Below are 144,179 nucleotides of genomic sequence, written 5' to 3' on the forward strand. Positions count from 1 at the left end.
ATACTAGTAAAGTAAGACACTAACACACAAATGAGATTTCAGCTATGCATATTCTGGACATGGTTTGTGTATTGTTTATGCTTTCGAATCAATACTTAGAAAGAGCATTGATTTTTCTTATTCTGCTCAAACTCACTAATTTTAATTAAATAAATAAACACTTTCTTTTCACTTGTTCATTTTATGTGATGTAACTGAAAACATTATAGTCACAAAGGCATTTTAATCCATCACCTTTCAATGCTTATATGCAATACTCGCAGGTCACAAATTCATCTAAGCTGTGTTATTTTTAAAAAGCCTGCATGTGGAATCAAAAATTTGAATTGAGCTCTTATTATGTCATTTCAGATATACTGAAATCATGTACGACATGAATTCTGACTTATAGGCTGTTTCTCAATATGCGTTCTTCAGCGATCTTGCGTCCTTGTGTTCTTGCTCTACGTCATCATCAACCGTCGAAGTTCGTTCCAATTCTCAAGAACGCAAGAACGGAGGACGCATGAAAGTACCCGGATGTGTTCTTGATATCGAGGATGCATCGAATGCAAACTTTAGGGAATCAAACCGTTAAAAATCCCAGAAGACACTGCGGCGGTCGACGTACGGAAGCCTGTAAGCTTTAAAGTTCTCGTGAGATTCCAGCTACAAGCTCGCAAATACGTGACGGCTCGTGAAAGTAAAGAGTTTGTTTTGCTTAATTTTAATAACATAACCTGAAGAAAGCCTGCAGTATTTTTATTGGCATATAAAAATAATCTTAACATTGACAAAGCATATAACAGCCAAAGGCTACTCATTTTCATAAATACACGCAGTGAAATATAAAGATATAAAATTATATGAAAACAATGTCTATAATAATATGAAAGATTTATTTTAATAGGTTATGACAATTGTTTGTGATGTTATGTTGTATTTATTGTGCATTAGCCACTTATAATATGCTGGGACGGTCAGTTGAGCAACAAGATCGCAGCACATCTCAATTCTCAAATGATGCGTTCTCTGTCCTCGCGTCCTTCCGAGATCGTTCTTTTTAAGGTCGCCTGGCAAGACCGAACTCCACGAGAACACAAGTCCGTTCTCTGCGTTCTTGGAATTGAGAAACAGCCATATTAACTTATTAAAAAAGAACATAATTCTGGAGTTCCATATTTAATCTCTAAACCCTTTAAATACTTATTGGACTTAATACATGTACTCATTTCCATGTAAATTATTCACTAAATCAGCAACTTGAGTTGATGTGACAATTTAGAGTAACAATAGTCTTATAAACTACGTACAAAAAAGTTATCTTGATCTTGTTTCTTGAACAAGGCCTGTTATTTTTGAACAGATGAGCATTTTGGCAGATGGGAGGTGGTTCTCAACCTTTTTTCCCCACTGGGCCGCACAATGGTCCAACTGAAAGTGTCACGGGCCGCATATAATTTACATATGACATCACCAATGTAAACCAATCAGATTTAATGTTATGGTACTAGCAGATAATATTATTATTATACTTAGATGTTGCAAACAATGTATTCCACCAAATAAAAACTAACTTACTGACATTAGCTTTACAGTAATCAGACAATAATGCTCCATGAACATAGGCCTACACAAACTGTATACAGTCACTTTAAGTAGCTATTTAATTCTGTACGACTGTAAACTCTCTTCAACAGCATCGTGATAGTCACCAAACAATCAAGTCAAGTCACCTTTATTTATGTAGCGCTTTTTACAATGCAGACTGTGTCAAAGCAGCTTTACAGTGATAACTAGTATATAATTTGGCTGCACAGCAGCTCTTAAAGAATAGTGTCAATGCAGGCAAAGCACTGTTGAATAAATGTAAAGAATACTGTTGAATATCAAATGTCAAGTCAAATGTCAAGTGTCCCCAACTAAGCAAGCCAAAGGCGACAGCGGCAAGGAACCCAAACTCCAATCACACGAACACCTTAATAAGCAAATGTTACTCAGCTCTTTTTATAAACAACATTGAGCGCATTGTAATTACAATCTCTGATGATATCAAGCATTCTGTCACGTCGCAATCCCTCGCACAGCATCGGATCCGCGAGCGGGCTGCCGAGTTGGCCTCATTCCAGCCGCGCACCGCTGATGCGGTTATTTTTATTGATTTAACATACAAGTACATCAAACAAACACATCGACTTCACAATTCACATGTCTTTTGAAATTGTAGGTTTTGCATATACCAAGTAGGCTACTTTACTACAGAGCAAACAAGAAGGCTGCCCATCTCGCTCGTTGCAAAATGATTCTTCCGTTCTTCTTACCTTCGCTGCTGATGCTACGACTCTTCTTGTTTGCACGTATTCCTTTGACCATTTTGATCCCTAAATTTACAGAAATAATGGCTACAGTTGGAATTCTGCCAAAGCATGCGCTTTTAAGTGTTCCTTAAAGGATTCGTTCACCCAAAATAATGTAATTTATTACTCACCCTCATGCTGTTCCACACCCGTAAGACCTTCGTTAATCTTCGGAATGCTAATTAAGATATTTTTGTTGAAATCCGATGACTCAGTGAGGCTTCCATAGCCAGCAATGACATTTCCTCTCTCAAGATCCATTAATGTACTAAAAACATATTTAAATCAGTTCATGTGAGTACAGTGGTTCAATACTAATATTATAAAGCGACGAGAATATTTTTGGTGCACCAAATAAAACAAAATAATGACTTATATAGTGATGGCCGATTTCAAAACACTGCTTCATGAAGCTTGAGAGCATTATGAATCAGCGGTTCGAAGCGCCAAAGTCACGTGATTTCAGCAGTTTGGCGGTTTGACACGTGATTTGAATCATGATTCGGCACGCTGATTCATAACGCTTCCAAGGCTGCATGAAGCAGTGTTCCATCACTATATAAGTCGTTATTTTGTTTTTTGGCGCACCAAAAATATTCTCGTTGCTGTATAATATTAATACTGAACCACTGTACGCACATAAACTGATTTAAATATGTTTTTAGTACATTGATGGATGTTGAGAGAGGAAATGTCATTGCTGGATATGCAGGCCTCACTGAGCCATCGGATTTCAACAAAAATACCTTAATTTGCATTCCAAAGATTAACAAAGGTCTTACGGGTGTGGAATGGCATAAGGGTGAGTAATAAATGACATTATTTTCATTTTTTGGTGAACTAACCCTTTAACTGTGAATTGCGTCAGTACATAGGTCCGCGCATGCCTAAAAACAATAAATGCCCACCAAAATGATTTTATATGACAATTAAATAAAACAATACATATCTAAAATTTATATTTGTTTAATGTATTTTAATTTAAATTTAAAAACAAAAATAAATTGTAAAACTAGCATTTTTTTTATTATTATTATTTTAATTGTGGTCGGCATATCGCAAGCCGCATTTGTATCCGTGACGGGCTGCAGGTTGAGAACCATTTACATTTACATTTACATTTATGCATTTGGCAGACGCTTTTATCCAAAGCGACTTACATTGCATTATACTATACATTTGTATCTGAGTATGTGCAATCCCTGGGATCGAACCCATGACCTTGGCATTGCTAGTGCCACGCTCTAACCACTGAGCTACAGGAAAGCTTGAACCACTGTACATTGCAAGTGGATATGCTAAACACATCATAATATTTCTTCTGACACAATGAAAATATGTTACTCGATAAATAACCTGACATATATTGTGCCAGGCATGTTGGATTAAAATGTTACCACAACTTTTTCACAGCGTCTTTTTTATGTTGTTTTTTTTTTTTTGTTTGTTTATTTTAATTTTTTTTTGCGACATAGTTGCGCTAGCTGGCCAGTGGCCTGAGGAAATCACAACAGCAAAAACTTCAGACATGGAACTCTGGATGTATGCCTGTGGTTAGCCGTGGAAGTGGCCGCAGTGTCCGTCTCACGGCCCCTGACCAGCTGTCCTCGTTCCTTTGCTGGGTCGAGGGAAATGCTCCTTCAGACCAGCAGGTACAAGGAACGTTTCCTGCAGGATTGCAGGGCAGCTGCTATTGCTCCGGTCTGGAGCTCTTGACCCACTTACACTCATCTTTTCTTTCATTTTAAACACAGAGGAACACCGCTCCATACCCTCGACTACTCTGGCTGCCCAAACACGCCTCTTGCCCACTGAAGATTAATGTTTCAGGCCTGACCCTGCTGGGCAGCTGACTACAGGAGAATAGATGGGTCAGAGAAGCCAGGCTTGGTGACGGAGATGGGTTGCTTACCTCAGAGAGCCCCATAGCTCGGCGGTATGGTTCTCCTGTCAGCTCCCAGTGAAGAGAGAACTCCCTTTCATAACTCAAGTTCTTTTAGCCCAGCTACTGAACTCTCATGCCCAGAGGGCCCTCAGCGGACTCCTCAGGTCCAGAACTGTGTGAGAGAAGGGTCAGAGAATGGTTCAGTGTGTCAGGTGAAATGGTTGCGTTTCAACATGAGTGAGTAGTTTGGGCTTATCAGCAAAGCTGTCAGAGACATTTGCTGCTGTTTGTGTCTTGGCCTCGGGCAAGTGTTTATAAAGTTTTATATGGATTTAATGCACAACTACCTGTCTTTGATCACCCATTTAGCAGGGTGGTGTGTAATTAAAATTTAACTAATGCCATTTGAAATCTGAGACACTGCCAAAACAAGACATTTTACTTTTACTCATTGTAAACCCAACATATTCCACACGTGTGGAATAATAATGCCAATCAAACACAGTAGCTTTAAAAGATGTTGGAATCATGAAAACAGTTTGGTGTATGATTTTCACTCAAATAATTATAAAGAAACGGGAAGTCAAAACATTGAATTAAACATTAAATTTTGAAGTAGAAAGATCTTTAAAATGTATTAATATTTATAATATTTGTTTTATTTAAAATTTTCAAAATGTAATTTAATCTTTCTGCACTACTTAAACTATTACAAACGCTTTGTGAATGTAATAAAAACAAAAAAGATATGTTCAAAAAATTTCAATATACATTCCACAAATAGGGTACAAAATTACTAGGCTTAAAATTATTTTGAAAACTAAAGAACGAAAAACTTGTTAATAATATAAGGGCAAAAATTCTAATAAATTAAGCTATACACCATAACAGATTGCTAGTTAAAAGGATTGTAGATGTGATTGTTGAAAAGAGATTGTTTGTATTTATTATTAAAGGTACACTATGTAACTTTTGGTGCTCTAGCGGTTAAACAAACACTGCATGAAGAACACTTCTTTCTGTTCATGTAAATGACGTGTCGCGCAGGCTACTCCATAGCGGTTGTCGTCCTGCTCTGTATAAAATAGTCTGAATATAAACACTTAATATAGGTGTACCATAGTGATTCAGAATAAGAAAAAAAAAGAAAAGAAAAAAAGTTACAATGTACCTTTAAACTCCTGTATATAAATTTTTTTTTTTTTCATTTTTTTTCTTTTAACTGTTTCCCTGCTATTGATGGAATTTTCCATCATTTATAATAATGGCTTGCCCGCCATTGACGAAAGTTTCCAGCAATTCATGTATTCACTGTTATATGGTAGAGGGCGCTATAACACATCTTCTGAAAGAGTACAGAATCTCCTGATCAAAACACAGACGAAAAATCAGAAACAAGCGAAAAAAGCATATGTAAAATAATACGATAATCAAACATTAAACTGCATGTAAATCAAAACTGCCAACATGATTTTCTCAGCTTTTTGTTCAAAATGTTGCTTTGAAACGTACCCACATTCAAGTGTTGATAAAAAAAAAAATGAATGCATGAATCATTTCTTTTTTTTCTTTTTTTTTCAAAAGCTCTGTTCTGTCTTTTGATATATTGCATGTTCAGATATTCATACAACAAAATATTTTACGTTTTGTGAAAATGATCAAAAATGCTGGTGGGGAAAGAGTTAACTTGAGTTGCAATGAATTTTGTTAACAGTAAAATCAATAGTAATAAAAAATAGAAAAGTGAACAAGATGATTTACTTGTCTTGCTGCCATGCTGTATAATCCAAATGATGTTACGAGATGGGATTTGCCAGACTTTATTTTAGAGTGATGTAGTTACATTGTACTTACTCAAACAAGTACAGAGTAATATTAATTATCTACATGTACTTATATAGAGTTACGGTTAAGTTTAGGGTTAGTTACTTGTAATTAAGCATAATTTACTGTTATTACTATTGTAAGTACAAGTAGTAATGTGTAACTACTTCACCTTAAAATAAAGTGTTACCGATGTTACTTCCTGGGAGTCACAAGTAATGTTAATGGGGAGGGGCATTATAGTGTAACAGGGTAATGTAACTGTCTGTTAATGCACTTGGCTTTGTGTTTATATGTTTTTGAAGTTTATCTTAACCTGTGCTTTACAGAAGTAATACGGAAAACAAACTTCATTTGAAGGAATGCTAGAGGTGTCAGATCAGCGAGTGACAGGCAGGCCTGCAGGCACATGATAAAATGCTGCCGTTCTCCAACATGTAAAAACTTGACAAATCAAGCACACACACACACAAACAAACAGATCCATTACAGATGATTATTGCGTGTACAATTTTGTGTTTGTGTGAGGAGGTGAGGCAGAGTTAGACTGTAAGGTCAAAACCTGGAATGAGAGAAACTAAAACTCAACATATATGGATTAAGCGTACCTGAAACAACACCTGCAGGACAGGCAGAACTAAACACACTCTCCAACAAGACTTCTTTCCAAAGAGCAGCTGTGAATTGCAGTGGTTTTGTCATTTATGCACTGGAACGGGATCATTCACACACTCGCGAGGAGCACAAGAAGTCTTCTGCAGCGAGTCGGAGGGGCCGACCCAAGCTGGGTCGCAGCCAGCGCAGCCGTCAGGGGCCGACGCGCTGGCCTAAAGCGCAGACCCACCCTCTCTCAGTCTATATTTCCTTCTCTAACTCTCTCCCCGTCTCCCAGCGGCAGCTGCGCTTTTTTGGCTACAGCTGCAAGGTGTGAGTGTGTGTGTTCATGGGCAGGAATATCTGCGTGTGTGTGATTGCTGGAATCCTCCTCGTCTCAGTTTGTGTGTGCTCTGTAAGAGTGCCCAGCAATTACTAAGCTGGCACTACGCTGTCTGTTTACACACACACATATTCCTACTGGACTTTATTAAAACACCATCTGCTGTCAGCTTACACACACAGCGAAGAAGAGGGAGAAACAAGGCGGGTAACTATTTCTTAGCAATATCTGGTAAATCACTGAAGACGAGCTACAGTGGCAGTATCACATGCGGTCAGCAGGTTTATGAGCTCTGCGGTCTCACGAGGCCTTGCGTTTGCCTTAGTGTGAGGGGCGAGAAGAGTCATGGAGGGAAAAGGGCAAGAATAGATCTTTTGTCTGTCTCTCCAAATTATGCAAACATGCATCTCTGCATTCATACACACACAGAGTGGGTGTAGAGTCCCGCAGTGCTGCACAGGTGCTGCATGAGCTTTGGCCGGGCCTTCTAATGACAGACTGATGGTTATTTCATTAGCTCTCATGTTCTCAGGGAGATGTCATTTAGGATGAGCAAGCATACTGATTGGACAGTGACTGTGGGCGAGCAGATGAGATTTGGACAGATGACATTTTATAGCTTTCTTTGTTTATTCGTTATACAGCACAATTCACCCATCACTGGGAGTTTGGTTGACAGGCGACCTGACCAATCATATCACAGAATCCACTATTTTGTCAGACAAACAAACCAGAGAGGAGAGTTATTCACTTCAGAATTAAAATTTCTTGATAATTTACTCACCTCCATTTAATCCAAGATGTTTATGTCTTTCTTTCTTAAGTTAAAAAAAAAAAAAAAAAAAAAAAAAATCTCCATAATGTGGACTTCACCAGGGTTCAACGGGTTGAAGGTCCAAATTGCAGTTTCAATGCAGCTTCAAAGGGCCGAGGAATAAGGGTCTTATCTAGTAAAATGATTGGTCATTTTCTAAAAAAAAAAAAAATAAATAAAAAAATAAAATTTAACCACAAATGCTTGTTTTGCACTAGCTCTGTGATGCGCCACGCATTAAGTAATCACGTTGGAAAGGTCAAGCGTGATGTAGGAGGAAGTACAGAGCAAGTGTTTACAAAGCAAACATGCAAAGACTAATTCAAATGGCCTTTACAAAATAAAAAAGGTAAAACAACAATTTTAGGCGATTTTGAAGTTGGAGGAGAAAATTAGATTTTTTCAGTTTTTCGCCCTACCGAGGTACTTCTGCCTACGTCACGTGTGACCTTTCCAAATTCCAACGTGATTACTTAATGTGTGGCACATCGCAGAGCTAGTGCAAGACAAGCATTTGTGGTTAAAAAGTATATATATATATATATATATATATATATATATATATATATAGTTTTCTTAGAAAATGACCGATTGTTTCACTAGATAAGACCCTTATTTCTATAGGGATCCTTGAAGCTGCATGGAAACTCATTGAATCCTGTTGAAGTCCAATATATGGAGAGAAAACCTGGAATGTTTTCCTCAAAAACCTTAATTTCTTTTCGACTGAAGAAAGAAAGATAGAAACATCTTGTATGACATGGGGGTGAGTAAATTATCAGGAAATTTTAATTCTGAAGTGAACTAATCCTTTAACATTGGTGGATTTGAACTTGGTGTGTATTGACGTCTTTCTGCGGTTGAAACGACATACCTTCTGATGTTCATTCATGTTTATTTCATGCTATAGCTAGTACAAAGAGATGATCAGTTCATGTGCCATTTGAACTACTGTAAAGCGCTACTGCGATCTGTCAGGACACATTAAAGAACCACAAAATGGTATTTATTGTTTGAATTTCTTAAAAAATGCTGAGACTTTAATATTAAAAGAAACCTGCTCTATCTTGTCTGTCAGCACGTGGTCAGTGTCCTCTTTGCTCCCCGATGTACATGTGAGAACATGATGTGTGTCATGACAACGCCATGGCTTGATGAAACAACAGTAACTAAGGGGGGCGGGTCATTGTGAAGGGTCAATTACAGCATTATACAGTGGTCCCCAAAAATATTTGGACACTGATTCCTAATCAGGCATGATGAGATAAAGCAAAAAGGTATAATTTGAGTAAATTTGAGTTTTTGCCCTAACTTTTTTGTTGATCTCCAAAAAAAATACTCCTCAAAACTGCATATCAAACATCAAATATGTTCTTACTGGCTATGAATATGTGGTTTCACACAACAGTTTTGCGTGATGAAATACACCTGTTGGTGATGAAATACACCTGTTACTCTGCTAGTACACCTGTTGTGAACTTGAAGAGAACTATGGAAGACCATTTCCACCACATAATAATAATAAAAACATAATAATAATAATAATAATAAAAACATGCCTTGGTAAATTAAAATTATGACAAAAATATGACATAAAAAGTCAATATTTGAGATATTAAGAGATACAAAGTCAAAATGATAAAATATATAAAATTGTAATTATGACAAAATGTCAAAATGATGACATACAAAACAATACTATAAGTCAAAACTATGAGAAATCATATACTGGAATTATAACAAAATATTTAAACTGTTAAAATTGACATTTTATGTCATAGTTATGAATTTTTATCATAATTTCAACTTTTTATCTTTTAATTGACAAATCATAAGATAATTTCAGACATAATTTCAAATTTTTAAGTCATAATTATGATTTACAAAATCATGTTTTGTTGTTGTTGCTGTTTTTTATGTGGTAGAAATGGGCTTCCATAGAGAACTGGCTTAGTACTTCCAATAAAAAACCCAGTGTCCAACACAAAGAATAATGTTTTATGAAAAAAAAAAAAAAAAATTCTATCTCACAATAATTATGCACTTGCAAAGTTCTTTATATATTTTCCCAAACAAATATGTCTGAATTTAAACACAGATTGAACATGTCAGTGTGCATTTGAATGTCTTTATGTGTATGTGTGTATGAGCATCTCCTTAATATTACCACAATAACACTGTGATTTGTGCAGATGATGTTCTAATGTTTTCTCAGCGATGTTTGTGCGATGCTTTATCTGTTGGAGCAGAAGAGGCTGTTGTGATTTTGTGTGAATGCAATTACAGCCAGACTCCTGTGTGTCCGGCTCTAATTAGCCTCACATGTTTTGGAGAGGGTCAGCGTACTCTCTGAGATTGATGGGCCTGTTTTATACACCTGATTCAACGATGACTGCTCAAGCTCAAACATTCAAAGGGGTTAAAGAACAACAGCATATGCCATTTGAGTTAGCACATTCACTGATGCAAGAAATCTATGTGGTCACTCCACAAGAACACATCACAAGCAGACAGAGAAATGATGAGTTCAGTGGAAAGGAAAGACAGATGTGTGATGGTCCACAGGGCAACTGAGGTGAGTGAGTACAACATAAGGTCATTCTGACCGATGATACAAAGTCACAGTGATGGAAACATGCCCGTCAGTTAGTTCCATGTTGCTCCGGTCTCATTAGTACTCATATTACATGGAAACGACAGCATTGAAGATTGAAAGAGATGCACATTTAGAGGTGGGATCAATTTAATCTTAAACTCATGCTTGTTGTCCTGTAGAGTTTACCTATAACCCTAATTAAACACACCTGAACAAGCTAATCAAGGTCTTCAGGATTATTAGAAACCACAAGGCAGGTGTATTGGGGCAAGCTGGAGCTAAACTCTGCAAGACATTGACCTTCCATGAGCAGGAATGGATGCCCCTGCAGTACAGTCATGGATCACCCACCAGAGTACAGACAAGACTACATCCTCAAAGATCCAGACTAATACCAGACCCCATAAGACCAGGACCAATACTAGATCAGTACCAGACTCACTGAGGTCTAATGCCTAAACCAACACCAGACCCATAAGACTGGGACTATGACCCAGATTAATACCAGACCCCCTAAGTCCTAGGCCAATACCATATACTCTAAGATCCATACCCAGGCACATTCCAGACACCCTAAGAACCACACTAATACCAGGTGGCCAAAGATCCAGACCAGTACCACACACTCTAAACCCCCCATGCAATACCTGACTTCCCAGCAGAACCCAGTCCATACAAGACCCCCTAAGAACCAGTTTAGACACTTTGAGACCCAGATTTAGACCAAGACCTGTTATCCAAAGAAGCAAATTTTAATTTATTTATATATTTATTTATTTATTTTATGAAATTGTATTGATTTCAAATATTTTCAACACTGACATTTTTCCAAACATGTTCATGAACTTCTGAAGAATGGTGAAGATACCAACTAATGGTTGAAATAGAATCCAGGACAAAGAGTGTGGTCCAAGACCATACTGTCAAGACCCAAAGCTAGACCAAGACATCAATTAATAAGACCCAGACCAAGGCCATGATTATTTGGTCATCCAGAGGTCTTAAGACCACAAGATCAGGATTCCAAATCTGCCGCCCACAGTCTATTCACTGTCTGATGCATATTGCACACAAAAATGCCAAGAGCTTTCTTGATCTGGCTGTAATCTGATGGTCTGGCTTTATAACCTCTTGGAGTCAGGGTGCACAGGTTTTTTCAAATACAAGCTTACTTTGAGAGTAAATAATACTCTCAATTGTTTGGAAAAAAAAAAAAAAAAAAAATATATATATATATATATATATATATATATATACATTGTTTACAGTAAGTAAACAATATATTCACAAGAAATATTGTTAATTTTGCTTTGAGTTATGTCTGTAAAATAATCAGGGTGAATTACTTGAATAGACAGAGATTCTAATAACAAAGTCTACACACACTTGCACTATTTTTTTCAGTGTTGTCTGTACCAACATGGTTACTGTGTAATGACCTATTTTACCCACTTCTAAACACAACATAAAAGCAAAACAAACTTCAGTAGGTCACTTTACCAACTAGATGGTGCCTTTCTGTAAAAGTGTTGAATCTTGGCCAGAATGAGTTAGACTATCTGCCAACAGTGTCAAATCTGGTTACCCTAGACTAAGGTCAACCTACCCAGAAAAAAAGAGGGATGCAAACGTATGTGAATTTTCTGTTACATAAGTAGCTCCATCTTCAACCAATCATATTCACAGTTCCTATTGGCATCATTGACTTCTGATTAGCATCTTTAAATGAACTAATACCCTAAAGCCATGTCATGGCAAGACAGAAAATCAAATCTTTGGACATTTGGCTCATCTATCCCAGCTGATGTGTTGTCAGTTTATTGGATCTCCATTAAGACGGACTTACACACAGTGTGAGTCCGTGTGTAAGGAAACTGTTATTTTAATGAGAGCTGATCTCCAGTCTTTAACTAACACACACTGTTTTATAAGTCTCATAGCAGCACGTTCAAAGCAAGCATCCATGCCAACAACAGGATGTGCAGTTTGTTATTTCCTTTCTGGCTTAGCAAACTTCCTCTATTAATCTATTGCAAACCATTGCTAGGCAACCATAGCTATGACCCTTCACTTTGTCCTAATTGGCTGTGCCACTAACACATGCGTTGTGCGCAACTTCTCTGCTTCATCAAGAGCAAGCAAATCAAATTCTAACTTGACTTGTCTAACCAGACAGGATTAAAGTTAGGAAGAGAGAGAAGGAGGCATCCTCAACATCCTTCCTTGTCTTCCTTTTTCTTGTTTGCGGGTGTTTTCCGCCCATCAGCATGTCTCTATCGCCTCTTTGACACAGTGGGCAGCTGAGGAAGGAGTTTTATGGTGTGTGACGTGTTCCAGTGCCCGCCCAGCCCCTCCCCGACACTCACCCCCTACAAGCAGCTTTTGTCTGGGCTAAATGGGGTTGGATGCACCCCTTTAACTTTGATTTCCATTCCCTATTGTCCTGCATTGATGGGGAGGCTAACTCCATCTGGGCCTGCTTCACATGGTGCCATGCTTTCAAAAGGCATATGCTCTCTGCGTGGAGAGGCACTACACTCGCCGAAGAATGGACTCCAAAAATAATGAAGAGAAATATCACTCTATTCATGACCACATTATGCGGCTCTTACTTATATCTGAAGAGTTGTTTTATGTGTAGTCAAGGGTGCAGAAGTGGTAGGACAAAACCCTCCTGCACTGATGGAGGTTTAAAGCATATTGGGTCTGTTTGCTTCTTGAACTGCATAAATGCATGCGTGTATTTTACATTTAAAACACAAAGCCCTCTCCCAGCGGATCACAGCGAAACATTATGAACGTTATCTCTGAGAGCTGGGTCAGAGGTTTGGACCTGCAAAGAAAAGTTAGTTTTATTGAAATTCTCCACTACATTTGTATACTTTATTGAGATTTTTCATATGACCATAGGTCATTCGGTCAAGTGTAAGAGATTTCTGCAATTTTTTTTTGGAAGTCATTTATTGGAACTTTAGTGTAATATTTTGGATTTGTAAGCATTTGTCTTGTAAATTGTCATTTTCATAGAATTCCTTTTGCTTCCAAATCTAGATAATTTCTGAACTATCCAGATTTGATTCATAGGTCCAGAACTTCATTAAGAATCATTATCTCTCTCACTCACTCTCCATGCAGGGCAGCTCATTCTAATAAAGGGGTAGTTTTAACAGCCTCGGGCTTACGACACCCCCTGCGGGGTTCTGCCTTGTCCCCTCTTAGCCCTCCCCATCGCTCTACAGAGGGCGCTTAGACGGGCAGCCGCGGCGGTGGCTGTGCGGGGCGGCCGATGTCGCGGGGGTATTTAAAGGCTCTGAAAGGAGGCGCGTCAGATCAAATGGGAGTGAGCAGAAGGGGGTCTCCCAGGAGGGGCAGAAGCCCTGCTCCATTTTATAGACTCCCCTGAAAGAAAGTGATTACAGATCATTATCCAATTGAATCTGATTGATGGGGAGAGGTCAAAGTAATATAGCTCATAGCAGAGCGGGGAGGGTCCTGGTGTGGAGGGGGTGAATGGGGGGCACAATGGCCGGATTGTCACCCCAGGAGGATGATGGGAGGGGCGGGCGGCTGTTGAACCTTCAGCAGCAGCAGCTCTAGAGCTACAACAAGTGTTGAGTGAGGCAGCGCTGTTAGCATGGCTTGAAATTAGCCTTGAGAGATAAGAGACCTGTGTCTGTGAGAGGGGATTGTTATAGGACTCTGTGCTCTGGAGGAATTTGTCAAGCAAAATTGAGCAGATTTGGTTGAGTTTTAGAGATCACTATCACAATTGTGTAATATAAGCAGGCCCACACAGAAAGTGAACTGGAAGGCCTGTCATTCACAAAGTTCTACACATCCTGCAGCATTAAATATTTTGGCTAATTTGATTATGTGTTCATCTACTGCTGAGAGTACAGTACTCATTTTACCATGTTTAAATCAATGTAATTCTGCAGATTTTCCTGCAAAGTCAGTACATAAAATATGTAAAACATCCAGAGATTCCATCTAAGCCTGCATATGAGAGACAATTTAGCAATAATTTAGCTACAGTATTGCTACAGAGTTGCGAAAATGATTGGAACTTGGATTATTTCTGAAACTGAATAGTTCTGACACTAATGTCTGATATTAGACTACAATTAATAATGTTATGAAAAAAATACATATTGTTGCTAGCTACTATAATTTGTATAACTTACAACTGTAAGACTGTAAACAGCCAATCATTAGGCTAATGAACTACATTCCTTTGTAGAAAAATAGTTTATTCTGACTTTTTTTATAAAAGAAAATCATATTGGAATGAGCTTCTAAATGCCCTGTAAATTTATCACATTTGGAGAATTTAGCATTGTGTTGTTTGTCTGAAGACTAATTTACATTTCACTGACAACCATGCCAACCAACGCCAACAGACATGTTCATGCACTGATTTGTTGGACCAGTGTGTTGCTAATGTCTGTTGCCGCTGGCCGCCGCATGTTTACACCGAATGAACAGTTCTCCTTGATATACCAGTAATAAATCACGATTTTATCTCTTAAAGGAAGAACATTTAAGTCTTTAATGAGTTTAATGAAAAATTCCCAATCAGACCTACTGCTTAAACACATAAAGTCATTTTCTCCTCTCTCCAAATCCACAGCACTAATTCCTCACTTTTTTAAATTAACCAAAAATCTCTCTCATAATGACTGAAGACACAATGGGTACTATGCGGAGAAAAGAAGGATCATGTCAAAGTCTAAAGACCCAACACTGTGAATTCTAAAGACAGTATAGGATGGTGCAAAAGAACAATCATTAAAATCACATGTCCTGTGGCTCAAAGCAATACAGAGAGACTGAGATGAAGGGAGGGGTTGATACAGGCTGGGTCTGTTGGTCCTCATCATGAGGAACTTCCACAAGCTGTGATTCCCCTCAGGAGAGGTTAAAGACACTTTCTCTCATCTCAACCATTCCAAGACACCATCTAATTAATCTGCCCTGGTAATTAACAGTGGATAATGCAACCAAACAAATCGAAGGTGCAACATAATGAGCAGACTGTGAAATAGATGATTACCAGCATACTAAAGCTGACTAATGTTTTCCCAGGAAATTTAGTATTAATCAGTTTCATCATTACAGCACCTGAAGACAGCATTATATTCCTTAAACCATTTATTGTTTCTGTTGGCTTGACAAAGTCAAGCTAGTTTTATTGTACAAATTTGGTTTCAGGATTTGGTTTCAACATTCTCGACCCCTATCTGATTCTATTTTTTTTTTTTTTTTTTTTAGTTATGTCCACTGTGAAAAGTACAGCCAAGTACAAGCACTTTCCATACAGTTTTCTCAGAACGATCAATATCAAATATCCCCAAAAATGGACTAATTTCTTCTTTGACTTGGAATCTAGCAAAAAAATCGTAGCAACCATCTAGTGACCAGGCAGAACACCCTAGCAACTGCCCAACAGCCAGCATATGAAGTATTTAATTTACATATAACCAAAACCTACATTTACGTTTATGCATTTGGCAGACTAACACAACTTGCATTGCATTTAAGGTATAGGCTACATTTTATCAGTTCATGCATTCCCTGGGAATTGAACCCATTAGGGCTGGGCGATATATCGTATGCGATTGTCACGCGCATTTCGTCAGTAAAGCCGGTTCCCTGATTACCGCGAAATCGCCATCACCTGCTTTCAAATGGAGCGGCATTTAATAGACAGAGCCGTAGTTCACTGACAAGCTACGCAATATCGCGTTCATTATCGCAGATGAATCGCCTTCGTACCTAAACGTACCTAAAACTGTAATGTTGTTCTTTTGTTTCTTAAAGGGATAATTCACCCAAAAAATGAAAACTCTGTCATTAATTTCTCACCCTCATGTCATTCCAAACCCGTAAGACTTTCGTTCATCTTTGGAACAAAAATGAAGGTCTTTTTGATGAAATCTGAGAGATCTCTGTCCCTCCACAACTATGCAACTGACACTTAAACACAAATTTTCTGAAGAGACACAATCGTTTTATATGATAAACAGATTGAATTATATTATTAGCTTATAATACATACATATTTTGTTGTCATTTTTTTTAGGAGACTTGCTGCTCCAAACCAGCACTGAGAAGTTAAAGTCAAGCTAAGCTGACAGTTTAAAAAAGACTGTTTCTGAAACCACATATGACAGTAACTCTCAGAGAAGTTTAAAGCTCTAAGAGTCTGTAAGGTCTTTGTTTGAGTTGCACAAATAAGTTTAACCACAGATGATTTGGCTCATTTCGCTTTGTCATTCCTCAACCAAGATGTTTGACCTGGTTATTTCTTTAAGATAGAAACATGTAACAAACGCTGGCCCACCTCAAACACGGACTGTACATTGCCCTGGCAGGAAATAGCAGGCTGTGTGCCAAGACTAGAGCAGTCTAGACCCTCAAACTGACTAAACGCCCTGATCCGACATCCCCCATCGCGCTATGACTGTGTCATCTGAAAGGAATCTCTCTAATGAATGAGATGGCTATTAAAAACCCGACAGATCTCAGGACTAAACTACAGCTTTCGTCCACACTTCCTGTCTGCACGGGACTGATGCTGAGCAGACTAACCCAATGTCACAGCACTCAGTCTAGGAGAGAAGACGCAGCTCAGCCTGGGAAAATCTCTCCACACCCACCATGTGCTTTTTACAGATGAGCTTTAAAATATCCAGATAATAATCCTAAGTGTGATTTCTTACATACTTGAAGAAATGTTTATTATATGTGAATGTTACAAGACATTAGCACCACAAATTGTCCATTAACTGCACACAACTGAGTAGCAACATTCAAACTCCAGAGGAATTCATAGAAATTCAAAAAACGCAAATTTATCCAGAGTTAAACCACACCGTCTGAGGTTTTTGGGTGTACTGTCTGAGTCTGAGGCTAAAGATGCCATAATTTAAGGATTAGTAGGCTAAAGCAGAGGGTTAATGGTCATCAAATCAATGGAGAAATACATCCTGTAAATCCTTGGATACATGGATACAAAGAATTGACCACTACTAATGGCTAATTTGAAAATAAATAAATAAATAAATAAAACAAAATAAATTATAGCTGGAACAACAAAAGCAATAAATACTCCAGCATTCTTCTAACAAAATGAGGTCTGTGTGGTTATGAGCAGTTTGTGGCAAACGACTGCTTCCATGTCACACTTACAGGATAATTGGAAATGGAGGGGCATTAACTCCGATGGGATTAGAGAGGGGAATTAAATATGTTAATCCCCAAAAAGGTAAATAGCCTTCACAATACAATAACCAATTTCCAGGATCTTCCCCAAGGACATGCTTGCCTTTGAAGCAACATGGTCTCGAGTGTTCCAGAAAGTTCCCAAGGTCATCCCTATGGTGCAGACAGCCCTCGAACCCCTCGGCTGACTTCTAACCTGTTCTTCAAATGCCTCTGTTTCTCACATCATTACTCGCTGCCTCTCCAGAGAGCGCTTACTGCCATGTGTTCATCTGCCTCCTAATTATATCACCCAGCAGAATGGCATGGGTTTGAGACTTTACAATGTGCTGCCACAGCAACATGAGAATGCGACAGGCATAGCCAGTGTGAATCAATGTGCATGCCTGTGCTTTTTAGATTTCTGAAAGCAAAGTCCAACACAATAATTGAAATGATGTTGTAATGCTTGAAGCCACTCTGTAAGCGAATACATTTTTCCAATGGAAACTGCATTAAACAATGTTTTGAACAGACTTAAAAGAATAGTGTCAAACTCTGATGTAAATAAAACTGGCCAAAAGTGCTTGTGAATCAATTGCACTGAAAAGCAACTTCAATTGCCTTACAGAGATCAAAGTGCATCTTGTATACAATTAGTTTACTACAATTTTAACCATAACTAATCCATTATGAAAAAAAGCCATATGTCAATTATGTCAACTGTGATCCTTCTCTCTTTCTTATGTTGTGTGACTAAAGATGAATGTCTCTGCAAATAAAAATTGAGTAACGCTGAAGAAAACTCAGTCGCTGAAGAATGCCGTCCATGAAGAATTCCAGTCAAATTCAATAAAGTCAGTCTTGCAAACCTACGATTTGTAATGGATATTTTCTTGGATGTTCTGTGAGCCAGCGCTACTAAACTCTCAGAAAGGGGGGAAAACCAATAAATAAATAAAAAACTCACTATACAATTCAACAAATTTAAAACATAATTTAACAGATGAAAAAAAACGTCTCATGACACCAACACAACGCAGCTCTGTTCCAAAACATATTAAGCTGCTTTGATGTCTACTTTCTACATATAGGCAGCATCCAGACTGAAATGGAAGAAAAGAAGCTGATTTTAAATGCTCTTCACAAGGAACTATGCATGCCAAAATGTGCTTCACACATGAACAGTGTGCTTGATTGACAATGGGTTTCAATACACTTTGGTGAAATTGCTAACACCACAATACTATACCCAAGCATAAAATTAACCGCACACAAATATATAGTAAAATTGTCAGTATTGAATTTAATTTGTTTTGTAATGCTTTATTCAATTAATTATTAGTATACTTATATTCAACAATATTCTCACTATTTCAGAAGTTTTGTTTTTCACTGAGGTTGCCACAATACTCTATGCACAATACAAGACCACATACTCTATGCACTTTACAATAAAGTCCCTTTGGTTAAAGAGTTAGTTCATCCAAAAATGAAAATCATGTCATTAATTCACTCACCCATTCATTAAATCAAAATGTATTTTCAGCTCTCCTACATTTTTGGCTCAAATGTTTTCTTTCTCTTTCATATTTCTGACAATATGACATAAAATGTTCTACTGTCACATTTCCCTGTGCTATGTTTGATGTTGTTCAGTGAACATGCGTTGGAGATTAATATTTTGTAAATAAAGCTGTAAATTATGTTTTTTGGCTCAAACTAGGCACTCACATTGCTTAAAATTGAGGTTAAATCACTGGAGTCACATGGTTTACTTTAATGATGTCTTTACTACCTTTCTGGGGCTTGAAACTAGTTGTTGTGTTGACTGTCAATGGAGGGACAGAAAGCTCTCAGATTTCATCAAAAAGATCTTCATTTGTGTTCCGAAGATGAATGAAAGTCTTACGGGTTTGGAAAGACATGATGATGAGTAATTATTAACATTGTTTTCATTTTTGGGTGAACTAACCCTTTAATGCATTATCAAACAATGATCAATACATTTTTAGCAGTCTTTGTTAACATTAGTTATTATTAGTTCATGTTAGCTCAGGTTCATTAAATAATTTTAACAAATACAGGTAGCTTAAAACTTTTAATGCTGCCTAAATCTTCAAATTAATAAACTAAGATTAATAAATGCTTTAGAATTATTTTTCATTGTTCATGTTAAAGGATTTTTTCTGATAATTTACTCACCCCCATGTCATCCAAGATGTTCATGTCTTTCTTTCTTCAGTCGAAAAGAAATTAAGGTTTTTGATGAAAACATTCCAGGATTATTCTCCTTATAGTGGACTTCAATGGCCTCCAAACGGTTGAAGGTCAAAATTACAGTTTCAGTGCAGCTTCAAAGGGCTTTAAACGATACCAGACGAGGAATAAGGGTCTTATCTAGTGAAACGATCTGTAATTTTCGGAAAAAAAATTCAACCATTTATGCTTTATAAACACAAATTATTACCTTGCAAGTGCTTCCGCCAAAACCACACTTTCGTATTCTTCAAAAAGCTTACGCTGTATGTTCTATGCGTTCCTATTCTACTTACAGAAAAAATGGAACTGGCGATCCGTTCACTCCATAAGTAGAATAGGGAAGGTGTAGGACATACAGCGTAAGCTTTTTGAAGAATACGAAAGTGCGGTTTTGGTGGAAGCACTTGGAAGGTGATCATTTGTTTATATAAAGCATATATATTTACTCTTATTCCTCGTCTGGTATCATTTAAAGTCCTTTGAAGCTGCACTGAAACTGTAATTTTGACCTTCAACCGTTTGGAGCCATTGAAGTCCACTATAAGGAGAATAATCCTGGAATGTTTTCATCAAAAACCTTAATTTCTTTTCGACTGGAGAAAGAAAGACATGAAGATCTTGGATGACCTGGGGGTGAGTAAATTATCAGGAAATTTTCCTGATTTTTTTTTTTTTTTTGAAAGTGAACTAATCCTTTAACCAGTGTGTTCTGTAAATATATGGACTCTAAATTTAAATATATAAAATTACCATCTCTGAAAGAAGCATTTAAATGTAAAGGATATTAGGTCCCACTTTATATTAAGTGGCCTTAAATACTATGTACTTACATCACAAAATAAGTACAATGTACTTATTGGGCTCATACTGAATTGCAAAACACTTTTGCTGCTATTGAGGTGGGATACGTGTAAGGTTTGGGGAAGCTTTGGCGGTATGGGTAGGTTTAAGGGTAGGGGTAAGGTGTAAGGGATGGGTCAACAGTGTAATTATAAATGAAATTACAGAAATTAATTACAGATGTAATTACATGCAGGTGTTTTTAAAATATAAGTACAATGTAAAAACATGTATGAACACAATAAGCGCATTGTAACAAATGATTAATTTGTAAGTACATATTTGTAGTTAAGGCCACTTAATATAAAGTGGGTCTGATATTATCCCGGTCCCTTTTAATAATTGCACCAAACAGTTCAAATGATCAACACAAATATGAGGAAATGAAATAAAATGATTCTTTATCATAGCAAATAAAACAAAAGGGCACATTTCTGTTATCAGGAACATTGCATTTACTAATAATCATCCTATCAGTAAAGTCAGGACAGAAATGATCAGTGAAATAATGACAGAAACAGAGCCATTTCACTGTGAGCTCTCGCCAAACACTCCAGGCCACTTTTATCCAGTTCTGGCCCCCTTTCCTTTCCAAATTTGTGGCGCATTACCAAGTTTTATTAGTTTTGCTGAAACGCAGCTGAGATATATGTGGCAGAAGACAGTAATGACAGGAAATGAGGACGGGGTAAATAAAGCCCAGCAACACTGCTGGAGGTCCCGACAGGAAGTTAACTGGAGTTAACTGGTATGACAGAAGGAGGAAACCATTATGAGTTAGTTTAATTGTTTCTGACCGAGACAACATCATTACATTAAATCTGGCTAACATGCACCACATATCACCTACAACACAAAGACAACGACTTTAAACACTTCTTCTTCCAATTAGTATGTGTGTGTCAAGCAACACGCACATAACCTCTGCTCCCATGATGCCCTGTTAGCAGCTGACATCATCCGCTCATTACGAGGCCTGAGTTTGATGATACACTCACACCCTCATGATTAAAGCCATTGATGGGTTTTTGGTTTGAGCGTGTGCAGCGTTAACGTCGTCAGGCTCTGATAAACGAGTGTCTGAGGATAGTGACATGCTAATCGCCATGGGCAGGGAAAGAGAGAACGGCTCCAAGCGCTAATTTTATTCATTTGCCCGTGTAGCTGTATAATTGTTTCTGTCATCCACTGAGGGCAGCCTAACAGATTTCACACCCCCAAAACAGTTACCACGGTTTTCGCTCAGATTTCTCAGAAGGCGATCATGAAAGGTGATATTATTTATCACCTGGTGTAATATCCTCTAGTGTGCAAATTGATTCACACCCCCCGCTCTTCCTCCGCAGTGTCATTTCCATAACAGATTCCACTTCAGATGAACTGAATTTAAACATTTCTGATCCATCTTGATCCAAATGCTTGGACACTTTGTATAACAAAAGGTCTCGTCATCCTCTTTAAATAAGGGATTTGTCTATGTTTAGTCCTGAATTCTACCTGGACAATATGTAGAGAGTTGACATCAAGGATACAATAAAAATTGCTACTCAAGTACTAAATTTTGCTGTAGGTGATGCCAGAGTCATTTCTCCATCAGCAAATTGTTTTTTATTTGCAACACTAATGCAACAAGGTGAAATGGTTCAACTAAATTTTTGTAAAGCAATTTTGCACAACCATGGCATAAGTTAAATATTTTGAGCCACTAACTATGTGCTGATGTTATCTGCAACATTTTGCCACAACTATGCAATTCATCAGTGATAAGTAAATAATCTTAAAAAAAAAAAAAATTCTGTGAGATGGACACTGATTTGAGCTAATTACTATTTTGTAGTTGAATTTATGGAGGGTTTGTAAAAATTAGGTCAGTTTGAATGTGTGTGTGTGTGTGTGTGTTTCAGGTATTAGGCCTACCCTAACTTATTGGGACAAAATGTCCCCACAAAATGGCAATATCCAAAATTCTTGTTCTTGTGGGGACATTTTTTGGTCCCCATGAGGAAAACAGCTTATAAATAATACTAAGAGATGTTTTTTGAAATTGTAAAAATGCAGAAAGTTTTCAGTGATGGGTTGGGGAGAGAATATAGAGTTTGTACAGTATAAAATGTCTATGGAATGTCCCATAAAACATGAAAATCCAACATTGTCTGTGTGTGTTGACAGTGAGCTGTGGTTAGGTTGTTCTATTATATTGGCACTGCAGTGCAGGCCTGACTGGACTAATGTCACTCAGTGCTACTGAGAGAGACTGTTTTGTTCTTTTATGGGAGGATGACAGATCTGAAATGAACCAGATCACGCTTGGCAAAATGCAGGAATAGAAAATGTTCTTTAAAAAAAGAAAAGTAAAAGGGAGGGGAAAGAAAGAGGAATCTGACAATAATTCATAAAAATACACTTTTTAAGTAGAGGATATAGCTTATTTTTGAGAGAGAGAATAAAGCTTTATTTTAAATATATAATTCAAGTTTAATTTAATTTTGTACATTTTGTCATACCAGTAAAACACTTACGCACTGAATTTAGTTGAAATGAATATTATAAAACAGATAGCTCTAACTATACATTCTGAACGAATGAGCCCAGTTTGACGTTACTGTATAAAATGCACATTAAAACATCTGTGTTCAGACATTCTGCATTAATCTGCTATCTAACAGCCTACAGTTACACCTGAAACATATTCTATGCAAATCTATAAATGCAAACTCTATACTTTATGCATTGTTGAGTTTTGAGAATGCAGTTTCTTAGTGTCGCCACTAGGGGTGCTAAAGAAGGAATCTTTTCCTATGGTCAGTTTTCTCTTTCAGTTAACTACTTTCATATTGTGGTTATGTGCTGGTCCTTGCATCATGAACGAACCACTCAGGAGTCTTGAAATACTTGAACTGGTTTTAGCTTGAAACATGTAAAAAATTTAACAGTGCAATAGACTGAAAAACTGTGAAAAGCAAGGAAACAGTCAACAATGTTTACTTAGACCAACAATTCAAAACATTGCACAGATGGATGTGTCCAGTGTAAATAGTCCCTATAATACGCACGTGACAATGTCTACACTGCAAGTGCGAGATGTGCCTTGACAAAATTAGAACGCTTTTATTATAACCAATGAAGCTTGCACACTTGCAGTGTAGCCTAGACTCTCTGTGTGTGTGCGCGTAAAAAGAAGTGCTCATCTAGGTAAAGTTGTGTGCAGCCTTCAGAAAGAGAGAGAGAGAGAAAGGAGCATAGCATACAATTCTTATTACTGTTGCAGTTTGCAGTATACTGTGTACAGTATGCAAATATTCTGCATGAATGGGATACTTTCAATGACATACATTTCACAAAAAATGTGTAGTATACATCGCAGCACACTGTGTCCCAAAATGCAATGCACTTAACTTAAACTTGACCTTGGATTTTCAATTTTAATGAATGAACCGGAAGTCATATCAGTCTAATATCTTTCTCTTTTTTATTTTAACTGTCAAAAGCTAATATACACATCATAGTATTAAAAATGCAAAATACATTTTTTATTTAAATTAAAGCGAATTAAACATGTAACATAATAAAAGATAATTTAATGACAACATATAGCATACTATTGTATTAAACATTCATTGTGCAATGTTTGCAGTATTTACACTGTTCAGTATTTGATTCTTAAGTGAAACTAGAGGGAAAGATTTTAAAAAATATATATTTATAATATTTTTATTGTACTGTGTTTATTCTTGCAAATATACACATTTGATTATGCAATTATTAATTTTATTTGTTTTAGACTTTTTATTAATTTATTTTATGTAATATTTTTATTCTTCAATGTGTATGTCTGTATATATATTGACATTAATGCTTTGGTAAAGCTTTTAATAAAGCTTTTTTTGATGCTACTTGAGTTTGAATCAGAGAGAGCTGGAATGGGGGGGCAGTATGGAATGAATGGAATGGGGCAGTGAGCAGTCATGCATGCGGCTGTCTCTCTCTCCGTCTCTCTCTCTGGTTCTCTTGTGAGCGGGCCGAGGACACTTACCCGGGCCGGCAGAGCTCAGAGGCAGCGCAGCGTGAAATCAGAGAGAAGAGCCGCTGAAGCAGAAAGAGCTCGAGCAGAGCATTACAGAGCACACTGCTGACTTATCCCCTTAAACACACACACACACACACACACACACACGCTCGGCTAGTACTAGACAGGATATGGTGTGCAGTGGGCCGCTCTCATCCAGTTCAAGGGGAACCTTCACAAAACTGCACACCAGGAAGTAGATTTCTGCATCTTACACTTATAAAGACAATTATGTGCTTCATAGCCTGGCTGTGTCCTCTCATTTCCTGTCATTTCAACACAGACAAAAACAAATGTTTAAAGACAACCGTCCTGTATAAGCCAAGACATGACAGGTTCTGTCTGTGCCGCTTACTAACACAAATGAAATGAAAACAAACCATTTCAGGCAGCGTTGCATACCCTACCACACGTTAGCTCAAATCATCTTTTTAATGCGCGAGTGATATGTATGGACTTTTTTTTTTTTTTTTTATGTATATAAGGAAAAAAGTATACTATATGGTCAAATTAAATATTTTTACTTATTTTTTTTTAAATGGTCTTGACAACAGAGTAAAAGTAAATGCATAATTTAGTCTAAATGAAAAATAAATTAATTGTAGATTCTTAATGTACACGTTGTTTAAAATAGCTTTAGAAAAATAGCACAAGGAAGTCAACTTCCTAAAGCATTTATTTTCAACGACTGTGGAAAAAAAAAAAAAAAAAAAAGATAAAGAAAACATGTACATTTACGTGAAAAGAATTACACAAGAAGCATGTGCCGTATTTATTGTTCTGGAATATTTCATATACATTGTGTATATAACAAATGTCTAGAGAGCAGTCAGTCATATTGAAATCTGTGGCTCTTACAACCCGCCATCTGCCACGGAGTCAAACGCTGACCTCCCCCCGTCGCCTCTATCTGCACATGATGACTTCACACTGTTCAAAACTCATAACAAACACACACACGTCTCAGCATCTGTCACACTTATTTCATAAGATTTTACATATTTGTTTCTAAATCCTAAATACTTCTATTTTTACATATTCTCCTGCATATTCTTTATTTGCTGTACACAATGCTCACTTTGAATATTCACTTTAGTCAAAGTATGAACAGTACTTTTTTTAAAGAAACACATCTGCACTATATAATAACCAGTTTTTGCTAAAGAAAAAAGGAAATACTTTACAAAATCTAGACAAATTTCTAGAAAACATTTTAATGTCAGCCTCTGCCAGATTCATAAATGGCAAAAAGGACCTGTGCTGTGCCTTGTGCAGTTAAGCAATTTATATTAATTAAGTAGAAAATAAATATAGATTTGTATGAATTTGGGGATTTTTGTTTTAATAAAGACTTTAAGACAATTTGTGAAGCTTTGAAAAGTGAGAAACAAATTCCTCTAGGATTCAAACCTCAACAAAACACCTTCACATGAGACATATGAAACCTGCCATATTGACACTGTGAATACAGACTATTTGTATCAGTGTTAATCACTCTTAATATGGCTGAATGGGCTGCGATCCCACTTTGATTAAAATAAACAGAGAGTTAAGCCTGTCTGAAAAATGCAAGAGTGTGTCTGACCCTCAACTTCCTCTGACACTCATACACTGTGAAATACTGCCATCTATTGGGGCTTCATTAGGCCAACACACACACACACACACACACATATACACAAACACACAAACCACTCAGCTGGACTCTAACAAGGGCCATGCATTAGTTTCCAGTCACATTTAAGAATGGCTAAAAACTCTTGACTTGAACAGTTGAGCGTTATTGATGGCATATGAAATGGCTCAGTCTCTCTCATGAGGGTGAATAAAATGAAAATGCATTGTTTGTGAGGTGAATTGTGTGCATCTCTCTCTTACTCTCTCTGTGTGTGTATGTGTCTGTTGTTATTCTCATCATCCAATAGGCAAGACTGAACGAAAAAACATTGGCAAGTGGAAAAAGTGTCAAAATCAGTGCCCACTGCTAATCTCTCCTAATCAAGACCATTTACATATATCACATTCATTTATTTTCATTAGTCACATGTGTTATCGCTACAGCACCAGTGCGGTGTCTCTGCTCAGTCAAAACACAATATTCTGTGATTTGATGTCATTTGATTTCAGTAGAGAGTTGAAACCGAGAGCCGGACTACTGTTTGCATTTGAACATCCATTTGGCCGATCCCCAGTGGATTCATTTGTTTCACAGTGGGCCAATTACCTTACCCTTCAGAAAATGTGCTTTTTTCTCTTGCAATTAAACAGATTTTTCCTGTTTATGCAACGTGTTCTTAGGAAGAGGGTTACTCGCAGAGGTCAGACTTTTAATTAGCCACTATTTAAGACCAATAACAAAGTGATTATTTGCTAAATGACTCTTGAAAGCTGAGAGGTTTCGTGAAAAAAATACAAGGCATATTAAAGATCCATTCCCCGCCTTATCACCATGTAAATTGTGCCCAAACTGTGCTGAAACCACAGAATAAATTAAGCAGGCCTGCTTTTGAAGCTACTGCGGAGACTAAAAATGTTCACACTGACTTGGGAAATGAGATCTCCTCAATTTCTCAGTTGTTTCTCCAAGACAGCAATTGGATTTAATGGAGAGACTTAATTCTCTCTCAGTTTTTTCAAGATCAACTGCTCTGAACAATGCTATGAACACAATTCAAAAGGTTCCAAAATGCAGGGTTTCACATCAATCATAAAAGAATCATTTGAGGTTCCCCAAAGAACTTTTCAGTGAACAGTTCTTAAAAGAACAGTTTTTTTTTTCTATTGTGAAGAACATTTTAATAATCAAATTGACCTCATTGGATGAAATCCGATGGCTCAGTGAGGCCTCTATTGCCAGCAAGATAATTAACACTTTCAGATGCCGAGAAAGGTATTAAAACATATTTAGTACAGTTCATGTGACTACAGTGTTTCAACCTTAATTAATATTATAAAGCGACGAGAATACTTTTTGTGCACCAAAAAACCAAATAACGACTTTTCAATATCTAGTGATGGGCAATTTCAAAACACTGCTTCGAAGATTTACGAATCTTTTGTTTCGAAACAGTGGTTCAGATCACCAAAGTCATGTGATTTCAGTAAATGAGGCTTTGTTACGTCATAGGTATTTCGTAATTTCAATAGTTCACGTGACTTTGGCAGTTTGATACGCGTTCCGAACCACTGATTCGAAACAAAAGATTCGTAAAGCTTCGAAGAAGTGTTTTGAAATCGGCCATCACTAGATATTGTTGAAAAGTCGTTATTTTGTTTTTTTGGCACACAAAAAGTATTTTCGTCGCTTCATAACATTACGATTGAACCAGTGTAGTCACATGGACTGTTTTAAATATGTCTTTAGTAGCTTTCTGGGCATTGAAAGTGTTAATTATCTTGATGGCAATAGAGGCCTCACTGAGCAATCAGATTTTATCAAAAATCTCTGAATTTGTGTTCTGAAGATTAACGAAGGTTTTACGGGTGTGGAACGACATGAGGGTGAGTAATTAATGACAGAATTTTCATTTTTGTGTGAACTAACCCTTTAAAAGAGTCTAACTGTACATCACTAAGTATAATTATACAGTCAACAACACAATTGTGAACTCCATTAAGTCTCATTACCTTTGAAATACACATCTGAACAATAATAATAAAAAAAATAAAAATAAATGAAATTGACAGGATATTTTAAACTGAGTGGAGCTATTGGACATCAGCGGGGTTGGAGACACCAACTGTCTGATTCTAGAAGAATTTGAATTTCCATATCTATTTTTACTGAATGGTTGAAGAATTTTGTTGAATAAAAATATTGTATCAAAAAATGCTTTGAGCCGTTTACAATATATATACTGTACACTAATAAATCCATACTATTAACAAGTTCTTTTTAAGCATCCTTTTTCTTTAGACAAACCACTAACATGCATATATTCCTTTATATTGTCCTTAATTTTATTGACTGCTAACTAAAATAAATAAATGCAGTAAAACAACAGTGTCATGTAGAAACATACCTCCTGAAACTAGATCTCAGAGATCCAACAAGAGCTTTATCTAATTGAGGAGGGTCATATCCTCTGTTTGCATTGCTGCAAGAGTCTTTTTTAAGCAATGTGTTTCTTATTGCACCTGCGTGACCCGCCGTGTCGATTGACAGCCCTTCAGTGTCTAGAGTGGGAGAGGACCTGATAGAACACAGACCCTCGGCATTATACGGCCTGTGTCTTCTTGGATGTCTCTTTTCAGGAAGCAGGGGTTAAGGGAACTGAAGCGTCTTCCTGTCTTGCCTGTTCTCTTTCCTTTGGATACAGTTCATGCCATCTGAGGTCAGCTCAATGGCTCGTCCAACCATGACCAATCCAAGCCAGCTGTCCGAAAACATGCCACAAATTCCAATTAAGCCACTGAAGTTCTTCTTTGCATTTTGAAGGTACAATTCTACATTTAATACATTGCCTTCTGAATTTTTTTTTTAAATAATAATATTTAATCTCTAATGTCAATCTCTTTGTTTTATAATGCATTATTGACAGTGTTTGACACTACTATTACTGTTGTTCACACATCAAAAATCCCATAGAGAGACCGGAATATAATAGACATTTGGGGGCTCGTCATATTTTATGTAATAATCTTTGCAGCTAATGTTTAAATGCTATTTATAAGTATTACAATTTTTTTTTCCTACCTCAGTCATGATTTGTTTTTGTACATTTCAGTTGGGTGACACATTGCTGACACTTTGAAGGCCTCTCAGAGGAAACAGCCTATTAGAGTGATTGCCACAGAGCTGCTTTGGCCTTTGATTGGGTTTTGTTGGGACAAGTTTTCTAATAAACACCCAATTGCCTGAGCCCATTCAGAATCCATATCTCTCTATCAGTCAGTCCCTGTAGAACTTACCCAAACATGGACCCTGCAAAAACAAATCTCTCTGTCAGGAAAAGGTTACACTTCTAATTAAGGGTCCTACACTGTGTCCTTAATTCCAAGTCAAGCGTCAGCTTCTCCTGATTGGTATAAATCTTTTTTCCTTTAGAGGTTATGTTAGTGGGTCAGGGGTTCAGCTCAGTGGTGATTTTCTTACACGTTTAAAAGGCCATTGATCACAGAATTAAGGAAAGCCTGTGTGTTTGGACTAGACCAGAGAGCACTGTGGGAGAATACCAGGCATTGAGGTTATGTGGTAAACTACATCAGCATCAAGTTCATTACCGTCGAGAAAAGGAGAAGAAAAATTCAGCTAAAAATGAAAATTCTAATCATTATTTACTCATTCCATTCCAAACCTTTATCTGTTTTTCAATGCAATGCAAAATAAGCCTTTTAAGCCTACAACAGCCATCTTAAAGGAATTAATTCACCAAAATAAAGTTCCTGTGATTATTTATCCTGTGATTAATTACTTTGCGACTACTAATTTTTACATACATACTACATTCACCATGGTGCCATTATAATGTGACCAACCAAGTACAGTTGCGTCGCTTCACTACCATTCACAAATCATCTCTTGTGACCTCATTGGATATTAAAGTGTCCATCGTATGCACACTTCAGAATCTCATGAGATATAGTAGGTCAACCGGGTATGTTTTGCCTACTCTTTTATGAGTACTGTGAATTCGAACAAACTTCTTTTGTCACATACTGTTTTTCGTCTATTATATAGTATGGAAGTATGCAATTAGTATGCTACATTCAGATTTAGCATTTTCCTTCAGGTCAGTCCTATGTTCATAATAAAACATCTGTTTAAATGTCCGATGTATAATCTTGTCCTTTTAACATATAAGTTACTACATCGCTACTGATTGATACACTCATAAAGACAGTCTTTTCCACCATCTAATGGTGTAATAACGTAACTTCTATTTCTGTTCATGGTCAGGGACTATTTTTTTCAGGCGGAAGAAAGGTTTTTAGTGATTTTACTTCATGAAAGTTGCATTAATACATATATTTTTTGGCTTTAATATTTGTATTTTGTGGTAACCATTTTATAAAAGCAATAAGGAGGGGTGTCTCCGCTTCACGTCATGTCAACAACACCCTTTGTATATATATATATATATATATAAAGTGATTCAAATGTTCACATATCTTACTAAGATGCGTTTTATATAGTTTATATTGGGACACCCCTCCGAATCACTAAATTCAGGTGTTCCAATCACTTCCATGGCCACAGGTATATAAAATAAAGCAACTAGGCATGCAGACTGCTTCTACAAACATTTGTGAAGGAATGGGTTGCTCTCAGGAGCTCAGTGAATTCAAGCATGGTACCATGATAGGTTGCCACCTGTAAGTACATTCATGAAATTTCCTCACAACTAATATTCCATGGTCATCTGATGGTGGTATTATAACAAAGTGGAAGCAATTGGGAACAGCAGCAACTCAGCCACGAAGTGGTAGGCCACGTAAAATCACAGAGAGGGATCAGCGCATGCTGAGGCGCACAGTGTGCAGAAGTCGCCAACTTTTTGCAGAGTCAATAGCTACAGAACTCCAAACTTTGTGTGTCCTTCAGATTAGCTCAAGAACAGCTTCATGGAATGGGTTTCCATGGCTGAACAGCAGCATCCAAGCCTTGCATCACCAAGTGCAATAGGTCGGATGCAATGGTCTAAAGCACGCCGCCACTGGACTCTAGAGCAGTGGAGACGTGTTCTCTGGAGTGACGAATCAAGCTTCTCTGTCTGGCAATCTGATGGATGAGTCTGAGTTTGGCGGTTGCCAGGAGAACACAGTACTTGTCTGACTGCATTGTGTCAAGAGTAAAGTTTGGTGGTGGTGGGGGGTGGGGGATTATGGTGTGGGGTTGTTTTTCAGGGATTGGGCTTGGCCCTTTAGTTCCAGTGAAAGGAACTCTTAAAGCTTCAGCATGACAAGACATTTTGGACAATTTCATGCTCCCAACATTGTGGAAACAGTTTGGGGATGGCCCCTTCCTGTTCCAACATGACTGCGCACCAGTGTACAAAGCAAGGTCCATAAAGACATGAGCGAGTTTGGTATAAGAGGAGCTTGACTGGCCTGCATCTCAACCAGACAGAACACTTTTGGGATGAATTAGAGTGGAGACTGTGAGCCAGGCCTTCTTGTCCAACATCAGTGCCTGACCTCACAAATGCACTTCTAAAAGAATGGTCAAAAATTCCCATAAACACTAGGGGTGACCATGAATAGTTGATGATTCAATCCTTCAATAGGAGGAGCCTGATTCGACTACTAATCTGACAGTTGAATCTTTGCAGAGGTGTTATGAAACGAGATATGGTGGTGCTCAATATCTGATTTTACATAGACATACCGGTTCTCTCCCAATAGGTTAATATACAGCCTATTATGAAAATGCTATGAATAAAAATGTGAAAAGAAAGAAGTGTTTAATAAATATGTTTAATGTGCGTGAATAAATCAAACCACCGCTGTGACAGATTTAAGTTTCACTTCCATGATCCGTGACCAACAGAGGGCATCTCTTTAAATCTTAAATCTTTAACAATGTCTGGGATAAGAAAATCTAAAGTGTAGAATTGGATGCACTTTTGAAATGGTAAAAGATCCAAAAAACTTATATGCAAGTTGTGCCAACAGCTCATGTCCTACCACTCAACAACGACAAACACTGTGGCGCGCTTCTGTTGGCCAACATTAACAAGCTGACTAGCGCACTATTTGAAAAGACTCAAATGGACACAGGCAGATCGCATGAAAGACTCAATCAGAATTTAATTTCTTTAATTTTAATTTATTTATTGATCACTCTGGGTTATCTAAATTAAGTATTTGTGGCTTGTGTTTTGAATGTTCCCCTGCACTTCAGGCATTTTGCAGTTGTGACTTGATTATGACTGTTTCATTTTTTTAATTATTTTTATTTATTAGAACAAAGCCTCTGAATTGGGACACGGCTAATGTTTTTTTTTTTTTTTAATCATTCATCAGCTGAAAAAAAAAAAAAAAGTTCTGAAAGTGATTCCAATTAAATTGATCCTCTGTAGGTATGTTTACATACACAAATCTCATTTCAAATTCTGAAAGTTCTGTTTATTTGAACCCTAAACATTGCAATCTAATTCACATATTTGTTTACATGTGCATCACATATATTCTAAACAAAACTTCAGCGCATGCACAATGCCTAGTCGTTGCGTTCAGAACCGGACAAAACAGTGATGATTTCATAAAATGGAAGCTGACATTTATGTCAGAAGAGCCATTTTAGCATATATTTACTAAATATTCAGTCTCATCCACTGAGCAGTGTGAAAAACATGAGGTAGAAACAAACATGCGCATTTGTATATGCCGTAAAATGCATGCAAATGTATGCATCAGGGCACTGCGCATGTGAGTAAGGTTTTTTTTTTATCTGACTGAGAAAATTCAAGTGCATGCTTTTTCCTGTTGATCTGAGTATTTCATGTCAGCACCAACCCTTTCAATCTGATCGAAATTTAATTCATATCGACCTCAGTTAGATCGATTGAGGTGTTTATATGAAGTCTTTTCAGTTTGTTTGAGCCATCAATCTGATTTTAAATACTTTATTTGGGAGCATGTAAATGTAGCTTGTGTCAATATTGTTACAGCTATGGTGTGGACTTAAAACGATTATTAAAACTTTATAGTTATTATAGTTATTGTCCTTGGTGTGAATGGGCTTTAAACACTACTATAGTCTTGATTCAATTATATTCCTGTCCGCTGACCACAAATCTCATTCCCAAATGCATTCAGATAAAAAAAAAAAATCATTTTGGAGCTTTACAAGTATGTTGCTGAACTGTCATTATAAGGAAAAGAGCAGCATAAAAATACTTTAAAATATGTTGTTTTACAAAAAAACAACGATCATCAACATGGAGATGATTGGATTATCACAGAATTTAAATTTTGGGGCGAATTATTCCTTTCAGAAGTCTGTTTTAGGCCTAAAGCATCATCTAAAGTAATTAAGTGTACCTCATTCACATGTATTTGAAATGTTGTAAGATCAAATCTCTTGGCCTGAACATGGCAGCTCAATCCGTCTGCCAGGCCATTATGGATTGTCTGATCAGTGAACGGTCAATGTGTGGAGGCCACAGTCACCAAAGCAAAATAAACTGCAGGCAGAGGAAGTGGTCAACATTAGCAGGGGCCCAATAAGAAGATGAAATGTAAAATGGTGCTGGGTAATTGATGTGTTCCTCCTTTCTGCTGTTAATGTGCAGAGGGGGCCTAATTGTTCCCAGATATCCCGCCATTGCTCCATAGGAAAGGATAATTATTGTAAGTCTTTACAGTAAATAATTACAACTAATCACCTTAGCTAATGGATATTAGCATATGAGATATACAAACAAGCTAAGGGGTTCTTATGACCTTGCAAAAGAGACATTCACAGAGCCTTAGTAGTGATAACTTTAAAACTTCAATTACCCGGCAACAATCTGGAAAAAAAGTCAAGTTTAAGAAACAAAGAACAATGAAAAGTTAAGGCATATATTTCGTCATCTAGAGGCAAGCACGCAACTATAGAGCTTCAACTTGTTCTCTTGTTCGGCATAAATGTAGCAAGTATGTAAAATGTATAAATGCAAATGAAGTCAGACCAGCTTGTAATGGTTATAAAGCACTGGTTATTAACGCATTCTCCTGACCAGGGAATATGAGACCAAAATGTGACCGTTTTAGAAAAATATCACCTTTACCCTCTATGCAATAAAACCGTGAGTGTGCACTAACTTTGCTCATCGAAACAGACATGGGCTGACAGCTTGGGCTAGGTGATACAACTCATATAAATAATATTTGTATTAATATTTATTATATTTATCCAGTCCTACGGCAGCTATACATTTCTTTAAATATTTCTTTAACCCATATAACTTTATACTTTAAGCCAGTGGTTTTCAACCTTTCGACTCACTGATCACTATAACATTGTATTTCTGCATGAACACAGTTCAATACATTCGTGTAGATGTCAAAATTAATGTACTGTGAGTGTTTTATAACAGATGCTCACCGAACAAGCATGTTTTGGAGAAGTTTGAAAGGTTCAGTGGTGTTATATGCGTTTAATAATTTTGAATGGATCCGCATAGTATTTAAATTCAGTCCTTTGATATCTCCCTGTGGTCTTGTTTGGTATGGCAGGTTGACTTGTGCTTATTTGTTTAAGTTACTGTATTACTGAGCAGAGTAAATACTTTTAAAGAAAGTAAAGAATGTCTTTAAAAAATGTCTGCAAAGTATGTTTTCAGAAAATAACTCTGAAGGTTTAAATCTATCTTGAGTTTCTTCTTTAAAGAAATAATAACATGGGGTTGAAAAGTAATAACACTACAATACAATACGTGCAGTATTGATTCGGAGAGGAGGGGGGCCTTGGCATAAAAAAGGTTGGGAACCACTGCTTTAAGCAAATTGTGGTGGTTTAAAGGAAGGATTTGAAAAGCAAACCTTTTTTTTACTGTAAAAATATTGATTTATCAAGCAGACTGATCATTCGACTTACAGGGATTATAGTTGTTGCTATTTTCATACCTATATTTGACTAAGCTAATTACCCAGACATTTTTGAAGATTCCTATACTTTAGTTAGGCCTACTTTATGGTGCTGAAGTGTGCTGTTTGATTGTGTTGTTCTGAAAAGACTCAATAAGTTCACTCAATACATTTGCATTTCCTCTTTCAAGGACAGACTTGAGGCCACTTTTTCTTTTCTTTTTTTGCATTTTGCAAAAACATCACTAAATAATGCTATACAATAACGTGAATTTCAATGATATTATTGACTCTTTAAGCATTGAGATTGTGTTCCATGAATGTGATAAACCAGAACAAGGGAGTAGTACTAAAATAATGCTGCAATAATGGAGGCTGCAGTTTCAGCACCACATTTCTAGTTTTTTGGTATGCAGTAGCAGTTTAGACTAATTTTATATAACTTACTACTCAATTCTGTATTTGCATTATTAATTTCCAGGAATGATTCACTGATTTAACTTATGTATTAAACTGAATTGATATATTTTCATAACCAGCCCCTAACCCTATAAACCATTGGTAAATCTCTTGAAATATTTAACCTAATTTGTTTCAGTATACATGTCTATATATTCTGTTTTTAAATTCCATTTTCTTGAAGAGAAAAACTTTATTTTTCAGTGCACAAGTAAATTCTGTGTATGTACAAGACTTCCTTTTAATGATGTCAACCAGTCCCTCCAGGATTTTGCGATATTTTTTTGTGATTTTTGCGATCAAAATGACTGATTTTGTGGTGGTAATTTCCAGAAATTTGCGAAAAATGTGCTTTTTTTTTTTTTTTTTTTTTTTAGAATACAATATTTACCATGTATTAGCCTATGTTAGATGCGCAGTAGTCATACATGGCAATAGAACAAACAAAATGCACAAATCTTGTTTATCTAATCTTGTCTTGCAAAAAAAAGCTAGTCCAGTGCTGTACTAGGCTATCTAGCTTTAATATCATGATCACTTACGGTGGGAAATGTGACCAAAATCTTAAAGGTAAGCCACATCAATAAGCAAATGCTTAATTATAAAAAGTTTTTATAATAAGAATCAAGTAATTAAGAATCAAGTAAACAGTCAGCAATAAAATAAGAATAAACAAATTACAATAGGACAAATAAATACAACATAAAGATACAGATACAAACAGTGCTTTAAGTTTAAGTGCTGTTTGTTTTTCCCCTGTTGTTGTTGTTGTTTGATTAATATTAACGACACAGACAGGAGAGCGGGTATAGATTAGGTTGCTTTCACTTTAAGACCTATAATGAGCGGATCCAACACTGACACACGTCCCAAATTTGTTCACTCAAGACATAATCACTAGTGCTGGGCGGTATGACCAAAAATTTATATCACGGTATTTTTTCAAAATTGTATCGGTTTCACGGTATATGACGGTATTTTTTCCCCCTATGCATGACTGGGCGTTAACCACATTTTCTACTGATTGAGAGAGGAAATACTGCAGTAGATTGACTAGAATGCCCTGTTTTACTGTCATGATGAGTGACTATTGTAGAAAAATTCCACACTAGAGTTAATACAGGTTTACAAAGCCCCACAAAATGATGCTGTGGGAAGACAACAACCAATAAAACACAGACCTGCAACACACTCATTACAGACACATGAATATTAAAAAATGACCATGGAGATAGAAAAAAAAAAAAAAAAAAAAAAAAGAGTTGAGGGCACCTTAAGCATTTTAAAAATCTAACTCTATATAAAAACAAACTGCCAAAACGAGGGAGAAACGTGGAAGAACATACTAAGGATATTTTCAGTACATTTAAGAGCACTACAGTCTCTGAACAAATGACACACGTAAGTTTAAGACACAAAGAATGAAGCAGTTCAATTTTTGCCCATTCTTCTTTGAATAGTCAGTCTATTTATTAACTTACATCGTCTTCTGTGTAGCAGAATAACCCATCGTGTCATCGCGGTCATGATCAGACATACAGTTCAGTGTCCTTTGCATAACGTTACATTTCATTTGAAGAAGACATGATGAAATATGTGCGCATACACGCTGCTGGTTCATGTTTAGAGCACCAGAGTATATGAAATAGGTCCATAAACTTAAACATGCTCGCTCCGGTCTATATAATATGATCCATGTGGAGAACGTTGTTCATCTCATCACGGCGCTCCGCGCAGAAACTGCTCTCTCTCGTGCGCCGCGTGTAGTTTGAATTCTCCGCTGTAATCAAGGGATGAATATAACCTATAACCTCAAATAGGGCATTATTTGAAACGACAGCCATTTGTAGTGGTGTCCGAAACCATAGTGGACGTTATTGAGTGCACTCATTCAATCCCACATTGCACCGCAATAACGAGTGTACAGCCGATGTACACACAACGGCCGTCCGAATTCACTCACTCGTTTTCATTCACTGTTGCAAGTGAACAATATAAGTGGATAACGTAGGGAATAGTGAATGAGGCTTTAGGGGGTGATTTCAGACTTAACATAGGCTGTGATGCGATCTCAGCTGTGCTCTCTCTACAGTGCAACAGTGAAACGGGACCCACTCAAACAGTGATGGTGCGCCGTGTTCCGAAAGTTGGTTAAGCGACACATACCGGTATTGCGGTATCATCAAAATTCATATCATAACAAAAATAAATACCGGTATTCGGTATGATCCAGTATACCGCCCAGCACTAATAACCACCAAGATGGACATTTAGGCATAATTATGTGTGTATTTGACCGTTCAAGGCCGATAAGCCTAAAAATATAACACATTTCGGTATGCACGCGTGAGCGCTGACAGGCGGCAAACACATGCACAGAATCGGCAGCCAGTCGCTCATTGTGTCAGAGCCGAATGAGTTCGTGTAGCTTATACAGCGCTTTTATCAACTCTTTTTTAGTGCTATCAGGCATATCATACTTTGTATTTGTCATTCATCCAAGTCGCGTAATCACTTCACCCGCTTCTTGGCACGGATGCGAGACGACAGGTGAGAAAGATTCGCTTTCACTTTCACAGATGCACAGACCGCAAAGCCTACAGTGCATGCACATTGCACGACAGTCTGTAGGATATCCTCGTGAAAATAATGAATTGAAGCTTTTAGGAATTAGGAATTAGGGATAGTTCAATTAGATAATATTATTTATTTTTGTGAATACAATTATTTTTGCGATTATTTTGCGGTGAAATGACGAATTATGCAGGATCGCAAAAAAATGCGACATTTTGTTGATTTTGCGTTGTATTCAGCGATCACGGAATCGCGGAAAACTGGAGGGACTGGTGAGTTAAAGTGCAGTAAACTGTAAAACTGTAAATCTGTGATTATGATATATTATAACAAATGTCAGTTTGCAACATCAAGCAGCTTAATTAACTATTTTGCACAGCTAAAATAAAATGTAAAATGGAGGTGGCTAACACCAAAAGCCTTGCACATTCAAGTTTAAAAAATGGCCATGTCTGCTCTTACGTCAAAAATAAGTTGGAAAGATAATAAAAATCGAATAATTTCCATGGGTCTAGTCTTTGCACCTGTTTGTTTCAAGTTTGAATCAGGTCTCCTCTGATGGAGAAGAATTAGCTAGGTGGTGTTTTTCTCAAAAAAAAAAAAAAAAAAAAAAAAAAAAACTAGGGTCCTAGAATATGGTCCTAAAGCTGCGATCTTGAAACTACAGCCTTTGGGGGAACAAGAGAAATCCCAAGAAAACCAAGACTGAATTTAACCTAATTTAGACAGACTTTTTTTTTTTTTAAAAATTGTATATGTCTGTACTTTCTGTCTGTTGCATCTCTTTTATGTACAGTAAACAATGGGGGTATGGATAGTGTCGGAATGTTAATGGTTTTCCGATAATTACCGTTATCTGTCAGATTTAATCATTTTGTTCGGGATGCTATAAACAAGAAATGCGCATCTGTTTCTTCTCAACCTAAGTGGGCAGTCTCAGCAGTGGTTTGGGGGTTTATTTTCATATTTATAAATAAAGCTTAGGATATCTTTGCTCTGAATCGTGACTGGCAGTCTGGAACATTAGGTGTGCCTAATGTGAGATCGACAGAATCAAAATCGAAAGAGGAAAAACGATTATCGGTATCTGCGGTAGAGTCAAAGTAAACAGAGTAACCGCCCAGCAATCCATCTGCATCTCAAACGCAAACTTTTCTCATGCTGTCCAAACGTAGAAAGACACTTTTTAAATATTGATGTCTGATTTTTAGATACAATCTAATCATCTAATAATCATCTAATTTTATAATTTACGACTATGCATTAAGCAGACGCTTTTATCAGAGTCAACAATAGAGGAACATAAGCATTTAAACTTCATGCTTTAAACCTAATTTTCAACATTTTGAGGAACAATACAGATTTTAAGCACCAACATTGCAAGTTGCAGTGCACTGAAGCTAATACAACATAAATGCTAATGAGCTTAATCAAAGAGATTTAACCATATCAGTTGTGAGCATGTTAATTTCAGTGTCTCCTCTCAACAATACCTTAACCCTAAACAGGCTTTGTCATCTCATCTAACATGCTTAACCTTTAGCAGATTTTTTTCCTTTCTGTTCGCTCGTTCTCCATTGGAGTGTTCAGATGTCTGCATCACTTTCACAATGAAGAAGACAGCAAATCTATAGGCAGGCAGCTGAGGGATTATGGTATAGGCAGAGAGCTAATGAACACTGAGAGCAGATGTAACACCTCATGCTGAATAAAGACGCCCCGCTGAGGAAATCACAATATCACCCATCTGACATTTAGAAGATCATTATTGAACTACTGATTTTATTGACCTTTGTTTGAGCCTAAATTTGTTTAACAGAGATAATCTATATAATACACTTATAGGTTTTAATTGTCAGTTGATTCTTTCTATAGAGTTCACAATGGCATATTGATATTTAATAAGATTGTTATTTTCTATTTTAAGGCTCATTTGGTCTTGTACACTTAGTATCATAAATAAAATTATGTCCAAGCTACTTTGCAACATTTCTGCATTGCTATATTGCTTGGGTATTGGTAATCCTTGTTACCAATGTTATTTATATTATATATAAATATATATAATATAAATAACATATTTATTTATAATTATATAATTATATAATAACATAATATATATTAGTAAAATCCCTGTAACACATGCAACAAAGGTTTATTGTAGTGTTATTTAAATTGTGATTATAACAAAAATCAAGACTTCAACACGTGCATCTATTGGCAACATGTAAACTGAAATTTCACAGAACTTTCACCAATTTTCACAATAATAAGGGAATGTTTGGTTAGCTAAGTCTGCAGTCTTTTTGGGTCTTTTTTTATCATTAATGTTTCCACAACATCACAGCACAGCTGAAACTGTAGAGCATGGCACTAGCAATGCCAATGTCATGGGTTTGATTCCCAGAGACTGCAAAAAAAGAAAGATGCATTGAAGTCCATTTGGATAGGAAAAAAAGGATCTGCTAAATTAATGTAATAATTAATAAAAATGGAGGTAGTGTCCTTAATAAGCATGTATCATAGTTATATGTTTCAGGGTTTTCATTTATCAGCTGGTTTGTCAGAGAGAATAAATGTGTAAATGATAACGCATTGTGTTTTGGTGTCTTGGGAAATGTATTGCTAATGGTTACAGATATCTCATAATGATGGACTAAAGCGATTAAACTAATCGTTGTTCGAACACTCTTAAAGTCTGTATTGTTTCAGTGCTGGAAGGCTGTTTATTTTAAAATCTAGGAGAGCACATGTGTTTTTTTCCCATTGCCTCGGCTAATTTCCTTAAATCCGTTATGATAAGTCCCATGGTCACACCTATGTCACAGCAGGCAGTGCTGCACATTAGTCAATTAATAGTCTGGTAAATGACACAGTTCCAGTCAATTTATTTACTAAAGGGAATCTAGCCTGGTCCCCACATGATTCCACACACAGAGACTCAACAGAAGTCCTAAAGGAGGTCAGTGCCGCTCATCATAGTTTTTATTATTTTGCATGTAGTGTTTTCCTCATTTCGGTGTGGATACTGGGTACCCACGCCAGGATCTTCTATAAATTTTGTATGTCAAAATATTTTAGAATTTTCTTTTATTTTAATATTAATTTCAAATTTCCATAAGCTAGTTATGGAATTGTTGTGGATTGAAGTTATGTTTATATGAAGACTAAACTTTTCACTCTTTCATTTATATGTGCATTGTTACTGCAAACATAACTTCAGCGGATGTTCAGAACTGCAGCCACCATGATAATGTCACAGGAGCTACCATGAACATAATTGAACATATTTAGCAAATATTTTGTAAACATTGTCCATTATAATTGGCCAACACTTTTGCAAATCCCCCAAAACAGATTAAGAACTGCAAACTTCTAGCAAAACTTCACGTTTTTCGACAAATTAACAGTTTTTGCAAGGTTACCTCTATATGAGATTTTGTTTCATTTTATGTTACATTACTGCTCATAAAGCGTATTTTTACTCCAGCTTTGCACAGAGATGCACAGGTTTGACCAGATTTGAGATGGATGGGGTTTGTTTCAATCCTGTACTGAATGAATGCTAGCCGACTAGCTGCTGGAGTCCACGGGCCACATATCAAAAGGCTCCGCTTTAGTGCAAAGCATTCCCAACGGACAGAGGCAAAATGTGCCACCATTATACAGGCCTCTCTCCTGGCTCTACCTCCTGACAGGGGTATTAAAATCAAATAAATCAGCCATTAAGAGCAGACCATGGCAATTGAAATGCTATTATTACCTGAACCGTCAACCCAATGAAGTCTTGTGATATGATAATCGTGCACCACAGCCTTCTAATTGTATGAGGCACATTTTTATTTTTGCGGCTATCTTGAGAAAGGTGAAAAGTGGCCGGCTCGATGCCACTTCCATGTCTGTTCATTAATTCAACACGAGGGACAGACCGAGCAGCCATTTTAATTGAATCGCGGTGTCAACGTGAGCATGGTGCTCTTGATGTTACCATTAGATCGCTTACCTTAGTCCTTCCACACAGGCTATTAAATGTCCATTAGAGTGATATTTGTCAGTCTAACTCAGTACAATTTACTTGATGTATGACCGTCATTTTTTCGAAGGTGAAGAGGTGTTATGCTATCATGTAACAAAGGCAACAAGGCAACACACAGTTCAAGACTTGGCTTCTCAGTCTATATAAAGCCCAAAATAAGAAATGAAAAGTTGTGCAAAGAGTTAAATTCAAGGCTTATTTGACCATACTGAATAAGGACATTTAAAAAGTATTTCAATTCAGACAGATTCACTAATGATTGAAAAAATCCATAAAACATGATTTGCTCACAGTTCAGACATCACATATAGCTTTTGAGCAAATATTACTTTTCCTCCCAAAAATATTTGGCCTATTAATATTTTTAGAACAGAGCTTTGCCTAAAACAAATACAAATATCTATATTCATAACAAAAATTACATGACTTTTAAAATGCTATTTTCTGTTCATTTGATGGCACATGATAATCAACAGATTTTGTTTTACACTATGCCAAATACAATCTTAAACTTAAACACACGGCTGACACGTATTCTGAAAAGTAAAAGTAAAATGAAATTGCTCATGGCAGAGTAATTATTGCGAAGTAAAATTCAATGTGGCAGGTAGAGCTAAAACAAATGGAGCAACCTCAAGACGAGTTTGTGCTTATTTGAAATTTCACAGAGGTACTTTTTCAGCTGTCACAGGTTATTGATATATTCATTAAAGGAACCTGTTCTCTCTTATCAATTTCTTTTTGTCAGTAGCATGTTGTCACCCTCAGTTGACAATGAATCAATTTACAATTATGATTGTTGATGGCCCATGACACAAACAGTGAGGGAATGTCATTAGATGAACATTAAAATGATGCACAGTGCAGTGAGACCCTGACTGCTGCTGTTTACTCTATAGCCTACCCTTTACTATGGGCGCCACTGGCCTGTAAGCTTTGGAAAAGGGACAAACATGCCTTAAATTGGACACTTATATGTAACACATCTATTTATTTATTTATTTACATATAAGCAATGGATGGGGGCTGATACATGCAAAGAAATAGAATATATTAACAAAAAATAGGTCAGCCAGAAATGAAACTTCTGTGATAATGTATTTGCCCTATGTCGTTAAAATTTGTTTGAACCATTTTCATTTTTGGACGAACTGTTCCTTTTAAGGTCCTTGAAGTGAGATGGAATAAACATCTTAAAAATTTTGTCAAAGACAGAGGAACAGCTAATGTGTGAAGGCTGTTTTTGTCTCCCCGTGGCTCTGATAAAAGCTTCGCCTGGCTCACTGACCTTGTTGCCATGGTAGACTAACGTGACACTGGTGGAGATTTGATTGCCTGCCCCAGCTGAAGTGAAGGGAAGAGACAGAGTAAATGAAACTCCATTCATCTTAATGAAATACAATTATTTTCCACTTATTAATCATTGAGAAATCAATATGTCTCTTCTTGGGTGAGTCTAGGCTGGATTTGTCATCCAGCGCTGCCCATCGATGTATCATCCTCATACTAAGACATTCTCAGGTTCAGTCACCTGTGTCCTCTCACCGAGACAGAGACTTGTGCGTCTAAGCAAGAAACAGACATTAAAAATGGTGCTGTGCTGCACAGAGATGGATTAACGCTCATTAAAGCAGACTCCTGATAATTGTGTGTTTCTCACCGATCAATTCTCTAAACATATTGCATAATGGGACATTATTAAAGTCTAAGCGACACAACTGACTTTGAACGAGGGATGTGTCAGTGAAAATGGAGTATCCTCACCTTTTATTGCATCTCTGAAGATCAGTCTGATCTATTATCCCAGTTTAGAAGGGTTTCACATAATGAGATAACGGCATGCATTGGATACAGGCTAATGCATATTCAAGCTACAGCGCAATCGTGGCTAGACGTGTAAATAACTCACACCCGGTTAGTTAACAAAAAATAAGGGCCGTTACAGTTGGGGAGGTGTTGAGGGAACAGCAGTGCTTTGTTATCTTTACCTCTTTACCGCTCTGCAGACCCCAAAAGAAAAACTTGTGGAGGTTTTTGAAAAATCGTGGGAGAAAGTAATGATTTGGGAGGCTCAACCCTTTGTTTTCCCTCTCAATAAAGAGAACGATGTGAGGCCTGGCGTGATGTATGACTGTTTAGTGGCGCTTCCGCACAGCGCGGCGTATAAGCAAAGCCATGTTTCATTGCAAAGAGCTCATGCTTTACAGCACTTGGTGCCTCTGATGAGAATATAATGTTCTACTGCGTCTAAATGCTCCAGGTCAAGACTTGATTTGCTCCAATGTGTGGGCAGAGTGAGCTTGGGGACCAGAGCTGCATCAGGGGTCCAAGCTGAGGGCCTCTACTTGGTCCCTAGATTTTTTTTAAACAACAGCAGCCATGCATGACCAGGCGCTGGGAAGCTCTGGGCTCGGTGATGGAAGGCAGGTGGGACGGTTTTCACTCCAACCTGGCGTAAGAAAGATGATTAGATCCTGCAAATGCAGCAGAGACCCACCATGCACCAAATGAGTTATCAGTGCGGGAGCTCTCAACAGGGATAGCAGAAGTTTGTTGTATTACACAGGCACAAAAAAAAAATGGGGAAAATAGTCTTTGATAAAGTGACACTCTTATTTAGACGTGGCAGATATCCGATAAACTCAGAAATATCCAATACTGACAGACAAAGGATAGATTTCCAGATTGTATGATCTTGGCCCAGCACTTATGTTCAGCTATGCTCCTGTTAGTTTCCAATATAAACACTTCATCACTTTAATGCTTCCTTTACATCTGATGACACACACATCACAGCAGAATATCAATCATACATAGAATGAAAATGAAAAACCATAAACAATCCTAAAATATAAGACCTTTCTTATGGTCTCTGCCAGCCAAAGAGTTGACGGTGCTATGAGAATTATAAAGACTGTAGTACATGGCCAAAATCATATAATGCATGTATGCTTGGGGAGTTAGTTTCTGCTGTAATGCTAAATTAATGGGGCTTTCCTCTGCAACTTTGCCTTGCGCTGGAAACAATTAATTAGTGGCCAGGGCTATAACGACTTTAATGCTTGTTTCTGTGGCTAGAAGAGCTTCTTAAAAGCTCAGTGTGGGAGCAGTTTTATCAGGGTGTTAATCCAGTAAGGGGCCGCAGACCCCAGGTACCGTGCCACACTGACCAGATGAAAGACTTCCAGCTACATTTACGGCTTGTGAAAGTGGTAGGAAGCGAGTAGATTCCAGCCACAGACAGAAAATTAGGCTGTAAAGTCCCAAGAGGTTTACACTCTTAAAAGCTTTCGAGAGAGCTACAAGCAAGCGGATGGAAATCTCCAGGCCATAAATGGAGTGTGCGGCTGTTTAAAAAAAAGAGAAATAAGATGAGGAAGGGCTTTTTTTCCGACAGACAGGACTACAACTGTTAATCGACAGGAGGCTAAACTATGTAGAGGCTTAGCAAGGATCTAAACAATGCCAGTACATGAACGCCAGCAAAACTCACCATGGGGAGTTCGCAGAAAAACAGCGAAAATAATACTGTTTCACGCAGTGCGTCAAATAAGTCTGGCTGCAACCTTGACCTTGCAGGCCAGATGGCAGGAGCTTGGCAGCCATGTCGGAGGTTTGAACCGTCCTGTGACCTGTGTGATCCTGAAGAGAGCGTCCGCTCGGCAGCGGCACACGAGATGAGGGCCATCTGCTGCCCTACTTGCAATCACAGTCACAGAAAGACATCCACAAAATGAGTGCTAATGTGAGACATGAAGAAGGCTGCTGTCTTCAACCAGAGCCCTGTAAATGTGTTGCTAATCTGCCAGCTAATATATTTAATATTTGCATTGTGCTCTGGGGATTGAGGCAATTAGAATAAAGGCGCATTCTCGAGCCCCAATTCCCAAACAGTCCAATTAAAGTCCAGCGCTAACTGAATGTGAGGAGAGAGGCTGGTCAGCGTTGATGACCCAATCTGCTCGAAACCAACATCCGTTTATTGGGTTAAGCACAAAGCAATGTGTCTTGTCACTTTGCAGAGACAAGGCCAATAGAATCCAGTGAATGGAATTAGATTGTCATTGATGTGTCAGGGAAAGAGAGAACAACAGATCGATGGCAAATTACCAAGCGTGTTGTGCGCATGGACATCATGAAAGAGGTGTAGACTCCATCCCGCTGTTGGGGGAGTGCAAACGGGGAAAGTTCTGCCCTTCTTGCTTGGAGCGATCGCTACAGTGAGGAAAAGCGGAGGAGAGGAGGAAAAAAACAACAACCAATTCCAATAGAGCACTAATGGGCCACATCGTGCCAATACAATAAAAAATGGCTCTTTTCGTTCAGTCAATAGAGAGTAAATGAAAATTTAACCTTTCATTAAATGCGCTGCTATTATGTCTCTTCTACTTGTTTGCTGTTCTATTTCACTGTGCTACTTTTATTCTTTTTTGTCAATTTAACGCTAAATGTGCATGCTAATGTTCCTGATGAGAGAAGCACTGTGAAGATACTTCCCTGTGCAACCCATGCGACAAACACCAGCGCTAAAGACAGGAATCAAAAATAATTGAACAATTCCGATTATACTTAACAGTTCCTTAACGGTTATTTTAGTACTTGAAGAATTGGTCTTAACTACTTAAACAGCTATACTATGAAAAGCAGCTACACTAATTCTTCTTCTTTTCCAGTCCTACATATTGCACCAGCTCCAGTTTGGATCCAGTTTTTGCAAAGACTTCAGATTACGCCAAATTTGGATCAACGTACAAAATTGTAAAGTATTATTCTTATTGTAATGTTTACGATCACAAGCTGTAAACATTGCGTAATAATTACGTCTGCTTTACTAAATACATGATGTTTACTAACCACATAACTTGACACATAATCTTATAGATTTATATTACTGCCATATGGACATTACTTTGACATACTAATTTCTGGCTAATAACAGAACACTTCTTGATTGTAACCGTGAAGCATGCATGTTCTGTGAAGCTACTTTGAAACAATATGTATTGTGAAAAGGATTGTACAAATGAACTTGAATTGAAATCAAATGCTAAACAAAAACAAGATTACACTTTGGTAACATTTATCAATTATTTATTTATTTACTTTTTAAACTGAAGTACCTTTATGAGAAAACTTTTTTTTTTCTTCAAATCTTCTGTTCAAAATTATGTTATGCACGACACTGACAGTTCTCAGTTCAAATTGATTCAATACGTTAAAATAACATTTTTGGTTGATTCATTAAAAGTAACTAGCTCAAAAGTGTAATTTGTTCGAGAATCACAATACTTTGTCCACATTGGTGAATGTAGACATACATTAAAAGTCGTTTTCACTAAAAGTCATTCAAATTCAGCTCCAGTATCCAAAGAATGATTTCCTGATTCCTGGATCTCAACACTAATGAGTACACAAGAGAACACAGAGACATGTGGAGAAAGATCGCTAAGGAAAAAGAAGCAACACATACTCTGATGTGTTCAGAATGACAAGAAGATGAAAAGAGAAGAAGAAGAGGAAGAAAAAGAGAAGTGATAAATCTGTAGGCATCCTGTGAGTGAGATGAAAAGGCTCAGGGCTCAGTTTCCACTGTGGCCTACCTGCCCTTTTAATTAATTAGCACTGGCAGAAGTGCCGCCCGTGGGGAAGGCGGCCCCTCAGTGTACTGCCAAGGTGATAATGTCCGAACGTTGAAAGCAGAGAGGCAGGCCTCTGCAGATCTGGACGCAATATGCACACACTCTCACAGCGGCTGCATGAGTCCATCCCTCTACGACTGAATGTGCAAATCGACATGCAGACCACCCCGACCGGGCAGCCCATCTTGTGATTCATAAAAGAAGCATTCATATGAAGAATGGGACAGCAGAGGCCACATTTAATATTAATAGAAAGGTCCGAATGCATGATGGGAAGAGTGGTATTGACCTTACCTGTACACTCACCCTTCACACAATCCTTCCATTGGTGGCTCTACCGCCATCCCATTTCCCTCAGGCTAAAAGATGTAGATAACCAAAGACTTCACAATATCTTATACATATATACATATATCTGCTCATACTCAAAGGCAAATCTGGGGTGGGCTAAAGCTATTGGCTGTTAAGATGACACGTGACCCTATCTTTGGGTAAGTGCATGCACGGGTGAAAATGGGGCCTTGTTGTGGTGGGAAAAAAAGAGAAAAAAATCGAGGCAGAGAGAAACTTTTTTTTCTGTTTCAAGTAATGAGCGAGTGCACCTTTACTGCCCTAGGCCTTCATACACAATTTAGCCAGAAAGCCAGTGCTGATCATGATTTAGCTTTTGACACCGCCGGCCCTGAGGCGGCCGCAGACTAATACAGATATCTGACTCGCAGCCCACCACGGAACGCGAGGAGAGACAGAGAGAGAGCCCTTTTATTGACTAAATGATAAAGGGCTTTGTAATGATAAATAACAGTCATTTTATTGTGGAATTCCCAGAAAAGACACATACTACACAATATATAAAGAAAAAATACTGGAGGGTTGCTGCCCTCTCTGTAGCTGAACAATAATAGCTGATGGCTTCAAATCTTCTTATAGCAGTTCTGCATGCAATTGTTCTTTGATTATAATGCTTCTCTGTCCTATTACAGCATACAATATGCTCAGCTCTGTTCTATTAAAAGCATGGTGCTTATATGTATCGTTTACTGTCTAACTGTTTACTGTCTAGTTACAATTACAGAGATGAATAGCTATTCAATCAAAAACTGAGCTATTTGAATATTCATAGTAATAGCAGTGGTTGTGACTGTAAATAAGTAATATAAATGTATATATGCTATAAACATATAGGCGTATACAATTATATAATATATACAATATATAATAATGATGTGAATTCTAATAATCAAGAAATTAAAGTTAAATATTTTAAAGCAGCGAGGCTCAAATGACTGTGCGTTACAGTTTTGGATATGTTTTCTTACCTTGACCACATTAAAATCATTTTAATGCACAGCCACTTGTTGCTAAATATGTTGATAAAAAATATGGAATCTGCAATATATTAATATATATAGTTAATGCAGAACATTCACCTGTTGATGGAAAAAAAAAAAAAATCATAAACTTTCATCCATATTTAATGTTTAAATCAATGTTTAATGTATAGTTTTAGTGGCTATGTCTTACATAATTTGTTCAAATTCATATAAAATGAATGTATTGGATAATATTTTACTCAAATATGATTAAATAAATGGTATTTGGTGAGTGGTATTCTTGCAGAAAGTCACAGATTCGACTGGACCGAAGGATGAGTTTGAAACTCCCACATGAATTATTTAGCGCTCTAATTAAGCAAAGATGGAAACGTCTGCACAAGCACTGCTAAATAAGCTTTTCAGTACGATTCTTAATGAGGGGGGATTTTAATGTCTTTATGCTGTCTGAAACAACTTTTGCCATAATTGTACTTGAGACTCTATGACCCTTTTTAACATATTAAATTCACTTTTCAAGGTGCCTTTCCAAGGTAGAACTAGTGAATAATGAGTTTCAAAATAAGCTCGTTAATTGACTCCCGGTAAATTTAGATTTTCTAGAGCGACATATACATTTCCCCCCTTTTAAAAGCGAACCATTCCAGATAATAAAGTTATTAATCTTGCCCATATAGTAATTATCTCTGTAATTATAGTGTAATTGCACATACATCAAGGACACTCTCGTACCAAGAGCAGCCAGGCTCATCGTGAAACCCCAAAGTCCGCTTCAGACGTTTATCCTCATGTTTTGTCTCGCTTGTGATGTGTGGCAGTATACTAACACAGAAAGCAGAACGCTTCATCAGGGCTGTAAATGCGCTAACATGATAATGCTGGTTTAATTACCCTTGGTCAGCCCACTTACAAACCCATCACTGCAGCAGTCAATATCCCACAGGATTCATTCAAGCTCGGTTTGATGGTTAACATGGGAGTCTTTGCTGCATGCTTTAGCCTAATTGATATCCTTATTTAGCAGAGGGCCATGGGGACTTGAAGAGAGTTAAATGGAGCAGTTTATGGTACTGTAACGCTGATCTCTGGACCACAGCTCATTGATACTCATCATAATTCATCCTCATTACATGCTGTTTCAGAGTATTGCTCAGTGCTTTCTGTTTAAGAGCGCATTTAAGCGGGTAACTCTGGGATCTGTGCAACTGGTTATTGTAGAAGTGATCTCGTCGGTCTATTAGATACTTAAGCTGTGTTCACATTGTCTCAAAATGACTACAATAACAAGGTAGCAAATTCAAGATTCAACTAAGAAGTGCTCACAACCATGGGCGTAAATTTCATCTAATAGTTGGGGGGACACACAAAGAGGACACAAATAATACAGCCGAAATTGTACTTGTAAGGATATGTGTACAAAGAGGAAAGCTAATAATTATTAAATGATTGAGTCCTCCACCTAGTATTTTACTATTTACTACTTGTCTGGGACAGAGGACGTCTCTTACTTAGATATTCAACTGCAGCAAGCCCACTGATCTGCCACTGAACATCATATTGAGCAAAACCCAACACAATGAAAGATCTACAATATTAGCCTAATATCAGTTCACACATAGGCTTATCGCCATGTCAGTTGCATTGGGTGACTCACTATCCAACAAGCTCTGGTATTAAACAAGCTATCAAACAAGCTAGGTAACGTTATAATAGCTATCATAGTGAACTCAAGGAAAACTACAATGGTTATCATCAATTTCACATCTTGACAGCAATCAATAATAGAAGTGGTACATTATATTATATTATATTATATTATATTATATTATATTATATTATATTATATTATACACACTATATTGCCAAAAGTATTGTGACACCCTTCCAAATTATTGAATTCAGGTGTTCCAATCACTTCGATGGCCACAGATATATAAAATCAAGCACCTAGGCATGCAGACTGTTTCTACAAACATTTATGAAAGAATGGGTCGCTCTGAGGAGCTCAGTGAATTCAAGCGTGGTACCGTGATAGGTTTCCACCTGTGCAATAAGTCCATTTGTGAAATTTCCTCACTACTAAATATTCCACGGTCAACTGTTAGTGGTATCATAACAAAGTGGAAGCAATTGGAAACAACAGCAACTCAGCCACGAAGTGGTAGGCCACGAAAAAATCATAGAGCGGGGTCAACGCATGCTGAGGCGCACAGTGCGCAGAAGTCACCAACTTTCTGCCGAGTCAATAGCTACAGAACTCCAAATTTCATGTGGCCTTCAGATTAGCTCAAGAACAGTGTGTAGAGAGCTTCATGGAATGGGTTTCCTTGGCCGAGCAGCTGCATCCAAGCCTTACATCATCAAGTGCAATGCAAAGCATCGGATGCAGTGGTGTAAACACGGCGCCACTGGACTCTAGAGCAGTGGAGACATGTACTCTGGAGAGGCGAATCACGCATCTCTGTCTGGCAATCTGATGGATGAGTCTGGGTTTGGCGGTTGCTAGGAGAACAGTACTTGCCTGACTGCACTGTGTCAAGTGTAATGTTTGGTGGAGGGGGGATTATGGTGTGGGGTTGTTTTTCAGGGGTTGGGCTTGGCCCCTTAGTTCCAGTGAAAGGAACACTTAATGCTTCAGCATACCAAGACATTTTAGAAAATGTCATGCTCCCAACTTTGTGGGAACAGTTTGGGGATGGCCCCTTCCTGTTTCAACATGACTGTGCACCAGTGCACAAAGCAAGGTCCATAGAGACATGGATGAGCGAGTTTGGTGTGGAGGAACTTGACTGGCCTGCACAGAGTCCTGACCTCAACCCGATAGAACACCTTTGGGATGATTTAGAGCAGAGACTGCGAGCCAGGTCTTCTCACAAAACATCAGTGCCTGACCTCACTTTATTTTGGCTCAGTAGCTTCTGCAGTATGAACACAAGCATCTAGAGTCCTCTATTGTTGTTGTTGTTGGTGTTTTGTGCTGTTAGCGGCGTCTGACTAGGGTCGACACGTGGGGTGATATCATCGTTTCACAAAATATACGGATAGGCTGTAAACATGAAAACGCAAAGGCGGCGTTTTCAGATTTATCTACTCTGGGACCCGGTTTAAAAAAAAATATCGGATTCAGGTTCTGAAAACGCCGGATCCATGTGGACGAAACGTCTATACGATAAAAAAAAAAAATGTGTGTATACACCGAAACTCGTCTCGGTGTGGACGGGGCCTAAGTTTAAAGTATTAGTTCACTTTCAAATAAAATTTCCCTGATAATTTACTCACCCCCATGTCATTCAAGATGTCCATGTCCTTCTTTCTTCAGTCGAAAAGAAATCAAGGTTTCCGTAAGTTGAATAGGGAAGGCGTAGGAAATACAGCGTAAGCTATTTGAAGAAAACGAAAGTGCGGTTTTGGCGGAACCACTTGGAAGGCGATCATTTGTTTATACAAAGCATATACATTTACATTTTTTTTTCGAAAATGACAGATTGTTTCGCTAAATAAGACCCTTATTCCTCGTCTGGTATCGTTTAAAGCCTTTTGAACCTGCACTGAAACTGTAATTTTGACCTTCAACCATTTGGAGGCCACTGAAGTAGGGCTGGGCGATGTATCGAATGCTTCTGTCACACGCATTTCTTCAGTAAAGCCGGTTCCCTGATTACCGCTAAATCGCCATCACCTGCTTTCAAATGGAGCGGCATTTAATAGACAGAGCCGTAGATCACTGATAAGCCACGCAATATCGCCTTCGATATTGAACGCGATATTGCGTGGCTTATCAGTGATCTACGGCTGTCTATTAAATGCCGCTCCATTTGAAAGCAGGTGATGGCGATTTAGCGGTAATCAGGGAACCGGCTTTACTGAAGAAATGCGCGTGACAAAAGCATTCGATACATCGCCCAGCCCTACACTGAAGTCCACTATAAAGGAGAATAATCCTTGAATGTTTTCATCAAAAACCTTAATTTCTTTTCGACTGAAGAAAGAAAGACATGAACATCTTGAATGACATGGGGGTGAGTAAATTATCAGGAAAATGTTATTTGAAAGTGAACTAATCCTTTAAACCACTGTAGTCACATGGACTATTTTAACGGTTCAAAAAATATTGGATTTCAACAAAAATATCTTAATTTGTGTTCCAAAGATTAACAAAGGTCTTACGTGTTTGGAACGACATGAGGGTGAGTATTTAACCCTCAGGGGTCTGAGGCTGATTTGGGGCCTGGAGAAGTTTTGACATGCCCTGACATTTGTGCTTTTTTCAGTTGTTCATAAACATATTAATGGAAAAAGTGTCATTACACTGTATTCAGCACAAACTAGGCTACAATAATATGTAAGGAACATGTATGTACATGTTTGTATTTTTGAAGGAATAACGTTTATGTGTGGTTATTGAAAAAACAAAAAACTTAAGTCACTGAAATAAAGCCAAAAAATATATATTAAATCTGTGTTCACAAGACTTCTGGGTATTGGAGGTTGTAGACTAGAGTTTTTGCTTCAAAATCATGTAAAAATTATCATTCCTACTCCTTCATATAAAACAATAGAGAGATTTAAATTTTCATCTTTGGTCAAGAAACACAGTATGCGTGGAGGCGTGAATAATCATGAATAATGCATGATTCTCACCTGAGAAGACAAAAGAATCAGATAAAGAGCTCTAATGACCTGCATAAATAATGAGGCCTTTCAGTCAGATAGGCTGTGAAAAAACCCTCTGTTTATCATGTCTCAGCTCATCATAATGTAAATCAAACATACAGAAAAAACAGCAATACTGTGAAATATTATTACAATTTAAAATAATGGTATTCTATTATTAAAATATAATGCATTTCTATGATACAAAGTGTCTGAACAGTTATGTTACCTCTATGGCATTTCATATAGGCTTTTAGCTTAAAAGCATGCACATTTGGAGAAATATTGATGGATTCTCATGTTTATGTCAATTTTCTATACAGAGGAGTATTTATTCATTATTTATTGTCGTCACTGTGAACGCTGGATACTGTGTTTACAATTCATACCTGCAGCCGGAGGGCGCTCTGTACACTTTTAGTCCACAAATGCCAATGCTAAAGAAGAATAGGCAATCCAGGAAATAACTGAACTAACAGAGGCCAGAGATCACTAACTATGGCTATTCAAAACACTTTTCAAGACAATAAATACACAATTGAGACGATGAATGCATGTATTGACTCAGAATTTGCGTCTGAATAGCGCTGGCTCCGTGGGCGTGGCCGCATTAGCGGATAATGAGCTAAATCAAGGACTTCTGACATGGCTCTCTTTTCATACAGATAACATAAACACAGAAGGTTTGTTTTCGTTTTGACTTACACGATTTAAAACCTGACATTTCAACGTCTCTTTAGACACAAGTATAATTTTTTTGTGATTAGTATTCACTAAGTTACAGTTCATTTTCTGAGAACTATCAGATTGGAGTTCGTTCAGAGGGAGACGAGAGATCACGCATCATGTTTGTTTTCTTTATTTTACAAAAAGCACAACATTTTGTTTTTACTCTGAGTGTACACAAATAAAAGAAAATATTCCACAGATTAAATGGTGAAATAACTCTTAATTGTATGTGCAACACTGACAGAGTATTTTGAGTCTCTTTCACACTGGTTAGAAAAAAAACGCGGTGATCACGCCGGCGTGACCGCCGATCCCAGAGTGTTAATGACAAAATTTCATTTTGAGGTGAACTAACCCTTTAAATAACACTGTATTGACACAATGCATTAGGACACTACAGTATGTAGGTTGACTGACAAATTGTCAAATCTACTTATTGTATATAAAATATAAAATAAGTATAAAAAAAGATATAAAATAAGTCTGATGTCCCCAGAGTGTGCATGTTAAGTTTTAGCTCAAAATACCCCAAATATAATTTTCTATAGCATGTTAAAACGTGCGAGCAAAAACGTGCTGTTTCAATGTTAGCCCTTTTAATCAAATGAGCAGCTGCGCTTGGCCTAAGAGAGCGGAGCTTCAAGAGCTTGTTCTCCCCTGTCAGGATTCAGTCAGGATGCACCATAATGTCAAAAACTGCGAATATATGCTACATGGAAATAGAACAGGTATAGTTTAGTTTAAATACGGTTACAGCTTATATTGTCTTCTTGTTTTTATCCACTATATTAGTACAAGCCAGTTTACTGATGAGTTTTATAATGTTTATTGTACTTCACACAAAATATGAAGCGTCTGTTTTCACTCTAGAAAATCTCTGTAAGAGCTTAAAGGTGCCCTAGAATCAAAATTTGAATTTACGTCAGCATAGTAAAATAACAAGAGTTCAGTACATGGAAAAGACTTACATTGAGTTTCAAACCCCATTGCTTCCTCCTTCTTATGTAAATCTCATTTGTTTAAAAGACTTCCGGAAAACACACGGATCTCAACATAACACCGACTGTTACGTAACAGTCGGGATCATTAATATGTACGCCCCCAATATTTGCATATATGCCAGCCCATGTTCAAGGCATTAGACAAGGAAAGGCAGTATTAACGTCTGGATCTGTGCACAGACAAGGTAAGCAAGCAAGAACAACAGCGAAAAATGGCAGATGGAGCAATAATAACTGACATGATCCATGATAGCATGATATTTTTAGTGATATTTGTAAATTGTCTTTCTAAATGTTTCATTAGCATGTTGCTAATGTGCTGTTAAATGTGGTTAAAGTTACCATTGTTTCTTACTGTATTCATGGAGACAAGAGCCGTCGCTACTTTCATTTTTAAACGTGCAGTCTGTATAATTCATAAACAGCTTCATTCTTTATAAATCTCTCCAACAGTGTAGCATTAACCGCTAGCCACGGAGCACTATCAAACTCATACAGAATCAAACGTAAACATCAAAATAAACACTTTACTCACATAATTCGAAGCATGCATACAGCATGCATGACGAACATCTTGTAAAGATCCATTTGAGGGTTATATTAGCTGTGTGAACTTTGTAAATGCACTGTAATATAGTCGAGAGCTCGTGTAGCAGGGAGCACGCGAATTAAAGGGGCGGCGCGCTGCCAAAATCAGTGTATAGTTAATGATGCCCCAAAATAGGCAGTTAAAAAAATTTATTAAAAAAAATCTATGGGGTATTTTGAGCTGAATCTTCACAGACACATTCAGGAGACACCTTAGACTTATATTACATCTTGTGAAAAAGCATTCTTGGGCACCTTTCTTGCAATTCTACATTCTTGCAAACCAGTGCAAGTGTGCATAAAAATATTATCCATAAACTCTCTCTCTCTCCCTTGCATTATCATCAACATACACAGCGAAGTGCACAGAAACACTCCTTACAGCTAAGAGTAAACAAATATATAAAGAACTTCTGCCTTTTCGGGCGGCGCTTAATAAACTGGTAAACTTTATATCCATAAATCATTACTTCATTACACCTTCATTACTGCCGTATCCAGTATCGCTCTGGAGACTGTAAGCTGGATCACAAACAGTTTGTACTAATCTATCTTTGAGTAACAACATTTTAGCACAACCTCTGTTTTGTATTGTCCCTTTGTATTGACATTCATTCATAAAGCAGTCCGGTGTGAAATGATTCGCGCAGACATAAACGAATTTCAGTTGAGTTGAGGGAGCATAAAATGAATCCACCTCGTTTTCAGCAGCTCAGATTTAGGGAGTAAATGGAGAGAGCTATGTGGATTAACCCATCCAGCTACAGAACACCTAAAACGCTTGGGAGACTGTGAACTCGCTGTGAACTCGCTCAGGGCGGTTCTATGTTAAAACGGCAGTGCCTGTCAACATTTGTGGGCGGAGGCCTGTGGCTAATGTGACGTCACACTGAGAGGGATCTGGAAACGGCTTGTTCTGAGACACTGCTTATGATTTATGGGGATTAAAAAAAAAGGAGTGGGTGGATTTTTATCATTATAGGGTGGTTGTATACACAAACTGCCAACACACATTTATGTCCAAACACCATGCAAAAGTAAATTTTGCATAATAGGTCCCCTTTAAGAATCAATAAAGCATATGAGGTATACGGTATAATAAAATGGTAGGCCCTATATTACACAGAATATGGGTAGAGGATATTGGCTTCTTTTAACTTGAAATCATAACAGTCAAGTGAAATACTAGCTTTCATAAAATTCTGAGTTTCCAGCTTGTAATTGTACGCTTGACAGACACGTTTTAAAGTAATTCTTTGATAGATGAAATGATGTAATGTGACAAATGCATGAAGTAACAATTATATGTGAACCGTTTGACTCTAACTAATATAAGATTTTCTAACATAAACAATCATTTAAAGTATGCAGAAATGTTACATATATTTTACTGTTGTTGTGCTAGACTGACGCCAGCCCCAAGGGTTTAGCCGGATAGCCCTCTCCCGTGCTTTAAATAATCAATTAAAGAACGAGGAGCAAAATAAATGAAGATTGTGATTGCTCTATTTAAGTAGGTTTTTAGGTCTGCTATGCTTTATCCAGATATATCTCATTTTCATTCCAAATTAATTAGCATGGACCACAGTGTGTGATAGCACTAGTGTTGTAGACTGGTTTCATCATTTCATTCTCAATACCAACTCATTTTTATAAATAGGTTGCTAAAAATAGTAGTTCACCCACACACGCACACATGTACTTTATATATAAAAGAAAAAGGGGGGAAAAAAAGTTTTGTACATTTATCCTATAGTTCATGTGAGTGATATGTCATTCTGATATTCCTTCAGGCCTGACGATTTTTCACAAACTTGCAGCTGGACAGCCATAAATGGCTCCCAATTTCCAGAGAGCAAAGGCAGACCATTTCTTCATGTGACACTGAAGAAGAGCCCAGAGAAATGGATTAAATCACTTATGAAATGCTGGATATGAACATGATCGAGACACCTGCATTCGCTGATACAAGCACACAAATGAACAACTCTGCTCCTGCTCATCCACTGTTTTTTTTAAAAATATTTCTCTCACCATTTTTGTCCGAAAGTACACACAAAATTGGAATGTTAATAATGAGCAAAAAAATAAAAAATAAAAAAAATCACATATACCTTACTGTACCTCCTTTATTTATTTATTTTATTATATATTTTTATAAATTATTCTGTTATTTTTACTTATTTTTAAATATTGTCATATATAAGGTGGTTTCACAACATAGAATATTTGACATTGTTGTCAAGCCCTGCGATAGGCTTGACACGCTGGATGCGTGGAGAATGAATGGATGGATGGAAAAAGTGCCATGAACAAACATTAACACTGTGAAGTGTATGTAATTGCATTATATAATGTGTATTATATAATTATACGTTTTTTAAATCTCAAATGTTATTTGTCCATTTTTGGCCTTGACTTAATTTAAATAGTTATTTGAGTTAATTTAGTTCATTTAAAGTTACATTGTTTATTAATTAATTTAATAATGAATTATGAATTAAATATGAGTTTGTGATGACATGGCTGACTATGTAAAGTGTTGCCATCACACCACCTTTAAGTATATTCATCAGTTCCTCTGCTAACCAATTATTCATTTGTTTACTTCTTTTTGAATAAACGCATAAACGCCTGTCTTCTGACAGGGGCTCTGTCAAAAACACACAATATTTTGTAATTCATTCAAACTGTTCAACATATCTTAGTCTCAGCTGAAATAAAAGATATGAAACCTTCAACACATCATGTCCATTTGACTAAATGATATCTTTGCGTCCTATATCAGACAACATAGAATGTAATCAGAAATGTTTCCAACACATAATACGTAGTGGAAGCCTAATGCATTTTTATTGCAGTCAGAAAGATTTATTTTGCAGCATTGGCTGGATGTTAGGACAGTCACCGGGGATCATTGCATCCAATTTCAGAATACATCAACAAACATCAGTCAATGCTAATGGAAAAATTCAACAAATTATTGTAAACACATGTTTGTTCTTTTTTTCAATATGAACTACTATGTATTTAGGAAGAGAAAAGAAAACCAACAGCTCAGTGTGGGTTATATAAACTTATATATGTAGCATATTATTGCTACAGACCACAAGGTCATTGGTTTTGATGAGATTTCTTATATATTCTTTATATAAGAAACATAATTTATTACTTTCTTAGTGTCAGCACAGTGATATGTGAAAAAAAAAAAACATTATTAGCTATTGCAGATGACGGCAGTTTAGGGGGAAAAAAGAAAAGGAAAATATATCAATGTGCAAGTCTGTGTAATCACTATATATGTTTATCCAGTTTTCAACCAGTAAAGAGTTAGTGAATGGAAGAAGTTTGTATTTTCTTTCAAATCCTCTTTGCCCCCCAAGGCTAATTAGAAACAGTCAACAAGAGCTAAACAACAACAGGCAGGAGAAAAGGATTTTGGCTATGACGGTCCAATCCTGATAATGCTCTTCAGTACATCAGTCAGACATCATGTTTTCTGTATTTAGTTGTTTGCTGTTGGTCAATTCTCTTAAATGGTATTTTGTTGGAATCCATTTGCTTTTAACTCTGTACAAGACATGCCAAATTCATGTTGTCAATCAAATTGAAATGGTAACTAGGAAATACATAATTCGATTTGCCCTATTTCTTACAGGCAAATTCACAAATGTGGAATAGTGCCGAGGAATTGAGCAGAGAGGTTATAAAGAACATAATCCTTACTCTTTATCAAAATCTATACCCTAATATAGCTACTTGAACTAATATAAAAATGGTACAACAGAAAGACATTTTTTATTTTGTTGGTTTTTTGTTTTGTTTTTGGGTTGTTGTTGTTTTTTTGTTTTTGTTTTTTTTTGGGGGGGGGGGGGGTCATAGACATGCAATAAACATTAACCAAATAACACAAAATATCTCAAAAATTAGGAGAAACAATATTTAAATAATATAAAATGTTATATAACTTTTTTGCTTACAAAAACAAAAAAACACTTTACTGTAAAACTTCATATACAGTCAAACCAAAAATTATTCAGACATTTTTGATATATTTTTACTAGCGGGTGCAGGACAATATAGTTCATTCATGTAAGTTAGGATAGCAAGTAAACTGTGACATATTATACCCAAAAATTCTTCATACAGTGGACTACCAGTAAAATTGATCAAAATTTGGAACCAAAAATTATTCAGACACTTTGACCTGACCATGTTTTGCTTAAGTGTTATCTGACATAATTAAGATAATTTTTATTTTTTCTGACACAGTTTAACTCTGAGATCTTGTCATATTTTATTACCATTTTTTTTAAACTACAGTGAATGAACTGTATTAATAATTGAAATGTTCAAGATGTCTGAATAAATTTTGGTTTGACTGTATTGTCTTGGTAAATATGATGCAGTCTCAAATTTGTGAATATAATGTTTCACTGCACACTATAAAACAGTTTGTCAGGTAAGCAAAAGTGGGAAAAAAAAAGTTATTACAGTTATTATTTTATGTTCATGACTTGGTTTATTCAAGTCCAAAATACTTAATCAACCTGGTAACTTTAAGTTACGCACCTTATTTTGCAATGTGGAAGTAAGCTTTTTTTCTGTGAATGTGTGGCCACTTCCAATTTATTAGCCGCTATAGTAAATAACTGGAAGAATAACAAAAAGCAGTAAATGGTAAAATAATTTGCGCTACAAACCAATTTAAATAATATGAAAACAAATAACAGTTTGCAATGTCAATGACCATCCCTGCTCTTACGTTAAGATGAATACTTTAGCAAACTTCATTATCAGGTGTCAAATCAGGTCATATTATTATCAGGTGTCATTTCAGGTGGAAATAGATCCTTAAGGCAACAACTGCATATTTCCACCTTTTTCTGCCAATTATTAGGCGAATAATACTTTCTAAACTAAAATATGTAGATTGCTGTGACAAACATATACTAGCATTGTCTTGTTAAATACAATGTATATGTCACCATAAATTATGTTATTCATATTTATACTTTTAGAAAGCATAAACGCAGTAAAATTAGTTTTTATGATAACAGGTACCTACTATAATGTTTTCACCTTTGCTTTGTTCTGTTTTATTTTTTATTTTTTGTACTTTAGTCAGACTCCATGTGCTCCGGTGTATGTGTGGTGGTACAGGTGTGTCGCTGAATGATACACAGTGTTTTGGGGTCAAACACTCAGTCTGATGAATTTGTATTTATGATGAATTGTTAGTGCTAAATGCTAAACACATGTGATGAGCTCTTTAGATGTGATTACTGTTGTTACCCTGCCATCTGCTGGTCCCTCGCCTCGCTATCTCTCCCCTCAGTCTGTCTCTTCAGTCAGTTCTCTCTCTCTCATGCTCTTATGTGTCATCTCTACAGAAAGCACAGGAAGAGAAAAGAGAGTGATTGTTATCGAAAAATAAGCATGGTGTTTGAAAGGGAATTTAATTGAGGCATTCGTTATATTTGAAAAGGTGAATTCCTTTGGGGCGACTGCAGGAAACTCGACCCATTTCATAGCCTCAGACATTAATAAAGAATGGCATCTTTTGACTTTAGCTTTCAGACCACAACCTTAAACGGGCTAAATATAGGGGGAGACACAGTAATTCCCTCCACCTTGGGGGATGAGACGCAGGACAGGAGTACAGAATGGCGGAGGCCTCCAATTAGCAAAGCGGGGAGACCCAGACGCAGTCGCACAAACATGCAAACAAACACGCAAACTCCAGTGTCCGTGCAGACACACACTCTCTCAGCCCTAAAGGGAACGTTAGGGTCTTTCTTCTTAATATTTGTGCCATTAATAATCCACAGAGGTCTGATGGTGCGTCTAATAGGAGGCATCCGGTCTGAGCTCTGGTAACTAATAAAAAATAGGAAGTGAACAATGTTTTCGTCTGGTCGCATGAGAACACCCACTGGGGCCAGTTGCAGGAAGGGTCGCATGCTCTTAAATATTTTTCCTTGTCCTCTTATTACAGGATTATGGGCTTATTTTAAGTCATTGACAGAAGAACGTTGTGTATTTTTAAGAACATTGATGAACGATCTTCTGTGGTGTATGAATGTTCCAAATGTAAGATTATGCATTTTCCTAAATCTGCTGTATTTTTTAGTTCTTTAGTTAAACTCCCAATTAATGTGACATGTTAGTTCAGGAAAATGTGTCATTTATGACACATGCAGTTTAAATGCAGAAAAAAAAGAGGTTTAAAGTATCCTTCTGCCCTGTATTACAGTCGTGGCCTAATGGATAGAGAGTCGGACTTGTAACCCAAAGGTCATGGGTTCGAGTCTCAGGTCCGGCAGGGATTGTTGGTGAGGGGAGTGAATGTCCAGCGTTCTCAATACCACGACTGAGGTGAGACCCTTGAGCAAGGCACCGTACCCCCAACTGCTCCCCGGGCGCCGCAGCAATGGCTGCCCACTACTCCGGGTGTGTGTTCACGGTGTGTGTGTTCACTGCTGTGTGTGTTCACTGCTGTGTGTGTTCACTTGTGTGTGTGTGCACTTGGATGGGTTAAATGCAGAGCACAAATTCCGAGTATGGGTCACCATACTTGGCCACATGTCACTTCACAATATTCATAACTTATATTAAGCTACGTCAAATGCATCAAATAAATGCAAAAGGTATTTATTGACAATATACATACATTTTCTTAAATATAATTCAATTCTTAGGGTGGAAGGTGAAATACCACTTTGGCACTCTTTAATGTGTCATGACGGATTGCTGTAGCACCTTAGTTCAAAGGAAGCGCGCACGTGAACTGATCATCTCTTCCTCTTTACTACTAGCTACTGCACTCAATAAAATATGAATGAACAAAATAAACATGAATGAACATCTGAGGGTATGTTGAAAGAACCAGCACAACTTACTGAAAAGTCTCATGTCTCATGTAATCGCCCAATCAGTTTCAACTGTGGAAAGACATCAATAAAACAGCTTGTAAACATGTCAGGACAGGTAACATTACCTCAGAAAAGCTATTCAATCTCCATAAACTCTATTTAATGACAAAAATGTACTCTAAAGCAGTGTTTCCCAGCCTTTTTTTTTTTTCAGTAATGGCACCTTGCACTAGTGTTGTCACAATACTGGAATTTTTAACTTCGATACGATACTTTGATTTAGACTTTTGATATTCAATACCACAGGGAAGAACCACCGTAGGCTATATACTGTCATATAGATATTTTTAATATGATCTAATTTTTTGTCCATCCACTGAAAGTCTAGGCAAACAACAATTTCTTCTGAAGAGATCACTTATGCAGATCAACAGATCAACCAAGCAGATCTTGCTCCCCCATTGACTATATATATATATATATATATATATATATATATACACACACACACACACACACACACACACAGGTTTGTAATAACTTGGGGGTGAGTAAATGATGACATAATTTTCATTTTTGGGTGAACTATCCATTTAATGCAGACAGTCAGTATGACCTAAAATGGAAATACTCGCGTATTTAATATGTAAAGATAATATGTAAAGACATGTAAAGATAAGGATATAACCGTAAAATGAAAGTTTTGCACTGAGGATGCACGCGCATCTGTCAAAGCGCACGACAGGGCAAGCTATGTTAAGCTGCATTAAGCTAATGCATTAGCTTGAAGCTTAAAATAAAGAATTCTAATGTTTTGTGCAGCTTGGATCACGTACCTTTCCCGCAACAGCTCGCTCTGTTTCCTCCACTATTTTTAGATGCATTTTGTCCATAGTAAGTGCATTATTCGTTGCTGTAATTTGGCGCGACTGGCGGACGTATTCTGTGAACGGTGGGCAGACGTGACTAATCGATAATGACAATCGTTGTCCATGATTTTCATTATCGATTATTGTCGATTTTATCAATTAGTTGTTGCAGCAGCCCTATTATTATTATTATAAAAACTGCCTTATATGCGATAGTATACATCAGTTCATTTTAACCTTAATAATAATCAGTTCCCATCCCGTGTACAGTTTACAACATTACTTGAGAAATACTTTTTTTTTTTTCCTTGAGGAAAAGTAGCATGTATGTTACTATATATCCGTGTATATATCCAGATGAATCGATACTGAAATGGCATTGAAATCAATTCGCAAAATTAATTAATTGCCCAACTGTGACTTCTTATTTCACAATTCTTATTTTTTTCTCGTAATTGCAAGTTTACATCTTGCAGATCTGACTTTTTTCTTGAGATATAAACTCGCAATTGTGAGTTATAAAGTCAGAACTGCAAGATATAAATCCGAAATTCTGAGAAATAAAGCCACAACTCTGACTTTATATCTCAGAATTGTAAGATATAAACTCACAATTGTTATAGGCCTACAGTCTGAATTGCGAGATAGGCTATAAACTCGCAGTTGCAAGTTAGGCCTGATTTCACAGACAGTGCTTAGATTAAGCCAGAATTAGGCATTAGTTTAATTAGTTCAAAGGACATAGCTTTTATAAACGTGCCCTAGAAAAAAACATTACTGGTGTGCATCTTGAGACAAAACAATGGTTGCTTTCAGTTAAAACAGCTCAAACATGTATTTTCTGACTAGGCTTAAGTCTTGTCTGTGGAACTGGGGGATAATGTTAGAATTGTATAATGGCTTTCTTCTTCTTCCTCTTTATAACTCGCAATGAGGGAAAAAAACCTCACAATTGTGGGATATAAACACAATTTCAAGCAAAAAAATCAGAATTGCTAGATGTAAACTCTAAAAATGTCTGAATTGTGGGATAAGTCACAATTACCTTTTGTATTTTTTTTTTTTTTTATTCTGTGGTGAAAACTATAATTTCTCTGTCGTCTCTGATTGGCTGAAGAGAGATAGAAGCATTAACAGAAGCAATCATCACCTCATCGCATGTAAAACAGCAATCCGTACCAGATTCAACATGCTTTGTTCACTGCACAGGGATGGTAACTATCTGACACTGTAAAGTTCCTTGTCATGGCAGAGGGTTATGTGCTGTGGCACGCTGTGGCAGATTGATTTGTAGGTGTCCTTTGGGTGTAACTCAGGGTAAGATCAGTGTGAATGATAACAAACACTCACATTTTCTCCCAGTGTAATAGAATCTCCTGTGAGTGATTACACTGTCATTGGGCCAGTATCTAATACAGTGCGGTCAGTATTCAGACTGCATGTCTGTCAGAGATCAGAGGTCAGGCTGATGAGAGGAAACAAGCAAAAGTTTGTTTAGAGCTAATGAAACATGAACAAGCTTTTGTTATTCCGCTGCAGGACATGCAAGTAAAAGAGAAGAAACGCAATGTATAACTGGCCTGCAGATCAGGCAGGCTAATTCACATATTAAATTGTTTTGTAACACTTTATTTTTTTATTTTTATGGCATTATACAGGATAATATAATTATAAAATAATTCACAATGCTTTACAATGCAACATATCAGTACTATTGTCACGTTTAGTTAGTTAAATTTGAATGAACTTTTAGTTTGTTTCTCTTCAGTTACCTGTTTCCTTTGTTCTAGTTTCCCACCACTGATCAGTTGTCATGGACATTCATTTAACGAGCACACCTGTCTGTATTTAGTTAATTATCACTATGTATTTAAGTTCTTCCTTGCAGTCAGTTCTTTGTCTGATATTGTTTGTGTGTAGCACGCTGTTTTGTATCTTTGCGTATTGCAAATGATATTGTTTGTGTGTAGCATGCTGTTTTGTATCTTTGCATATTGCAAATGTAATAACTTCCTCCACCTCTAAAACAACTTTTCGGCTGAGTTCATCAATCCCTTATATTTTTTCAATCTCTTTCTCTTTAACCACCTGACTTAAGCTCCAATTAATTCCTGACTTATAGGACTGTTGACTTGGGCTGTGTTCCACTCCAAATTTTGATGCCCTTCACTCGCCAACTTCCACCCGTCTCGTGGACTCGGATGTGCGTCATTACTTATGTTGCTTGAGTGCCCACTACTGGCAGAACTCATGCATAACGTTTAAATGGAAAGTACTAAGCCCTTGATCACTTGGAATTCACTATGGCTATGGATTTATTATTTAAAACCCTTTTTTTACTTATGAATTTGTTTAATGCACCATTCTGTATGCATATAAGTTAGATAAAATCTATAAAATCCTATAGGTATATGAGCTGTTGGAGAAAAATAAAGTTACACAAATGAAAAAAAAATCAATAGTATAAACTTTGACCATAAACATAAAGTAGCTACAAGTATTATGCGATTAAATTTTAACGTCATTAATATATTATACACTATGTAATTAATTCTCAACATACACTTCACTTAAAGGGTTTTTGAAGCTTCAAAGTACAAAGGCAGTCAATGGAAGGAAATCTGACAGCATTCTGTCATCAAAAAGATCTTCATTTGTCTTCTGAAGATGAACGAAAGTCTTACGGGTGTGAAACGACATGAGGGTGAGTAATTAATGACAGAATTTTCATTTTGGGGTGAACTAACCCTTTAACCGCAATCTACTGTGACGTCACAATCAAGTTGAGCTGTGGGATATAGAGCTGCTTGAAGTGTACATCAGAGTAGACTCGCACCAAAATCGAAATCAAAATCGAGGGGACGAGGGTCTGTCCATATAAACTTCCCTAGTCCACTTCACAAAGTGGAACGCACTTCAAAATGGCGGTGGGGATTCCCCAGAGGGGAAGTGCTTGGGAAGTTTGTGAGTGCATGTCTAAAAGTGGAGTGGAACGCAGCAATAACGTGACATCCTCTACTCGCAAAATTCTCTACTCATCTAAAACAGGATTTTGCTTTTTCTTATTCTTATTATGCATGCATCTTTAATGGCTAATACATGTAAAGTATGTATACAATTTGAAATTGGTCAGAAAATTTTCAGGAAAATGTTAATATACTTCGAGGTACTTCAATTAAAATGAACAAGAGATGGAAAAAAAATTTAAAAACAGTGAATAATTACTTTCCATGCTTTTTTTAAATTTTAACCTAAATCTTTTTGTTGATTTAAAAAAAAAAAAAAAAAAAAAAAAAAAAATTATGGATGTGTTATGCGTATATGGATCAGCTACACCCACAAACAGGCTTCATGGAAAGTATTCTTCTTCTGCATAAGTGTTTGAAGATGCAGAAGTTATAATGCTGCAGACTGAGCACACCTCACTTAGTACAATCATTGCCAGCACCAACACAACACTTTTACTGTGGTTATTATTTCTGATATGATTATAGTTCAAAGTATTTTGGCTTCATAGATGTATTGTGGAGTGTAGTTGGTTGGAGTAATATTCATACTTCCCATAGCTCAGCCTGTCGCTCTGTAACCCACACAGCTGTAGGAGTCTTTTAGCACTAATGCAGCAAGCATAAATATATTACAGTCTCATCATCTCTCCATTTATACAGGTGTCACCGTCTGACTTGATTTCCAGAGAGCGCAAGTTTTACTTTGCCAGGCGATTGAAGGCGCAACATTATTATAAGAGCAAAATGTATTCATGATAGCAGAAGTCCAACTGGCCCCTGGGCTTTGTAATATAATACAGGCCCTCTTTATCAAATTTAACAGATTATTGGAAACAGGTTGTACACATGATTTGACCATGACGTGAGGAGGCAGGGCCTGCGGACTTTCTCTCTCTTTCTTCTCATTTCCATCCTCTCATATCTCTCACTATCTCATTCTCTCCCTGGCTGCTCTTTGGATTTGATGCTGACTGATTTTTGGAGGACGTCTTAATAACAAAAGTAAGACACGTGCCCTGGGCTGATTGTTTTAACACGCTTCTATCACAGATTACCACCAAACACTTACCACAGACCCATACTGACAAAGTTTTATGGACATTTAAAGGGTTAGGTTACTTTACACCAAAAATGGAAATTCTTTTATCATTTACTCACCCTCATGTCATTCCAAACCCTTGTGACTTACTTTCGTCCATTAAACATAAAAGATGTACATACCAAAAAGGATAAACAAACACCATAAAAGAATCAGAAAAGTAATTTCTTCTTTTACGCTATATTCCAAATCATAAAAACAGTTTTGTGTGTACAAGAACAAAATTAAAGCTATTTACTTAAAAGTAAAAAAGTTTTACTTTTTTAAAAAGTTAAAATTTCCAGTATCTGTTCTCACTGGGAAAAACAATGGTAACCTAAAAATGGTAACATCTGAATCAACTGGTTTTATTTAAGTTAAAAATATTATTTAAGCAATCTATTGTATAAAGTGCTATATAAATAAATGTGACATGACTACTGGAGTGGCGAATTGCAGAGCTCGAGCAAACATATCCACAGTGCTATGATCAGATGCTTTCCTTACACTTTCTTAAAAAATGTTTGCAGTTTTCTCCGAATATTTTGTTATTGAGAGGAAAGCACACAGCACATATTTACATCTAAACCCCATTTTCAGCAGCGTCGGGATGTTCGCTAACATTATACTGCTGGTCACATATTTCGAATTTCTTTTTACCCCTAAGCGAAGAAGGAAAAAGAACTTCGCCTTGAGTATATCGGGGCCTTTAACATCACTGAAGCAACTTAGTGGCCCACAATCTGTCGCTGTAGCTTGCATGCCTTCTGGTCTGTTCTGTTTATGCATGTTTTCTTCGACTACCTTGTGAATCACGTTTGCCACCTTGTGGATAAACTAATTACTGCAAAAAAATTGAATGTGCATGTGCGACCTGAGCGTACAAAAATCCGGCGGTGCACATACAGTACGTGCGTACTCTTCTGATGACGAAATTCACGTCAACTGCACTATACACTGACCCTCTCTAACGCGTAAAGGCTGATTTATACTTCTGCATTGAAACTACGCTGTAGCTACATCGTAGAAGCATAAATCAGCCTAAAAACGTGAAGTACAGTGGTGATCAGAATTATTGGCACCCTTGGTAAATATGATCAAAGATGACTATAAAAATAAATCTGCATTGTTTATCCTTTTGATCTTTAATTCATAAAATTAGCAAAAATCTAATCTTTCATTGAAGGAAAAGAATTGAAAGTGGGGGGAAAAATCACATTATGAAATAAATGGTTTTCTCCAAAACACGTTGGCCACAAGTTATTGGCACCCTTTTATTCAGTACTTTTTGCAACCTCCTTTTGCCAAGGTAACAGCTCTGAGTTTTTTCCTATAATGCCTGACGAGTTTGGAGAACACCTTGACGAGATCAGAGACCATTCCTTCATACAGAATCTCTCCAGATCCTTCAGATTCCCAGCTCCATGTTGGTGCTTCTTCTCTTCAGTTCACTTCACTCATTTTCTTTAGGGTTCAGGTTAGGGGACCATGGCAGAAGCTTCATTTTGTGCTCAGTGACACATTTTTGTGTTGGTTTTGATGTTTGTTTTGCATCATTGTCCTGATGGAAGCTCCAACCATGGCCCATTATTGGATTTCTAGCAGAAGGGGCCAGGGTTTGATTTTTTTTTTTATCTGTTGGTATTTCATAGAATCCATGAAGCCATGTATCTGAACAAGATGTCCAGGACCTCCAGCAGAAAAATAGGCCCACAACATTAAAGATCCAACAGTATATTTAACCGTGGGCATGAGGTACTTTTATCCATGTGTGCACCAAACCCATCTGGTGGGTTTGCTGCCAAAAAGCTCTTTTTTAGTTTCATCTGACCATAGAAGTCGGTCCCATTTGAAGTTCCAGTCGTGTCTGACAACTGAATATGCTGGAGATTGATTCTGGATGAGAGCAGAGGATTTTTCTTGAAACCCTTCCGAGCAACTTGTGGTGATGTAGGTGCTGTTTAATCATTTTTTTTTAGGCTTTCTGAGACTCAAGACTCAACTGATCTCTGCAATTCTTCAGCTGTGATCCTTGGAGAGTCTTTGGCCACTCAAACTTTCCTTCTCACCATGCATTAGGACGATTTAGACACACGTCCTCTTCCAGGCAGATTTTTAACATCTTTTGTTGATTGGAACTTCTTAATTATTGCCCTGATGGTGGAAATGCGGATTTTCAATGCTTTAGCTATTTTCTTACAGCCACTTTCTATTTTGTGAAGCTCAACAATCTTTTGCTGCACATCAGTACTATATTCTTTGGTTTTACTCATTGTGATGAATGATTAAGGGAATTTGGCCTTTGTATTTTGTAATTTGTTTGTACTCCTGTGGAACAGGAAGTCATGGCTGGACATTTTCATGTTCATGATCACCCTGGTGTGCTAAAAAAAATGTAAATATGAATGGGAATATACTTCAGAGATATTTTACTCATAAATATTCTAGGGGTGCCAATAATTGTGGCCAACGTGTTTTGGAGAAAACCATTTATTTCATAATGTGATCCCCCCACACACACACACACACTTTCAATTCTTTTCCTTCAATGAAAGGTTAGATTTTTGCTAATATTTACCAGGGGTGCCAATAATTCTGACCACCACTGTATGCTTTGGGCTAAAGGCTCCAGCATCCCTGCGACCCTTCAGAGCAGGGGTAGGGAATGTTGATCCTGCAGCCAATGCGCTGCAGAGTTTAGCTCCAACCCTGAAAAAAACACTTACCTGCCTATAACTTTAGTAATCCTGAAGACCTTAATTAGCTTGTTCTGGTGTGTTTTTGTTTAGGGTGTGAATCTCTACCCCTGCTTCAGAGGATAAATCGGTTTGGAGAAAGGATGAATGTATGAACCAGCATATTTACAACAATTTGTACCAACAAAACCTTTTTTTTTTTTTTCAGTTAAAGGGTTAGTTCACCCAAAAAAGAAAATTCTGTAATTAATTACTTACCCTCATGTTGTTCTACACCCGTAAGATCTTCGTTCATCTTTGGAACACAAATTAAGATATTTTTGATAAAATCCGATGGCTCAGTGAGGACTCCATTGCCAGCAAGATAATTAACACTTTCAGATGCCCAGAAAGCTACTAAAGACATATTTAATGTGACTACAGAGGCTCAACCTTAATATTATGAAGCGACAAGAATAATTTTTGTGCGCCAAAAAAAAAACCCAAAATGACTTTATTCAGCAATATCTGGTGATGGGCGATTTTTAACACTGCTTCATGAAGCTTCGAATCTTTACGAATCTTTTGTTTCGAATCAGTGGTTCGTAGCGTGTATCAAAATGCCTAAGTCATGTGATTTCAGTAAACAAGGCTTTGTTACGTCATAAGTGTTTCGAAATTTCAACAGTTCGCCACTGTGGGGTGTGACTTTGGCAGTTTGATACATGCTCCGAACCACTGATTTGGAACAATAGATTCGTAAAGCTTTGAAGATTCATAAAGCAGTGCTTTGAAATCGCCCATCACTAGATATTGTTGAATAAAGTCATTATTTATTTTTTTTTTTTTTGGTGCACAAAAAGTATTCTTGTTGCTTTATAATATTATAATATTAAGGTAGAACCACTGAACTAACATGAAGCTGTTTAAAATATGTTTTTAGTACCTTTATGGATCTCGAGAGAGGAAGTGTCATTGCTGGCCTCACTGAGCCATCAGATTTAATTCAAATATCTTAATTTGTGTTCTGAAGATGAATGAAGGTCTTACGGGGGTAGAACGACGTGAGGGTGAGTAATAAATGACATTATTTTCATTTTTGGGTGAACTAACCCTTTAAATTTACATTGAAAAATATGTATGAAAACATACATTTCTTGTCCATACATTTTTTTTTTTTTTTTTTTTTTTTACACATTTAATGTAAAATTTAATGTTTACACATCGCATTTAATGTACACTAACGTATTCAGGGGGATGTATTCAGCTTTTTTATTAGTCACAAAAAAATATATATCTAAACATTTATTTCTTGGAACATGCTATTAAATTTAATAATTATTAATATACTTTTAATTATCTTTGACTTTTCATCAATGACTTTTGTCATTGACCTATTTCCAAACTTGATGTCACAATCGATTACGGAAACCAATGCTATTCACCATCATTGATATCAAACCTGGCACGCCAAATTTGAATATATGCAAACATGCAAATTTAAAAGTGCAAATGAGTCTCAAAAAACTCTCACAGCATTAGATTCTGGGAGGTGATAGTTACATTGCAAACTTGGTAATGCAGATTGTTTCCTGTTTATAAAACCCTTCAATGACTAAAATTATTAGCCTGAAGTATATCAATGTATCTTCTTGCTCTTCTCCAGATGGAGTTTCCCAGAACCCTATGAAGCTGAGATGACACTGCCAGTTGCCCAGCCCTGGGGCAGATCAGGAGCAGGGGGATAAACTGTCACCCTGGAGGGGTTGAGGAGCTGTCTCAGGTGTCAGGTTATTATTCTGCTATGAGAGGATCCTGAGAGCTCTTCTGCAGTGCGCTGTGAATGTTCAGACCACTGCGGTCTTGCTCCTTCATGTAGGATTAAGAATGTTATGGATGGAATGGATGAAATCTGAGCAAATGTGCACTTTTGTGTGTGTATGTGTGTGTGAGCGAGTCAATCTCTGGGAAAAAAACTTTTGTGCCTAAAAATTTTCAGGAAAATGTTAATATTCAAATTACCTGGGGTTTACTTTAACCACTCACTTTAACCTTAAAGCACATAATTATTTCAGCAATATCTCAATAAAGGGGTGGTTGATTATGATTTCACTTTTTTTTTTTTAACTGTAATTAGTGTGTAAAGTATCTATTAGAGCATAAACAACATCTCTGGTTTGAACAATATAAGGCTGAACACTGTTACTGACAATTGTCATTTTGGCTGCGTGAGATTCTCCAGCTTTGTTGTTGTTGAACAACCGAAGCGCGAACTGTTAAAGCTCCGACCTCTTTAGAAAAGCAGGCCTGGAGCAGCAGCTAATTTGCTTTTAAAGGGACACACACAAAAACAGCGTGTTTTTACTCACACCCAAATAGGGGCAAATTTGACAAACTATAATAAATGGGGTAATCTGTGGGGTATTTTGAGCTGAAACTTCACAGACACATTCTGGGGACAACAGAGACTTATATTACATTTTGTAAAAGGGGCATAATAAGTCCCCTTTAAGTTTGGAATTTATCTCATTTGACTTAATTTAAATTTAAAGATTTGAAGACTAGATTTAAATCTAGTATATATATATATATTGTTTCTTGTAATAAATCACACATTATAAAAAACAAAACAAAACATGGCATCTCTTTCAACTATGCAAAAACCATTCAACTCTGTTACATTCCCAATGTTTCAGGTATGAAAGTTATAGGGTTGAAATTATGAGAATTAACAAATTACGTCTACATAAATATATACAGTATAAACAATGAAAATGTGATATTTTAATGTAAATAAATTCAACATTTAGGTATAATTTAAATTTATTTCATTATAACCCATTAAATTGTAGTAGGAATAGTTATGAATGAGGAAAATTAAATAAAACAACATTACTACATTATTTTAAGATAAACTGTGCAGTAGATATAAAACTCTGCAGTTGATATTGGATGCACTGTGTGCATGTACAGTACTTGATTAGTTTTTAAGTATTTTAATAAATAATTCCATGCCCATTCAGAGGATTTGGCTGCTGTCCCATAGCGTTTCAACACTCCATGTCAATATAAATATGTATGTTCATCATCATACATTTCCAGTTACATTTCAGATGTAAGGTATAAAATCTGTTTCAACATACTTCAAACATTTAAAAGTCATATCTGAGGGTCAGACCCAGGGTTATATGGATCAGGTTTAGATTCAGCTCAAAGTCAAGATTTATTTTTTCTTTTCACCCTGAAGATCGATCTATCTATCTATCTATCTATCTATCTATCTATCTATCTATCTATCTATCTATCTATCTATCTATCTATCTATCTATCTATCTATCTATCTATCTATCTATCTATCTATCTATCTATCTCAAGCCCCTAGCAAGGCACACTGTGAATTTCTTTAAACTTCCAATATCTTTTGACAACACCAAACCATGCAAACTACTCTAGACTTGTATAACTTTCTGGATTAACTGTACCTTCTGTAACAAGTCTTTGTCAAGCCAACATTCAAAGCTTGTTTTGTTGAACTTTTCTACTTACATTTGCATGTATGTTCGGTGCCAATAATTGTGCAGAAATTACCATCGCAGTTTAAAAGAAAATGGCAGACCACATTTTTGAGCTTCTGTGAATTTAAGGTGGTGCTGAGCATCAGTGTATAATCTAGATATTGTAACATCATGATCACACAAGATTTACAAACCAACACTCACCTGTTGGAATGACAGAGGCTGGAGAGACTAGTTTGTTACTCTGGGACAGTATTAAAAAAATTAAATAAAGCCTGAGAGAAAGAAATGAGACAATAGTTCCTCTTGATGCTAATTTTGACGCTGTGACAGCCTAAGACTAGTGAGAAAGATCTGTTCCAAACTCACATGATATTGAGAAAACATTGAGATAGAGAGAGAGAGCTATATGTGTCTGGCGGCGTTATAAAAAGCGAGTGAAAGGGGAAAAAAACACTAGAAGGCATCTCGTTTATCATGCAGGTTTAGCATGCACATGTGAAAATGAACAACTCTGTTATCAGCTAGTCTGCCTGAGCTTAGTTTAGTGTACTGCCATTTATTGTGTGTAAATGGCAGACTGTCAGGACCCGCGAGTCGCTGATTTATCGGCCGCTGCCGTCCTTTCTAACGTCGATGAACTAACATTCACAAACCACCCCAAGCGACTTTGATCGTTGGATAAATTTGAAAAACGAGTGCAAATGTTAATTTTAAAGGTGGATAATTTCTGTGCTAATCACAGAAGAGGCTACCTGGGGTTTTAGGAGCAGTTGTGAAACCTGTTTAGAAACAATCCTTATTATTGCAATTCTGTTTGGTGCCCCTAGTGGCGCAGAAATTACACACACAACTTCAAGATGGCAAATTGTACAATCAGAAAATCAGATTAAAGCCACCCAATGTGGAAATGTTATTTGCAATGTCTTCACAACCATACTTTTCTGTTTCTTTCATACAGTAACATGTTTCTTATTGAAACAAGAAGTTGAGGCAGGACATATTAAAGGGATAGTTGACAAAAAAAAAGAAAAAAAAAAGATAATGTTGTCATCATTTACTCACCCTCAGGTTGTTCCAAACCTGTATACATTTATTTGTTCTGCTATACACAAAGGAAGATATTTGGAAGAATGCTTGTAATCAAGCAGATCTCGCACCCCATTGACTACCATTGTAATTTTTTTTTTTCCTGCTATAGTAGTCAATAGGGAGCGAGATCTGCAGAATTTTCATTTTTGGGTGAACTATCCAGTTTAAAGGGCTTGTCCATTTATATGTTAACCAACCTAGGCTCATAGAATCTGGCAATCATTTTATTATGTTAGTTTTATGAATTGGGGCAGCTTGAAATGAAGTGTCAGATGAATGGAGGCAAAAGATTAATGCTGTATCACATTTGGAAATAATGTACCCCCTACACTAAACCCTATCCCTAAACCTAATCAATATTGTTAACAAAAGCAAATATGAGATAAAAACACATTTGCTGAAGCAACCATGATATTTTAACTTGTTCCTTCAAGTATTTGAGCTCTTTTACCATTTCACGGGACTCGTATTGCAGTGATGTACCAAGAGAGCTAATGAGAAGAGAAAGTTTATTACTTCATAAAAACGCACATATGGAGCCACTTGTGTGATGCAGATGTCAAAATGTATTTAACAAATCATACACTATGGCAAAATTGTTTCGAAGTCATGACATAGGAACCATGCAAAAATATTATCAATATTAAATGTCTTTATTAAATGATAATCTGCTACTGTAATCATAAGTTGTGTGTTTCACAACCTCCAGTATTCATTTGAGTTGGAAACTGCACTGAATTGTAAGTACAGGTAAGTTTTTGGGGTTTTGCAAAAATGTTAATTATTTTTGTCACAGTCAAGATCCATGATTTGCTGCTTTCTATTGCCAGTCAAAGGCCAGCTGGTACTCATTTTCCCAAAAGAGAAAGACTGCATATTTTAAGCTTAAAGATAATTTTGTCAACTTTTATATTGATGACAATAAATATAATATGAATAACAACAACTGCTAACTGTTTGTTCAATGCTTGTGTGGCCCCTGGCATTTTCAGAGTCCCTTAAACTAAGCGTCTATTATCATGTCAGAATGTATGATAGGACATGTTCAGCAGGTCACTGTGACATAGCTCCTCAAACAATATAATGAGCTAATCTGACTTGTCAAAAAAGAAACAAACTCAAAAGAAAGAGAGAGCTGATAACTGTCAATCATCTACACAAGATTACTAACAGTTGGTCCAGCTCAAGGCATTTTCACACACACAGGATAAAAAAGAAAAACACGTCTCACATACACCTTGGCTTTCTGTACAGACCCCATGACAGAGAAAACTTTTTTTTTGCTTTCTTATTCACGCCATTGCTGTCTCTTTTTCTGTCTTCTTGTTAATTCTTTCATATGTAAGTAGATTATGAAGAGTGAATATCTTTAAATATCACACTTTTATTTACTTCACGTTTAAATTTACAATGTAAAATGTCATGATAGGTCAAGCTAATGTGAAGCATCAAACAATGTGTTTAACACCTGCAGGCAGTCTGAAATCTGTCGAGATTTTCTTTTTTCACTAGATGTAGTCTCCTCCATCAAACCCTTCATTGCCCAATGACTTTGTGCATGTGTGTGACAGACGTGTCTTTCTGCCACAGCTGTGACAGACCCTCATGGGCAGAACTACACACTGTGACGATACACATACAAAGCCAGCACAGGCTTTTCCATTTCGGACGGTACGGCACTAATACCCGGCAGAAATGTTCACCCATTAATCTCTCTTTCATGCTTTTAATTATTCAACATAAAGTCAGAATATGACAGACACATTAAATCTGTCACATGTAATGACTCCTCAATTAATTTTGCTTAAGAAAACATGTAACGTTGTGCTTTAAACTCTTGTGCAATGACATGCTTGGGGGAGAAGATCTCACTGTTAAAAAGTAATTACAGAGTTCTTAGACAGCATGTGTGAATGTGACATTCTGTAAAGTTTTGTAAAGATTTATTTCACACATGATTGATTTGATTGATTGATTAATTGATTGATTGATTGATTGATTGGTTTTATTATCCACCAATGTGGAAAATCTCCTTTGGCTTCTCATACACATACACAATTAAGACACAAATAATAATCAAACTAGTTTTTTTAAAAAACAACCACCCAATAAAAGTAATCATTCTCACAGAAGATGCTTACCCTTACTTAATTCCATTCAGTAGTCTAAAGGCCTGTACACACCGGGACGAATATCGCACGCGTTTATCGCCAGCATTTTTCAAGACGTTTTTTGTGTTTATACCCAAGCGATTTTTACTGGCGTTGCGCAGAGTGAACGTGCAAATTCACTCCCTGACAGTATGTGGCGCTTGTGTTTAAGTGCAAATAACACAGCATATTAACATATTTATGATATTAATAAAAAGTTAAAGAAGATAAAAATGTAGATATAAAATGGCATATATATATATATATATATATATATATATATATATATATATGAGAGAGATGGTAGTCATAAACGGTAGTGCAAATAAGTCACAATGGCAGTAGTGCAAGTGAACGGTAGTGCACATAAACATATTTATGAAACTGACATTCTCAACTATATTTCTTGAATGTAAAAGAAAAAAACAAACAGTAAAAATACAGAAATAATATAACATCTATATAATAACATCTATTGGTGTGGCCAAGAAGTGGCAGAGCACCCATAGCGTGCGTCTCAATCAGCTCCCTAGTTGTCAGGCCACTGATCAGGGAGTCTGGCCACATTCATTTACATGGTATACTGATACACAACCTAGGAAGCTAGGGATAAGTTTGAGACGCAGGGATAGTTTGTAGGGGTCTTCCTCGTCTACTTACTTTCTCTTCGTCGTCTTGGTATCAATGTGTGCTCGGCAAGACCGTTTTGTGCTTGAGTGCCACCAAGTCGTGTTTTACTGTAACTTAAGCTTCTCCAGGAAAGTGAACAAAAGCACCACTCTCATTTGTTGGCCAGTTTTTAACGCGGCGCGTCAAACCAAAAAAAAAAAAAAAAACGAACCTGAGGCGTTTTTTTAAAAATGACGCTTTTACGCCTCGCGTTTTTCGCGTCGGTGTGCACACTCTATGGAAAGCCGAGAGGGCCAAATACACGTGAATTTTAACACGTCAACAACAACTTCCATGTATTTCACGCGTATTTAGCGCATATTTCACGCGTTAAATAGGCCCTCTCGGCTTTCCATAACACACACATTGGCACCCTTTGTTTAGTCACGAGGCGTTAAACGTCAGCGATAATCGCGCGCGATATTCGTACTGGTGTGTACAGGCCTTAACTGGCACTGGTATAAAAGAGTGTTTGTAAACATTTTTAAGAACTTTGGGGACCTTATACCTTCTTCCAAGATGGAAGCATTACAAATTCAGAGTAAAGTAGTTGTATGGAATTGGGCATAACCTTTGTTGCTCTTCTGTGTATTGCCCCTCCATTCTCCCTATCCTGTGTAACTTATTCTTATTCCTCAGTCGCAGGTTTCCATACCATATTAAATTTTTATTTTTTTAAACTTGTATATACTATTTCCAAAACTGATTGACTAACTTCTTTAATTTCTGCATTAGAAACATGCTTTGAGTTCAGATATTGTCTACATTCTCAACCAAAACTCAACCTTGTATCCAAATATGTTTCCAGATATTTAAAACTTTTCACAATCTCAACAGCCTGGGGTGCGTTTCCTAAAAGCATCATTAGCCAACTAACATAGCTAATTCTGTCATTACTAACATAGTACAATGATTTGGTGTTTCCTGAAACCAAAGTTCAAATGAACATTCGCAAACTGCATCGCAAACTTGTATGGTTGGAACGACAGCTCTTGAGCTGGTTAGAAGCATAGTTTCTTGTTTTTATGACATGTGGACTTAAATCATTATCTTGAGCAAAATAAGCAAGCTGACATAAAAAGTATAAAAAAAGTATATCATTAAAAGTAAAAAGTATATCATTTAATTCGAATTTATTCGAATTTATGCAAATGTCATTTAAATATTTTAGTTTGCCAATTGATTTTAAGGACCAGTTTTGAAGAGTGCGCATGTGCTTACGTGCTCAGGTAAGATCGAGCCTATGATTGAATCTGGAAATAAAGCAAAATTACTGAGAAAAATGAGAATTAGTCCTCAGATGTCATGTCCATAATTTATAGCAAAAAATCTAGCTTTAATTCGATCTCAAATGGATTCATTTTTAGGGCCCGAGCACTGATGGTGTGAGGACCCTATTGTAATTGCTTGGTCAGGTATTCTTCTTTTCCAAAGTGAGTCGCATTTTAGAGGGCCTAAACATGCTCGAAAACTCATGAAACTTTGCACACACGTCAAAAGTGGTAAAAATTTACATCTGATATGGGTTTCAGAATTAGGTGTGGCAAAATGGCTCGATAGCGTCATCTACAAAATTTCAATTAAGTGCCCTTCGCACTACATTTCGCGTACAAGTATGAAATTCGGTAGACACATGTAACAGCCCAATACCTACAAAAAAGTTCAAAAAAGTGAGATATTTTGAGTTTTCTCTGCAAAATTTATACAGTTTTTGCCATTTCCACACATTGTACTTTAACAAACTCCTCCTATAGTTTAATCAGATCAAACCTCACATGTTTTATTAGAGTCCTGGCCTGAAGATATCTACATGCCAATATTCAGTTACAGTCATAGCGCCACCTGCAGGCAACAGGAAATTACTTATTTTACACTGTGATTAATTGTGATTATTCGTCATGAAACAGGAAGTTGTTGTAACTCAAACATACAATGTCCAATCTGCCTCAAACTTCACATGTTTGATAAGTGCCCTGGCCTGAAGACATCTACATGCCAAAAATTAGTTATAGTCATAGCGCCCCCAGCTGGTAGCAGGAAGTGTGGCAAATACAGATGACTGATGTTGTCCTCCTATATTTATATACTAAATAGATATTGCCCACCGTGCTGTTTCCCTAAAGCGACCAGATGACGGTGGCACGGGTGCGAGGGCCCTTTCATCGCTGCTTGCAGCTTTAATAAGAAGTTATTATTCCACCACCTGCGTGACATCATTCACCAATGTATCTGAACAACAGGTTTGCGACAATACTGTTTGGGGAAACAGTCATGACAAGCTACTTGATCCGTTCAACTATGCATCGTACTATGGTAGTGAAGCAGCAAGTTAGGTCGTTGTACAGAAAATGCACCCCTGATCATTTAACTTTAATTTCCCTAACATGTGGTATTCAGAATTAACATTAAAAACCAGCTGTTTTGTTTTTCTACATTGATTTGCAAAGCACTCGATTTACACCAATCTTCAAGAGCAACCATGTTTTTGTTTTTTTAAATAAGTTTGCGCATTCAGAAATTTACACTTTGAACAAAGTTGTACAAAGAACATGTCATCTGCATACTTAAAAAGACCAGCTCTATTACTTAAAATATGTAGCTCATTTGTGTATATATATTGAATTATATATGATGACTGACCAATAATACTGATATGACTAATGATTTATATGACAAATATATGGTTAATAATTCTGTTCAATTTAGAGAACATTTATGTCTACAAATTCAGTCATTCCCATTCTTATATTGAGAACAAAGCTTGAAAAAGTAACAATAAGAAGATTCAGATGATATAATGTGAACACAGTGACATTCAGGGATAATACACTGTAAAAAAGGTTTTGTCAAAGGTTTGTGTTGCATGCGGTGATAACTGATTTCTATTATTTTATATAAAAGGATGGAATTTTTTAAAGTCACACAACCCAACTAATAGCACAAAGCACCACGGAATTTCTCAAATACATTGCTAATATTTACTGATATTTACTGACATTGCCAGGTTTCAATGTAAAAGAAGGGGACAAAGAAAAAAAAAATATAGTGATTTGTCTAATGTACAGTATTAAGACACAACAGGGATGTGAAAATGTACTGCCCAGGAAGCAGCACAACTTTCTACAGTCTAACTAGTGCAGACCTAAATTAATCATGATTAGAAGCATTTTCCCACCTAATACTGATGATTAATGATAATTCCACACTGCACACTTATGCAATATACAAAACATGTGTTAAAATGAGCCACAATTGTCTGAGTTCAGACTGTAATTAAATTAATTAAGGAATAAGCTAGTGTTTGACCAAAGGAATACTCCAGGGTTTGTTGAGTTCAGAAGACCTTTAGTTCAAATCCTGAAGGAGTTTGATTCTCGAGGCCATTACAGCTTAACAAAGTCACCAGGTCAAGATCACAAACTCACTTTGTACAAAGTGAGAAAGAAGACATGTTTGAGAGTGTGATTGCGACACAGGTTAATTATTAAACTTGGCAAGAGAAGAATCGCTCCAGTGAGGTGATCCAATTTCAACCAGTAAGACACCTATGAAAATATGAACACTTGCCACAACAGAAGAAAGATTCCCTCATGTAATTAGCCTATGCATTAATTTATTGGAAGCCAGTGCTTTCTAAACAGACTTAATTATATACTTACACTTAATTATATTTGGTTTGTTTTAGAGTCACAGATGGAAAAACATATTTATTTTGGGAGATAAAAGTCCACCTGGGACAGAGAGAGGTCTCAGCAGGGCTGTGAGCCGTCTGGTAGGAATTTACTGGATTAGCTCAGTCACTAAATGTGAGATGAACCGTGTTGTCAATCAGCCCGAGGGCTCAGAAAGAGAGCTGGAGCTGTCAATCAAAGCCTGGCCTTCAATCGCTTCATTCACGGAGCCTCTAGAATTCACTGCTGCTGAGGCCCGCCAGGACTGAAGAAATCACTGCAGATTCACAGCTCTTTTCTTTTTTCTTTTCTTTTCTTTTCTTTTCTTTTCTTTTCTTTTCTTTTCTTTTCTTTTCTTTTCTTTTCTTTTCTTTCAATTACATGGTTTCAATTTTCCATAAGTTCCAAAATATAGAAAAACAAACAAACAAACAAACAAACAAACAAACAAACAAACAGATAAAATATTCTACATAGAAGCAGTCAAGCAAACTTTTATTAAAAAATAAGCAAAAAAGTGAATTGATTTTTGCTGTATTTTGGTATTTTTATTATTAGTTATATTAGTACATTATTAGTACTTATTATTTCTAATATGAGTCAGAGTCACCATAAATCAGTAAATTTGGTTGAACTTTTAATTTCTTTGCCAATTAAGGAAAATCATTTTCAAACAGTTGGAGCAGGCTTTTTTTTTTTTTTTTCTCAGATTGAAAAAAAGGTGTTTTTGAGATGTCATCATTTGAAATTATTCTGTACACTCAAAAAATAGTTTGTTCATTGAACTTAAATTAGGGACAGCTTCACCCATTTATTTTAGATCCATACAACAAGACTAAAACAAGTTCATTTAAACAAATAATGTTTTGTTGTACCAACTTAATAGATTTAAGTCTGTGTTAATTAAAATCTAGCAAAAGCTTTTGCTATTTGTAATTATATATTTAAGTACTGAGCAATAACAATTAACTACATACTTACTATAGTGTTAGGTTTAGGATTAGGGTTTGGTTTAGGGTTAGTTGAATGTAATTATACATAATTTATAGTTACAGTATACATGTGTAACAAGGACGCTGTAAAATAAAGTGTTACCAAGCTTTTTTAGCATGCTAAAGACAATCACATTTTTTTATTATTTTACGTAGGCCTAACATACAGAATGAGAAAGTAAGAAGAGACTAATCTCAGTACTGGCATGAGCAGTTATTGTTAATTGAGTAAAGGTCGATCTTTCCCTTTACTCAAAAACACACAAAATAACTTCAAAATAACACTTAATTTCAACTAATTTACTCTCTTGAGCCATACTACGCAAGACAATACCATCAACTCTTTGGTTACCAACTTTCTTTGAAATACCTTCTTCTGTGTTTAGCAGAAGAAAGAAATTCATAGAAGTTTGAAACAACTAGAGGGTGAGTATGATGACAGAATTTTCATTTTTGGGTCATTTTTACAGTGTTCATATATATATTTCATATTTTATAGTGTTCATATATATATATATATATTTTTTTTTAATCTGCAAAATTAGTCTGCAAAACAAACCAAAAACAAACACTGATTTAAATTACATTTTTTACGAAAGTCTTGAAATGTTATAGCTAAAAATCTTTTTAAATATTTGGATTGACATTTTTGTATGGAAAAGTACAAATGCAATTTTGTATTTTCATAATTTTCTTTAATAAAATGTAATTAGGTACATTTACAAAAAAAATGTCAATCCAAATATTAAAGAAGATTTTTAGCTATTTCACGACATATCTTCTTTGAGTTCCAAGGTTGTTAAGTAATGATATATGCTTTTGTAGAAGCCACAAGGCAAGTGTGATTTTAACTTCTTTAACATTTTTTTTTTTTTTTTTTTAATTGCAGCCACAGTCACCACCCAGAGGGAAACATTTGTAATGATCAGCTTGGTATGTTCAGTCGACTATGCAGACAGTGTGCTCATCATGATTTATATATTGAATATGTTTAATAAACCTCATACTGTGTAACATTTTTGAAAAAAAAAAAAGCAAATGTACTTATTGTGTTCATGTTGTATTGCAAAACACTTGCTACTATTGAGGTGGGATACGGATAAGAAAATAAGTACAATGTAATAACATGTATATAATACATGTAATAACACAATAAATGCATTGTATCAAATAAATTAAATGTTAGTACAGTAGCTAAAGACACTTAATATTAAGTTAGACCAAAAAAAAAATGGCCTGGTTTTATTTAGTTCAGAAGATTTTCTAGTATAATGACACTTCCTGAAAGCATTAAAAATGATCAAATTCAACTGAAAATTTACTGTAGATGCATAGAAAAGAAAATCCCTTATGACTGAATAATTTGAGCATGGCAGATAAAGCACATGCCTATCCAGCATTTGAGTTTTTGCAAATCAGAGGCACAAAAAAAGAGAAAAGGTCCAACAGCGGGTTTATCTAATGTTGTTGTGTATTCTGTGCAGCAGCGGTGTTTGGAATAAGTTCCATGCAGTCATTGGTCTTCCAGATCTGTGTGTGACACCTCATGCCCCCCAGTGCAGTCTATTTAGCTGCAGTTCTGATCAGCATCTTTATACACTATCAGCCCTGGGCTGCAATTTCTGCAGGATGCTTTTATAAATGAACATAATCAGAGGTGAGCCGGCACTCTCTGATTGCAGCAGGAAACAGAGCTGAGAAACTTTACTGGATTATCATGCCACTTGAGAACTGAGCACGCACACACACACACGTGCTACCAATGGCCTACAATGCAGTCCTCTTGCTATTGGCATTCGGCGCCTGCACTTTGTCTTATTTCACTAAAATAATATAATTGTCCCTCATTTTATTGCTTGTAAAGCCATCTCCTTTCTGCAGGCGATGTAGGTGATCAATGTACCGTCTAAATGAATCAATTCTTGCAGGAATACTGTTTGTTTGGAAAATGATCCTGACCAGGACAGGGGGGACGATTGTGCTTGTATTAGTTTAGTGGCTTGGGTTTTCATGTTCGCCCACAATGCATCGGAAATGACTCCATTTTTCATGTTATGAGTATTTTATACAGCAGCCTCTCCATGTAATACACTATATAAGTCATTACTTAAATAGAATAAATAGACGTGTTTGTTAGTCTTGGCATGCCATGAGCCCATCGGCCTTAACTTGAGCTATGAGAGGAAATAAGAACCCAGTGAACTAGCAGCACTGAAGTGCCATCAGCTTTACACTGACGCTTATCAGAGCAATTGTAACGGTGACATGCAGACTGATGCTTTATCTTGTGTTAATTCTGCATGCGGGTTATATGGAGGAAATCTATCATGATTGGACTAAATGAGGAAAACTGTGGTGAAATACTTAAATACTTGGGGCAGTCGTGGCCTAATGGGATAGAGAGTCGGACTTGTAACCCAAAGGTCATGGGTTCGAGTCTCAGGTCCGGCAGGGATTGTCGGTGAGGGGAGTGAATATCCAGTGCTCTTACCACCCTTAATACCACGACTGAAGTGAGACCCTTGAGCAAGGCACTGCACCCCCAACTGCTCCCCGGGCGCCGCAGCAACGGCTGCCCACTGCTCTGGGTGTGCTTTTGGAGACTGAGGAATGTGCTTTTGGAGACTGCACTCGAAAAAAAAAAAATATATATAAATAAAAATTAAAACAGTACGGTGGTATGTAACTTGTAATGGACAACCTATACGAGTTTTCTAATAGCCAATATAGAGCAGAAAGTCTAATGCATGCTATATATAATGCAGGTTACAAATAATTATAATAAATCTATATCTATGCTCAAATTAAACTTTTTTGTTTGTTCAAATCACTAAAATATTTGAATCAGAATGTATGTGTTAACAAGGCTTTTCGGTATTTTGGTACTAACACACTGGATGCTTTAATTAATCAATCAAATGTATCGGCTGATGCTGATAATCTCTAAATGGCAAAATATCAGCAGATTATTCAGCTTTCTGCTTTTATTACTCACATTTATCTGTTGCTTTGGTTAAAAGTCTCTACAGAATGAACACATACACAATGTATTATGTACTGACTCCTTTAGTGCTACAGCTCTTTATACATTCACGAAATAAGGTAACACAATAAGGTTCCATTTGTTAAAATTAGTTAACTACATTAACATGAACTAACAATAAAATAATGTCTAAAGCATTTATTATTCTTATTTAGTGTTCATATTAACATTTACTCATGTTTTACTGAGATGTTTTATTGATATTAGGTGGCCTTAACTACATATATGTACTTACATAAAAAAGTAAGTACAATGTACTTATTGTGTTCATATTGTATTGAAAACACTTGTGCTGCTATTGCAGTGGGATACAGGTAAGGTTAGGAACAGGTTTGGTTGTATGGGTAGGTTTAAGGGTGGGTTAAGGTTTAAGGGAAGGGTCAACAGTGTAATTATAATGTAATGACAGAAATTAATTACAGCTGTAATTACATGAAGGTTTTTTAAAATATAAGTACAATGTAATAACATGTATAAGAGCATTGTATCAAATGATTAATTTAAATGTTAGTACTTAAAGACACCTAATATAAAGTGGGACCGTTTTATCCATTAATAACAATGAACAGTTGTATTTTCATTAAATAATATTAACAAAGATTAATGAATACCTTAACAAATGTATTGCTTATTTTTAGTTAATGTTACTTAATGCAATAACTAATGCCATCTAATTGGGCCTTATTGTAAAGTGTTACCGAAATAAACTATGCTAAATGCAAATAAATAATTAAACATACACTGAAAAAAACAATAAACTCTACTTAACTAAGTTAAGTAAGATTAACAAAGAAAATGACTAATTTTAACTTAGCCAGTAAAAGGTTGAGTAATTTCTACTTAGTTGACAATGGTAAAATTTTTGAGTGTGAATGTGCCATCTTGAGTAGAAAATGAACTCCAAATGTCACAAAATGGCAAGTTACTAAATGTAACCACAAAAGCGATGATAAAACAGTGTAAATACAGCTGGAAAAACTGTGAAAAATCAACCTCATTAATTATTCAAGGCCCAGTGCATGATGGGAACACCAGTATCAAAAAAGTTGAGTAGTTTTACTTAATTTTATAAGGTGATATTTACGCTTTCATTTCTGCAAACTTGAATTGAGTTGTAATATAGAATTTACCATTTTTTAAATTATTGCCTGAGCTAACATTTTCATGTAAAAATTACACTTGTTTTTTCTGTACTCTTTACTTCACCAGAAAATCTTCACCAGAAAATGCTTACCATATTTTGTTGTTGTTGTTGTTGTTGTTGTCAAAAGCTGTGTGTATTTTGGGTCAAATTCATTGGTCACTTGGTGTTACCACTAATACACTATTTGGTAACACTTTATTTTACAGTGTCATTGTTACATGTGTTACATGTAATAACTATAAATTATGCATAATTACATCCAACTAACCCTAAACCAAACCCTAATCCTAATCCTATAGTAAGTACATTACCAGTACTTAAATGTATAATTACACTGTAACAAAGACACCTTAAAATAAAGTGTAACCCATTATTTAACCCAGTGTTTATTCCTTGTGTTAAGGTGGTTAATGACAGTTTCTCTGATGGTTGCATGTTTAAAAAAAAAAGGCAAATTCCTGTTCATCTCATGTCATGTTCATTTTGCATAGTGTTGCAAATATACAGTTTATGGTAAAATTAATTTCTAGTAATATTAATTGTTGGTTTTTATGGATTTTTTGTTATATTTGCATTATAAAATTTTGGTGCTGTTGAGTTGTGACTTGAATGTGACTCATGAAGCAAAAGCAGTTGGAGTAGAGCCTTATCAATATCCAATTCATATGAATAAATACATAAAAATGGCTAGACATGAATAGTATATGGTTTGCTCTTGCATTGGTCTTTGCGCATTAAAATAACATCAAGTGTGCTTTATTCAAACAGCCACACAAAAACTGTACAAGATTGTTGTTTTACATCATGTTAAACATTTCCTTTTTGTTTGCAGTTATATATCCTCACCCTCTCTTCCTATCACACTGCACCGTCCACTCGCTCTTGGAGTAGCACAGGAAGTGAAACTGTAACTCAGAGTTCACATGTAATTGGTTACGGTCACGCTACCCAAACAGGAAGGAATCTGTAACTGATTAGAATTCTTCCTCCTGCAATAATAGTCCCAAAATTAATTATACTCCGGCTCTATTCCCACTATTGCTTTTCCTGTTTTGAAGCTGTTTTATAGAGCACAAATCCCCAGGCTGCAAAGCCAACGGACAGACATCCATCACCAGATCAGACACACGGACAATATGCATTCAGCCAAACAGCACTCTCATGTAACACGCTGGGCTCATGGGTTATGTTTATGTTATGAAGCAATATTCATGAGAAGTTCTGTACTGGATCATGTGACTCTAGAATGCACATTTATCATAAAAGAAAACATTAAATAAATTAGCAAGTGCATGTGTCTTGAGTTACAGTGTGAGCAGGAATAGCCAGTTGTGTCAGTAAGATTGTCAAATCCTAAACTCGGACTGTTATATAGTAAAACATATTATGCACATAGTATATGTAATCTTGTAAAGTGCTTTGAGAAAGTCACTTTTAAAGGCGCTATATAAAATAAAGGTATTATTATTATTATTATTATTAAATATACATTAGAGTCAATCAATCTTTCTTTTTTTAACATTTCGAGATATGTGACCTGAGATTATTTTATTGTTCTCACCTCCTGGCTGCAATAATCAGACTGCAATGGAAATGCGAATAAGATTTATGATGACGGGCTGGTTTGGGAATGTGAAAATGCTCTTCCTTGTGTTATTTCTGGTAATGAAGTACTTTTGGCCCTCAAATATATAAAAAAATCAACATGAACATGCGTTACACAGTCAAATGGTAAATCAAATACATATTTGGAAAATATCTGTAATATCAAAAAAATATTAACACAAACAGAAGAGCCAGTGTAAGAAAATTGCTCATGTACAATATAGATTTTATAAAATGTTAAGTTTTTGTAAATTATATTGAGATAAACAAGTGTTATAACTGCACATAAAAATAATAAAAGTATAAAAATGCACAATCTAAGAATTATGACCTATATGACATTTTCAGTAAAATAAAATGTATATCATGAGGTTATAAAATGACAATATAGAAAAACACCAAAGTACAGAATTGCTAATTACATCCTTTATTGCCTTTATTGTCACAACTACATTTCATATTACAGATGTAAAATAAAAAATTAAACATAACTGATTAGCAAAATGAACAATAGTTTGATGTTATTAAAGCCTATTTCATAGAAACAATTTGCTACATAGTAATATTAAATATCAAAAGCTTTTATCATTAGTATTAATTTCTTTTGACAATGTGCAAAAATAGCAGGTCAAACATATGTATTTCACATTTTACTGTTTACTATTCATTATTTGTTTACTAAAAAAATGTGGTAACACTTTACAGTCTATTTTTTAACATTATTTAATGCATTAATTAACATTGGAGCAATACATTTGTTACAGTATTTATTAATCGTTGTTAACTGTTAACTAATGTTAACTAATGAAACCTGATTGTAACAAATTGTACTAAACTTGTTTACTAAAAACTTCAAAAAATAAAGAAAAGGTCACAACAGTGACAAAAATTACAAAAAACTTGAAATGACAATCTGTTTTAACACAATGAAATCTTTGCAATAACAAAAGAGATTAAATCGTGCAGTATTTACATCACTTTAGTTATTCTCTTAACGTTAAAAAACCCCTGATGTTTTACATACATGTAAACATCTGCAAACATCTCAACGTCTATATCTGAGCTACTCATGTAACGTGAGTCAGATTGTCAGAGATAACAGGTTATTTCAGCTGTTGTATGCTGATTTTACAAAAATAAACCATCATGTTATCCATTTCCTGTATATTACAGAAGCACTTATGTTAACAAAAAGACATTTTAGAAACTTTTTTCATCTCACACAGCATTGAAAATCATCACTTACCGATGCTTTACTTTACCTAAACAGCTCTTTCAGCATGTGTTGTCTGTCATTGGGGTTGAAAATTGGAGAATGGGTTGGAAATTGGAACCATCTCGAATGCAGTCCTGGAGAGAGGAAAACAAACTTAAATGAGATCATGCCTGCCAAGACGCATTTCACCAAAGGGCAGAAAGGAAGTAGGAGATAACGCAAAGGAGAAGCCAATTAATGCTGATCTGTTAAGATTGTTTTGTATACGTGTGTGTGTGTGTGTGTGTGTGTGTGTGTGTGTGTGTGCTCGTGGTCCTGGAAAACCCTACATTATGGGGACAAAATGTCCCTACAAGTGATATCCGAATATAATATCCAAAATATCCAAAATTCTTTTTTCTTTTCTTTTTTTTTTTTCTTTTTTTGGTCACTGTGAGGAAAAAAAGCTTATAAATCACATAAGTGATTATTTTTTTTTTTTTTTTTGAAAATGTAAAAAATGGTGGGTGAGTTAGGGTTAGGGGATAAAATATACAGTTTGTACAGTATAAAAATCATTATTTCTATGGAATGTCCCTATAAAACATGAACCTCAACTGTGTGTGTGTATGTGTGTGTTTGTTGTTCAAATATAAAGTCATTTTGATTAATGTTCTTTCTCTCTAAAAAAAGTCCCTATCAGTTTTCCCCCCCCTTTCTTAATTATTACTCCGTGAGAAAATAAAATGAGTACCTTTAAGAAGGTTTTCCTGTTGATGTTTGTGTGTCAAGAGCTGATATTCAATAGCCAGTCTAGAATAATGTGTTTTAGATGTGGTACACCACAAATCCATTACTCATGAGCTACTTAGAGTATTGAATTGCAGTGATGAATCTAAACAAGCTCAAATTTTACTTCAAAGAGATACAGATACATCAGAGAGACACATGATGACTGACTATATTATATTAACAATAAAAGATTAAATTAAAATCAATATTGCATATGAACTAGGATTAGCAGTTTAAATAATAACAACTGCTACAACTAATATAGGCTCTCTATATAATATAGTTGTAGTGATGTTATACAAGCAATATCACACAAGTGCAGTAGGTAATCACAGCGTGCTGATATACAGCCATTTTGCATGGCTATGAGTGTGATATTGCATTTATACAACAGTTCGATGGCACAAGTGAGTAAATAAAACAACCACGGTGTGTCTTTAAAAACCTTCTTTTGTGCAGAACTACTTCCTTCCGCCACTGATTCAAATCTCAGATTGACAGTTTAACAGTTGAGCCCAAGTCTCTAATACTAAAACGTTACTAATTTTAAAAGCTTACTGTGTTATGTAGAGTAGAGTATTATGAAAGAGAGATGAACTAAATGACTGTATTATCTGATATAGCATTTATTCTTTAAGTCGATGTCTATAATATTATATCCATTATAAAAAGTCAGTTTGAATGTTCACCGAGGAAAGCGGTAACTTTGTCCTTTTAAAAGATTTCCCTTGACAGCGCTAAAACAACGTACTTGTTTACAACCAGTCCCATTTCAATTTGCTAATGACGCACTCATAAAGACAGTCTTTGCTGCAATCTAATGGTTTAATAATGTAACTTTCACTGAAGTTGAAATCAAATCACTAATCGACCCTTTCTCAATACCAAATAAGGCATATTATTTAAATTTATTATTTAAAAATAATATTTATTGAACAAAAAGCAGCGCTCTAGTACAGGATTTACGTTAGCTTAAATATACAGCTATGAAACGAACATTTTCCCCCCTTAACCCAAACAGATTTGCATCTGGAAGAAGTAAAGCCTGGAACACAACAAGCCGACTGTCGGCTGACTAAGTTTTCTCAGTGTGTTCCGCACTGTCGGCTGAAGTTGGTCCCTGACAGCTTTTTTTTCGGCCGATTCGACATGTTGAATCTGCGTCGGAGCTCGTTGGTCAGTCGGGCCATCTGATCATTCTGATTTGCTGTTCAGCTACTGCCACCTGCTGGTACGGAAAGGCATTTCTTCTTACGCAGGCGCAGAATGGACGTGCTACTTGGGCATCGGGTGTCGAGTGTCGGTTTGGTGTGTCAGGGCAACTTTGGACCCAGACGCTGCCGACGTGAGCCAACCCCTCAGTCTGCTTTCGTCACGACTAATTCACTGGCGTCAGCTTGGTGTGTTCCAGGCTTAATAGATTAATGAGACCAAAGACTGCCTGTTTGATATACACCAAATGAATTATATCTAATGTTTAACCACTATCTACATAAGTACCAGCAGCAATTCCTGAAGGTTGGGGAAATTAAAGCCGTTCCTGTGGGTACATGAGCGCTGATGGCCGCTGACGAATTAACTAAACACTAAACAAATTGTAAAATAGGTGCTATGTTTATATATGAGTCACATATTTGACTTCTAAATAACTACGTTTTCACCTAAAAAACTCTTAAAACTACATTCCGTGACACAACAACAATAGTATTTGCAAAACAAAATATGGTGGATTTGCTCGACCGCCATGACAGTCGGGGTGATGCAAACGGTGAAATAGTTCCAGTGCAAATTTAGGGAGCAACAATTCATGGCAATTTGTAACTTTTTTTTTTTTTATGTTTTGGAGGTGACTAATTCATAGTATTCATGCATGATTCATGCTTTTGTATGATCTGTTTAGACCCAGTGATGGGTATGTTTAGGGCGGGGTTAATCCATAATACTTTTTTTTGTAAAAAACGTGATTCACATCATACAAATTTATACAAAATCAACAGGAACATCATCAGGTTTGGCTATGTGGTTGCTGAAGGGGCGTCTGTCTGTTGGCTTTGCACTAAATTTGTACAGTACAATATCATTTTAACCGTGACTAGACTGACAGGGTTAAGCTTCATGTGTAACTTTTCTTTTAAAACAAACCATGTTTTTATACAAATCACTTGTATTGCTGGTAAAATTGGCTTGGCTTGATTACAGATTGAATTAACTTGAAATTATAAAGAATGAAACAGTATTTTCTTGTAAAATGTACTGCAATCATTTTTGTTTTATATACAACTTCGAAAAATCTTGTTTTACAGTGAAAGTTATATGTTTTTTTTTTTTTTTTACGGTGTTGGTGGAAGAGGATATAAAGAGGATATAACACTTTATTTTAGTGTTCAACTCTCACTTTTAACTAGTTGCCTATTAGCTTGCTGTTTATAGTACTTATAAAGCACATATTAATGCCTTATTCTACATTATACCTTATACATTCCTTAATCCTACCCCATACCTAAACTTAAATGCTACAAAAAACTACCTTACTAACTATTAATAAGCAGTAAACTAGGATTTATTGATGCAAAAGTTGTAGTTAATAGTCAATATGTGTTCCCCATAATGAAGTGTTACCTCACTTACTAGCTCAAGTCCAAAGACTTGAATCTTAGCTCTTTATAGTAGTTCTGGTCTGTAGTTATGCATGAATCACTCCTTTAATGCATGTCTATTTCCTTTTTTCAACTGTATTTTTTTTTTCTCTCGACTGTCAGCCAAATGAAAATCATTTGTTTGATTGCTTAGAAAAGTAACGGTAAAACCTCACCTCAACAAGATGCATGATTTGAGGTATCATTAATGTCAGTGCCACATAAGGCACAACTTACACACTGAGGTTCTGGAATGGAGATTTAATCAAACACCTCTAATGACTGTGGAAGTTGAGAAACTGATATATGAATTGTCGTAGCTTTCTGCAGTCCTGTTACTGACAGTGATCTTCTTCAAAGTTCAGCTTATGTACATCTTCCTAGAGTGAGGATCCATCTTCACAAGAATCCACAGTGTTCAGTAATAAAAGATTGTGATTCCTTGAGTTCACATTGGTGGTGAAGAAAATGTGGACAGGTAAAAGTAGATGTGTCTGCTGATGTTGATTCTGTTTAACTTACTTTTACCCTCGAAGGTATTTAACCCAGTGAAAGTTACTGAGAGACTGTGATCAAGATCCACACGGCACGCCAGAGGATACCATCAGAAGACATGAACATAGACAGGAACATGAGAACAAATGGAGCTACCAGCACCTGTCAGGAAGGAAGCATGTGCCCTACAGAGAAGAAAGACAAGGCAGACAGGCCTTCCGACTAACACACACACACACGCGCACACACACACACACACACACTCTCTCTCTCTCCTATCGCCCGCTACCCTACGTCAACTTTGACACCAAAGGGTTCTTGTGTCAGACTTTCATTATACACACATTCTGTTCTCTCGCAATCCTTTATTTCCAGAGATTCCACTGTGAGCTTTCACTGAACAGTGGAATACATTACTTTATACTGACAACATTTATTCTGCAGAAATATATTAACAATAAGAATTATATTTAATTTGCTAAATATATAGTAAGTACGTTAATTATATTACTCAGTATTTATTTGCATAATTACATACACACACACGCACATACTGTATATAACTTATAGTCTGTTACAGGTTCATATTATTGAGGCCCTTTAAAGAGTGGTAAGAGTATATTATTTATTGCAAAGTAATGATTCATTATTCAGTGCTAATCAAAATAAATACAGTGCAAATAAGTCAGTTAATCAAAGTTAAGTTCATTCAATCATTCATCAATATTACAAAACAATCTTTGAATATCATATGCATGATGTTGAATAAAATGTTAATATAATTAAATTCACAAAATGCAGGAGAATGATGAAATGTTTGCCTGGTTGTTCCATAAATCCATGAATTAATCAATCAATCAATCAATAAAGAAATCTATTTTCTCCCATTCATATTAATTTAATTTATTATAAAAGCCTTAATTGTTATCAAAAGGCTTTGCTTATTTATTTGTTTGTTTTTAATAATTAAACTTACTCTTCTGTGAAACAGTATCAGGGGACATTCTACTAAAATGGTCTTGAGAAATTAAACAGCATTATGCATTAATGTAATCGTATTATTAATATTTAAACTAAAAGCGTTAACATTTTACAAGAAGGTTTCATTAGTTAACATTAGTTAACATGAACTAAGGATGACCAATACTTCTACAGCATTTATTAATCTAATTTAATGTTAATTTCAACATTTACTAATACATTATTAAAATCAAAAGTTGTATTTGTTAACATCAGTTAAGTTAATGCACTGTGAACTGACATGAACAGTTGTATTTTTATTAAAGGCACAATATGTAATTTTTCGCCGATAGAGGTCGTCCATTCAAAATTGATTTCGCCTTGATTTTGCGGAATCATGGGAGGTGTTGTCTTCACGTCTACAACTGGTAAAAAAGAATCTGATGGGACTTGGGCAGAAATCATGTTCTTGGATGAGATTTTTAACGTTACTGTAGTATGAAGCAGAGCAGGGCCGAGACAAGCATGACACACGGCTCAAGAACAGTGGAGCTTTTATTATGCAGCAGTCGCCGCTTTCGCTTCTTCCAGTCATGAGTATGTGGAGTAACGCAGCACTGTTTATCATATTAGATACATTTGTGTGTTGAAAGTTGTTATAGTGCTACTCTGCGTTTGCTCGACGACTACTATGAGTCTACGACTACTTGTTGCACACTGCAGTAAGCTAGAACGATATTAGTCATGGTAAAACATGGTACGCATGGTAAATCAAGAAAACAAGATTTAAACAATAAGACTTACTGTGTTGAGGCTATAACATGATTAGTTTTCTGCCAGTGAATGTATTCAAACAGTTGCTCAGGTGTCTAATGAAACACATAATATATTAACGTGTCTTTGGTGTTTTTTGGCGTCTACGGTTTCTACAAAATAAAACTGGTGAGGGTAACACTGGTATGATGTCATTGATAGGCGACGCACGGACACAGTCCGTGTCCTGGTTAAAATTGCTTATTTCTCTGGATTTAAACATTCTTGGAAACATTTAGGATTATGTAAGTACACAAGTCAGCAAAATATTTAACATTGTTTTAGTTGTTTTTGGATATATTAATTCAAAAATCGTACATATTGTGCCTTTAACTAATGTTAACAAAGATTAATAAATACTTTAACAAATATATTGCTCATTGTTAGTTAATGTTAGTTAATACATTAACTAATATTAACAACTGAGACCTTATTGTAAAGTGTTAACCTAAAATCATTAGTCATAAGAACTCATAAAATCTATGAGAAACATATCACATAGTTTGTAGTGTTTTAAGTGATAATTGTAATAAATAATTTATGATTTCATATGGATTCACTGCAGTAACATACTGGGTCATTTCTTAGAAGTGGTTAGGACTTAAATTTACACTTCATAAAATGATTCTGAATATTTTTCCACATTGTGATTCGTGTGTGTGTGTAGATGGCTCGCCTTGCTGATGTCCCACCGTGAGATGGAGAAGGCTTTAAAATACTGTCTGTGTGAAATGTAAAATTTATGAATCCCCCCCATGTCCCTGCTTGATTTATGTGAAATAATAATACACTATTTAATGCTTAAACATGGCTGCGAGCAATCCATGGCTATCAAGATGTACAATGGAGTAATGGCTACAAAAGACAAATCACCCTGTGCACTGAGGATGCTTGTTTAAAGGTGCACGGCAGATATATTAAACTATATGTAATTGTACACTAACTCCACGCTGTAGGCAGAGAGAGACAGAGAGATGCAGATGGTCATTAATATAGTGAGAGTGAGAGAAGGGGGTGGACACATCTCAGACGGGCTCATCTCTCACCACGCCGTCTGCAGACGTCTGTTTACTTTCAGTGAGGAAACTCTACATGTAAAAAAAATAAAAAAATAAAAAACTTGGTCACACTTTATATCAGGTGTCTTTAACTACTATGTACTTATTGTGTTCATATTGTATTGCATTGTTTTGCTGCTACTGAGGTGGGATAATGGTAAAGTTAGGGTTGGTTTGTTGGTATAGGTAGGTTTAAGGGTGGGTTAAGGTGTAAGGGAAGGGTCAACAGTCTAATTATAGATGGAATTACAGAAACTACAGCTGTAATTACATGCAGCCAATGTAAGTACAATGTAATAACATGTATGTAATAAGTGCATTATCAAATGATTAATTGAAATGTTAGTACATAAAAACACTTAATATAAAGTGGGACTATACACACACACACACACACACACCCACACACACACACACTATGTAATGCATTTACATTTACATTTATGCACTTGGCAGACGCTTTTATCCAAAGCGACTTACATTGCATTATACTATACATTTGTATCTGAGTATGTGCAATCCCTGGGATCGAACCCATGACCTTGGCATTGCTAGTGCCACGCTCTAACCACTGAGCTACAGGAAATGCATTATCAAATGATTAATTGAAATGTTAGTACATAAAAACACTTAATATAAAGACTATACACACACACACACACACACACACACACACACACACACACACACACACACACACACACAAACTAAGGCACAGGATGTATGCAATTTGACATCTGCCTGTCTTTGCTCAAAGAAAACATCAGGAATTTAAGCCAATTTTTGAGCATTTCAGAACACTCAAAAATGGCACTGTGAAAACAATAATATAATATAATATAATATAATATAATATAATATAATATAATATAATATAATATAATATAATAAAATATAATATAATATAATATAATATAATATAATATAATATAATATAATATATTGACTTGTGTACTTATGACATTTGGGACAAATGATCTGTGTTACCAAACACTGATCACTTGATAGTTACGTCATGTCCATTTCTGGTATCCTTGCACATATTGTGCAAAAGTTACCAAGTTTAACATCTTTAAAATGGCTTGAATTGAAATATTGGATAACTTTGTAATCAAAGTTAGTAAGCGACTTTATCTATTCTTCACTGTAAGTGCAGTGTTGTACATATGATATTTATTTGTTTTTACAGACTGGGGGATGAGGCAGAACTTTTTTTTTTTTTTTTTTTTTTCTGTGGTAATTGACAGCATGCCACAGATGCTGAACAAAAGTTGTATTGAACCAGGCACATTGTTTGAAGACAAATGCATTTCGTCTGACACCACTGTCACAAATAAAGTACAATTGTAATTCAAAAAACAGAGAAACAAAAACATGAAAAAAATACATTAGGCACAAAAATGACATGTCTGAGCTTTTTATTTAGTAAGAAAGAATATTAAAAACTTTCCCAAAGCTGGGAAGTAAGAATATAACACAACATCACTAAAGAACAATGTAGTTAAATTACACCATGTCAAAAATGTATTCTGATCTAAAATCTGATAACTGATTTATGGATATGTTTTGCTTAATTAAACATCATTACAGTTAGTAACTCCCCACAGATTTGGGCTATAAAGAGTTGATTCACTTTGTTGTGCAGTTTGTGGGACAGTTTATCAGACCTAAAGAAAGTAAACAGTGTAATTATGAGCCCATAAGAAACCACAGACAGAACCCTGAAGACTGTGTGATTATACACAAACACAAAAAAATGGCTCTGTTCCAAAAACTATACAGGCATTTCAAGGCATCATAGGTGCACTATCCAATTAGTGGATGAAGCAAAAATGTGGATTATACTGTAAATAACCACTTAAGTTAAATGTAATACAAAAAAAAAAAAAAAAACACTTGATTATTTTACCCAGTATTTAAGTGTGATGTTTAATTTTTTCAGTATGTAAAAGTTATATTATAAGTGTTTTTTCATATTAAATTGACAACCTGTGGTAACATTAGCAAAAGTTCATCCATACATACACTGTGAAAATGATTTTGCAATGAAGTTGTAATAAAAACAAAGACTACTGGAGTATGTTTTAGAACACTTTATTTTACAGTGCCATTGTTACATATGTTACATGTAGTTACTATAGTAATAACTATAAATTATGCATAACTACATACAACTAACCCTAAACGAAACCCAGCCCTAATCCTAAACCTTGTAAGTTCATGTACTTAATATTACTCAGTACTTAAATGTATAATTACAGTGTAACAAAGACACCTTAAAATAAAGTGTAACCGAATATACTATTTGAGTCCTTCTATTTTAAAATTTCACCTTTGATTCAATGTGTTCCTTACTGTTTCTTTGTAATTATTTGTGAAAATTGAGTGAAAATTGTTTCAAAGTAAATACTGCACCAAATGTATCACAAATATGTCACAAACACTGTTTTTTGAGGTCTTCAAGACATTCACCATTTGACTAATTGTAATGTAAAATTACGGGTTGCACAAGTCAAACCTTAATAGAATGTGCCTCAAAAATCATATAAATAAATTCCTTTAAAGGTAGACTGTATACAGTATGGAAGCCCACTTGGTTTTTTGGAATAGAGCCTATGTGTTCCTGAACCTCCCTGGTGTGTCTTTCTTCCTTCTTTCTTTCTCTGTTTTCCTGTCTTTATTTCTCCATGTCTCTACCTGTCCGTGCCAAGACAAACCTGCTAAAGTTGGTGATTGAAGCGCAGCTCTGACTCCAGTAAACCACAGGTGCTGAACTCTTCTGGCAAGTCATAAAACATCATGTGCATGTTTTGTGTTGTCAGTGAGCTCTTTAATTTCATTTTCTTTTTTTTTCTCTCCTTCCTGACCACACGATTCATTCTGCAATGTTTATGAGGGGGTAGACATCGAGAGTGTCTTTCATGAAATCAGTCGTCTTAAAACTCAGAGGTCCCGCTGTGCCAGCTGAGGGGACCCGCCCCCCCATACACCCTCCAGCCCAAAATGCCAATCCTCGAGCTGTCAATCAAAGCCACATTAAAGCCGCGTGACGTCACACAGCTGAGCGTTCTAGTCACCGGGAACACAGAGATGGCCCAGGGCAAAACTAAACAAACTTCCATTGCCACTTTGAACAGTTTAACAATGTGTCATTGTGTGGATAATCCCTGGGCTGTGGAAAAGTGTATTATATTTTGATTTTACAATAAGCATGTGTAAAAACATTGTGATACTTACTATTGTGTTTTTACAAGAGTAAGTAACACACACACACATATTTCAACATATTTAGAGGTGTTTGCTTATAGGCAGGCTATTTCTCAAATATTAAAGAGTTAGTTTGTCATTAAGTACTCACCCTCATGTCGTTCCAAACCTGTAAGGCTTTCGTTCATCTTCGGAACACAAATTAAGATCTTTTTGAGGAAATCTGACCACTTTCTGTCCCTCCATAAACAGCTACACAACTTAAACTTTGCTTCAAAATGTTCATAAAGAGATCTTAAAACTAATCCGTAGGACTTGAGTGCTTTAGTCTAAATTTTCTGAAGAGACTCGATCACTTTATATGATGAACAGATTGAATTTAGGCTTTTATTCACATATAAACATTGATCAGAGAACATAAACAGAAACTCTACCAAACCTGCTTGACCCGCGAGAACAAACCTCTTGCAGAAGCTCAAACGTGATGAGAATGAACCTCATTGGGATTTGCCCGTCATGCGAACATGCTTGAGCTTCCATTGGTTTACCACAACAATGTGTTGATGAGTTGAGTTAAACATGAGTTGATGAATGTTTATGTGAACAAAAGCCTAAATTGAACTGTTCATCATATAAAGCGATTGTGTCTCTCCAGAAAATTTTGACTAAAGGGCTTAATAGTTTTACAGTCTCTTTATGAACTTTTGAAAGGTTCAAAGTTTCAGTTGCGTAGCTGTTTATGGAGGGACAGAAAGCTTTCAGATTTCATCAAAAAGATCTTATTTTGAGTTCTGAAGATTTCCGGGTTTGGAACGACATGAAGGTAATTAATGACAGAATTAAATTTTGGGTGAACTAACCCCTTAAAACGCAGCAATGTAAAGGGTATGTTTACACAACAGCTCTATACTAAAAACAGAAAAGTTTTCCTTTTCGGTTTTGAAAAGTTTCGCATACAGAAGACAACGCTGTCAAAACAATCTCCGTTTGGATCTGCAAAAATAACAAAAAACGCTGTATTATGCATGCCGGGCCAGTAGTTGGCGATGTCTTTTTGTAAAGAAACACTACGCACCTATAGACTGAACATGCATGTGCGTGACGTCACCGTTTTCACAAATTCACATTTTTTTTAGTTTATACGGAGACAACAACGGTATCGTTTTTAAAAACTTGCGACTTGTAACCAGTTTTCAAAAGTTTTTTTTTTTAGACCCCCAAAATGCTGTTGTCGTGTAAATGAATGGCCAAAAGAGTTTTCCATTTTTATGAAATGGTGACATTCCATGACTGTTACCTCAAATTGCACAGCTTAGCATTTGAAAGCAAATTAAATAATAATAAACTAAACTTATTATTTAATTAACTTACATTGAAGAAGAGACCTGAGTCGTATTTAGAGACAATCTAGTAGTTATTCTTGCTCAACCCAGTAAGCAACCACCCAAAACTCTGTAGAAACCACAAAGCAATGTGCTAAAAATCCTCAGCAACTACATGACAACACAATCACTTTTGACATTGCTAACACAGTAAAAAAAAAAAGTAGTTAATAATAGTTTTAATTTTATTAAATATTAAATGTAATAATTTGATATCTGAACAATGACAGCAAAAAGGCCACTGATTATTTCATGTTGGTAAATTCCAAGTAATGAGCAATAGATGCAATACACTAAGAATTTAACAAATAAACTGAAAATATATGAAATATATGACAGTTTTACATTTAACATTTAACATCTTTGTGGGCTCGTTTTAATTTAAATCACATTAAAGTATGTAAGTCATTTGGTAAAAGGAATGTCTTCATGTGATATTATTTAATAATGTTAAAAGAATTTTGCTCTGAACATTATTCCCCTGGCTGCCATCATCTCAAATTTCATCTTTAATTGCTCTTTATTTTTCCAGCATTGAACGTTCAGCAGAAGTCTGCTTCCCCCTCCTGGTTGTTCTCAAGAAACAGTTCAGAGTCCAGAAGCTGCAAGCTAGATTTCATTTTGTGTTTTATGTTGCAGCTGAACGGGGAGCATTTGATGTTGAGTATTTGTTAAGTTCCATCTTAAAGTCTTAAAGAAAAGACGGGGATTATCAGCAGAGCTCTAGAGGTTCATATGACATATGACAGGTGTCTATGGAGAGAGAATGTTATTGCGTTGTGTTCTGGTGAATGAATCCACGTCCACAATTCCCTCGGTGTCAAGAGCCTACAACAACACAGAGCATCTTTCAGAGAACTCACTGGTGGTTTGGAGACTAGGTTAGTGGTTTAAGTCACGATCCTCAATATTTTCAAACACTGATGGCGACTTATCAGCAATGAAAGTACTGCAATTTGTTTGTTTTTTCAAAAAAAAAAAGTAACATTAGAGTAAAATCTCCTATACAGTCTAGCAATTTTACAGTATGGTGTATCTTCAAACTGAGGGCGAAAAATCATAATAGTCCGTATTGCACCAGAAAAAAATGTCAATCTAGACATCTCAGAAAAAGTATTCCATTGTTGTGCAGGACATGCTGTCATTTCCTCTTTTGATCAAAAAGACATAAAATATACATTAAGTCAATACAGTCCATCTTAGAAGAACTATATCAACACGGCCGAGCTTTCCTCTTTGAGTGAGCGCTGACCTCAAATAGTTAAGAGAAAGAGAGAAGGACAGAGAGACAGGCTCGCAAAAAGGAAAAAAAGTGAGAGCAGAAGCCCAGCAGATCAAAGAAAACAACATGAGAGAGGATATGAGCGCTTTGAGAAGTAATATTGGGCCGATACCATCTGTTTCCCAAGTCATGCAGCAGGATTCAGACAAGCACAGGAAGAGGACAACAGAGACGGCCCCTTTAGCCCTGGATAACACAGCCAAAATGGCTTATTAAGAAACCTCCAATTTAATATGAGATTGGGCAACATTAAAGGGTTCCTTCTGCAAAGGACCTTTCTCCCCAGTTGTTGAGAAGAGAAGCGTTATATAACAAATAAATTTGAGGATTATTTCATAAAAGGGGCGCCAGTGTAATTTCTCCTTTGGTATTTTCAATTTTGAAGGTGGCACAGTAAGAATGGCTGGAGATGTATGAGGTGATTTCACTCTTCATGTGGGAAAGTGAGTTAGAGAGGAGCTGCTGCTCTGACCGTACGCTCAAAATCTTTTATTAGCAGCTGTATTGTGGAGAAACAATCTATATAGATTCTACACTTAATTTGACCTTTTTTTTTTTTCCTTTTCTGATGTTTTTGTATGATCATTTTTAGGAAACAAATTAAATCTGTAGTCTTATCTAATGCTACAATGCTATTGTAAAAAAGTATACATTTTAGAAAATCTATTAATTTCATCAGTGCATTCCCTGGGAATTGAACTTGCTGTTGCAAGAACCATTCACTATACCAGCCAAACTATAAGAATTCCACTAGACTATTACCAAATGAATAGCTCAACAAGACATTGTTATTATTTTGTTTCGTTCTAAACCTGCGTGACTTTCTTTACCGTAGGCTACTCTGCATATTTAAAGTGTATCATTACATGCTGTTACACAACGTGAGAAAACGGCGCATCAATTCTATCACCCAGGACTTATAAAAGTTGGATATATAAGTATTTCTAGGGGTGTAATGGTACACAAACATGACGGTTCGGTACGTACCTCGGTATTGATGTCACAGTTCGGTATGGGTTCAGTACAGCAGGGTGGAGAAAATTGTGTCTCTTTAAAAAAATCTATTATAATTAACATTTTCTTAAGGAAAAAAAATCTATCTCTGTAAACTATATACAGGGAACCCTTTCTTGCACATTACTATAATATTTAAGGTTACAATTAAGAACAGAGCTCAAACTATTACATTCAGTTGCTATTTTTTTTTTTAGGTATAATAACTAACACTCAAAAAAAAAAAAAAAAAAAAAAAAAAGTAAATTGCACATAAGGCAGGTTTTGAATATAATGAATATATAAGCTAATATAGTGCTTACATTTAGTGAAATGCTCCCCTCTAGAGTTCATTTCTCTAGTGAACTAACATGCTGTGGACACTAAATGACTTGCCTGAGGTAAATGTAATGCTACATGAGATATTATTCTCAAGCTGTTTTACTGATGTCTTTCCATGGTTGAAACGTTGGTTGAGAGATAACAGGTAAACATATCCAGGCATAGATCGTGTGTTCTTCTTCTGTGCTTTTTCCTGCAAACAGCGTTGCATTACCGTGCACACCCGAGTGTGGATCGCCTGACTGCATTCACCGAACCGTGATGGTTCGGGACGATTACCATTACACCCCTAGTATATACAACTCAGTCTGGATACATACATACATACATACACTATACTTACGAAAAGTGATAGATAGCAAACCTATCTGCTTGATTGCTTGTGTCATCATAAAATTAACAATATTATCACCCAGCTCTAATCTGCTAAATGTGACTATAAAGCATGAAATATTATTATATTATAAACAGTGTTCAGGAAAGTTACTTTTAAAAGTAATGCATTACAATTTTGTGTTACCCCTTAAAAAAGTAACTAATTGCATTACTTTTTATGGAAAATAATGTATTAGGTTACTTTTTTTCTCACCTGGGCTTGCTTGTTTGTTTTTTCAATGACAAAAACAAAACAAAACAAAAGTTCTCTTTTTGGCCATTGTAGGCTCTTTCGCACCAAAAGTGAAATGAATAAGCCTCAGGATGAAGGAAATGCAAATTCACAGCAGCTACTTACAGTAGAGGGCGCAGCTCAAACAAACTTTTCGGCTGTGCTGCCATTTTGGATTGCAGGAAATACTTTACTTCAGAAAAACAACAACAACAAAAAGTGATAATTAACTAAACTCATTTTTGCTTATTAGTATGATTGAACTGTATCATTGAAGGTCAGCAGCAAAGACATTGGTTAATAAAGTGAGATTAAATACATAAAGTATATTTGTGTTATTTAACATTTCAATATTGCAGGTTTTTGTAATATTCTGAGTTTTCATTTTACAGTTTTATTTATTTTGAGGATTACTGAATACATTTCTGTTCAAGTGAGATGAATAAATGCATGCTCACATTTAGTCTAGAACTACAATAACCATAATGTTTACAGTGCACACAACGCATCTGCCTCTTATGCTGCCTTCACATGCTCTCGGAATTAAATACGGGTTTCCTAAGTAAAAAATTGCACATGAACGCCCTCCCATTTCAAAACTTGAATGCGATGAGCTTGTAATCACGACTTAAGAAGTGGGAATTATCAAATTTCCGATAGCATGTGAAGGCAGCATTTCTCCCGATTTCTCTCAATATGGGGACGGAAGAGGTGTCCGTCAATAAATGAGAAAACAAGGTAACTTGCATTACTTATTTGAAAAAGTAAAAAGTTATTTTGTTGTAAATTTAAAAATAGTACAAATACTAGTTACTTTAAAAAGTAATCTGATTACATAAGTAATGTTACTTGTAATGCATTACTCCTAGCACTGACTGTAAACATTAACATCATGATTTTATGTAAAGTTGCTTTGAAACAATGTGTATTGGGAAAAGCACTTAACAAATAAACTCAACGACTTCCATTTTTGTGTGAACTATTCCTTTTAGAAAAAAATGGTGTTATCCTTAATAATACATGTCCTACTCCTCACATTTGTTGCAGACTCATCCATGATCCCAACAGTCGTTAGGTCATCTGAATTCTAATCAGATCCATGCACAGAATCATTCAACCATTCAGCTTTCCCAGAAGATCCTACTGATTTGCTGAGCTGCAGACCTCATTGGATCCAGATTTCAGTCTTTGAAAGGCCACCGCATTTCCTTCCGCATGCAATGTTTTATTTATTATTGGTTATTTGATCTGGTCTGAGACCATTATGGGAATATGTACCTTTCTGAATAATCAATAAACAGCCATTTTATTATTTAGATGGGTCTGGTGTGAGGGGCTGCAAAAAGTAAAAGTCATTACACAGATCCGTCATTGTTGATAAATGAGATCACTTGTAAAGTTAGATGGGTGGCAAAAGAGCCGCATGCATGTGGACGGTTCTGTGCATTGCTGAATACTATTAGTGGGCAGTAAATATTGCACGGGCCTCTCCACGGGACTATGATTCGGCGAGTGGGCGGCAGAGAGAGGGCAGTAAATTCAGAGATTAATTAACCCGTTGAATTCTGGACATTTCCAGGTCTCCGTTCCGGTGACCTGTGGACGTAAATGGGACGAGCCCGTCCTCGGCAGTGAGCGGAGAGTGAGGGCTCTCGTCCGGAAGAATGAGTTATTAAGAGAATTTTTTGAATAGATGGAAAAATTGTAGCCTGGCTATTTAGTGTCATAAAGTGCAGCCAAGCCAGTGCAGGGGCTCCTCGGGACAGGAGGCAATAGCATTCCAATCAAATCTCAGACGGATGAGAGATGGGCCTGTCCACTCTGAATTTTTATATTGTGGAAGGGGCTGGAAAGAAATAATGCCGTCCGTGAGTGAATTAACCTCTCGCAGTGGATGGAAAGGCCTCTGTCATCTATAGGGGAAGCAGAGGAAATGAATGGGCGGAACAGAGGCAGGCCGGCCGAGCCAGGGGGAGGGGTAGATAGGATCATAACCCCTCGCCAGAGATGGACTGTCCGTGGCTGCGGCTCAGCCACATGTGTTGTGCATAAGAAAGGACAAGTGTGTAGTATGCTGCTTCAGCTTTTTGGTGATATCTGAAGGACTGATCAAAATCACTTTGTTTTATGTTTTTGCATGACATTCATTCAAATGCATGCAAAACAAGGATGTAAAAGCACTCTCCTGTCAATCTGGACAAACAGGTTATGCAGTTCATCCTACTTACAGGAAAACTTTAGCACAAAGCACGCTGTGTTGCTCTATTTATATTACCAATGAAACCAACACAAGAAATAAAGCAGGTATGAAATTATTATTTGTTCATGTGCTTTTTCAGGCTACACAAGTAATCTTTCATTGTCCTTAGTTCAGAGATCTACTAGAATCATTTAGAAAAGCAGGAGACAAACATTATCTAATGATGAATTTTCTTGTCTCACAACCTGATTTGCATGCTTATATGCATTAAAATGTGCTTCACTGATGATGGGAAAGCAGGCTACAGCCTACCTCTGGCTGTGTAGAAAGATGTGCACCAGTGTTTTGATATACTACCAGGTCATAAAATTGCACCTTGATAACACGGAACCCCTTGTAATATACGGTTTGTGGTTGAGTGTTATCTTTAGCATCTAGTGAATTTCCATCCATCCATCCATTCCAAAACTAATTGTTATATAGCTCAACACGGTTAGTCTTATTGTTTGAATCTCTTGTTTTCTTGATTTACCTCACAATTTTAATTCGTCAAATAAAGTGACCTGCATTCAGCACTTGTGGCTATTTTGTTAGAATTAAATAAAATAATATGTTTTTAAGTGATCAAACGTAACTGTAACTAAGTTCATGTTCGGGAAGGAGGCAGGAACCGACAAACGTTAAATGTAAAACTTTAATACATTAGCTCATCCATGAGCATGAATTTTGCCTGAGTCCCGTTGGATTTCTTTCCATTGGCTGTGGAAGTGAAGACGACAACTCCCATGATTCCATGCTCATTTACGGTCTCATCAAGCTGCGCCTTTATTTTGAATAAGCGATCTCTAGCGGCGAAACTTACATACTGTGCCTTTAATTATAGTTTACACCAAAATACCATTACTGAACTACAGTGAAATTGCTGTTACTGCATTGAAACTGAGAGAGAGAGAGAGAATAATCAACAAGAATTTTGTTGCAAACTGTCTGCTTGTTAAGTCATCCATCCATCCTCTAAACTGCTTGTGAATGTCATTACCTTAAAATTCATTAGGCTACTTTACTTTAATGTTCATACATTTTAAAACTTTTGACAAGTTCGGCCTCACGCCATTCCAATCTGATCTCACAGGAAATGTATGGATGAGATTGTATGAATACAAACTTGCCAAAACTTAATATTATTGTGCTTTCCCACAGTAACAGTTCAACAATGGGCAGTAAATAGTCCTCTCCAATGACATAATAAATAAAACAATAAAATAGAAAAGCACAACTAAATTAGGCTAAATACAGATTCATTACAAACACCACAATCTTTTCATTCTTTATTCATTCATTATATTGCTCTCCGACCTCAAAGTTTAATGCAGTCTGTCAGTGCAGTGCAGTGACTGACACGTGTGTGTTCAGTGACGTATGTCATGAGGTCAAAGGTAACCGGAAGCTGTTGGCTGCTGCCGGGAGATAGAGCTATACAAACAACTACAAAACCTTCTAGAATCATCGTATAATGTGCACTTTGACATATGTCTTTATGGATAAAGGGTTTGTTTTGTGTTCCGTTCGAGTGGAAGAATGAAAAGATGTCGGTATTATTTTAAGACGAGCGGTTAAAACTGACTTTAAACCCGGAAGTGGAGCAAAGCAGCAGGTGTTAGCCTAGCCGCTAACACTCTTTATCTCTTCCAAATCCCATATGAGGGAGCGATTTTGATTTAAATCACTGATCTCACACTCATTCTGCTATTTAAAGTCACATATTGTGCCTGTCATGCGTGTCAGTGTTGAGACGCGTCGTTTATGCGGCTGTGAGTTGGGTGAGATGTGAGATCAGTGTGATATACAGTTCCAGCTGTCAGATACTCATCACTCTCATCTGATCAATGTGATTGTGATTAAACTGATCAGTCACTTTGGTCATCTCTGGGTCATTCGGGTAAGATTCTGTCATCTTTTTTCTCATAATTCAGTTTGAAAATGCATAATTCAGTATGCAATGAATGCATAGATATTATTACCAGTACCATATGACGTTTTAAACGTGTAGAACTAGTATTCTTTAAGTATCTTTGAGTACTATATATATATATATATATATATATATATATATATATATATATATATATATATATTTAACACACACATCATTCAGTACCATGGTTTATATTAAATGATGCAACCATGCAAAATGATAGCATGTTAAAGGCACAATATGTAAGATTTTTGGATTAAAGTATCCAAAAGAAAAAAAAAACATTACAACAATGTTATATATTTTGTTGACTTGTGTACTTGCATCATCCCACGTTTCCAACAATGTTTAAATCCAGAGAAATTTTAACCATTGTAACGTCCCGTGTCCTCAATTTTTATTTCCGCAGAAACCAAACGTTAAATGTAAAACTTTAATACATTAGCTCATCCATGAGCATGAATTTTGCCTGAGTCCCGTCGGATTTCTTTTCATTGGCAGTGGAAGTGACGACGACAACTCCCATGATTCCATGCTCATTTACGGTGTCATCAAGCTACACCTTTGTTATTTTGAATAAGCGATCTCTAGCGGCTAAACTTACATACTATGCCTTTAATTATAGTTTACACCAAAATACCATAGTTACTGTACTACAGTGAACTTACTGTTACTGCATTGAAACTGTGATAACTTGGTGACAACCACCATTGTTAGAGAGAGAGAGAGAGAGAGAGAGAATAAACAACAAAAATTTTGTCTGCTTGTTAAGTTGTGATGTAGTGTTGTCAAAAGTACCGGTACTTCGGTACCAAGTCGGTACTGAAATTTTGAAAATGTGACGATACCAGCATTTCTGTAGTACCGGTAGTACCGAGAATCCGGGTATATTCGGTACCCACTGATAGGGCTGTGCCAGTATTTACTTGAATATGACACGAGTGAAGCACAAAGCTTTGTTTACAGAAGAAATAATAGGTTAGCAATCAAATGTGACATCGCAGCCATGGAAACATTTTGGTTAATGCCGAATGAGAGAGGTGCGTGAGTCCATACATTTAAAGCTTCGTATTCTGTTTTCCGAATCGCGATCTGGTCACCTGATTAGCATAGAATTTAACAATATTCCATTAGTTATTCCACTGAACATGGAATCTGTTTCTTTTCCCAAATCTTCACTCACGCAGGGGATTATACCGTTTCTTTCGTTCGCATTTAGGCCTATTATAGGCTATTCGCATTATTTACTGTGGTAAAGTAGAAAAACCACCGTAGGACAGAAACCTTTTTGCTTGCACGTCAGTTTCTATTTAACACAGTTTGTGCTTGTTATTAGACTTTATAAGGCGCGTCAAGTTTATTTGTAAAGCGCGTTTCACACACCAGTGATTTTTACTTTCGTTTTCTGTGGCAGCGCTAAATCAAACATAGCCTGAATGTCTTGCCCCTGCGGAGGATAAAACGCGCTCTTCAGACCTTTTACAACAAGTGTCAGTTGTTTGTAACATCAGGAGATAACGAAGATATTATTAAAGAGAAATGGTCTCTTTCCTGCTCGTGTCCCACATCCCTCTCAAAGCGCAAAGCGGCTATATCAAAGTAATAACGGGACTTTGGCTATATATGACGCGTCTTTGTGTGGAAATAAAAAACGAATGCTTTTTGAAATAATATTTAACTTTCTTATTATTTGGGTTACCATTATTTACCGATATTTATTTCATAGTTTTACAGGCTGTAGTGTGTTGTTTCTCTGACGGAATAGCTAAAATAAACATGCACGTCTGTTACCCCTGTTGAAAAAACAAGCATATGCTGGTAAAGTAGGTTTTGAAGCTGGTATGCTGGTTTGAGCTGGTTTATGCTGGTCCAGGACCAGCTTAGGACTAGTATGGACCAGCCGGACCAGCTTCAAAACCTACTTTACCAGCATATGCTCGTTTTTCAACAGTACACAATGGATGTTTGAGCATTTAATTTTTTTTTTTATATATATATATTTCAAAATTTATTTCATTGAGGTAGCCTTTATACACCCACAAACACACACACTCCAAATCATATTTAATGTTTTTAAAAATACTATATAAAATGGTAAAATAGTTCCAATAGATTTTACTGTGGTACCGAAATTGGTACCGAGAACCGTAAAATTTTCATGGTATCGGTACCGACTACTGGAATTTTGGTACCGTGACAACACTATTGTGATGTATCAAATACTGTTTCCGGGTTCAAGCCTCTTTGTACAGTCGTTTATGAGCACTATTCATTTGTAGCACACATTTAAAGTCACCATAGAATGAAAATAGACAGTTCTTTTTTTTTCTTTTCTTTTTTTTTTAGCAGGAATTTAGCAGTATTTATAAATGATTTATCTGCGCACTTTTTTTTTTTTTTTAATGCTTATGCGCTCGTTTTTTATTAACTTCCCGTCCCACTTGCAGCGACATCTCTTCTCTTATCTGATGACGTGTTTTTCAAGGGCAGACATCCTGTCACTGACTTAAGCAATAGTAAACAACAATGACTCTCTGTTTATGTAATCCGTATGAAATGTGCATTTCTCTCTATCGGCACGTTCACTATACTGTGAAGATGGCGAGTCATCATCGTCGACTTTATCTATGCAGTCAACACTAACTCCGAAATCACTAGTTTATCAATAAATAATTAAAATGTCTCCTTGCTATTTTTCCTGACACATTCATAATCATTACTTTTGCTGGCAAGCTTTATATGTGTGCATGAGCGAGAAATAGACTATATTATGCCTATATATTAAACTCTTATTATGGTTTAGTATTTTCAGTATATTTAAGTAATTCAATTAATATAAAGTGCGATTAGCTGATTAATGGTTTAAATTATGACTTTTAGTCGACTAGAAAAATCTTTAGTCGGGGGCAGCCCTAGTGTACACTACAGTTTCCCAGCTCCTGCTGTCCCAGACACCAATATTTTAACAGTTAATGAAAAAAGTAATCATTGTCTGGCCAACTGAGATTTTGCAATGGAGATTATAGGGTTATTTTTTTTTTCCAGCTGTACTACAGTATACCGTGAGTGTATATCAGAACCGATTGTTGTTTGCTTTTATGATCTGAAGGAGTGTTTGGACCCAGCAACTGTGACATCAAACGTCAGACTTAACGACCGGGTATTGATTTTTAGTAGACAGTAAAGGTAAGATATGTAATTTCAGATTGTGGATAAATTGTTTTGGTTTTTCAGGAGCCTGCAGACATCATGAGTGGCAAATTTGGCCTTGTGAATTACAGCTCAAGGAAGCACATCTCCATATCAGTTCCCTCATCCACAGAGGTGATGTCACCTCATATTAAATCAGTGGAGGAGCTCAGAGTGCTGGGCATCAACCTGAGCAGCTTCAACACACCAACACAGTTCTTCATCTGTGTGGCCGGCGTCTTTCTTTTTTACCTCATCTACGGCTACCTGCAGGTAACGGTCCATCATTGATCTTTGATTTGTGCCTTTGTATATTTGTGCCATTGCTGACTCTTTTGAGTCTCTGTGCTTTCAGGAGCTGATATTCTCAGTGGAGGGATTTAAGCCATTTGGCTGGTATCTGACTTTAGTGCAGTTTGGATTTTACTCCATATTTGGCTTGGTGGAGTTGCAGCTTACTCAGGATAAAAGGAGGAGGTAATTTTGTTGTACATGTTAAAACTAGACCTGTCAATCGATTAAAAAAAAATATTAATCACACTAGTTTCTGAAATTAAGTGAGATTAATAGCACCTAAAATTAAAATGTATAATCGTAAATATATTTTCACATTCAGTCTTAAAATTAACAACATAAAAAGAGTATTTAAAATATTTCATATTTTACATATTTGTTTAATGGCATCTTTTCCCAAAGTACTGTGAATAAAGGAAAACCCTCATTTATAATAGAAAGTGTGTTACTAACTTGTTTTCTTAACCGGTTGCAGTAATTTGGGGGGGGGGATTTGTTTGTTTTTTCACTCAATTTCAGGTAAGCTGCATGATTAAAGGGATAGTTTACCCAAAAATGAAAATTTTCATCCAGGGCATCCAAAATGTAGGTGACTTTGTTTCTTCAGTATGATGATTTTTAACTCCAACCGTTGCCGTCTGTCAGTCATATAATGCATGTCAATGTGAATTCCATTATAAGAGTCAAAAAAACATGCACAGACAAATCCAAATTAAACCCTGCGGCTCGTGATGACACATTGATGTCCTAAGACACGAAACGATCAGTTTGTGTGAGAAACCTAGCAGTATTTATATAATTTTTTACCTCTAAAACAGGTGAGGTCAGAAAACGCGTTCGATGACGGAAGTGATCTCTCGCGCTTTGCTTCAACTAGTGCGAGAGATCACTTCCATTGTCAGTGCTCGTTCAGAACTCACTAACCGGATGCACAGGGCAGTTGGACATAGTGGTGTTTTAGAGGTAAAAAATGATATAAATACTGTTTGGTTTCTCGCACAAACCGGTCGTTTCGTGTCTTAGGACATCAATGTGTCGTCACAAGCCGCAGGGTTTAATTTGGATTTGTCTGTGCATGTTTTTTTTTACTCTTATAGACAAAGCTCCCATTGACATGCGTTATACAACTGACAGACTGCAACGGTTGGAGTTAAAAATCATCATTTGTGTTTCTACTGAAGAAACAAAGTCACCTGCATCTTGGATGCCCTGGGGGTAAGCAGATAAACATCAAGTTTTCATTTTTGGGTGAACTATCCCTTTAATTGTTAAATGATTGTGATCTTGATTCAAACACTCACGCAATCTTATTCCTAAATGACAACGATTCAACTGTGTCTATTAAAGCTTTCACAAGTATGATCATAGCGAACTTTCAAATCTGCGTTCATGCTAGAGAGAGAACAGTTGTCATGTATAGGGATGAATACATGACAACCGTTTTGTGACAATAATTTAAATTATCACAGAAGTACTGGGATTCAAGTTTAGAATTCAGATATAAACACTGGTGTCTACGGTAGCAATCAAAATAGAGAAAATCACCTTTTGAAAGAAAATTGATGCTTCAAGTAAAGATTGTATCAATGACATTGTTACACCAGTAGGTGGAGACAAGTGTCTGGTAAAAATATATTTGTCATTGAATCATTCGTTCAAGAGATTCGTTCAAAAAACGCTGATTCATCCAGTAAGGAAACAAGTGAAGTCTTTGAATCATTCATTCAATTAAAAAAAAAAAATATAATAAAATAATAATAATAATTCAAATTATTTTCTTTTTAAAATAGACTGCAGCAATTAACATTTTGTTTGAACCTCTAGTAAATTACATGTTATTTTGTTTAGTTGTTTATTAATAATTGTGGGAGAATTGTGATTTCTATAAAAAAAAAAAAAAAAGATTCTCGATTTATCCAGAATTGTGCAGCTCTAATTTCTGGGTATAAAATGAGTAATTATAGCCTTTAAAAATCACAGTATAATTGAAAGCCAGGCCTAAACTGCAAAGTATGAGATAATATATTAACAATTACAGAACATTAAAAATATTATACCTGCTTTTGTTTTACATTAAATTAAAATTTAGCTGTACATTCTTATGTGTTTAGCGAAGTTTTGTTAATTGCTTTAATTCTTATATATAAACACATAAATTTGTACATTATTTTTTATATCTCTAGTCAAAAATAAATTCCCAAACAAACTTTTTTCCATATTCATTAATTGTTCTGTGGTTTCATGAATAGTATTTTTTTCTCTGATAACCCTAATAACACCTGTAACCTGCTTCACATTTCCCCAAAACAATGCCAGCAGGAACTTCCAAGAGGTTTTGTGTTTTGTTTGAACATTGTGTTAAACCTGTTGTATGGCCATGGCCTGCCTTTAAAAGGACAATTATTACACTCAAAGATATCTTTTTTGGGGGATACAGTGTGAAAATGACAGTTGATTCCATTCCAGGCATTTAATGGGTCAGTGAATCAGCCTTAAGAAAACATGCTTTACAGTGTTCAAGAAATTGGCAAACTAAGAAAACACAATGGTTTTAATGGAACGCTGCTGCTGCTTCTTTTTTTCAGGATACCATGCAAAACTTACATGATCATCGCATTTTTAACAGTTGGGACCATGGGCCTATCCAACACTTCTTTAGGATACTTGAACTATCCCACACAAGTCATCTTTAAGTGCTGCAAGCTCATTCCTGTCATGATTGGAGGAGTTTTTATACAAGGTACATTCAATGCTAGATTTATATTTATATTCATACACTTCAGGTTTTTTTCTTTCTTCAGCAAGGTAAAATTAAATTGATCAAAAATTATATTAAATACTTTTTTACATATTTATCTTAAAAAAATGCTGTTTTTTTATAACTTCTCTATTTATCAGAGAATCATGAAAAAATATGCATCACGGTTTCCACAAAAATATTAAGCATTACATTTGTTTTCATCATTAAATTTCAGTCTATTCATCACACAAAGCTATATGACTTAGAATATATCTTAGAAAATACTTGGAATATTGCACATACGTTGTACTACTTTTGTCCTTTTTTAGTTAGAAAGTTGTGGTCACTGAACTGTATAGAAAAAAAGATGCATTACTTTTGTGCTTCATGGAAGAAAGATATATGTGTGTGAAATATCCTTTTATTTTCAAAGTCAGTTCACTGTTTTTTTTTTCTCAGGTTTGTAATTTTTGCGAACAAGTTCTGTGTTCTTTGTGCATTTTCTTTCATTGGCCACTGTTGTTATGGAGTTCTTCACTTGTCTTATGCAAGAATTTGACTGAAGTTTTGATATCCTGAACAAGAAAGAATGAAACCAGCTGAACAGTTCTCCCTTCTCTTTTTATGGGGATATTTTGATTTTTTTTCTCTGGCGTCGTGGACCTTGCGTCCCCTGAGGCTGGTGCGTAAGATCAGCGGGACTTTGGTTGAGGATGCGCGCGAGATGCCGACCCATCAAAGCTGGACCGAATCAAAGTGATGCATGGCAACCTGCTGCATCACCTTCACCCCCACGGCAACTACCTGTTTGAGAACACTCTTTGGCCTTTCCTGCTTCTTTCTTTCTTCTCTTTGTATTGTTTCACATGTCCAACCTCAAACTCATTCTCCTCACATACTTGCTTGTGATGAGTTGAAGAGTCCAGCAGAAAAAGAAAAAACTCATTCTCTCTATTCGACAAATCAGTTTGCCACTAAACTTGTTCAAAGATCTTTGTAAAGCCAACCTGCAGCTAAAGTGTCAAACCTGCAGCCAGAACTCAAAGGACCCAGAAGATAAGGCCTTCAGCTTAGCAGAAGATCAGATGCCTGTTTATGCGACTTTTATGACATGTTTGAGTTGATCTGTGTCAGAGATTCTTGGTTTGATAGAGCTTGTTGATGATGTATGTTTTTAGGGAAACGCTACAACGTTGCGGATGTGTCTGCTGCTCTGTGCATGAGTCTTGGTCTGATCTGGTTTCACACTGGCAGACAGTAAGATTGCCCCAAACTTCAATGTAACAGGTACAGGTCTGCTTCTGCTTAATTCTGTTGATTATGAGGAACAGGCTTTGTTCCAAAATCTAGTAAGCTGTTATTCTCTGCATAATAATAAAAATTAGAAACTGAATGTACTTGAAACATTATTTTCTTGTTTTGTATGTTGTTTTTAGGTGTAATTCTCATATCTCTGGCCCTCTGTGCGGATGCTGCGATTGGAAATGTGCAGGAAAAAGCAATGAAACTCCATAACGGGACCAACTCAGAGATGGTACAAACTGTTTAGTAACCATCATTATGTGGTTTGTCTCTCTTGTGTCCAGGAATGTTATTCATTGCTGTCCATGTGTTGCAGGTCTTATATTCCTATTCTATTGGTTTTGTGTATATTCTGTTGGGTCTGCTGTCTGTTGGGGGGATTGGACCTGCTGTTTCCTTCTGCTCTCAGGTGGGTTTTACAGATAGATGAGAGAGTGAGAAAGCGAAGCTGGTATCGTGTATCTATTTTGCTGAAAATGAGTATTGGAAGTGTTTAAGATATTTCAGTTATCGGTATCGAAAAATCAATGATTTTGACAACGCTACATAGGATTTAGTTTATTATTTCAGATGCCTTTTTGAAAGAATACAATTGAAAAATGTATATATTATATATAAAATTCAACCGGCCAAAGTGGCTAGTAGGAGTGACTGCGTTACACGCCATTGATGAAATCCACCTGCATTTGTCGGGTTGGCGGTGCTTATGTCAAACCCTGTATAAAGAGTATATCCAAGTACCCAAGTTTTCCCCAAATTGTTCAGCATCAAAATGTCTTCAGAGTAAGAAGTCTATTATTAAATAAATAAATATTATTAATAAATAATATAAATAATAAATATTGCTATTACAAATATTATTTTTACTTTCTATGCAGATGCACTCTACAAAATCACTCCAGTCATTCTAGAACAATTAAAGGGTTAGTTCACACAAAAATGAAAATTCTGTCATTAATTACTCACACTCATTTTGTTCCACACCCGTAAGACCTTCGATCATCTTCGGAACTCAAATTAAGATATTTTTGATAATTAACACTTGCGTATGCCCAGAAAGCTACTAAAGACATATTTAAAACAGTTCATGTGACTACAGTGGTTCAACCTTAATGTTATGAAGTGACGAGAATACTTTTTGTGCGCCAAAAAAAACAAAATAACGACTTTATTCAACAATATCTAGTGATGGGCGATTTCAAAAGACTGCTTCATGAAGGTTTGATTTACGAATCTTGTCTCGAATCAGTTGTTCGGAGCGTGTATCAAACTGCCAAATATGGTCATATGTTAATGAGCTCATAATTGTGATTGCTTTCCTGATTAGTTGACCCCAAACACCAACATAATTTTCATATTTACTGGTTCATGTTAACTGACCCAAATAAAAACCATAACCACAAAACTGTGATTCAAATCCAACCATAATGTTTACATAAGCACAACTGACTGTTTTCATTTCATTGGAACAAGAGCAACACATTTTACATGATATTAAGCCTTCCAAATACTGTACTTTTAATATCTAAATGTCTTCTATCCTTAAAAAAAAAAAAAAAAAAAAAAAAAAAATGTTTTACTCTCTCAGCATCCAGTGACGACATACGGTTACGCATTCTTCTTTTCACTGACGGGATATTTTGGCATTTCATTCGTCCTGGCTCTGATAAAGCTGTTTGGAGCACTGGTTGCTGTCACAGGTCAGTTCAGCGCCCTCATATATGTATTTTTGTATATATATTTATGTATATATGTCTATCAAATTTCGTGGATAGACAAAGTAAATTGATGCCCCAACTCTGTTTTTCTTTTTTCAGTGACTACGGGAAGGAAAGCCATGACTATTGTATTGTCCTTTCTGTTCTTTTCAAAACCTTTCACTTTTCAGTAAGTGGACCAGAATCTATTTAAACACAACATGTAATGTGATGTATGTTGAGCAAATAATCTAGAATGAGACTTGATTTTATACATCAGAATTTGATTGGATCACGTTTAACACAAGTCTTGCTTGTACTAATAACATATTTCTATTTTGTTGATAATGATGTACATTGGTTCTTTCACAGGTATGTCTGGGGTGGTTCTCTGGTGGTGTTTGGCATCTTCCTAAATGTTTACAGTAAAAACAGAGACAAAATGAAGCTTCCCTCTTTAGCAGAGCTCAGAAAACAATTGCTCGGTGGGAGGAAGGTGCGCCTGCTGTCTCAGGACGTGTAGGAGAATGAACTCAAATATTTTATTGATGGACTTCTCCTACTTTCTACATCAGCTGATGCTCAGGTGTGGTTTGGAGTTACACAGTCGAATCAGCACGCTTGGAGCGTGGGGACCTGTTTGAATCAAAGGGACTGTAATCTAGAGCCAAAAATGCAAAGATTTGCACTGGACAAAGGTGGAAACTGAAAGTGGAAACCATTTTGGTGGAAGAGTCCTGTTTGTTTGTTTTTTTTGTTTTTTTTTAACAAATCATGTCCAAGTGAATGTTGGCCTAATGGAGCCAGTAACATTTTAAATGAAAACATTTCACCTGCATGTGCCATAAAATAATGGCAACAGTTGACATACAAGTCAGGACTCTATTTTCTGAGTAAACTGCAGTTGCACAGGTGAAAAAAGTCAATGATTCTGTCTGTTTAAAGGGCTGATGTTCGGAAAAGGATCAACTTATCAGCTGCCATATTTGCTAACCATTTGTTTGGTGAAAAGGTGGCTGTTTTTACATTAAAAACAAACTGGGAAGTTGATTCAGACAGTCTGGAGTGTTTTCATGAATAATGGCGTCTCTTATCCATTGGCTCCAGCATGGAGAGTTGAAAAGCTGCCAAGCACTTTCTCAGATGTTTGGCCCTGCGATCGCCCAGGGCCTGTTTGATTAGTAATCCTGGAATAAGATAGCACCAGAAAGAAAACAAACACTGTGCAGAGGGCTTGGCTTTAGACCTAATTTAGTTGAGCAGAACGTCACGTGTGTGTGTGTGTGTGTGTGTGTGTGTGTGTGTGTGTGTGTGTGTGTGTGTGTGTGTGTGTGTGTGTGTGTGTGAGATCACATGTGTGGTTTGTGCATGTTTGTGGGTGCCAAGTGTGCGACACTTTCAAAGCCTCGGGGAAATGATTATTGTGCATTTGTTGCCACCCTCTCCCTTAGAGACACTGCCAGTTATAAAACACAGCATTAACACATACACAAAGGAGTAGCTGCTGTTTTGACTGCACAAAATCATTACAATTTTAATACTGACCATACAAACATAACACAAAGCTTAAAATGTCACAGTATTTTGATTATGAAAATGAAGGCTGTAAAGCTTTATTTTTTATTTTTTTTTTATTTTTACGTTTTTAAAGTTTTTATTTTCAGCATCGTTACTCCAGTCTTTAGTGTCACATGATCCATTAGAAATCATTCTAATGTGCTGATTTGCTGCTCAAGAAACATTTATTTTTATTATCAGTGTTGAAAACAGTTGTGCTGCTGAATATTTTATTAATATTTCTGTGGAACACAAAATCAGATGTTTGTCAGAATGCCCAAGCTGCTCATTTCCCTGCAGTTAAAGCTTAAAGGGTTGAAATATAGTGTATTTAAATACTGCATAATTTTCAAGAACTGCGCCTAAAAAGAAAGCAAGGACCATAAATAAATAAATAAATACTAAAACAACTAACAAGAAAAAATTGTTTTTGTGTGCTGATTGAAAGTTGGCCTGCACAAGCAGCAGTAGAGTGCTTTTGAAATCTCTCACAGTTAAAGGGTTAGTTCACCCAAAAATGAAAATTCTGTCATTAATGACTCACCCTCATGTCGTTCCACACCCGTAAGACCTCCATTCATCTTCGGAACACAGTTTAAGATATTTTAGATTTAGTCCGACAGCTTTCTGTCCCTCCATTGAAAGTGTAGGTACGGTAATAAAAACATCATCAAAGTAGTCCATGTGACATCAGTGGGTTAGTTAGAATTTTTTGAAGCATCTAAAATACATTTTGGTCCAAAAATAACAAAAAATACGACTTTATTCAGCATTGTCTTCTCTTCCGGGTCTGTGTATATCCAAGTACGTTGCTGCTTCTTCTTCACGGCGGTTGCATCCAGATTGGTGCAGTACCGCCCCTTCTGCTCCGGACTGTGACGCGATTAGGACATCCGCGACATGCACACCTAGCACCATTTTAAAAATATAGCAATTCAAAATACAAACAATTGAAGCTTGAATACATCAGACTGTTACGAAGCTCGGGCGCATACATAACACGTCATCAGTGTCACTGTCAGGAGCAGAAGGAGGCGGTAATGCACCAATAAGCTGGATGCCAACCGCCGCTGAATAAAGTCGTAGTTTTTGTTAATTTTGGACCAAAATGTATTTTAGATGCTTCAAAAACTTCTAACTGACCCTTATTCATGGACTACTTTGATGATGTTTTATTACCTTCCTGACATGGACAGTTACCTACAAACACTTCAATGGAGGGACAGAAAGCTCTCGGACTAAATCTAAAATATCTTAAACTGTGTTCCGAAGATGAACGGAGGTCTTACGGGTGTGGAACGACATGAGGGTGAGTCGTTAATGACATAATTTTAATTTTTGGGTGAACTAACCCTTTAACTGTGAGAGATTTCAAAAGCAGTCTACTGCTGCTTGTGCAGGCCAACTTTCAATCAGCACACAAAAACAATTTTTTCTTGTTAGTTGTTTTAGTATTTATTTATTTATTTATTTATTGTCCTTGCTTTCTTTTTAGGCGCAGTTCTTGAAAATTATGCAGTATTTAAATACACTATATTTCTGTATACTGTACATGCAATGGAAATTTTTATTTTAGTTTAGTCACATAAAAAAAATGAGAGAAGCGCAGGTTCTCAATGCTTCTGATTGCAAATTTGAGGGCTGCAAATAAGCCTTATAAATAATTGTATAATCAAATAAGATTATAAAATGTCATTAGGTGGCTGTACATTACTGCATGAAGAATCCACTTCGTGGACCTACTTGCTACAGTAAGTCTTGCTTTCAGAGCAAATAAAGCAATCAATTTAAGTAAAGGCAGGAACACACCAAGCCGACGTTGGTCTTCGTTGGCTTTTTTTCGGCTGATTCGAAATGTTGAATCAGCGTCGGAGCTTGTCGGTCCATCGGGCCATCTGATTATTCTGATTGGCTGTTCAGCTACTGCCACCTGCTGGTTCGGAAAGGCATTTCATCTTACACAGGCGCAGAACGGACGTGCTACTTGGCCGTCGGCTGTCGAGCGTCGGTTTGGTGTGTCAGGCCAACTTTGGACCCAGACGCTGCTGACGTGAGCCAACCCCGCAGTCTGCTTTCGTCGCCACTAGTTCGTCGGCGTTGGCTTGGTGTGTTCCTGCTTTAACAAGTGTTTTTGCAACCCTTTCTATGGGCTGTCAAGTGCCAAAAAATGTAACAACAATATATAGTCATATGACTTAAGTGCTATGTTCTTAGTCCTTAATACATATTATAGATTTGTGAAGTACTGACAGAACAGAAAAATCAAACAGTCCAAACGTCATTCCTGTTTTCATATATTCAAACAAGGCCCGAAGTGAGAAATGTGAGAACCAGTGGTGTCAGAATTCAGGAAAGATTTTCTGTAAAGTTACCAGATTGTATGGTTGTTTTGACACATGTTGTTTGTCATACAGTTGGATATATTGGTCTTTCTATGTCTGTACTGCATGACTAGAAAGTAGATTACTAGAAAGTAGATGCCTAGAGGTGTTGCCAAGATGGCCGCCAAGTAAACTGACTTGCTGTGAAAAGAAATTTGGTCATATACTTGCCCACTTTTTCTGATGAAGGTCATCTGGCACTGGAGATGAACATCTGTGAGAACATCTTTCCTTGTTTTCTCCACTTATGTCCAGCTGGCAGTGGAGATTCTTCAGGTCATTCTGTAGTGCTGGAGTTCACAGCCTCAGCGGATTGTTTTCTGTGTCTCTGTATGAGCTCTGTGTTTCTGTCAGCAATCTAATGAAGACTGAGTCCTCCACACTGAAATGTTAGCATGCTAAACAGTTAGTAATTCATAATATCGCAAAACTGTCAGTTTCTTTAAATCAGTGCATCTCTGGGGTTGTTACAAACCTTCAACCTATAGACTGAACTCACTGAAGCTTAAAAAGCAGTTTATATAAAGACTTTGTAAGATGTCTCCTCTCTTTAAAAACATTTTATATGACAATCATCCAACCCTGTTCCATTGGAAGTATGGTTCAGCTAAAGTCATTGCACCATACCACATTATTTACAGACAAGTCTAGTCAAGACACCTTTATTTATATTGTGCTTTATACAATACAGATTGTTTCAAAGCAGCCTTCCAGTGATAACAGGAAAATTACCCATTTCGACTGTTGTTTAGCTGGATCCAGTTCAGTGTTGATTAAGTTCTGTTGTAAAGATCATCAATTATTAAATTAGTTTATTTCATGTATAAAGCAGTTCTGAAAAAAAAAAAAAAAAAAAAAAAAAAAAAAGAAAGAAAGAAAGAAAGAAAAGGTACTCATCCATACAGAATTCTTGTGCTTGCTTTGGGGAGCACAAGAGCACAGTTTATATACACAGTGGGTACGGAAAGTATTCAGACCTCCTTAAATTTTTCACTCTTTGTTATATTGCAGCCATTTGCTAAAATCATTTAAGTTCATTTTTTTTCCTCATTAATGTACACACAGCACCCCATATTGACAGAAAAACACAGAATTGTTGACATTTTTGCAGATTTATTCAAAAAGAAAAACGGAAATATCACATGGTCCTAAGTATTCAGACCCTTTGCTGTGACACTCATATATTTAACTCAGGTGCTGTCTATTTCTTCTGATCATCCTTGAGATGGTTCTACACCTTCATTTGAGTCCAGCTGTGTTTGATTATACTGATTGGACTTGATTAGGAAAGCTACACAGCTGTCTATATAAGACCTTACAGCTCACAGTGCATGTCAGAGCAAATGAGAATCATGAGGTCAAAGGAACTGCCTGAAGAGCTCAGAGACAGAATTGTGGCAAGGCACAGATCTGGCCAAGGTTACAAAAAAATTTCTGCTGCACTTAAGGTTCCTAAGAGCACAGTGGCCTCCATAATCCTTAAATGGAAGACGTTTGGGATGACCAGAACCCTTCCTAGAGCTGGCCGTCCGGCCAAACTGAGCTATCGGGGGAGAAGAGCCTTGGTGAGAGAGGTAAAGAAGAACCCAAAGATCACTGTGGCTGAGCTCCAGAGATGCATTCGGGATTTATATATATATATATATATACCGTTTCAAAATTATTATTTTTTTATTATTATTTTTTCAATCAATTCAACAATTTTATATAATTATATCACAAATATACAAAAATTGCAAATGGCTAAATTCACAATTTTATTTATTTTATCAAAAATTTGACACTTTTTAAATCAAAATGTATTGTCCATTGTACACTAAACAAAATGACTGAATTCGATATCAATTAAAATTTAGTATAATTATATCAGAAGCATGTCTGGGGTACACAAATGGTTTTCTGAAAATAAGCTGATCTTATATACATATTTCACCCAATATTCTTTTTAACCTAATCAGCATAAACTAGATTTATACTAGTATTGCTTTTTATATGGTTATGTGTGTAAAATTTGCAAAATACAGTAAACTTTTAAAACAAAGGTGAAACATTCAACATTCAGTTTTGAACTGGAAAGGAGATGTTACCTCTCTTCATTTTAAATCAAACCCATTTTAAGTGCCGTCCATTTGTCGAAGATAAATTGTGCCTAAAGGTCCATTTTAGATCATAGTACGTTTGAAAGCCCCAGCTGACCGCAGCTAAAAGAACCATTTATCTTATGAAGAGAAACACTAGCACATTGAACAATGAAGCCTTAAAACCTATTTGAAGTGTGAGCGTTTCATTCATCAAACAAAGTCTTTGACCCTATACACACCCAGAACACACACAGTACAAACTCTCCGATCTGATGCTTAATATTGAATTGAGGCTTGGATAAAACTCTAAGGATGTTTAATAGAAAACTATTTTGTGTAGTTTTTTTAAGGCTGCTTTTGCTTCAGGACACATTTTTTGCAAAACTGTTTATCATACAAAAAAAAAAAAAATCGTAATGTTCTTAAAGTCAAGCATTTAAATGTATTCTTAGTACCATGAACTGCATAGGCCTAATTATATGCAACATGAAAATGTTAATGTTTCGTTATCACTCTGATGCACATTTATATGATCAGTTGCATTTTATTATTTGCATTTAGCATTGTTTTTCTCCACTAATGTCCCTGTCAGAACATGACCTGCAAATACCAAACAAATACACTGAAATTAGCATATTAATGTCACCCAGCCTGCATTGGGTGTGTGTATATATATATATAGTCTTGCCTGTATACAAGTGTATTCTCTCTACCTTTCTATCTTCTGTTGCTCTTTTGCTCTCGCATAAACTGAGACGTCCACCCAGCTCTTATTAATGTATCGGGTCTACCTGGGTTCAGTGACCTCTGCCCCCCCTCCGCTGGCCTCCCTTCATAAATAATGGGGGACGTCTGCAGCTCATCACCTCAGTAAATAGGCTGCCGTATAACTCCATATAACGGCCCCAGCCACTCCAATAGCCCAGCAGGTCCCGCTGGCAGCCCATCCATTACCAAAGGGCCACGGCTGTATCGTCCTTGGGCCGGGGCCGGACTGGGCCAGCCGGGTGAGAGAGAGAGAGGCTATGAGCTTGTAAAAAAGGATAAAGGGGGAAATGAAGGGGGTGGTGGGGTGGAAATGGACAAAAGTAGGTCACAGGCCTGCTTCAGAACTGAAAGTAAATGGGATACCAGTGGGGGGTGGGGGTTAAAGTACATCAAACCTGAGAGACAGAGATGAGTCAGTTTTTATTGACACTGGATGGACCTGTAATTTCAAATGAGTATGATTATTACTTAGTGCTGTCAAAAAGGAATAGAAATATGTAACTACATTATATATTTTTTTTGTCAGACCTATTTTTCAATGTTTATTATGATTACATACTTGTTATTTTGAATACAAAATATGTTTTCAATTAATTTCAAATAGATAAACAACCAAAAAATCAGCAATTAATATTTAATTTAAAAGTGTTATACCTTTCAAAAGTTGGTCAACAGTTTTTAATGTTGATAATAAAAATAAATGTTTCTAAATGTTTCTAACACCATTTACAACCAAAAAGTTTTGTGCATTTTGGCCGTTCATTTATACGACAACGATATTTTGGGGGCCTGAAAACGCAAACATTTGAAAACGGGTTTCAAAGTGCAAGTTTGTACAAAACAAATACCATTATCATCTCTGTGTAAACTACAAAAACGCAAATTTGAAAATGGTGACATCATGCGCATGCATATTACGTATTGGCGCATAGTGTTTCTTTAAGTGACATTGCCAACTACTGGCCTGGCATGCATAATAAGCGTTTCCATGGATCCGTGTGGACGGGGATCGTTTTGACAACGTTGTCATCTGTACATGCAAAAAACGAAGGGAAAACTTTTCCATTTTTAGTACTTTGTTGTGTAAATACCCTTAAGCACCAAATCAGCATATTAGAATGATTTTTGAAGGTGACACTGAAGACTGCCATTAGGTGAATAAATTACATTTTATAATATATTAAAATATAGAAAACAGTTAAGAGTATCATAATAATAATAATAATAATAATAATTCACAATATTACTGTTTTTACTGTATTATTGATCAGTGCAAATAAATGTAGCCTTGGTGAGGATAGGATACTTCTTTCAGAAACATTTTAAAAAAATCGGTAACACTTTACAATAAGGTTCATTAGTTAAACATTAGTTAATGTATTAACTAACATGAACTTACCATGGGCAATACATTTGTTACTGTATTTACTAATCTTTGTTAATGTTAATTAATGAAAATACAGTTGTTCATTGTTTGTTCATGTTAGTTCACAGTGCATTAACTAATGTTAACAAGATTTTAATAATATAATGTTGAAATTAACATTAAAAAAGATTAATAAATGCTGTATAAGTGCAGTTAATTATTAGTTCATGTTAACTAATGTAGCTAACTAATGTTAACTAATGAACCTTATTGTAAAGTGTTACTTAAAAATCTAAACTTTTGAATGGTAGTGTATGTGATGTATTGTATATAAAATTGATTTATTATTTATTCAAATATCTCTGACATTTGCTTTGTATTAAATATATTTATTAGCATTATATTGTATCTAATTTCTCTTCACTTTTTCCATACAAGAAAATGAATGATTGCTGGACCTGTCAAGCTTCAAACGATACCACTATACAAGCTGAAATAAAAAAATATTCTCAATAAAGCAAAAAAGTTTTTGTCTGACTTTCACATATATAAAAAACATATATGTAAGATTATTTTTTAAAAACAGATCTATGCCATACACCTGCATAACAGCTCTCCCAATGGTTTTAGAAAATAATTTCTGTGAACATTAGAGACTTTTCTAGAAAATCTGGTTCCCATCACAAGCAACTGTGAATATTCATCTCATGAATGTCTGGGCTGTGTAAACCGCCTGCTTCCGCACGAACGCTTGTACGTGTGTGCGTGTGTGTGTGTGTGTGAGCAAGACAATATTCACATGATGTATCTTGCAGATTTGCCGTGTCAGCAGCAGCGTTACAGGAATGATCTGCACACACTTCACTCCTGACAGGACTCAAAGTGCTGGAGCCGGGAGAATATTCTGCGCTCTCTCACTGAGAAGAATTCTTAATAATAAATATCACACTAATAATGAATGGACCAGTGGCTGCAGTTGTCTTGAGGGCATAATATCTAATTTCCTCTCTCTGTTTCATATCTCCACTCCTTCATGTCAGTACAGTCTGTCATTAAAGCAGCGCAGGTCTGTATCGCTCTTATTTATTTTTCAAATCAGTGTGTAAATCTGAGCCAGGCCCTTGTTACAGATGAGTTCCAATAAATTATGACAGACCGACTGACAAATCCAGAATTTTAAACAGCCCTCCGTCGTATGTGGGGCGGCTGACACTCAACCTGGCTGGAAAATCCTTCATAACACTTCAATTCTCTCTAAATGAATCGTGATGCATCTAATATTCTCTCACCCGCTGGAATTACAGAAGTGTTGTAAAGCTTTACACTGTCAGAAAAAGGGCAGTATCACAGCTTTATTTTTAAAATTTCTGTTTTGTAGAGTTCTGTACAGGGGTCATATTTGGTTACATGTTTTACAGTGTCCAAACTTCATTATTAAAACTATTATGTCTCAGCTATGTGGATAAAACCTGATCCTAAAATTACTATAATTTATAGAAAACAGATATAAAGGGCATAATAACTCATGTAAATGTAATATAAATGTACTTGTAATTAATAAATGTACAAACATTTTATATGGAATGAGGGATGAGTAAATGACAGAATTAAATGAATTATTCATTTAAGAAATGAAACCTTAGATAACACTAGAAGACTACAACCACCGTTGTATGACGTACATGTGTAAAAATGTGGGATGTGACTAACGTATGTAAAAAGCTTAGTACAGGAGAACCAGAGAAAGAACAAGTGGAAAAATCCGAATCTCAAGCTTTGTTGATCCTCACAAGCTCAGCTGCCATCTTGCATTGTGCTGTTCCTGATGGTGTGGAGTAAAGTCTTCTCCTGGGCAGATCACTGCACACGTGCGTTTAAGCAAGCCTGATACCTGAGCACGGAAACAGCCACCATCAACGCGGAACATGTTGCTATCAGAGCCCATAACATCAGTGCCCACCTCTGGCCTGACACGGCCTGACACGCATATGTGCCGCAGCAGGGTCAACGCTCGCCTTGGCAGCATTGAGGCCGAGTTCATCAGACAGCACGCAGGGGAAGGTGCTCCAGCGCGTTACAAACAAGAAACAGCAAAGCAGGCACCGAGGAACGTAAAGATGCTTGTTGTTAGAGAAGCAGAAGAAATGATGGTAAACAAATGGAAACAGCAGCGCTGGTGTGCACAGAGTTTACTGTTAGCACAAATTTGCCCTGACAGTGCATGTAAACAAAGCAGAGGCCCAGTGAGGCCGAAAGACACTACAGTATACTGATAAAAACCATACAAATGACAGAGCTTTCACTCGACAGTTTATATATATTAAGCTTATATGACTTTCTTATGAAACTCAAAAAGAACAATTTTGAAGAATGTTCATGCTGCTTTTTTGCATTTAAGAAAATTAATGATTACTGGAGCTGTCAAGCTTCTAAATTGACAGAAAATACATCTAACAATTGTATCATAAAAGTACTTTAAATGACTTGCATGTTATTTTTCAAACATCATAAGGATTGTATTGTGCTTGGTGTTTAATTTAAAGGATTAGTTCACTTCAGAATGAAAAAATTTTCTGATAGTTTACTCACCCCCATGTCATCGAAGATGTTTATGTCTTTCTTTCTTCACTTCAAAAGAAATTATGATTTTTGAGGAAAACATTTCAGGATTCTAGCTCTGCGATGTGCCACGCATTACGTAATCACATTGGAAAGGTCATGCACTTTAAAATCTCCCAACATCGTTTTTTTGTAAAGGGCATTTGACTTAGTCTTTGCATGTTGCTTTGTAGACACTGGATCGGTACTTTCGCCTACATGATGACTTTCCAATGTGATTACGTAATACTTGGTGCATTGCAGAGCTATAGTGCAAGATGAGCATTTGAAGAGTTCAGATGCAAAAGCCTCTAAGTGCCATCTGAAATTTTCTTATAAAATGAGCATTTTTATCAAGCTTGTATGTCTATGTTCAGTTATTTCACCTTAATGGCAATGAAAAGGACCTATTAATTGCCATTAAAGTGAACTTACTGAACCTAAACATGTGAGCTTGATAAAAATGCTCATTTTAGAAGAATTTTTCAGATGGCACTTAGAGGCTTTTGCATCTGAACTCTTCATTTGTGGTTACATTTAGTTTTTTTTTTTTTTTTTTTTTTTTTTTTAGAAAATGACATTATTTCCCTAGATAAGACCCTTATTCCTCTTCTGGGATTGTGTAGAACACTTTGAAGCTGCATTGAAACTGCAATTTGGACCTTCAACCCATTGTATCCCAATGAGGTCCACTATATGGAGAAAAATCCTGGAATGTTTTCTTCAAAAACCATAATTTCTTTTCGACTGAAGAAAAACATAAACATCTAGGATGATATGGGGGTGAGTAAATTGATCAGAAAATTTTAATTCTGAAGTGAACTAATTCTTTAAGGTATTAGCTTTAAATTCTCAGATCCTTCATATGCATATCCAGACTCTGTGTATTGCATTTGTTCTCAAGACATGCAAGAATCGATGTTTGGTCACTGACATCTAACGTAGCGCAATATGATTTAAACTATTTTCTTTTGCAGCGATGGCAAGAAAGCCATGTATCTAGAATTGTTCTATTGTTCTAAATCAGTCAAATAAACAACTAATGTCATATATATTCCTGATTTATTATCCACCAATACAGACATGTGTGTTATAAGAATCTTTCCTTATAAGTTCTGCAATATAACAAAGGAAACCACCTTGGTATAATATAGAGCCAAGGAAACGCTTTAATAAGAAATAACAAATAATCTGGTTGTCTTCAGCGGCGAACGGAAAGCAATTTAACGCATCAGTGGCGGTTGGCTATTAATTTGCGTAGAGATGGAGAGGGGACTCTGGGAGCAGGGATTCGAGGGACAACACGGCTGCTTTATGTATCATTCCGACTGCAAACAAGCAATGTGCACGCACAGTCTTTTTTTTAATTATAGAGCCATTTCTCCACAATGTAAATGCTAGCATGGGAGAGGTATATTATGGTGAATTAATAAAAGGCTCTGAGATAGGGGCCCATATGGCCTGTCCTTGGGGCATAGCATCAATAATGGCTGCCCTCAGGCTGGTTTGCACGCAGCGCCTGCGACTGAATGTGAAATATGTGTATACAGTAATTGGTTACAAAGATTGTGACCCCCCCACTTCCTTCTCAATACTTTTATCTGAGAGAGGAGGTGCTCATACCATCGGACTGCCTTTATTTCCCCCACATCATCAACATTACATCATCAGGCTTATAATTTTGTCGAACAACAGGGACCAGAATTCATTTTTGTTAGCTATTCCATGAACAGAAAGACTTTTTGACACCAATCCTAAACATTGATGGGGGACCACAATAGAAGAGATCTAATTGTTTGGAACAGTAAATGTTTGATCAGTGCCAATGAAGTCATTTTTCCTCCATTTTCCACAAATAATCCAATAAAAAAACACAATCCCGTCATGTTTATAAGGTGAACTATACAAACACATCACTTACAAATGTTGAGAATAAAGAGTCAACAGAAACATCAGGTAAGAAGTAGAAATGTTTTCAGATATTCATATACTCAGATATTGCTCTTTCATAGCTCATGAGACCTAATGGAATTCTTCACATTTAGTATGAACTTTGTTTTTCAGATGTTTATTCTAAAACAGGCAGAAGTTTACACTAAGTACAGCATGCACAGACTTGTATAATGAACATGGATAGCGTAATGTAGTTTGTTGAGTTTATATTGAGATCTCTGAATTTTTTAATCTGAGAAGCAGAAGACTCAAGTAGTTCAAAAAAATGACAATTGTCATCTTTTGACATAATCATCATCATCTCATTGTTTGCCTTCTGTTAAGCACAAAACATAATTTGTTACAAATGAAATATTAACTCTTCCATTAATCAAAATTGTCCATTTGCAGGATATTAATCTTGTTTGTAATTCTTCTTTCCTATAGCTTGTGCTCAAACAGGGATGTCATGTTAAGGTATATGGCATATGTGATACACATTAGTGTTATCTGTGATCATAACTTTGTTGTAAAGGGGAAATCTCACAATGAGGCTCCTTGGGGTCGTAGGGTGCACATACTCGATTTTTCTTCCCTTTTCTTTTCTCTTTCTTTTCCTCCCTCTCTTTTTGTCTTTTGGGGAATAATCTGCCCTATAGACATTACGTCTGTGTTTTCCTGCAATTAATTAATGCATCCCCAGCTAGTTAGCGGTAGCACTTGTTCCAGGACGGCGATGGAAGGAGGGCAAAGGGCCACCGCGAGACTCGGCTGCATAGCTGCAGGCCTTCGATTCCCAGCCACTGCGCCTGGACTATTTTTACCAGAATCCTTTTAAGAAGAGAGATTCTGATTTTATGCAAGAGGATTCTCCAGGGTTTCAATTAACTAGAGGTCACGCTGCAGATCCACTGGAAAAAGAGGGAAAAAAAGACGGAGCGCGAGATAAAGAGTGATTCTTTTAATTAATATGGCCTAATTAAACATTTGTAAAATGCATTTGCAGCGAAGCACTTGTTTTAAGATGGCAAGTTTGCTCTAATTGTGTGTTTACCACATTTTAAGCCTCTTAACTTTGGGTTTTCGTCACTGCAAAATGAACTTCATATGAGTCAGAGAAAAGTTTTAATCAGTATGGCCTATAGCAGTGGCATTGGAAACCAGCACAACATCTACCGGTTTTAGCAAGCTTTAAGCAAGCGACAGATGAATTTGCACCAAAATTCTGTGGATGTTGATTGGATGCTGTTGATGAGCCCATTTAATTTGCTAAAATATTAACAATTATAATAATTGCATTCATTAAGTACAATGGACTTAGGCTGCCCGTGTCCTACAATGGTCTGCGCACTGTCCATGTGACTTCATTTTTATCATCAGGAGGTTGAGTATACTTTGAAAGCTGGTCAGACATGACTGTGTGCAAAACAGAGCGGAACACATAAAATGAAGTATACCGGGGCCATTATTTGCGTTTAGCATTTTTTCATTAAAAACTACAGACCTGTAGTTCTGAAGTCCTCTGAGATATTTTGAGAAAAAAACATTTTTGGGCACTGAATGAGACTTTTATTCGGTCAGGCCAAGAGCATTCGATATTTCAGACAGTATTGCTCTGGCATGCATTGAAAACAGAGCGAGTCTATTTGTAATGGTAAAATCATACGTAAAGCACAGGCCACTGAGCATGATAGCCAATAGAGCTGGGCCATATGTCAGTCATAGAAGGGGCTGCTGGGAAATTCAAAAGCGATTAAGGAATGTTTGGTCAAAATGGCATGCCATGATGTGTGGCTTTGTTTCATGTCCAGTGAACATTATCCCACAAGCTCTCATTGCAGTGCTACCCACAGGGCACATCTAATGCAGCGCCCAACGTAAGGACATTTTCATGTCGTTTTGTGAGTGGTGTGTGTGATAGGAAAATGTGTTGTATTTTTCACAGTTAGCTCCCATTTGTGTTCACATCTGTTTATGTGGTCCAACAGAGCAACGATCTGTGGGTAAAGAGGAATTGGTTGCATTACTCGTGTATCAATCATGCAAACATGCCAACACTTAAGGAGATTTAAAATATGAAATAACACAATATAAAAACTAGATAAAAAAAAGATTGTAAAAACAAACTTTAAAGGTGCTGTAAATCTCATTTATTTAAAAGACCTCTGAAGAACAGGTGAGTCTCAACATAACACCGACTGTTACGTAACAGTCGGGATCATTAATATGTACGCCCCCAATATTTGCAAATGCCAGCCCATGTTCAAGGCATTACACAAGGGCAGCCAGTATTAATGTCTGGATCTGTGCACAGCAGAATCATCAGACTAGGTAAGCAAAAAAGAACAATAGCGAAAAATGGCAGATGGAGTGATAATAACTGACATTATCCATGATTACATTATATTTTTAGTGATATTTGTAAATTGTCTTTATAAATGTTTCGTTAGCATGTTGCTAATGTACTGTTAAATGTGGTTAAAGTTACCATCGTTTCTTACTGTATTCACAGAGACAAGAGAGCCATTGCTATTTTTATTTTTAAACACTTGCAGTCTGTATAATGCATAAACACAACTTCATTCTTTATAAATCTCTCCAACAGTGTGTAATGTTAGCTTTAGCCATGAAGCACAGCCTCAAACTCATTCAGAATCAAATGTAAACATCCAAATAAATACTTTACTCGCATGATCCGACGCATGCATACAGCATGCATGATGAACATCTTGTAAAGATCCATTTGAGGGTTATATTAGCTGTATGAACTTTGTAAATGCACTGTATTGTAGTCGAGAGCTCGGGGGGCAGGGAGCACACGATTTAAAGGGGCCGCAGCCTGAATCGGTGCATAGTTAATGATGCCCCAAAATAGGCAGTTAAAAAATTGAATAAAAAAAAAAAATCTATGGAGTATTTTGAGCTGAAACTTCACAGACACATTCAGGGGACACCTATCTTATATTACATCTTGTAAAAACAGGTTCTAAGGCACCTTTAACCAAATAAAATGAATTAAAAAATCAATTACAATAATTTCTATCAGTTGCTTGATTTCTGTCGTGTTACACAGGATGGCTCCGCTCACATTGACATCTCACTGGTGAACAGTCCTGCTCTGCACAATTGCATATTAAACACCAACATTTGTTCCGACTGGCTGTGATTGCAAAATTTAATACATTAGGTGAGGATGATGCTGGAAGTTTATGCTGCGTTCCATTTAACCTTCGAAGAGGGATGTTAGCTGAAAATGACATTCACACCCGAGGTGACCGCGTTCCAGTAAACAAGTCAGCGAACTAAGATGGACACGTCTAGATAAACCTTTGTTGCGCTTGCTCTTTTCAAACATATAAAAAGCAGTATTTTGCACAGATAATGCAGAAGTGTCATGCCCACAAATAGAGGTTGGATAGTGTGAACTACTGAGTTTATTGAGACTAACAAACAAAAGTGCTAATAAGCAATATTTTACTACTGTTTTAAAGGGATAGTTCACCCAAAAATGAAAATTTGATGTTAATCTGCTTACCCCCAGTGCATCCAAGATGTAGGTGACTTTGTTTCTTCAGTAGAACACAAATGATGATTTTTAACTCCAACCGTTGCCGTCTGTTAGTCAAATAATGCGAGTGGATGGAAACTTCTACTATAAGAGTAAATAAAACTTGTATAGACAAGTCCAAATTAAACCCTGTGGCTCGTGACGACACACTGATGTCCTAAGACACGAGAGGATCGGTTTTTACGATAAACCGAACAGTATTTATATTATTTTTACCTCTAAAACACCACTATGTCCAACTGCGTTCAGCACTCATTTAGTAAGGTCTGATCGCGCTCTGACAGCGGCAGTGATGTCTCGCACTCATTGAAGTATATGCGCGAGACATCACTGCCGTTGTCAGAGCGCGATATGACATGGAATAGAACATAGTGTTAAAAAAAAAAAAAAACACAATCCAAAAAACCTTTTCATCTCTAAACAAACGTTTGCAGAGATGTGTCTGAAACATTTGTATGGATGTGGGACTGTATATCTGAGCTCAGCAAACCGAACACATACAGTTCATGTTTTGTGTCGTGTGTGTGTGTGTGTGTGTGTGTGTGTGTGTGTGTGTGTGTGTGTGTGTGTGTGTAAAGGGGTTTGTGTGGAGTGAGTGCTTGGGATTTCTTTACCTTTTATTACAGCTTTGCCTCCATCACTCTTTGACAGAGAGAGATAGCAGAAGAGGGGAGATGGGAGGGTGCCCATTTTGGATGACCTTGACTGCAACATGCGACAGTGTGAGATGCACTCTCTCTCTCTCTCTCTCTCTCTCTCTCTCACACACACACACACACACACACACACACACACACACACACACACACACACACACACACACACACACAAACACACACACACACACCTTCACACCATAATCTTGATAATCTTTTACTCTAGATTTTCAGTTGGCTGGTGGTCAAGACTCAAAAATGTGTTTCAGATCTGATAGAGAGCAGCAGAAAAACAATGCGAAATGCAAACAATAACAAAATAAACAGGCTTATCAACTTTTAGAAGGAAGGAAAAAATGTTTCCCTTGTGTTGTTGACATCAAATGTACATCCATTCACAGTCAATATTTTGCCATAAATAAATCATTTACTTGGTAGAAGTGAGTCAAATAGGCCAACATAGATGGTTTGTGTGACATGACATCCTCTTCAAAAACCATGAATAAATCTGTACAAGGTAATAGAAAATATAATCCAGATCACAAATAATTGCCTCTTCACTTGTATGTTAATGTTTAAAAAAAAATGTTTTTTTTTTTGTTTTTTTCAACCACAACGAATTTGTATGGAGAATTATTGACTTAATAATATTTATCCTAATTAATAATACATTTCAACATTTCATTTTGAAATACATTTTGATTAATTTTTGGTACGGTGTTGAGTTGCCACTTCATGTCTGATGTGAATCCTGCAGCACAACCAGTTGAGAACCACTGATATGTGTGTGTGTGTGAGGTTGTCATCTCAGAGTTGCGTGTGCCCTAAGCAGTGAGTGTGTGTTGTGGTGAGGCAGTGCTCACTAATTAGATGATCGCTATCCTCAGTGCCATAATCATGTGCATCTGGGTCCAGCAATTACTTAATATGATATATTAACATATTCCTAGCAGGCGCGTCAGAGGAGGCCGCTCGTAGGAGACAAATTATCCAAATTAATTTCTAATTTAAAATCCTCTGCCTTTTATTATAAGCTGTGGGCGCCCCTCCACATAAAAAATGAAAGAAGAGAGAGAGTGAAGGATATTCGGGGAGGTTTTAATGATCTGGGCTGGTCTCTGCCCACAAACCAAATGAATAAACAGGAGGAAGAACAAGAGGAAGATAAAGACACGGAACTGCACATGGATGGATGGATGAGAGGTTTGGAGCTGTTCACTCATGTGTGAAAAAAAAAGAAAAAAGAATGATGGGGAAATGAATTATATGTTCAGAAACAGACAGGCAGATATTCACCAATTAGGCCTGAGAAAAGTGTATGGAATATTATGCGTGTTCTGCTTAATTTTTGCCAAAGGTTAAAAAACCCAACGACTGTGCTATAGGTCAATATGAGAGGAAGTTTCAGTTCAAAAATGACTTTCTCAAGAGCCAAAGGGGATCAGACTGCTTTTACTATAATACAGGGAATAAGTTAAGGATGTGGTTTTCTAAGAGAAGACAGAATCCTTAAAACAGGTTCATTCTGGCTGGACAAAGCTGTGTGTAAAAGTTTGAAAAAAGGTTAAAAATTCCATGGAGGTTGTTTGGTTGGTTAGTAGGTAGGTAGGTAGGTAGATTACACAAATATTACAAAAGGTGAGAACATTGACTGGTGCTCAAGAAGTGTGTGGCAAGTAAACGCTGAGTTTCGGTTCAGTTTTGTGAAGCGCTCCAGAAAGAAGTTCACGGAGACAAAGACGGCAGAAAGCGCACCCTGTTTGTTATCTTTATTGTACAAAAGCACACTTTACAGTTTCGAATCATGTAACTCTTATCTGCATGACCAAAAATGATTATTTTAGTATAATAGTTTAGTTTAGTATATGAGTATTTTAGTTTATTTCTGCAGTTTCGCACCAGCACATTTGTTGACCCCAGGTGGTTAAGAGCTGGGGGATGTAAACTTTTGAAATGGATGAAGATGCTAAGTTTTATTTTTTGTACAAGTAACTGAACCATTTATGTTGCTTTGCTTGAGCATTGATTATTTATTTCTTTATTTAGGATATCAAATATTCATTGATTTCTTTAAAGGTGCAATATGTAATATTCTTGCAGTAAAATATCCAAAAACCACTAGGCCAGTGTTATATATTTTGTTCACTTGAGTACTTACAATATCTCAAATGTTTCCAACTATTTGTAAATCATGAGAAAATTGCAATTTTAACCAAGGCTCCGGGATGCGTGAGGAGTCGCCTCTCATTGGCGTCATACCCCCCCATTAACCCTCGGTCTGCCTCGGTTTCTGGTTTTATTTTGTTGAAACCATGGAAACACCAAAGACGCTTTAATATAATACACGTTTTAATAGACAAGGGAACAACTGTTTTGATATATTTATAGACAGAAAACTAATTGTTGTTATATAGCTCAACACGTTTAGTCTTATTGTTTAAATGTAATTTTCTTGATTTTTTGTGAGTACCATTCTTTACCATGCCTCAGAGAAAAACACAATTTTGTCAATTAGCTAACATAGCATAATCAGATGCAGCTTTATTTTTAATAACAGTAATACACCATTTTCTCCATCATACAATACATTTTAAAATTAATTGCATGCTATTTATCAACACAAGCCATCCAGTATCTATCCAGACATCAATCTATCTTACTGCAGTGTGTCTCAAACAAGTGTCTCACAGCAGCCGCCGAGCGAACGCACAGAGTAACGTTATAACATCATTTTCAACACTCTTAAATGTATCTAATATGATAAACAGAGCTGTGTTACCTCATACTCATGACCGGAAAAGCGGAAGCGGCGCTGGCGACTGTGGCATAATAAAAGTTCCGCTGTTCATGAGGCATGTGTTTTGCAATCGCTCCAGCGGCCTCGTTCAGCTCCCACAACACTCGGCCCTGCTCTGCTTCATACTACAGTAATGTTAATAAATCGCATCCATGAACATGATTTCTTCCCGAGTCCTATCCCTATTCTTTTGCACCATCCGTTGAGGTGAAGACCACGTGTCTCAAGATTCCGCGTTAAAACTTGGCGTCATCAAGCTACGCCTTTGTTTTGAATAGGCCTCTAGCGACCTCTAGCGGACAGAATTCTTACATACTGCACCTTTAACTGATTACAGTGGGGTTTCATTGCTTGATACTTGGAAGATGCAATAAAGGAAACAATTACCATTAATTGGAGCCATTACCATTTTCAGGTGTTCCACTGTCAACAAAGAAGCCTCCTAGCAAGGATAAACAATGATGTACAATGCTAGCATTTGTTCTGCAGGTGTAGGTAATGGCAAACATTTTCAAAACAGGATTTAATATCATGTAATGTAACTGACTCATTGATGCATGTTGAGTCTAAATGCTTAACCTCAATGTGTATATCTTCCTGGATATCACTTGTGCTGTGACATCGTACATGTGGATCTTGGTCAAATTTGAGTTGAAGTCTAACTGCGGTGCACTATTTCACTTTTCCTATGTCTGTTTGCTCTGTTGCAAGTAGCTGAATGGAATGCAACATTAGACCTTTGCAAATGGACTATTTTCTTTAATTTTCCTTCATTCCTCAACTTGCTCATTTCATTGCAGGAAAAATGTGTGAATGCAGCTCTCACAAATATCACATACATGATTCAATTTGAGGCCATTTTTGTATTATACTTGAAGATTATTGGCCACCTACAACGCTTAACTAAACATGCACATTCATGCGCTTAAACTCTACAGAACTAAACCCAATATAGCAAATATCCAACAAAAACAATGGTATGAGAGTTATTATCTCCCTGGTGATCACAGGAGTTCAGGAATGTGTAGAATTTGAGTATGCACATTGTGTGTGTGTGTGTGTGTGTGTGTGTGTATATATAACGTGTATGTAGAGCAGTAATTAACAGTAAATGGTGTTGTGTAGATGAGACCTGCTTGTTAGCATGGTTAGCTGGAGGTACAGAGTCATAATGAGATGTAAACTGTAATGAGAAGCATAACTGCCATGGCAATGAAACATACATTATGTGTTTAATGAGAATGTGGTCAACATGCTCAGTCCAATATAGCAGAGAACTGCTTAAAACAAGTTACAACATTCAGCAGCTAATATGAATAAATAAATGTGCAACTGAGCTCCAGAAAGACATTTAATCTTTTGTTAATTCTAAGACACTGTGCAAACGTTGGACAGTTATGTATGTATATAGAGTATTCGTGTATAGACATCCATGATATGCAATCGGCTGCTGCTCTGCTGTTTCATGTATTCAGTGTCATATTGGAATCGGGGTCATTGAGAGTGTGACGATAATCATCTTCAATTATCTCAGACAGAACAGAATGATGAAAGGATGGATATATAGAGCAGATAGAAATGAGCAGATCTACTGTAGGAGAGACAGACAGACAGACAGACAGACAGACAGACAGACAGACAGACAGACAGACAGATAGATAGATAGATAGATAGATAGATAGATAGATAGATAGATAGATAGATAGATAGATAGATAGATAGATAGATAGATAGATAGATAGATAGATAGATAGATAGATAGATAGATAGATAACAATTTCTTAGAATTGAAATATGGTCACCATGATTTTGCCAAGTAAGAATGTTCCTGGATCAACATATTTTGTTGATCCTGGAACAACATTTCTGTCTGAAAATTTAGCCCTAATCCTATCCCTATCTCTAAACCTAACCCTACCCATAATTAATCAGAGGGATATGATAGTTGAATAACACTGATGCAGAAATACCTGACCCTGGTTGTAAGCCTAAACTTGACATGACATAAATCTGATTGGTTGATTGGAATGTTGTTTGAGGATCAACAAAGACGTTGATCCAGGAACTCAAGAGGGTGCAGGCTGATCGATCCTTTACATGCAATATGCAAGCAATCACATCATTACTGCGTGGCACAAGATGGTTAGCCTCTGCTGATTCTGCAGCCAAAACTGCTTACTCAACATTTAAATAGCCTGGTTGATTGTTTGCTGAAAACTAGTCCTGCAGCACACTATCAGAATTCCTCTGAAACCCTCCACCTCCCCCAGCTCCACCTGCCTAAGATCTGCTACGGGATTTATGTATGTCTGTTTATGCAGCAGCATAACTTACATGCTCACAGCAGCATGTCTGTGTATCGGTGTATCTACTGACCGTAGCAAGTCTATATTTCTAGTAGATCTAGTCCTCCAAGACCAAATACAATATCATTGCCATATTCAATAACATCTTAAATCTATTTTGAGAGTTGTCATGATTGAAGTATATATACTCAGATTTGAAATGCAGTTGATATTTGTTCTGGTTCATTCTTCCTAATAGACATGAAATGTCAAGTCAAGTGCATTGTGGGATACAGTATACCATACTCTTTGACATACTGCACATTTCGCTAAAGGTAATAGGTCATCTGGATATTCGATGTACAGATAATTCACATATTGTGGTGACTATACATAGCCACTGTCTGTAGAGTTAATAGACGTATAATAGCTTTATGAGGTAAGCCAAGAGAAGCACGATTTTAAACTGTGTATGGTAGAAAAGAGAGGATTCCAAATATATATGGATCCAGTGATAAAAAATAAACTGCATTTGAGATTTGAGCTAGCCAGTGGCTCTCACCCCATGACACACCAGTGATATGGTATTCATCAGACTCTGAGCTCATATCTCACCAAAGGAAAAGAGAGACGCAGAGAGAGAGACAGGGGCCCTGAGGGCAGAGAGCTCAGAGAGATAGACGGCATGCGTGTGACTGTCAGGCACAGTCACACAGGTATATTGTGATATGATTTAATGTGATAATAACCTCCACTTTGCCAGACAGATGATGTTTCCTCACGCTGGCCGAGACTTAATGAATGATACATTAGTAAACACTGCCTGAAAACGTTATTAGAGCGGAAGTCGGCGTGGCTCCATACAGGAGGGGTGAGCCGCTGAAAAGATGAGTACGCAAATGTATCTTCCGTGGACCTCATCTGTTTTGTCGGCCTCCTCCACTGAGCAGCGTTGAATAAAAGATGAAAGCGAGAGAGAAAGAGAGACAGAGACAGAAATTTGCACATCGTATTTAAAGTGGCTTTACACGGCTTAGGAGAAAACTGCAGGAATCACACATGAGAGTCACACACAAATGCTAAACAAATGCAAGACTGCTGCTTCTTACTAAACAAAATTAACTTCAAGTCAACATGAAACCAGTAGTGACCCTGTTTACTTTCTTAATGTGTGTTGCTGGTCTTATGTGTAATTCAATGGTGCACATTATTCCAAAGAACATTATTCCAAAAATTATCCATTATCCATAAATAAATAAATAAATAAATAAATAAATAAATAAATAAATAAATAAATAAATAAATAAATAAATTAATTAAAAGTAGTCTTCTTAATGGTTGTACTTGGTCCATAAAATGAAGCCTTTCTAAAATATTGCGGGTTAATGTAAAAAAAATAATAATAATAGGAAGAAAAAAAAAATACCTTGCTTACAAATACCCACTTTTAATCATTCAGTCAAACCCTGGTGGATAAAACATGTATTACAGAAGTAAAATGGATTGTTTTTTTGTTTCTTTTTTTTCTTTTTTTTCCTTTTTCATGCTGGCTTCAAGTTTCTATTGTCATTTTACAACAGAAAATCATTTCAACTAACCCATCAGGAAAATAATAAATACATTTCACAGCAATTCACATACAGTGAAAGGAAAGCAACTCCTTTTTTTAACTCATTAAAAGCAATTTTGTAAATCATTTATAATTCTATTTATATTGTATTGCAATATTCCATAAAAATAAGAATTGTCAATTTTGAATTCATGGTGAATTAAAACATGTGACAACTGGTTTGTGGAACGAGTTCAACTTTTGCTCACCACAGAACTTATGTTCTGTTTAACCCTAAGTACAGAATTCCTTTCCAAGTTGGTATGTCTCAGCAAAGTACAGAAGCTCAATATTTTGGACAACAACCTCTCAAGTTTTTCATCAAGTAAGCAAGAAAATCTTTTAAATTAGTTTGCGTGAAGTTTCTGTGTTATGTTTATAGGAAGTTGCACACAAATTGCATCATGAACAGCCACAAAGTCAGCAAGCTGAGAGTATCAGGTCAGCTGTAGTGAAAGCTATTACATTCCAACCAGGACAAAATGAGGTGAGCCGAGGATGCGCTCACCTTCATCTAAGAGAAAGAAAGAGGCAGAGCATTTTGAGCAGATAAGGAGCAAAAGGCCACATGATAGCTTCTATATTAAGTTGGAACAACGAGTACAACAAGGGCAAAGAGGAGATCCAGAAACAGAGCAGCAAAAAATAATGGCACCGTGAACCTCTGAATGCATTAAATCCACATTAAACATACAGTGGCAAAATACTACAGTGTCACACAGAAACATTCATCATGTATTTCTGACCTCTGCACATCCTCATATATATATGCTGACATCATCAGAGGGTGTGGCATGACTGGCTCACATGGAGATTCTGTTTATGTTTTAGTGGATAAGCTCCTCCCCTTAAAGCTGCTGTAAGCCATGTTTTTTATGTTTCTACTACCTGACAGATATCACTGAAATATGTTTGCTGAGAAGAATTTCATTCACTGAGGTTATCAGGTAGTAGCTATAAATCAGTTCACTAAAGAGGACTAGAAATATATGAAAGTTTCTAATAACAGAAACTAAATTGTACCTTCATCAGCGTTTCTTTTATGAACAGCTGGAATTGGAATTTATCTCAGGTTCTTGGAAGTAAAATGCCATTTAAAATCTCAATAGCAAAACTGATTTTACACAATGTATTTGTATCCCAATTTAGATTTACTGTAGTTTTTCAAGCTACAAGCTAATCCCTATGAAAAATAAGTATACATGTTGTCATATTTTTAAAAAGAGTATACACTTTAAAAGAATATACTTAAGTGTGAACTGAATGTAAAGTTTTCAGACACTTTTCAGACACAATTGAAATTGTATTATAGTTTAAATAAGCTGAACTCTTTTTTTTGACCCCTGTAAGACTTCAGTAGCCTACATCTTGATTTCTACAGTAATTTCATAATTACTTCTATTGTCTTTGAATTATTCTTAATGTGTACTGTTGAGTGTACTGACAAGCATTTATGGTAAAATAAAATATATATATATATATATATATATATATATATATATATATATATATATATATATATTTAAAGAAATTTCAGTAACACTTTATTTTATAATCTTTTAACTAGACGCTTATTAGCATGCATATTACTAGAATTTTGACTATTTATTAGTACTTATTAAACACATATTAATGCCTTATTCTGCATGACCTTATTCTACATTCTTAATCCTACCCAATACCTAAACTTAACAACTAACTTACTAACTATTAATAAGCAGTAAATTAGGAGTTTATTAAGGGAAAAGTCGTAGTTAATAGTGTAACGAATCATCATTCAAGCAAGGATCCATTTGCATGCTTTATTAAATAACAGGATAGTCGTACAGGCAGGGTCAAACCAGGGACAGACAGGTATAGCGGAGATAGGCAGAATCGTGGTCTCAAAACAGGCAGTAGGTCAGGACAGGCGGATATCACTCACAAGACAGTATTCCAGGCAAAGGTCAGTAGGCAGGCAGATATGGGTCGATAACGGGTAACAGCAAGAACAGCAACAAGTAGACAGGCAGGATATAAACGCTCAGAATTGCACACTGGGGAAACAAGACTTCGCGATGAGGTGTGGTGAATGAGAGTCCTTTATAGTCCAGGTAATGGGTTTCAGCTGTGGTGTAATTAGTCCAAGGTATGGATTATGGGTAATGTAGTGTGTGTATGAGTCAGTATTCGGGGGATGGCTCCCTCCGATGGCCAGAGGAGGGAATCACGGAGTTCGTCTCTGTGACAAATAGTTTATATGAGTTCCCTATACTAAAGTGTTACCGAAATTTCTATTGAAACTTTTATATATTTAAATTTGTAATTTAATTAAATTTAAATTAAATTTAATTTTATATATTTAAATTTGTAATTACACATTTGTAATGATGAAGTTGCAATTTAGTACATTTAAAATATATTAACTTGTAATATCGAATAACTGTAACAGAGCGGGACTCAGGGTAAGATCCATCAGCAGGCTTTTATTAAACAGAGTTCGTAGATAAACAGGCAAGGGTCAAACAGTGGCAAACAGGTATAGCAGAGAGCAGGCAGAATTGTGGTTGAGGAACAGGCAATGAATCAGGGCAGGCAGAAAGCATTCACAAAACCAGAAACAATAAATAATCCAAAATGTCCAAAGGGCAGGCAGCAAGAATCGTAACACGGGGAACAGACGGGATCAGAAACAGGCAGACAGACAGGGTAGATAATGCTTAGAATTGTCACAGGAGTAAACAAGATCTCGCAATGTGTGTGTGT

At 36.4% G+C, this 144,179-nt stretch overlaps 1 protein-coding gene and 1 long non-coding RNA gene across 2 annotated transcripts; one reads left to right on the forward strand and one right to left on the reverse strand.

Moving 5' to 3' along the window:
• Window positions 1–28,896: 28,896 nt before the first annotated feature.
• On the reverse strand, window positions 28,897–64,350 carry LOC125258439. The gene is made up of 4 exons (XR_007182621.1): window positions 64,003–64,350; window positions 63,194–63,235; window positions 61,587–61,678; window positions 28,897–29,139 (listed from the first exon to the last, which is right to left on the reverse strand). It is a non-coding gene; the product is annotated as an uncharacterized LOC125258439 (long non-coding RNA).
• Window positions 64,351–108,043: 43,693 nt separating this feature from the next.
• On the forward strand, window positions 108,044–118,886 carry slc35b3 (solute carrier family 35 member B3). Its single transcript, XM_048174872.1, is given in 11 exon segments — window positions 108,044–108,578; window positions 111,849–112,076; window positions 112,159–112,280; window positions 114,683–114,837; window positions 116,016–116,077; window positions 116,079–116,124; window positions 116,274–116,371; window positions 116,456–116,548; window positions 117,728–117,839; window positions 117,957–118,026; window positions 118,209–118,886. Coding segments are annotated over 10 exon segments (1,122 nt in total). The 5' UTR covers window positions 108,044–108,578; window positions 111,849–111,863; the 3' UTR covers window positions 118,360–118,886.
• Window positions 118,887–144,179: the final 25,293 nt, after the last annotated feature.

This window comes from Megalobrama amblycephala, linkage group LG22, assembly GCF_018812025.1.
Source record: "Megalobrama amblycephala isolate DHTTF-2021 linkage group LG22, ASM1881202v1, whole genome shotgun sequence".
Taxonomy (NCBI): domain Eukaryota; kingdom Metazoa; phylum Chordata; class Actinopteri; order Cypriniformes; family Xenocyprididae; genus Megalobrama; species Megalobrama amblycephala.